The 144,179-nt window shown below is 46.1% G+C and overlaps 2 long non-coding RNA genes across 2 annotated transcripts; one reads left to right on the plus strand and one right to left on the minus strand.

Annotated features, from left to right (window-relative positions):
- Positions 1-27,829: 27,829 nt before the first annotated feature.
- Positions 27,830-77,324, minus strand: LOC119533132. Its single transcript, XR_005216592.1, has 3 exons — positions 77,000-77,324; positions 76,402-76,722; positions 27,830-30,195 (listed from the first exon to the last, which is right to left on the minus strand). It is a non-coding gene; the product is annotated as an uncharacterized LOC119533132 (long non-coding RNA).
- Positions 77,061-93,498, plus strand: LOC119533133. Its single transcript, XR_005216593.1, has 3 exons — positions 77,061-77,127; positions 82,976-83,113; positions 93,410-93,498. It is a non-coding gene; the product is annotated as an uncharacterized LOC119533133 (long non-coding RNA).
- The last annotated feature ends 50,681 nt before the right edge of the window (positions 93,499-144,179 follow it).

The following is a 144,179-nucleotide window of genomic DNA, read 5'->3' on the forward strand; positions in this document are numbered from 1 at the left end:
AGGCGGGACGCTTTTTTGAGGAGGGTAAAGCCAAGAGCCTTTATTAGGGGAGAGTACAAGTATAGGCTGGCATAGAGGGCGGGGGTTGTTTGAAAAAGGAGCGGGAGTTGCTCTGGCAATGGTGCATGCGCACTGGCGGTGGCGGGAGTTGCTCTGGCAACGGGGGTGGCGGGCAAGATAAGGGGGGCGGTTTTCTCTGGCAAGCTTCCTGGCGCCCAACATGGGGCAAGATATTTTGGGTGAGGAAATGGGGCCTGCATCCGGCTCCACTTTCTCAGGCCCGGGGGGCTGTGGAGGGCGCTACCGCCCGTGCCCACCACCCTCTCCAGGGGCGGATCCGGTCCCCCGGCCCAGGCCCGCCAAGTCGGAGCACATAATCAGTATCCCGCACCTTTCATATATTCGTTGATTAATCTTTGCAAAAACACTATGAGATAGAGTCTATTTTGAGTCTCTTGTGGATCAGAAAACTGAGGCCCAGAGAATTTGAGTAACTAGCTCAAGGTCACACAGCTAGAATTTGAAGCCAAGTATCCTGCCTTTGGAATCTGCGTTTCTTAACTGCCAAGCTATTCTGTCTCTCGCTGTTTAATATTACTCCCACTGTTGTGACACTGGTGTTATTATTCTTTTCTATTATTATTCTCACTGTGATGCTTCCCATCACAGTGATGGGTTTCCATGGATAATCTTCTTGTAATTGATACTTCCTACCATTTTCCTTTTGCAGTTTGGGTATACTGCTACCATATGATCAGTGGGTAATGGGGAAGAATCCTTGATGGAGTATCTTGTTGAGGACACATCTCTATACCACCCGGGTGTAGATGCTACCGCAAAGACTTTTCTTCTCGGCAGAGGACTGAGATCCCCAGCAGCCCCGAAACATCAGCACCAGGGAGAGCACCTTCCAGCCGCAGTGTGGAACAAGGGCCTGTGGTCATTGGAAGTGAAAGCAAAACTCTGGTTCCATAATGATAAAACTACAAATTAAGGAGTGCCTAATATGTGCCATGCACTTTGCATACCTAATTTTGTTTTTAATACTCACAACTGCCCAGTAAGATGGGTGTGATTGTTGCCATTTTGCACACAAGAAGACTTGATTCAGAGATGAAGCAACCTGTTCAAGTTCATACAGTCAGTAAATAGGGAAGCCAGGGTTAAATGAGGTCCTTTGACTCCAAATTCCCCTCTTCCTACATGAGACCGTGATGCTTCAAATTGTCTGGGAAGACAGTTGCAGGTTTCACCCTGTTCTCCATGACCCCCAGAGGAACCCACCCTTTTTTGTCAGAACCAAAGATGGGTGTGCACTGGTTCTGCTCCTGCTGCTCCTCTCTGGTCACGCACCCAGGCTTATCCTCAGCTAAGTTTAGAAGTGGCTCCCCATGAGGATGGAGAATATGTCTATACTCTTCAGGGATGCAACCCTGGCATCTGGACAGGCACCAGAAAATAGCAGGCCCTCAACAAGGAACTGTTGAATTAATAAATCAATGAACAAATGAGTGAAATGCCTTCCAAGGCTCTCCCTCAAAGGCCTAACCTTGAGTGTCTTCCCTCCCCTGCCTCCTGGGCTCCAGCGATCTGGCCTCTCTGCATCTCTCATCCTGATACAGAAGGCAGAGTGGGTTAGTGGGTGAGTGGGTGGGCAGGAAGGGGGCCCCACAAGGGCACAGAAGCTGTCTCCCCTAAAGTCAGCGCCAGGGTCCAGTAGGCCTGTAGGGAGGCAAGTACTCCTATGTGTGTGCAAATGTAGAGATGTGGCTGTCACTTGTGTCCCTTCATTAGTTGTTGAGCACCTTCTGCATACCAGGCACTGACCCAGGCATGAAGGGATGCTCCAGCCACACTCACCTTCTTTGAATCCCCTATATATACCCTACTCTTTCACCTCTTACCCTTCTTCCATCCTCCTATTTCCTGTCTTGAGAACACTGTTTCCTCCAACCCTGGACCCTTTGCCTAAATGATTCCTACACCTCCTTCAGATCAGAGATCAGACAGCTTCTTCCAGGAGAAGTCACCCTTAGACTCTCTGAGTTTGGGATCCCATGTCCCCTCCACTTCTCTCATCATTGTGCTCCTTAGTAGTCTGCAATGTGATTTTTGTGTCCTCTCTGGGGGATGAGTGTGTGTGCTGGGGGTGGGGACTCCCGTAGGGTATCTGCTGTTTTCCCAGCATCTGACATGGTGCATGGAGGCCATAAAGGAGGCACTTAATAGATCGTTCACTGAAAAATTGAATGGCTAAATAGAACATACGAATGAACTTTCTATGCAGTAAAAGCTACATAAATGTACATTTCCCCCCTTCTTCTCCAGTGAGGACCACAGAGGATCTCTTTTCCTTCCTGCCCAGATAAGCCCTGAAGCCAGGAGCCCATTGTCCTGACTCTTGGGTGTGCCAGTTTGAATGTATTATGTCCCCCAAACACCATTATCTTTGATGTAATCTTGTGTGGGCAGACCTGTCAGTGTTAATTAGATTGTAATTCTTTGAGTGTTTCCTTGGAGATGTGCCCCACCCAACTGTGGGTGATGACTCTGATTGGATAATTTCCATGGAGGTGTTGGCCCGCCCATTGGGTGGGTCTGAATCAAATTAGTGGAGCACTATATAAGCTCAGACAGAAGGAGCGAGCTTGCTACAGCCAAGAGGGACACTTTGAAGAATGCCCAGGAGCTGCAGATGAGAGACAGTTTGAAGATGGCTGTTGAAAGCAGACTCTTGCTCCAGAGAAGCTAAGAGAGGAAAAACTCACCAAGAGCAATTGAGAGTGACATTTTGAAGACGAGCTGCGGCCTAGAGAGCAATGTCCTGGGAGAAAGCTATTTTGAAACCAGAACTCTGGAGCAGAAGCCAGCCACGTGCTTTCCCAGCTAGCAGAGGTTTTCTGGAAGCCATTGGCCATCCTCCAGTGAAGGTACCCGATTGCTGATGTGTTACCTTGGGCACTTTATGGCCTTAAGACTGTAATTGTGTAACCAAATAAATCCCCTTTATAAAAGCCAGTCCATTTCTGGTGTTTTGCATTCCAGCAGCATTAGCAAACGAGAACATTCGGTCTCAGTGATGGTATCTTTTCCCACAACATCTGCTGAGCACGTATCACTTCCAGGTGTGTTTTACTACCCCGTGCACATTAACTTATTTGATCCTTAGACCAACTCTATGAGTAGGCACTCAACTCATCTTAATCTTATAGATGAGGATACTGTAGTGCACAGGGTTTAAGGAACTATCACAATGTCACACATCTGTATCAGTCAAGGTTATGGTAGGGAATAGATAAAACATTCACACTGGTTAATTGAGGAGGTTTTAATAAAAGGACAATTTATTAGGTTGAATCATGTAAAATTGACAACATTGTTCCTTTTTGACCTTCAAAAACGGCAATTTTAGATGTTTAAACCTAATACAAATGTAAGGGCAGGTTTTAGGGAACACAACAAAGGCTGGTGGAGTACCCTGGGTTTGGTAACACAAGGAGCTGTTTCCAACACCAGGTCTGAAGAAGTGAAGAGGAGGGAGTGGTTACCAGAACCCAGGGAGAGCTAAATGGAGAGGCCACCTCAGAGGGGGCTTGGCCTCTGGTTGAGCCCACAGCAGTCCTTCAGCGAGGGAGCTGGGGAGTAATTTCCTTAACCTTTTCCTCCATTCCTGTAGTCTCTGCTGGGATCCACACCAGCTGAACCCACCTGGAAGCCAGAAGGCAAGGGAGCCTACCACAGAATTCAGCCTTTTGGAGCGCAGAGCAGACTGGGAAAGGGTGGAGAGTGATCTACAGAGACAAACAGAAGATGTTCATCACAGCTTGTCAGTGATGGAGCTGGGTTCAAACCCAGGCACTCTGGCTCCCAAGCCCGTACTCTGAACCAGCACCTGTCTCTTTGAACTTGGTGGAAAAGGCTGGGTCTACAGAGTCACGGCACCAAAACTGCCTCGTGGGTATTTCCACTGGGCTTCTCAGGCACTTCAGCCTCATCAATGAATTATTCACCCTTTGTATGAATATTTGATCTTTAACAAAAGAGCTGGTTTTAAGAGCTCCTTGGTGGAAAATGGAGCCAGTATGAGCACAGAGCTGCAGCCCACTCTTTGCAGGTCTGGCTCACCTTTGGCAGCTAAATATTTTATAGGCTGGCTAAGGGCCCATGCCATGTTTCATCAATGTTTCAGAGGATAAGGCTGGCTGCCAAGATGATGGTACCTTTCTAAACACTGATCGTATCCAGCTGATTGTAAGCAGTTCACTCAGACTACAAAATACAGACTCTGGGAAGAATTGTGTGAGCCTGGATCTTAGGAGCCCATACTTTGAGGAAACTTTGAGACAAATATCCTGAAACAGAAAGAGGCAGACAGTGACAGAAAGAGATGAGAGCGTTTGCCTCAGCACACACGCCAGTGGGTCTGCCTGGGGCTGGAGGCAGCCCCACGCTCTCTTCTGCTTTGGTGCCTTTGCACTTGATGTTTCCTCTGCCTAGAACATCCTCCACTTTTAAATACATGACCAGCCCTACCCTTTCTTCAAGGGTCACCTCTTCTAGGAAGTCTCCTGTGATTTTTCCTCTCACCCCCAGACAGAGTAAAGCATTCTGGATAATAGGATTGTCACCTCTCGTCTCCCCCGCTGCAGTGAATTGGCCTCTTCTCATGGCCAGATACCATGTCATAATCATCCAGCCTGGTGCCTGGCACATAACAGGTGCTGCATGCGTGTTGGATGAATGAATACATGTGTTGCTAGATCCTACAGTTTCAGAGGATCTATTTGCAGAGGATCAATAGATCCTACTGTTTCAGAGGATCTGTGTTCAGCCTTGGGGGAGGGCTCACTGAAGGACTGTAAGAATTTCCACTGAAAACTGATGCCTGTTTTGTGGGAGCAGCTGGGATTCTGAGTACCTGAAAATGCAAAAAAATTATGCTAGAGATGAGTTCTTTCCTGGAATGCATGTGTGACCCTAGCTCTGTGAGGTCAGTCTATCCCCACCTCTCATCCCAGGGAGCAGCTGGTGGAATCCATCAGCAATAAAAGCCAAGGTCTGAAGCCTTTGGTGTCAGGCAGTGCTGGTTCATGTCTGTAAATGACGTCCCTCTCTTGCCCCAGGTTCCTTGTCCCTACCATGAGGGTAATCATACCGCACCCTCTAGGCTGCTTCAAGTTTTAAATGAGATGGTCTATGCAAACTGCTGGGCATTTTCAGTAATGAATCATGGTCCCTTTTAGGCTGTTTTGCATAAAATCAGCAATGTCCTATGCATGACTCTGCATGGAGAGGGCTCTCTAGAGCGTCATCAGACAACTGAACAGGCTGCTACCTGTTTCTCACACTCCACACAAGGCTTTCTGTTCTCATTGCTCTGCTACAGATGGACACCCCCAGGGCCTTGCCTCTCAAACCAGAGCCCTGAACTTGTTTCCCTCCCTGGACCTCATTTCTACCACTTCAACCCATCGCTCATGTTCCATCCTGAGTTATTTTCCTAGAGCACAGTGCAGGCCAAGCCACTGTCCTGCTTAAAATCCATCAGTGACTCCCCTTCCCAACAGAGTTGACCCCAGGCTCATCGAGACGGCATTCAGTGCCTCTTGCCATCTAGCTCTGATTTTTCTTGCTTTACCCTACTTTCTTCATTCACCCAATTCTAGAGAACTGAATTTCTCTGTTCTCTGCATAATTCTGCCTTTCCCACTTTTGCACCTTTGCTTGTGTTGTTCCTTTCATTTGGGATGCCCTTTCTCCCACCTCGCATCCTTGAATATCCCACATGTTCCAGAGCAATCTGGCCTTCAAGAATCAATTCCATAGAAGCTGGAGCTAGAAGTAATCTTTCCCTCCTCTGACCCTTCAAATTGTTCTGTGTAGCTCTCTATGACTCACACATCACACCACACCTACCACCATCACCAACACCCCCAACCCCCCATCCTTGTCATCGTTGTCATCATTGTGGTTGTCATCATCATCGTATTCCTCTCTACCTTTCACTATTTCTATTCAAGTATGTTTTCTCTGTCACTCTAGGCTGCAAGCACCTTGAAGAAAGGTTAACATCTTTTTGATCTTTTATCCGATTCCAGTGCCCAGCAGAGCACCTATCACAGTATATTCCCAATAAATATGTGCTGAGAGCTTGAACGAGCTAGCTTGTGTGTAACCAATTCAAGACCATCTATCTAGCACAAAATTAGATAGCGTGGAAGATAGTAAAGGGACAAAAGGTGTGGTCCCTGCTCGCCCATGGACCTCACACTTAGGTCTATGAAGTAGAACGTGAACCAGAACCCAACGGGGGTGGCCATGTCTGTCTGGGGAAGCCACTTGCAAATCCCTTTGAGACTGAACTTGCTATTCAGCTGCCAGGAGTGCAGTTAGCTGACAGTATCCAGCCGCAGCACCTTCAGGACCCACCTCAGCTTTCCTTCCCACACCGTGCTCATCCCAGGCAGCCCACGGTCAAGGCCTGGGCACAGGGAAGGCACTCAGGCATCGGCATTTCAGCCACGGGCAGCCTGCTCTGGAGCTCCCTGTTGACTCTGTCTGAGCTGCATAATGGTCTGAGGCTCTCCCTGCCTACACCAGATTCCTCCCCTTTTGTCTTGCACTACACTTCATCCTTATAAACCCTGACACTCTTTGTTGGCCTCAGCACCTGCTTCCCAGAGGACCCAACTGACTTACTATCTTACTCACCACTCTACTCCAGTGCCTCGGCAGGGCCTGGTGTGGAGAAGGGCTCCACAAATTATTATTACTGTTTTTTTTTTTTTTTTGTATATGAAACAACCACTCTTCCTTTTTGTACATTTTTAAAGTTACATCTGGTATGGTGAAAGGAGAAAAGCACCAGAATGAAATCAGTTTGTTAATGCAGTTCTACTTCCATCTTTCACAAGTCACTTAGTGACTTGGGGCCTCTTTCCTGATTTGTAAAATAAGAAAAAATGATAGAGGAAATCTCAGTTCTTCTAACTCTTGCCTTCCCTGGCTGCAGTTTTGGAGCAGGTTCTAACAGTGCTGCGTTGTGTGAACTTATGCACCAACCAGGCTTCAGATGAGAAAGCCAAAGCCACTCTTTCTATTCCAGATATGAAGTCGTTCTTAACGGCATAAAAGAAATTATATTTGGTGCCTCGTCATCCTGCCTGGCTTAGTCATGAGTTTCCCCTTAAGTGACCACCCCAGCTAGCCCTGCCCTGGGCATAACAGCAACTAGTAAGGATGGTAAGAGCTGCCCCTAGCTTATCCGAACTGCCCCTGCCAACGGCCCCTTGCCCTTTCAGGCTGCACAATTTGCTAGCAAGGGCTGTGTCAGCATATGGCTTGGATGATAACAAGCTGCCCTCAGCTTCTCCAAATGGCCTCACTGCTTCTGCTCTTCAAGCCATGTGGTTTGAAACTGCCAATCCCAGTATCCATGGGAAAGCCAAGCCCTTCCTCTCCCCTCTGCATCACAATATAAAGGCAAGACCTTGGGACCCACATGTGCTTCGCCCCTCCCCACCTCCTCGCAGGAGCCCGGGGGAGGTAAGCCCAGTGGGTCCCTCCACCACCCTCATTCTCCCCTGTCCCCCGCTAACAAAACTGCCTTTCATGCATTCTCAGCTGGCTGGCTATCTGTGTTTGTGCCTTATCACCCAAAGAATGTCCACATAACATTGGAAATAGGGTTCAGTATGGTAAATCAGAGCTTCACCAAAGTTGGAAGGGTTGGGATGCAAAGGTCAGGAAAGTGGCCACCAACTGTCCTGGCCTGAGGCACCGATGTGAGTGGTTCCCAGAGAACAGCCAAGCATTGCGGCCAACCTGGCAACCTCAGTCTGACCCAGACAATGATGGTTCTCAAGAGTTTGCTTGAAGCTATCAAGAGTCTCAAGAACTTCACCAACCAGCTCAGTCCGCAGGACCACTGTGATGATTCACAGTAAGCTTGTCTGAAAGAGGCTTGAAGCTCAGGTCTGCTTATACATCTGCCTGCACCTGCCCTGGAGCTTCTTCTCTTCTATCCCCACAAACTCTCACGGAGGACCATGTGGTGAGGGGGATTCTGGGAAATGGAGTTCATTTTCCCCTTGAATCATTTGCCAATTCCCTCCACCCTGTCCTCTTCGCCCCCAGAGACTGCCAGGCTCCATTCCCTCTGCAAGTATTTTTTTGAATAGAAGAGTGAACAGATGCAAAGAGAAGGCGATACTCTGAACAAAGGGCTTCCTACAAGCTCTGACAGGAGCATCCAGCCACACTCCAGTCCCTTTCAGCCAAACTTACTTATGATTCTCTTAGCATGGACAAGGGCTTGTTATATTTATCAGAATTCCCCCCAAATAGAACCAATATGTGTATGTATGTGTGTACGTGTATGTATATGTATATACATATGTATGAGTATGGCTAAGTACATGTGTATGGATATGTATGAGAGAGAGAGACTGATTTTAAAGAATTGGCTCACATGATTGGCTCATGAGTTTGAAATCTGTAGGACAGGCCAGCAGGCTGGAAACTCAGGAACAATTTTGTTTTGCAATCTTGAGGCAGAATTTCTTCTTCCTCTGAAACCTTGGGTTTTGCGTTTAAGGCCTTCAACTGATTGGATGAAGCCCACCCACATATAGAGGGTCATCTTCTTTACTTAAAGTCAATTGATTGTAGATGTTAACTACATCTACAAAAATACCTTTGCAGTGACACCTAGATTGGTGTTTAATTAAATAACTGGGCACTACTCCCAAGTCAAATTGACACATAAGAGCGACATCATACTTGCTAAAGATTTCACAGCCTGGTGGCAACAGGATGGCCCTCCTTTCTCTTGAAATGACAAAGGAGTCTGTGTGGATATTATTTGCAGTGGATGAATTTGATGCCCATTGCCATGTCCCCTCAGTTGTGGGGGGCAGTTCCCTTGCAGGCTGACCATGTCCTACCTGAAGAGCCTGCCTTGTCTTGCCTTCTCTGCCCTAAGTCTTTGCTTTTTGAAGCTGTGGATGCTCATCAGCTCACCAATTCAGTGGCTTGAAAGTGCAGGAAGGTAATATCCCTGGAGCAACCTCCAACGAATGGGGACAGGAGTTGGTGGACAAATACCGCAGACTTGCATCCTTTGGAAGCACAGTCGGGTGGGTTGAGCCTCTGTTTCTCACTTTGGTAACCAAGTCATGAGCACACACCCTCTGGCATTGCCCCCTTTCCTGTCTCATCTGCCTCAGGTCACTTCCCAAGAGACCACCTATAACCAAGTCCTTGTCTCAGTGTCTCCTCTCAGGGGAGCTCAAACTAAGATGGTGCTATGTCCGCATGATGTCTACACTCCTCAAAGGCCCTGCCTTTGTTTCTAAAGAAGAGTCACATGACTCTAATTGCTGCATTTTTCCCTGGCTGGGGAGTCCTAGGGCTGAAGGCACTGTCATGGCACCTTCACATTTTGTCCTTCTGTGCCTTGTCCTTGCTCCTTCACCAACCTAATAGTTCAGGTTCTATAACACTGATGGGGCCATGTCTTTAGTTGGAGAAACTGAGTGATAAATCAGTACATAAGTGTCTTCCCCTTCCTCTCCTTTCCATGGACTGAAGTGGCAAGGATCAGTCGCATTCCCACACAGGAGACGGGCTTGCTTCCGTGGGGCCCAGGAGGTCAGCTAGCCCATGGCCAGCAGCTTTGCCTTCTCTCTGGCATCTCTCTCTTCTGGGGCTGTTAAGCTGGGCCACTGTCGTGGGTGCCCAGGCCAGTTTGGCTGAATGCACTCTCTCTGGCTGCAGTCTCTCTCAGTACTTGCAGTACTGGCTTTTGACCTGAACTGCTGAGGTGAACAAGTTTAGATAACAGAGCTAGCCAACCTCCCAAATGTATTTATGTATTCACCTAAACCCTTTTTGTTTTTCTTCTGGCCATATCCTGCTTTGACTCTTCCCAGCCTTGCTCGCAGCTAAGAGTGACCTTGAGGCTTCATTTTAGGCAATGGAACATGGGCAGATGTGATGCAGTGATAATAGAGATGACTCACACTGGCTCCAAAAGCTGATTGTTAACATTTTCAGGAATTTTTGTGAGCTGGTTGTGAAATTATTGGTCGCTTGAAATCGACTATAGTGGGGCATTTATACCATGAAAGTCCAGAAATGTTACAAATTAGATTTTTTTCTCAGGAAAGCCAAATGTTAACCATTCACCACTGCTTCCTCCAGAACTGTTTATAAAGACCTCCTCTATGCAATCCTTGCTCTTTTCCTTTCTGCCCCTAAACGGAGAGATCCACCAGGATGAAGAGGAAGACAGAAGGAGCCTGGGTCCCTGAATGACCATGTAGAAGTCCTCTTGACCAGGAGAACTTGCTTTAGACTATGACTTGTGTAAGCCATAAAATTTATTGTGCTCAGCCAACAAGAATTTGGTTCTGATCAAAGAACCCACTTCACAGCAAATGAAGTGTGGGAATGGGCACATGCTTTTGGGATTCTCTGGTCTTATCATGTTCCCCCTCATCCTGAAGAAGTTGGATTGATTGAACTGTGTAATAGCCTTCTGAAGACTCACTTACAGTGCCAACCTGGTGGCAATACTTTGCAGGGCTGGGACAGTGTTCCCCAGGAGGCTGCATATGCTCTAAATCAGTGTCCAATCTACAGTGTTGTTTCTTCCGTAGCCAGGATTTATGGGACCAGGAAGCAAGGGATAGAAATGGGAATGGTACCACTCACCATTACCCCTAATGATCCACTAGAAAAAAAATTTGTTTCCTGTCCCTGCAACCTTAAGCTCTGCTGGTCTAGAGGTCTTAATTCCAAAAGGAGGAGTGCTTCCACCAGGAGACACAATAATGATTCCAGTAAACTGGAAGTTAAGACTGCCATCCAGCCACTTAGAGCTCCTCATGCCTCAAAATCATCAGGCAAAGAAGGGGATTACTACATTGCTTGGGGCAACTGATCCTGATTATCAAGGGGAAATAGGACTGCTACTACACAATGGAAGGAAAGAAAAGTTTGCCTGGAATACAGGAGATACCTTAGGGTGTCTTTTAGTACTATCATGCCCTGTGAATAAAGTCAATGGAAAACTGCAACAATCCAATCCAGGTAGGTCTGTAATTGGCCCAGAAACTTCAGAAATGAAGGTTTGGGTCACCTCACCAGGTAAAGAACCACAACCAGCTGAGGTGCTTGCTGAGGCAAAAGGGAAGATGGGATTGGTAGTGGAAGAAGCCAAATATGAGCCATGACCACACAACCAGTTGCAGATATAAGGACTGTAATGGTCATGAGTACTTCTTCCTTGTTTTCTTATGGATATGTTTGTATATATCTGTTTCCTTCCCTCTCTTATCTCCTTATCATATAACATAAGTTTTATTAATTTTATGTCATAGTATTTAAGTTACAGGATATTAAGTATAAGAGTGACTATTTCCCAAGGACTTGCATCCTCTTCCGGGGAAAGGGTTAGCACATTTCCAGTTGTATGCAAGACAACTGGATTATGTTAGGTGAAAGTATGACTACGTTATTGTCTTTATTTAGAGCTTAAGTGTGGTTTCAGAGATGTGTATGGGTGCCAAGTTGACAAGGGGTGGACTGTGATGGTTAATTTCATGTATCAACTTGGCTAGCTTATGGTGTCCAGGTGTCTGGTCAACCAAGCACTGGTGCTATCGTTACTGTGAGGGTAATTCATGGGTTTAAATCATCAGTGAGATAACTGCACCTATGGCTGATTATATCTATAATCAACACAGGAAACTGCCTTCATTGATGAGAGAAGTCTTCTCATCCAATCAGTTGAAGGCCTTAAAGACAGAACTGATGATTTCATCAGAACAGAAAGAATTTCTATATCTACTCCAGACAGCCAGGTTCTCCTGGGAAATTCATCATCACCTTCACTGGGTTTCCAAATTGTGGACTGCTCTATGGAATTTGGACTTGCCAACTGCAATGGTGTCATGAGGCAATTGCTACAATAAATCTCTTAATATTTACATATATCTATACTGTCAGTTCTGTTTCTCTGGATAACCCTGACTAATACGACCCCTCCCCACACCACTGTCATTCCTGATGACCAACAGTAAAAAACACTGTAATGTCTAACAATGGAGAAGATGGAAATAGCTTTCCTTCAGAGGAAGAGGAGCTCCCCAAGTTATTTCCTATTGAAGCTTTGCAAGCATCAATTTTAACATACTGCAATTTTGATTAGCATCTCTCAAGTGCACTGAGAAAGAGCCCGGGCTCCCAACATGAAATAAAGTTCGAGAGGGAGGGAAATGGCATCAAGCAGTCCTAATGCTGCAGTTTGCACGGGCCCTTAGCAGAGGAGCTTGGATGGCTTTGGACACATAGGCAGCTGGATGTTTCTTCTCCTGCCTCCCAGAAGGAGCACTCCTTCTGTGAAAGCCTAATTTATGAGTAGGGAAAAGAAATCAATGCATGTCTGGTGGTTGCACTGGCTTTCTCTTGGGCACTGATTCAAATGAATTGGGCTCAATAAGCATTTACAGAGCATCAACCATGTGGCAGGCGCCATGCTGGGCACTGAGGGCAGCAGAGTGGATTTGGGGTGAGCCCTGCCCAGAAGAATCTCATGGCCTAATGGATATCAGGGTGAGCCCTTAAATCCTGATAAGCCAAGGTGTGCTTTGGTCACCCAGGAGGTGTTTAGAGAGCACCGAGGGGCTCCAAGGAGCTCCAAGGAGGGGAGGTCAGGAAGGTGGGCTGGACCACGTCACAGAGAACCTTGAATGCCAGGCCAAAGACTTGAGGATCGCTGAAGTTTTTGCAACAGGAAAACAACATGATTAGAGTTGGATGCCAAGAGCAGTCTAGGGTGGAGGTGAAGATGGAATGGGTAGACAGAGTCAGGGAGTGGTGAGGCCAGTCCACACCCTGGGTAGCAGGGTGATAATGAGCATGGGCTCCGTGGTCATGGCCCAGATTCAAATCCCAGCACCACCAAGAATTAGCAGTGTGATCTTTGGGTGAGCTTCTTAACCTTCCCGTGCCTCAGTTTCTCTATCTGTAAAATGTGGATAATGGTAGCACCAGTCTCATAAGGTGGCTGCAAGAATCTAATGGGATAATACTCCTGAAAGCACCTGGCACATGTACTTCCTTGGGGATCGATAGTTTTCATGGTGATTACCTCCCAAACACCGATTATGGGAAAAGGCAAACACAGTCACTAACCACTTGAGGCTGCAATCTCTTGGGAGAGGCAGACCAGTAACGCACCTATGAGAAGGGCACTCTTATTTACCTGCATATTAGAGAATGAGGAAACTGAGACACTTGGCCAAGCTTTCAGAGCGAGTAAGGGATGATGGCAGACTTAATCCCAGATTTGGTCTGACCGCAGAGCTCGATTCTCATGGACTGCATAAGCACAGAGGCTGGGGCAACGTATGAGGGGCCCCCAATAAAGAATTGGTGGGGCACAGGGGAGGCTTCCCAAAGAACATGATGTCTAATCTGGGGCCAGAGGGCTATGTGGGTGTAACTGGATCATATTTTATTGATTCTAGTGACTCATTTCCTGATATTATAACAACTCTGAATTTGGGGTGCATCCTACAGTGATGACATACCATAGATAATGGGTAGCATTGTTCTTTTCCAGAATTGTTTTGGCCATTATAGGTCCTTTGAATTTCCGTATAAATTTTAGAAACAGCTTGTCAGTTGGAACAACAACAAAAGGCTGCTGAGATTTTATGGGGATTGCATTGAATGTATACATCAAATTTAGGGATAACTGAAATACTAAAAATATTATGTCTTTCAATCTAGGGACATGGATAGCCTTCCCATTTATTTAGATTGTCTTTAATTTCTCTTAGCACAGATCCAGTTTTCATGTACATGCCTTGCACATATTTCGTTGACTTTATTTTTATTTTATTTTTTGATGCTGTTGCAATTTAATTTCCATTGTTTGTTAGTAGTAAATAGAAATATAATTGATTTTTGTGTATTGACCTTGTGTCTTACAATGTTTCCATACTCACTTATTAGTTCTAGTAATTTTTTTTGTATATTTCTTAGTATAGTCTACATACATGATCATGTTATCTGTAAATAAATATTTAAAAGATATGCATTTTTCTTTCTAAACTGTATGCCTTTTATTTCTTTTCCTTGCCTCATTTCACTAAGTAAGACCTCTAGTGCAATACTGAATGGAAGTAGTTAGAATTGGCATCTTTGCATTGTTCCCAATGTTAGGGGGAAAGTTATTCTGTTTTTCACTATTAAGTATGATTTTAACTCTTTAGATAGCCTTTTAGATATCCTTTAGAATGTTGAGAAAGTTTCTTTCTATTCCTAGTTTGTCAAGTTGTTTTTTTTCTTTTAGTGTGAATGGGTGTTGAATTTTATCAAATGTTTTCCTGCAGCTATTCAGACGATCTTACACTTTGTCTCCTTTATTTTGTTAATATGCTGAACTACATTGATAGATTATCAATTGTTAAGCCAACCTTGCATTTCTGGGATATACCTCACTTCATATTATTCTCTTTATATATTGCTGAATGTGATTTGCTAATTTTAAAAGTTTTGTATCTATGTCTATTAGATACTTTTTTTTTTTTTTAATGTCCTTGTCTGACTTTGATATGGGTAATTTTGGCCTCATATAGTGAGTTGGGAAGTGTTCCTGCCTCCTCTGTTTTCTAAAAGTGTTTGCGTAGTTTTGGTTTTATTTCTTCCTTGAGTGTCTGACAGCATCATTCACCAAAGAAGCCATCAGGCCAGGAGATTTCTTTGTGGGGAGGATTTTAATTTAAAATTTAATTTCTCATGGTTATTTAGGTTTCCTATTTCTTCTTGAGTCAGTTTAGGTAACTTGTGTCTCTCAAGGAGTTTATCCATTTCATTTAAGTTGTCAAATGTATTGACATAATTTTTCATAATATGACCTTACCATTTTTAATGTCTCTAGGATATATAGTGATGGCCACTGTTCATGTCCTGATAGTGGAAATCTGTGTTTTCTCTCCTTTTTTACCTTGCTCAGTGTAGCTAGAGATTTATAATTTTTTTTATCTTTTCACAGAATCAGCTTTTAGCTTCACTGATTTTTCTCTGCTGTTTTTATGTTTCTTATATTATTGATTTCTGCTCTTATCTTTATTATTTCCTTCTTTCTACTTACTTTGGGTTTAATTTGCTCTAGTTTTTATAGCTTCTTAATGTGGAGACTTAGATTATATGAGAGTTTAGATTTTTTATGGAAGTTTATTCTATGTTTTATGACCTAAATGGTAAAGTTATTTTTAACATCGCTTTCCATTTGTTCACTTCTAGCATGTAGAAATTAAATTTATTTATCGTGTATTGAATTTATATCCTGCAATACAGTTAAATTCACTTAGGACTTCCAGTAGTTGTTCTGTAGATTCCATAGTATTTCTATGATCACAATAATATTGCAATATTGCCTGTGAATAAAGACAGTTTTACCTTTTCTGTTCCAATCTTTATAACTTTTATTTCTTTTCATTTCTTTATTGGCTAGGACCTCTGGTGCAATGCTAGAAAGAAGCAGTGAGTGCAGACATCCTCATATTGTTTCCAGTGTTAGGGAAAATCCATTCCATCTTTCACCATGACATATTATACCAGCTTTTGTTTCTTCATAAATCTTCTATTATGTTGAGGAAGTCCCTTCTGTTTGTATTTGATGAGAAGGAGTTTTATGCCTTCTTTTTGATTTAATGTTTTATAGTATTTTATTATACTTCATTGGCTTTTTAAAATCTAAATCTGGTTTTAAAAAGAAAACACTAAAAAAGTTAGTGGTTGCTCTAGGCAATACAATCTGCATCCTTAATATATCACAGTCTACCATGTATTAATACTATACCACTTCACTTGTAATGTATGAGTCTTTCAACAGTATACTTTCATTGAAACCCCCAAGTTATTTATATAATCATTTTCATACATTTATCTTTCTCAGTGTTATAATTCTCACAATGTATTGCTATTAGATTTACTTTAAACAGTTAATTATATTTTAAAGAAATTTTAAAAGGAAAATATATTTTCATGCTTGCCTCATATTTACCATTTCTGGAGCTCTTCATTACTTCTTGTTGATCAGACTCTCCATCTGGTATAATTTTCCTTTAGCCTGAAAACTTCCTTAAACATTTTCTTTTTTTCATCATGCAGTTCTGCTGGTGATGAATACCATCTGGCAGACCAGCATGATTTTTTCCTGGGCTTATTTTTAAGCATTGTTTGGAAGTTAGAATCACCCCACTCCTACGGCGTGGCTTTTCTGGGGCCTCCGCTGAAAGCCTGGTGTATTCATCAAAGTCTCTCCCGGGTGTTCCAGCCCCGTGTGACATCCAGAATCTCCATCCAGCTCACGGGTTCCCAGGGGCTGTTCTCTCTCAGGTCAAGGGAGGCTCATCCTTCTCATGCACAGTTTATTATTTGGCCAAATAGTAAATGTAAAGGGACCCCTGTGCAGATTTTCTCTGGACAGCTCCCTTTACTCCAAACCCTACGCTGCCGATTCCAGCAGCCTCAGCAGCCCCGGGCTCTGCTCTTATGCACTCGGTGAGACCTGGCTGGCCGGGTGTGCCAGTTTGAATGTATCATGTCCTCAAAAACGCCATTATCTTTGATGCAATCTTGTGTGGGCAGACGTATTAGTGTTGATTAGATTGTAATTCTTTGAGTGTTTCCATGGAGATGTGACCCATCTGATTAGATAAATTATCTGATTAGATAGTTTCCATGGAGGTGTGGCCCTGCCCATTCAGCATGGGCCTTGATTAGTTTACTGGAGCACTGTATAAGCTCAGACAGAAGGAGGGAGCTTGATACAGCCAAGAGGGACATTTTGAAGAACACACAGGAGCTGAGAGAGGAGCTGCAGTTTACAGAGACATTTTGGAGATGGCCTTTGAAAGCAGACTTTTGCTCCAGAGAAGCTAAGAGAGGACAAACGCTCCAAGAGTAACCAAGAGTGACATTTTTGAGGAGCTGCAGCCTAGAGACGAACGACCTGGCAGAAAGCCATTTTGAAACCAGAACTTGGAGTAGACGCCACCCATGTGCCTTCCCAGCTAACAGAGGCTTTCCAGACACCATTGGCCATCCTCCAGTGAAGGTACCCAATTGTTGATGTGTTACCTTGGACGCTTTATGGCCTTAAGACTGTAACTGTGTAACCAAATAAACCCCCTTTATAAAAGCTGATCCATTTCTGGTGTTTTGTGAAAAGGCAGCATTAGCAATCTAGAACACCAGGTATCAGTTATGGCATCGTGGCCAGAAGTAGAAGTCCCCACAGATCCTTAACCTTGGTAATTTGTTGTGACGTTTTTTCACTATAAATAAATATTTGCTTCAGTACCTAATCGATTTTTCACATAACATTTTTTTTTTTTTAAATTGAGGTAAAATATACATAAAAATCATTTTAACCATTTTTAAGAGAACAGTTTGGGGGCATTAAGTACATTGATAATGTTATATAACTTTCAACACTATCTATTCCAGAACATTTTCGTCATTCCAAACTGAAACTTAGACCCCTTAAGCAATAACTCCTCATTCTATCCTCCCCACAGCCCTTGGTAACCACTATTTTGCTTTCTGTCTCTATGAATTTGCTTATTTCATTCATAAAATACGCACAATATTTGTCCTCTGTGTCTGGCTTATTTCACTCAACGTGATGTCTTCAAGGGTCATCCACATTATTGCGTGTATCAAGACTTCATTCCTTTTTATGGCTGGATAGTATTTCATTGTATGGAAATGCCACATTTTGTTTATCCATTCACCTGTTGATGGATACTTGGGCTGCCTCCATCTTTCGGCAACTCTGGACAATGCTGGTATGAACATCAGCATGCAAATATCTGTTCATTAATTACATTTTTAATTTTGTAATTTTTTTCTTAAGGAGAGGCCCAAGTTGTAGAAACTTCAGACTGAATCTGCCTCTTATGATTCTCTTGAATGAAAATAAGAGTTCATCACACAGACACAAAAGAAAGCTTCACAGAAACCCAAGGGGAGGAAAGAGGAGCTGCTGGATTCATGAAAACTCAAAACTTGCAAGTGTTAGGAATAGAAACTTCTCCCTATCATGGTCGGTCTGCCACTCTCTGCCTATCACAGCTATTGCTGAGAAACAAGTACAGTCTCCGTGGTATACAACAATAAATACTTATTTCTCATTCACATGTCTTCAGGTTGACAATGGTGGCGCTACCAGGCTGCAGGTCTGTGGACTGGCTTGGAAAACTCTGCTCCTTGTGTTTCATTTTCAGACTTAGGCTGCAGGAGAAGTAGCTACCCAGAACATATTCTCTCATTGTGATGTGTGAAGCTCAAGATGAAAAGACCCAACCACAAAAGCACATTTCAAGCTTCTACCTGCATCATTTTCACTAATTTTTCTTTAGTCAAGGCACATTATATAGTCAAGTCCAAAGTAAAGGGCTGGGAAATGAAACTGCCCATTCTAAGGCTGTGGAATGTGGGGAGAAAGAGGGGGTACATGACACAACTATAGAGGAGTGAAGAACTGGAACCAACAATTCGATCTGCCACACTGTCCACATGTTTCATTTGCTTCTTCTGATCACCTTACTCAAGCCATCAGGCTGTGCATGGTTCCTTATGTTTTCCCAAGCCTTCATAACATCATGGAAGCTCTCTGTACTTCTGACTGAGATCCTCCTTACTGGAGACTCCTACTTACATCTCTTGGAAATTGGATTGGCCTGGCCCATCTTTTTGAAGCAGGCTACATGTACTAAGATTCCTTGACTGTCAATGGAAAGTCTACCCTAGAGTCAATCATCCATCCCTGGACCAGAAAGTGGCTATCTCTGAGCAAAGATGAGTTCAGTGCTGTTTTTCCTGCAGAGTACTATAGGTGAGGCAGCTTCAGATGGAAAGGCAAGTTGTCATGAATGGAGTCATGGCTGACATATCTTGTGCAAGGGAACAATTCTGGGAAATCACAAGAACTTTGGCAGCAGCATTTGTCTTTAAGATTATTCCCCCTTGCTGGATGCATGAGAGGTGGTGGGGGCTGGCAGAGGAGGAAGGACAGTGGTAGAGGCTATATCACAGGAAGGGGTGTATGATGGGTCCTTCTGGGAAGCCTGGGGATAAGGTAATAGATGGGGGCAAAGCGATATTTAAAATATCTACTCACTTGTATGGCATGGGCACTGGTTAATCAGAATGGGATACCAACTGTGGTGGTTTGGAGCTGTATACACCCAGAAAAACATGTTCATAAAGTTAAATCATTGCTGTGGGTATAAACCCATTATAAGTAGAACCTTTTGATGAGGCTAATTCAGTTAAGGTGTGATCCACCTCATTCAGGATGGGTCTTTTTCCTATTACTGGAGTCCTTTACTAACCATGAATAGAGAGTGAGAAAAAATAAAGTCACAAAAGAAACTGAAATCAATGAAACCTGGAAGAGAAGGGAGAAAACAGCAGATGCTACCTTGTGTCTTGCCATGTGGAAGAGAAGCCAAGGATCACAGCAACCGGTCTTCAGGAAGAAAGCATCAGCTTGATGATGTCTTGATTTGGACATTTTCCTGGACTCTAAATGTGAGCAAATAAATTCTCCTTGTTTAAGCCAAACCATTTCATGGTGTTTGCTTTAAGCAGCCTAGGAAACTAAAACAGATGGTGATACCAGGAGAGTGGGGTGCTGTTATTGCAAATACCAAAAATGTGGAAATGGCTCTGGAATTGGGTAAAGGGTAGAGGACAGAAGAACTGTGAGGTGCCTGATAGAAAAGGCCTAGATTGCTTTGAAGAGACTGTTGGTGGAAATGTGGATGCTAAAGGTACTTCCGATGAGGCCTCAGAAGAAAATGATGAATGTGTTATTGGAAATTGGAGGACAGGAGATCCTTGTATTAAAGCAGTAGAGAACTTGGCAAAATTGAGTTGTGATGTCGGAAGGACGACAGAATTTGAAAGTGATGAGCTTGAATTTTTAGCTGAGGAGATTTCCAAGCTAAGTGTGGAGAGCACAGCCTGGTTTCTCCTTGTAGCTTATAGTAAAGTATGAGAGGAAAGGGACAAGTTGAGAACTGAACTCCTGGGCACAAAGAAATCAGAAATTGATGGTTTGGAAAATTCTGAGCTTCCAGAAAGTGAATCCCCAGAGAATAGTGCTCTATATGAGAGTTTAACTGAACATGGATCCAGTCAGACATTTTGGGGCAAGTCAGGATTGCAAGTGCACTTACCCAGAAAGGATCTGTGGAAAGTTCTTTTATCTGATGGTTTGGACCCCTGCGTACTGCATGCAAAACCAACAAGTTTTATTTGCTTGTTTTGCAAGATCTGTTTGAACAGAACCTCTGCTAGCCTGGACTAAAAGGGACAGAAAAAGGACAGATTGAAGGAGAAGCCACTTTAAGGGCAGAACCATGGAAGCTGAGGTCTGGACTGAAGAGATCTCCTCGGGCCAGGAGAGCAGACCCACCCATGTGAGGAAAAGGTGAGTTTGCCCCGGCACGTGGAGAGGGTGGGCCCTCTGTCCCATTGTTCAGGAAGAGTGCTGCCACCCCAGTTTTCTCAGATGCCCTGGTAATTGTGGAGGGCCTGGCCGACATCCTGATGCTTGATGAGGGTGGAGCCTTCACCCCAGTGTTCAGAGAGAGTATGGCCACTGTGCAAGCACCTGGAAGAGCTGGAGCTGCTGATCCATCAGGCTCAGAGGACAAAACATCATTCCACAGATGACTCTTAGACCTTGACATCTAATGGGAGTCTGCACTGCAGGGTTTTGGAATTGTTTGGGACTGGTGATCCCTGTTTTCCTTCCATTTTCTCTCTATGGGAATGGGAATGTTTATCCTATGCCTCTCTCTCCATCGTATATTGGAAGCGGATAACTTGTTCCTTAGGTTTCACAGGTCCCAGACAGAGGGGAATTGTGTCCCAGAACAGACCACACCCAAAACTGATTTTTAAAGACAGTTTTATTCACATACCATACAATCCATCCAAAATGTAAGTTATTTTGATAAGACTTTGTACTAAGCATTGCTTCTGAAATGACTTAAAGCTTTTGGGATGTTGGGATGTAATGAATGTATTGTGCATGGAGAAAGAATATGTCCTTTGGGGGTCCAGAGGGTGGAGTGTGGTGGTTTGGAGCTGTATGTACCCTAGAAAAACATGTTCTTAAAGTTAATCCATTCCTGTGGGTATAAACCCATTGTAAGTAGGACTTTTTGATAAAGCTACTTCAGTTAAGGTGTGGCCCAACTCTTTTAGAATGGGTCTTAATCCTCTTAATGGAGTCCTTTAAAAATGGAATGAGTACAGAGAGAGAAGAAGGAAAGCCATGGAAGCAAGAAGCAGGAATCAACAAAACCCAGGGGAAAAGGGAGAGACCAGCAGACACCACCATGTGCCTTGCCATGCAGCAGAGGAGCCGAGGATCGCCAGCAGCTGGTCTTCAGGAAGAAAGCATCGCCTTGGTGATGCCTGGATTTGAACATTTTCCTGGACTCTAACTGTAAGTGAATAAATTCCCATTGTTTAAGCTGAACCATTTCACGGTATTTGCTTTAAGCAGCCTAGGAAACTAAAACACAACCAATAGAGCAAGTGTCAGCCATAACAGCTATACTTGTGCCGATCAGCTAAAGACCTGTCCTGGAAGGAGGGAAGGAAACTGAGGAGGACCTAAGATGAGTCGTCCACACCATCTTGAGAATTTGGAGGCATAGTTAGAATTATAAAGAAGATTTTCACTTTATGGAGGAACAGTAGATCTTGGTGTGTTCTTATCCATCCTTGGAGAGTCTATTTAGATATCTTGTCTATTTCTCCTCCAAGAGAAAAGTGTTTAGAAAGATGTTTGCATCAAGGTCATATCACCAGTAAGTGGCAGAACCTCCAACTCCTTATACTATCCATAAGAGATCACTGGTTTAGCAAGTGTAAAGTGTCTTGTTGGAAAAAGTGTTTCCTGGGGTTGGCCTCAAAGGAATTGAATAGAGCCCTTTACTCCGGGGTCTTTGGGAAATAGTTTTAAAAACTTCCATTCAGAAAATATCTTCTATGTGTCAGACACTCTGCTCAGCACTGGACATGCATGATTTGTAAATGCTTACCAAACCTTTGCAAGGTGTGCATCCCATTTTACAGATAAGAAAGCTGAGGTGCAGAGAAATGGTGTACCTCAGGAAGGAAAATGCCACCTTTTGTAGCAGAGCTCCAGAACACTATGGTGACCTCTCCCAGTGGCCGTGACTATTCGCTCCGTCTTCTGGAAAAGTAAAAAGGCAGCACAGGGAGCCAATGCACTGGCCTGGGGGTTTAAGGGGGTGGCAGATTCCTGACTGTTACTGATAAGTAGTGATTCTGAGCAGGTCTCCTTCTGCCCCATCGACTCCACAAGGATTCTCCTGAATGGGGGTTTATAGTACATGGCAAGTTTTATCTTCTATAGAGGTTTTTTAAACAGTTTTCCATCCTGCCATATTATTTACAGCACACAGCTTTGTGTTCCTAATAAATATTTTTCTGTTCACTTTCTTGGTGGGTAGAAGACAAAGCTAAAATTTTAAATCATTGACGACGAGCTCTTTGTGCTCACATTTCAGTATGTAGCTACTTCTAAGTCTCTGATGTTTATTTCTGCCGCCATTCTAGGTGAAGCTACACACTCAATTTTGGCAGTAAAAGGATTTTGAAACATCACTGCATCTGACTCCTGTATTCTTATCACCATTCCTTAGTAAAAAAATTAAGTATATATGCTTAATTGCTGTGGTTAACAGTTAATAGAAGAATACATCCCTTAGATCCCAAGATTAAATTACATAAACATGTAATCTATACCACAAAACTGAGAGACCAAGAATTATTAGATTTCATTTTATGAAAAGAAAACAAAAGTTCGAGGTTGATCAAACATCAGACAGTCATTCAGTGGCAGAATTGGAACTTGAACACGTCTGACTCTGAATTCTATCCCTGCTTCTCTACGATGACTTCCTGTTCCTCAAGAAAAGGGGAGATCATTGGTGAGGGGTGGGAGATGGGCTGGGGGCACATGCTAAATGCCCAAATGCCCACAGGCAATAGAATTTTCCATTGACTTTTTTGGAGGAAGGTGTGATACGTTTGTGGAAGAAGGTGTCCAGCTTGGGTGGCCAAGCCAACATCAAATCCAAACTCTCCCTTAAAGCTGCGTTCACAAGACTCTCTGATACTGAGGCAGAGTCTCAGAACTTCGGAACCCAAGTTCTACAGTAGAGTCTTTAGAACTGAAAACAAAGTTACCAGGAAAGAACATGCCAACCTCCGTCAGTTGATGACCTCAGAGGCTGGGACAGTGGGCGCTCAGGAAGCAGGAGGGACGGGTGGGTAGTGATGACTACAGAAGGACAATTAGGTCACAGCCTGTTGCCTGATTTCTCTCTCAAGGATTATAAATACGCGTCTCCTCGGGAGCTGACCAACGGGTCAGGTATGGAGACTAGTGGCAGCTACGGCATCTATTCTAGAATGTACAGCCTTGTGAGAAAGTGGCCTGAAGTTGACCTCTTCTGGGGCTGGAGATCCTCAGAAATTAAGTGATCTGTAGGCATCTCTGCAGCTTTGTGTCCGGTCCACACAGATGGACCAGATCAATTTGTGTCACTAGACTTTCATGGCAGAAGTGATTAAGAAAAGGATTGCAGCTTAAGGATAAGGGAGATTTGGATTTTGCCAGAAATAAGGTGGACTCATGTCCCTCTGCTTGTCCTAACTTGGATCCCTTTGGCTCCAATGAGGCAGATACTAGTAAATAAACTTTGCTGCCCTTTTACTTTAAATTAACAACTTTAAGAAGTACCCAAGTATTACCCTACTGCTTCTTGCCCTCAGCTGGGAGGTGGGTGCTTCAATCGTCAGAACAACTCTGGGCCCTGAGCTGTGCTGTTTTAGGGCAGTGATTAGACGCATCTGACAAGGTGAAAGGCCTGGTTTGGGGGTGAGTCTCTGAGCCTGCAGGCTGCTGTCCCAGGTAGGAGAGGTTTACTTCCCTTGGGGACATCCAATCCTAACTCTTTCATCTCATTCTGGATACATTTCCACATTATACTCCAGTAGAAACAGAAAAAAGTAAACATGTACACTTTCTTAAAAAAAAAAAAAGGCTCAGGAGAAAATTGACAGATACTATATGGTTTCACTTGTGGCTATATGTAGCCCATCTTCTGGGAAAGTCATACACAGATTTTGTGAGGCTTGTTTATAAACAATAGAGAGCACTGAATCTGTTCACTCCATCTGCTTCCCATGAGATGGAAGAATCATTTCATAGAGATGCTGGAGGGTCTTTTGTTCCAAAAGGAGATCTTTCTGGGGGTGACCCGTTATAGGGGCTCTGCCTCTAGGGAGATGGAGGCCACAGGTCTTCTAGAGGAGCTTCTTAGGAAAAGAATCAGGAACTTGGCCTCTGGCTTCTCAATGTGTGGGATTATCACAGCCTGTCTGGTTCCTAAAGCAGCTATTAGGAAAGCACTTTAAGAGCCAACAGGATTGTTTCCATGGAGAACAATGAAACAGAATTCATGCAGCCGTGAATTCAGGTGTGATCGCCACCTTTTTATGGATAAGGCAACCAGGGTGAAAGAGACCAAGTGCTCAGGTGCTCAAGAGCAGCACCACCAAGGCCCTGAGGTCTCGGAATCAGGCTCCTGGCTGGTCATCACAGGCTCCAACCGATCAATTATGCAAATTGGCCTGATCATAAGAAGTCACCTGGGAGGCTAGTTAAAAAGACAGATTCCAGCCAGGTTCCACCTTGGAGCTGCTAATCAGAGAACCCAGGGACAGGTCTGAGCATGTGTGTTTATATTAAACATCCAGATGATTCCTACAATCAATTTGGCTTGGGGAGCGGTGACCTCTCTGAAGCTGTCCTTGAAAGTTCGATGCAAACGATGCCACTGTGGACCACATTAAGGGATCCTGGGGGAGGAAAGGACGATGCTTGGAACTCTTCGAAGAGCAAGGCTGGATGGCTCATCACAGCAACTCCTGACCACGACTTAAATGCCCAGCAGAAGGAGGATGTGGAAATGTGCGATGGCACCTCTCAACAACAGAGCGCCACCCAACCATTGCAATACATCTGGCAACATATGTTTATCGAAATGGAAGAAGACGCCTGATCCTTCCTAATGAAAGAAATATCTGGAGCCATGTTTGTAGCATGACACCATTTTTGTAAATTACAATATTCTACCTACTGTTTTTACGGAGATGTCTGCACGGCTATTTGGAGGTGTCTTTCCACCTAACGAGGAACAAACGTGGGAAGGAATCCACATAGGATAACGGAATACGGGACAGGGAATGAAACAGTGTGCCCAGCCTGAAGACAAAGAAATGTGAATATTTTAAGAAAAATGATTTGACCAAACAGATGTGCAAGCCATCTGGCTGATAATTTAGACATTCAAATATTAACAGTGGTTGTTTCTGGGTGGTGAGATTTGAAGATTATTTTAATTGTGAAAGATTGTTTGTAGGGAATTTTTTTTAATTGGAATCCTTCCTCAACCATGACCACACATGTGTAATTTATTAAAAAAACAGGCAATAAAGGAGTAGGACTAAGTTGCTGTGTCAACCTGCCCACTGCTTTGGTTCTTGGTTTAAGAGCCACCCCCCCAAGTCCCCCCATAGGAGAGATGCTATGTGAGCTGGAGCATCTCTAATCTGAGGGAGCAAGGAGGGGAGGGGTCCCAAGTGCCGTGCCTCTTGGGGTTAGGGGACCACAGCCCTGTAGACAAGGCAGGAGTGGAGCTCGGGAGTCTCTGAAAAGCTATTTGCTCTATTTAGAAATCATGGAAACATGCAATGGGAAAAGGCCTTGTGGTCCAGCCCCCCAAAACCGGAAGCCTTTTATCCCCCTCTATGTAACAATACTTATTGTTAAATATTTGTTTCCACACTGTACCTTTTTTTTTTCACAAAATGAAATTAATTTCCATTTTATAAGCTTTTCCCCAGACCTCTGGACTCCTGAGCTGTGTGGCTTTGGAACTTAATCCCGCCTGAGCCTCAGTTACCTTAGAGATTAAAAAAAAGTTTTAAGGGAAGGGTCTCCATGCTCTGCGCCCATCCCATTCTGTGGGACCCCAAGTCCCCCTTTGCCTCCAAGGATCCAGGTCCCTCACATTGAACTTGAGCCTTTGAAGCATCCTCTCCCCTCCGCTGGACCTCAGGCCCCTTGGGACTCTTTCTTTGGGGGTGCAAATGCCATCCTTTGCCCAAAAGGTGAAGGCAGGGGCAGGGTGACGTTACCAGCAGCAGGCTGTGCCCGGGTCTGGGACCCACCACGTTGCTTCGCGGTCCTGGGGCCTTTGCCTCGTCAACTCACCTTTCCGGGTCTTGTGCTCTGCATCAGTTCAATGAGGTGCATGAATCTACCCAAGGGGATTCAGGGCCAATAAAGGAGACCACAGAGGTCAAAGTGCCAGGCCTCCTGCACAGCCCAACAGGTCCTGGCCACCGTTATGTGGTAATGGCAGCTACCGCCAAGTGGGCACCTCCTACGCGCCAGGCTTGTACTGACAGTTTCGGATGGACCCTTACTCTATCCTCACACCAATCCTCAAAGCAGGTATGCCTTTTACAGGCGAGGACAGTGGAAGCTCATAGCCGATATGCATTGCCCGCGGTCACCCAGCTACTAAGTGGCAGAGATGGGACTCAGAACCAGGTGGCGTCTGGCCACAGGAGGACAAACACTCTGCAGTTCCAAACCACCAGCTACACCACCAGTGGTGTGCTCGGCCCTCAGAGTTGCTTTCCCATGATCGAGGTAAAATGCATCCATTCAGCCACCCTCCCACAGCTATAGCGTGGTCAAGGAGAGGCAGGGTTGGAGGGAATCTCTGTGCCGTGAGATTGAAGCCAGCCAGACAGCTCCAACTCAGCTCCAGCCCACAGCCTGGGTCTTCTAAGCTGCTGAAAACACCAGGACTTAGGGCCAGAAGATCTGATTCTGCTGATTTCTAGCCGTGTGACCCTGGAAAAGTAAAAAATATTGTTAAGCCTGCTCAGTTATCTGTAAAATGAGGATCACCAAGCATATCTCATAGGGCTGTCAGGAGGCTCCCTTAAGAGGGTAGAAATATAAAGCCCTGATGCTACTGTGGTTATTATTGGTCAAAGCCGAGCTTAGGCTCATTTAGATGCCGAAGGTCTGGTGCACTTGCTGCTACTTCCTTCCATGTCCCCACTCGACGGCTCCAGAACCCGGGGGAAGCTAGAGTCTTCCTAGTTGAGTGTTCAGGGTCTCTGCTCAATGAGAACGGAAATAAGACAAGCATGCCACAGCTGTGGGAAAAAGCACCACCGTTTTTGCTTGGAAGTCATTGAATGGGCAGCTTAATTTCCAGGCTGTGGATTAGGACAACCTAGAAAAACCATCTGGGGAGCTTTTCCGAGGATTGGAGAGGCAGTTTTTTCCCCTCCATAAATTTCAAATTAGTATACTTGAAAAATCACTGGGGCTCCCACACTCCAAACAAAACAGTTTCAGTTTAACATTCACATCCAGTTTTTGTGGTTTTCTTTTTCAGATAAAACAAATAATAAGTATAGGCAAAGCAAAGGCACTAAAAAGTTTTCTAAATCCCACCATTTTGGGGAAAAAAATAAGACTGGTAGTTTTTTTTTTCCATTGCACCTTTATTTTTTACTTTTCATTGTTCAAAATTTTCACACAATCTTTCTACGATCAAACAGAACCTGTTCAATAGCTCCCTCCTCCTGACATTCAGTTTTCTTTCATACTAGCCTCCTCTTGTCCCTTGTACTTCCTGTATGATATTCTGCCAGCGTCCAAGGTGTTCCCAGGATTTTTTTTTTTTTTATTGTGGGCAGTTATACAGAGCTGACCCTCAGCAAATGGGCAGGCTTGTGTCCCAACCCGAGTGACCCTTTCCTGCAACCCCCCCCCCCTCCACTTAGTCTCTGCCCCAGCAGCCTCTGACCCTCTCTGGGTGAAGGAATCAGACAGATCAGGGTTTGAGTCCTGACTCCACCATCAGCAGCCACATGATCTTGGGAAGATCCCTGATCTCTCTCAGCCCTCGTTTCTTCTTCCCTGTGGTGGAGGAAGCACTCCTTAGCTCACAGGGTCACTCTGAGGATTCAAGAACTCAAGCTGTGTCAAGAGCCTGGCCCAGTCCTGGGCACACAACGTGCCCTCATTCCACATTAGTGTCTTTCCTTCTGGTGGGGAAGAGAAGATGCCTGATGAATCAGCGTCAGAGCTATGTGCTCAGGGGCATTTGTTTTATTAAAGAGCCTGGTCCCTTAGAAGAGTTCTGGAAGTGACTCTCTAATGGTGGAATTTCAGACATCATAGTGGGGGTGTGGCAGGAGAGATCTGGCAGCAGAGACCTCCTTGGCAGCAATTTGTATCCAATCAGGCAGGCCACTGCCTCTTTCCACCCATGGGTAGGTGGTGCTGGCGGAAGGAATACGGACCCTCTCTTTAAGGCCATGCCACTGTAGCCACACAAGGGTCTGTCTCAGTGGGCCAAGAGAACAAGGCAAATTTGTATTTATTTAACCATCCCTGCCAGAGAGGGAGTAGCTTCATGTGGGTGTAAACCTGGAACTTAAGAACACAACAATCCTCTAGGGCTATCCTAAGCCCTGTTCCAATGCCTTTGAAAAGTCACCTGTCATGAGAGGGGGGTATCCCCATAGCCTGACGGAGCTGAACCACCCAGGGTGAGCTCACAGTGGGGAATTTATAAGTCATTTACACCCCACCTACTTTCAAAAGGACCAGAAGCAGCTCGCTAAGAAAGTAACGGCACCTAATGCTGACTTTCTGCCCTTGTCCCTCCTACCTCTCACGGTGTACATGGCCACGAAACTCAAAATCTGATAAACGAATGGTCACAAGAATGAAACAATAATGCTGCCAGTAAGAAGCTGAATATTCCGTCCTTTAGTTGATCTGCAAATACAACCATGCTCTTCTTTCTCAACAGTCATCCTTTCTTTATTATTTTTTAAGCTGATCTATATCATTCAGCCCTTATACATGCATAATTCTCAGTAGATATGGTGCCTCGAGGTCTGCATGCCCACGACCATTTTAAGCCACTGATATACCAACAAAAAGCCGCCCAACGGACAATCTTAAGTAATGCACCAACCAAGGCAGTGGCCGGTATTATGTGACAACGTCCTTCAGACCAAAGAGAGAGAGAAGGTAAAAGATTCAACATGAGACAAGTGGGAGCAGAATGGCTACACAAGGGAACGGCTGCCGTTGAGGGAGCATAGCGGATAAAACCAAGGAAAGCGCTATGGGTCTTGGAGCGCCTCTCCAAATATTTGGTTCATGCCAAAAAATAGAGCACATTTGTTAAAAATATATATTTATAAACCTTGATATGAACAGATACACACGTCAAGCCAATGGGAAAAAAAAGGAAAAATAAGTTATCTCTCCAGCATCAAATCAACTTTTGATGAATGGGATGCCTGTCAGATGACTGCCCCTGTGGTTTTCATGTAAGCAACAGGTCCGTGAAGTGAAGATGAAATGCCTGACCTAGGAGACACACGGCTGAGCCGCGCCCCCCCTGCTCATCTTGTTGAAGAGGTGACTTCCGTCAGCCATCTGGGATCACGGACTTCGCAGCCATCCGCCCACCCACGGCGTCAAAAGCTGGTCCTCGAGAGTCCTTCCTGGCCCCCGGCCCACGATGTTGAGTTCCTTGTGGTGTGAGCGGGTGTCGCTGGATTCATTGTGCTTTGGGGTCCGTGCCCCACAGAGGGACCGGTTTAGTTTTGTGACCTGTCTTGAAAGTCCGGGGGTGCCGCTGATGGAGCGTGGAGGTCACGTCAGCTTGCCGGCCCAGTGTCCGATCACTGATGTACTGACACACGGGACTCTCATCCTTTGGCCCTCCGGAGTCTTGGAAGGGCATGCGGGGCCATTCACAGAGTGGTGTATATGTAGACAAATATGATCACAATTAGGTTCAGGATGGTCCCGATAATCCCCAGCATCGCCAAGATGCTCTCCTCTTTACTTTCTTTTTCTTGGCCTCCTCTGTCTTCATCATTTCCACTCGTGATTACCATCTTGGTTGCAAATGTCTTTATCTTCCTCCCCAGGCTAACCTGTAATTGGAAAGAGGCAGCACAAAAGATGATCATTTATAAGCATCCTCTCCATAGCCGGTCAAGTCTGCTAGGGCTGGGTGAGTTTAGGCTTGGGGGTGAAAACTACGCATTGATCCAATCTTAGGAGACCTTCCTCTTGGCCATGGAGAAATGGCAGAAACTGAAGCATAATGCACATATGCTCGATTATAAATACACAGATGAAAGTTCACACCTGCTGAATTAGCACTGAAGACGAGCAGAAGCTCCTAGCACACCAGGAACCTTCCCCGCACAGATGAAATGCCCCACACCAGTTGCTATCCTTTCATGGCTATACATCCCACCCCTGGAAAACCAGTATCCTGACTTCTAACACCATACATTAGCTTTGTCTGTTTTTGAATTTTAAGCAAATGGAATCATACCAGGTACATCATCTTTCAAGTTGTACTTCTTCCCCCGATAGTATGCTTGTGTGATTCAACCATGTTGCAGCGTGTACCTGTGGTTCATTCATCCTCATTTTTCAAGTATTCCATTACAGCCATATACCCACAATCCAGGTGTCAATTCTGTTGACAGGCATTTGTGTTGTTTCCAGTTTGAGGCCGTTATAAATCAGGCTGCTATGAACATTCTTGTACATGTCTTCTGGTGAACACATGTATGCGTATTCCAACATCTCATATAAAAATTTTCAACATAAAGCAAAGCTGAAACACTTTTGCAATGAGCACCCAATACCTACCATCTAAATTACACCATGATCATGTTATCCTACTTGCCTTAGCATGTATCCATCCATGCTTCTATCTAGCCATTGATCCATCTTCTTTTTGGTGCATTTCAAAGTAAATTGCAGATATCACTGCGCTTCCCCTTAAATATTGCAGCATGCATACAGTAAATGGAGTACGATATTTGCTTACAGTTTTTTCTTTTGATGAGAAGGTTTGTATGTGTGCCATTTCCTATTGGCTATATATACCCAGGAGAGGGACTGCCAGACATTTGGCCTTGGTAGGTAACGCCAAACAGCTTTCCAGTGTGGCTATACCTGTTTCCTTGTTTGTAAGTGCTGGACTGATCTTTCCCTCTTTTACTTTGGCAACTTGTGTAAAGTCATGAGAAGGCATAAGCATCTTAGAAATCCATGCCCTTCTCTGCCCTGGACAGACATCTATCCAAACACCAGGTTATCTCTTGTTTATCATCTGTCTCCTTAGCCAGACAATGAGCCTGAGAAGGGAAGCTTCTGAGTCCCTAGCTCCAAGTACCAGGCCTAGCATGGAGCAGGAGCTTAGGAAAACCATGCTGAGTGAATGAGCAGATAAAGTGGCAGGATCTGGCATCTCCCAGTCTCTGCAGGGTGGGGAAAATGACACCAAAGTCGGTCTAAAGAGATGTAATGAGTGCTGCTCTTAGAACCAAAGAGCCATCATCACAGTCACTCAAGCAAAGCATGGAGCCTGTCCCGGAGGCTGCTTGGTTTCAAGGCTTTATTTAGCCTCTTCACTGGAGCTAACCCAGAGAGCTCTGACTCAGGAGGAAGCAAAGGAGAATAATAAGGTCCACTTTGTTAACTTCCTGAGCATTCTCTGCAGCAAACCAGGGGCTCAGAGGAGGCCTCTAGCACTCACAATAGAACTGTTTCTATGGTGCCTGGATTTCTCCACACTGGGAGTGGCTGGATTCTCAAGGCAGTCACTGGGGGTTCATAGAAGGGAAGTGGTTGGAGCAGTTTTCTTTGGGAAAGTTTTTCTGACCAGGGTGTGGAGGAGACCAAAGGAGGCTGGGAGATTAGCTGGAAGCCAGAGAAAGAATAAAGACAGGGCGAGGAAAGAAAAACAGAACAAAAAACCCAAAAAAGGCCAGGGCCAGGCAATGTCTGGAAGCTTGCTGGGCAGGTATAAATTCATTCATTCACTCACTCATTCCTTCCAGTCATCAGACTGTGAGGAGTGACTGTCAAGGGCAAAGATATTTCTTTTGATGATGGTTGCACAGCTCTGTGAATATCCTTAAACCACTGAACTGAACACTTATAATGGATGAATTTTATGGTTTGTAAATTATATCTCAATAAAGATGTCAATAAGGAAGACAACATTTGCAATAGTATCTAAGATAGAAAGTACTGAGAAATAAATCTAAATACAATATGCAAAATTGTCACAAAGAAGATTATAAAACCTTACTGAAAGACATAAAAGCAGGCTTATATAAAGAGGAGATGTACCATCTTCATGGAATGGAAGAATCGATATCCTAAAGACGTCAATTCTTCCCAAAGTGGTCTATAGTTTCATTGTAGTTCCAGTCCTACAGGATTTTTGTTGATACTTGACAAACTGATTTTAAATTTTGTATCCAAGTATAAAGCAGTAAGTAAGCCAAGATTCCTATAAAGAAGAATAAGGCAGGGGGGCTTGGTTTACAAGTCATCAAGAATTATCATAAAGCTTTAGTAATTAAGTCTTAGAAAATTAGGCTGTGATAGTTTGAAGCTGTTATGTTCCCCAGAAAAGATCATCACCTAAAGTGGGTGGGACCTTTTGATTAGGTTATTTCAGTTGAGGTCTGCCCCAGTGGGGCTTAATCCTCTTACTGGAATCCTGTATTATTGGGATTGATATGGAGAGAGAGACAGAAAAAATCCACAGAAGCTGAGAGAGAAGGACACACGCAGAAGCTCAAAAAGAAAGCCACAGATGGAGAAGCCAGAAGCTGAAAGCAACGAAACGTGGGAGAGAAGGGGGAGAGCAGCAGACCCGCCATGTGCCTGGCCCTGTGGCAGAGGAGCCCCAGATCGCCAGCAGCCTGTCTTCAGAGTCCAGGTACCGTCCTGATGATGCCTTGATTTGGTAGTTTTTACAGTCTCAGGACTGTAAGTTGTAAGTTAATAAATCTCCATTGTGAAAGCCAACCCATTTCCAATATAATGCATTTCAGCAACTTTAACAAACGAAAGTACGGGCCAATGGAACAGACAGAGCTACACACAAATGGGCACTGAACATCAACAGGAAAACTGGGCTGGAAACATTGTGTATCTATATGGAAAAATATGTGAAAGCTAACCAGTGTCTCACAAATTCCAGGTGGATTATAGACTTAATCGTGAAAAGAAAACCTAAAAATGTTTGAAAGACAATATAAGTGAATATTTTTATGATCTTGGGGTAGAGAAGGATTTCGTAAGACACAAATGCTCAAATCATCAGGAAAAATATTAATAAATTCAATAACATTAAATTTTATACCTTTTTATCAAAATTATCCTAAAAGGTGAAGAGTTAAGCTATGTATTGAAAGATATGTATGTAGATATTGTAGTAGTATCAAATCAGTAAGAAAGTGATAAACATTCAGTAAAAAACTGGGCAAGAACTGTGTACAGGTACTTTTCAAAAGAGTAAATAGCCAAAAAGAAGCTAAACTTTGGTAGTCAGAGAAACATAAGATAACATCAAACAGCCATTAGATGGGCCACAAATAAAAAACAAAATCTGACAAAACCACTGACGAAGGTTGTCAAGCAGCAGGGACTCTCAGACATCAGCTGTAGGGGTATAAATTGGTGCAGTCACTTTGGGAACCAGGGTGTCATCATGTTGTAAAGCTGACAATCGTCACAGCCCGATGACCCAGCCATTCTTCCCTAAGTACCTTCTGTCAATACACCTGCACACACACACCTGGGTACACCACCTGGGTACAGGACAAGCACGCTTATAGACAGCAATGCTCGTATTAGAGAAACACTGGAAACAACACGGCCTGGACCAACTGCTGTATAGCCACAGGCTGGAATAATACACAGTGGTGAAAAGGACAGGAACACCGATACATGCCACAGCATGGACAAATCCCAAATACTATGCCGAGTGAAAGGCACACTGCAGAAGCCCACATATGGATGCCTGCATTCATAAGGCACTCTGAAATATGGAAGACCTAACTGTGTGCTATTTAGGGACACAAATAAGATAGAACTACAAAGAGAAGCAAGACATAAACCTAAAGGCCAGGAGAGTGGTCACCCCTGGGTGGAGAGGGGAAGAGCACGGGATCGAGAAGGGGCCCTCCGGCAACCTCTAGGGAGCTGGGCAGTGGGTCCATGGGTGCTTATTCTTTATACCTTATATTTCATAAATATGCTTTTGTTAGCTAATCCACAATTAATAAATTATTTAATTGATTAATAAAATAACAAAAAATTAGTAACTAGCTAAAAACAACCAGGAAAAAAGAACACCGGGCTTCTAAAGACTTGGCGTACTGAGAGTCACGCTAAATGCCAAAAGATGCCCCGTGTTTGGTAATCAGGAAGGGGGCTACCCTTCTGCAAAGACAGAGCATCCCTCGGCATCCCCCAGTGTGCTCTCCACAGACCATAAAGCTGACGAAGAACGTTCCAGCAAGCCGGTCCTCAGCTGAGCTGCTGCTGATAAACACTTGAGAGTAGTGCGTAGTTTCCCCATGAAGTAGGTCTTGGAAAGTGAATCATTCAGCATAGGAGCGCGGATGCGGTGTGGGTGTGGGGGCTGCAGGGCAGGCTGGGGAGACCTGGGTGGAGAGACAGGGTTCAGCGTGACTCCTGACGCACAGCCAGCTGGGGCTAGGAGGTGCGGATGCTGCTGTCGCTCTGCCAGCCCAGCAGTCATGGCCTCCTTTGATGTTAATATCCCGATTTTCCTTTGGAAAATTAACTTTCCCAACGGATGCTGTCAATCAAGGCGCCCAGGCGTGGCCCTGGAACCCAAGCTAAGCCCAGCAGGGCTCAATCTCTGGAAGCCAACCTTAGGCAGGTGACACTCAGTGGGGCAGCTGTAAACGCTGACTCATGCTGAACGCGGTGCCTAAACCAAAGTCCACTAGCTGCTTTGGCTGGGATGTTGGGAGCCAGCCTCACCCCCGTCCTTTCCAAGGCTCAGTTCAGTGTCTCCTTCTATTCGACAAACTACCCCCTATCCCTCCAAAAATAGTGTGGTTTTGATTAAGTTAGCCAGAACCCATTTATTTGTTTATATATTCTTTGTTTTTGGAAAATGATAAGAAGTGACATAATCAACCATGGTTCAGGCTCAACTGTAATTCCAAATGTTTGTCTTTCTTGAGAACATTTCCATATATATGGGGGTGCAGTGAGGATGTTTCATTCTGATCCTACTTACACACACATGCCTCGGCTGAAGAGCCAGGAACAAATCAAGTGGATGGCACCGGAGCATTAGGGAAGCATCGACTTCTCCTGTGAAAAGAGGCTCAGTGTTCCCAAAATATATAGCAGCACTTGGGGAACCTGAGGCCCTGATCAGCTTCTGACAAATACTTCTCGAGCTCCTATGAGGAGCCGAGCCCTAGGCTAATGGCTCGTGGCCCAGGGAAGGAAAAACATAGATGCCCGGGGAATGGGGTGTCCCAGCCGGCCTGGGAGGGCATGCAAGGAATCCTCCCTAGAAGGGGGATTCTAAGCTGAGGTGTAAAATGCTGGAAAGACGAGCGCAGCCAATGGTGAGCAAGGAAGAGCATCTGACTCTGATTAGGATATTGACAGAACAAAGGAAAAGAGTGTGTGCAGGATGCTGCAGCAAGTGAGATAAAACACGATGTGCAAGGTGGGCCTGGTAAGAGCTGAGGAAGAAGAGGGGAGCAGGGACCCTTGAACACCACGCAAAAGAATTGTGAAGCCTAGTCAGTAGATGCAATGGCTATACAAACGTTCATTTTATATTTATCTTAACTATACACATACATTCTTTATACTCTTTTGAATGTACAAGATAATTCATGATAATTTAAAAAAACCCATTTAACTCATAAAATCAGACCATGGTAAAGAAGAGGTGGTGTCTTGCACTGCGAGATGAGATGTTCTGACCGGGTGGCCTCTGGCTCTGCCCAACATTTCATGGTGAGGTCTTACCGGTGCCTTCAGGAAATCAGCTGGGAGCCTCCGCCCATGTGACAGACACCCTGCACCCCGGCCAGGTCCTCGGTAAGAGCTCTCCAAAGGACAAACTCCTTCCCATGTGCCCCTGCCCAGCCCAGGAGGCCACAGAACAGCCAAGCGCTGTTAGACTGTTAGATGGCTACTCAAGGGAGATGGCGGCCAGGCCACCCTGGGGATGGAACGTGTTCCTGGGAGGTCAAAGAGCCATTTAATAGAGCAAATGTTTGCAAATGCATTTAGTCTGCTCAGCAAAGATTCACGATTATTACTAATAACATTATTATATTTATTATTATAGTCACTGTTGCTATTATTAAACCCAAGATGTGGCTGGATCTAGCTTTGCATGTGAGCTCTCTCTTATTATTTCTCATCAAAACTACCTCTCCAATGACATGTGATAATTAATCATAGTTCCTAAATACTAAGCACCAGGTTATGGGCCAAGCAAGTTATAATCATCCCTTCCTCCCTCCCTCCATCCATCCATCCACCCACCCATCCATTCACTCAATGAATATCTAGTTAGCACCTCCTGTACGCCAAGCCTATATTCTCGAGTATTGGGATATATTGGCAGAAACACAGACAAAAATAAGTGTGTTATTCCCACTTTGCAGGGATTCCCATTTTATAAGCAATTGTGACTCAAAATATTTACCGAACACCTACAATAGTGTCAGGCAGTGTAGGTGCTAGGAATACAGCAGCAAATCAAAGAATTCACTGAAAACCGAGTCAGGATTTGAACTGATGCCAAAGCTCATGCAAGATTCCCTGACCTGAGATTGCACCATCTCCTGCCTGCCCCCCCCCCACACCCCACTCCAGCCCCGGGGCCCCCTGCTGTTCCCTCTACCCCAGCGCATTTGCTCACACCCTCTTCTTGGCTTGGATAATTGCCACTCATCTTTGATGCTCAGCTCAGCTGCCAGCATCTGTGGGACCCCTTCCTGACATCAGGCCTGTGCAGATGGCATCTGGGCATCTCTTGCCCTGCTGTACAGCCAGCTCTTTAGGGGGCCTTCCCCTACTCCACTTGAGCTTAGGAGAGGGGGACCTGTGTCAGAATCGTCTGTGTCCTCTGGTTCTCAGAGCACTGAGTGAATAAGTGAGTGAATGAGTGAGTGAATGAATGAATGGAGCTCAAGTGAACCTGGAGAGGCCCAGCTTTTGGGTTAGGGGAGGGAAAATGATGGGAGAGGCTGGAATGGATGATGGGGACAGTCTGGCTCTGCCCGAGTAGCAGGTCCTCACAGGAAGAAGCAGACAGTGAGGAAGGGCACCTGTGGCGCGGAGGTGCCCATCTTTCCTCGATCACCAAGCAGGGCTTGGCAGAGTGGGCGGGCCGGCCTAGTTAGTGTGTGCCGGGTGGGGGTGGGGGTGCACGGCGGGGAGAGCAGGGGGGTCATTACTTGCTGAGGCTAAGTTGAAGAGACAGTCCCCTCTGCTCCAGCAGCTCCTGGCTTCTTCTGTCTCTCTTCTGCTGTCTACAAATGGCGATATCTCCAAGCGACGTGCTCCGAGCACTGGACTAGGAGTCAGCAGACTGGACCTGCCTCTCTGCTCTGCTCCTAACTCAAGAAACAGCCCAGGCAAATCTCCCTGGCCTCGGTGTGTCCATCTGTATAAGGAGAAAGTGGAGCCAGATGACAATGTTTAGGAGCCCCGGAAGGCTGGCTTACTCTCTTTGGTGAAAAGAAGGGTTACTTCACTGTGTATTAAGTAAAAAAAAAAAAAAAAAAGTTTAAACACTGATATAAAGAGGAAAAACAGTTTCCCATACTAACACTGATAGGTGAATTAATCAGCATTTCCCTGACTTGGATGAGAGCACATTTTTTGGTTGTGGGAATAATTAATTACATGAGCCTAGACTTCCCAGAGGAGCCCTGTGGCAAGGCTGCCTAAACGAAGCAGGGATGACACCCTCACCCTGCAGCCCCCGTGGCGGAGTCGCCCCCACCTGTCTGTGACTCCTGCTGGGGCCACACGCACCCCATTTGCCATTTGGTCCACCCCCAATGGAGCAGCAGGAAGTAGGAGAGCGAGCCTCGGGCTCTAGAGAGCTAGGTTTGGATTCTGACTTGGCTCCCAATGAGAGCAATGTGAGCTTAAACACGTCATTTCCCATCCCTGGTCCTCATCTGTGAAACGAAGGACTCAAACTGGGTGACTGCCAAGGTCCCTTCCGGCTCCATTAGTGAAAAGGAGAAGAAAAAGCCCTGAATCTGAGAAATGTGAGTGCAACTCTGCTGCATACTGATTAGCCCTGTGCCCATGGGCTGGTCTCTTGACCTCTTGGAGCCTCAGCTTCCTGCCTATAAAATGGGGCAAATGGCAGTCCTAAAACCCGTTTCTTCCTCAGGCTGCTGAAGGGTCAAGTGAGGCGACGGAGCAGAGCCTTCGGTGAGCCGCGAGGGAGGCACAAGCACCTGCTCTGCCAGCACCCTAAGGAGACAGATGGGGAGGATGCTTTGCCTGGTAGGACCCGGAAAAAAGCCTCCATTGGAGTAGCAACCACTCCCCCACTCTGCCCCTCATGCCTACAGTTTACTTTCAACAGGAAGCAGATCTTTCCCAACATTTAAAAGCAAAATTTATTGGAGGGAAGTCTGGAAACACTTCACAGAACTGCACAGGCATTTACCTTCGGCCTGGCACCCACTCCTTGGGCTCTATCCTGAAGATAAACCTCCAGCATTGCAAACCACATTGGCACGAGGTTATTCATGCAACATCGTTTGTAAATGCAAAAATATGGGAAACAACCAAAGTGTCCAGACATGGGAGAGTTGAATAGACACACAAACTCTAGTATGTTTATACTAGAATCAAATACAGACATTTTGGATAAGGAGAGCATGATTTCTTACTGTTGGAGAAAGAAGTTATAAATACAAAGGGGAAAAGGCTAAAATGAACCTTGTGCTATTGGACTGGAATTAGAGTCTCAGTATAAACTCGTGGTTTGTTTGTGTGTGTGTGTGTGTGTGTGTGTGTGTGTGTACAGGTAGATGCAGAACTCTCAATGCACGTGTGTGTATTAGTACAGGTCCAGGTAGTTCTTAGCTCTGTCCACTGAGACGGCCTAGAGGCAGTGACACTCCAGATGTCCATATCTTGGTTTCTATGCACCATTCTCCAAGGAAGGGAACCAGAGCTTCCTGAAGAAGTGGTTGATTCCAGGGCAGGGGCAGGGAAAATACAGATGAGCCTTAAACATCTTGTGATGCCAGAAAGGAAGGAAGGGCTCAAGAAAGGACAGAGGCTGGTCGAGAGAACACAGAAGCTAACCTGAAGATGCTCAATGGCTAAACCAGAACCATCTGAGCAAGAAAATAAGTAACAGTAATAGACTATAACTTGGAATAAAATAAAGATCCATGATCCATAACGATATAAATAAATGAGTGCACAAACATGTAACGAAAGAGAAGGAAGAGGTGTTTCTTACTTCCGATTAATAAATGTAGAAGGAAAGAGGGAAATAAAAAACACCACTGTAATAACTATTGCAGATGAAATCCACGGATGGATGCTAAAATTAGTGGGCAAAAAATACGAGGAAAAACAGGACTTTCAAAGTCTCAAAATATTTCCTTCAAGATATTCCTTAGTGACAAAGGAAAGATAACACCTTTACGGTGGAGAAACCTGGCTGACACCACCTTAACCAAGCCATCAAGGTCGGCCTCGCCAGCAGTGAGACGCCCACACCAAGACGGGAGGCCCGGGGAAGGACACAGGCTCGCCTCTGGGGCATCCTTGTCAAAAAAATACACTCCGGTCCAATCAGGAGGAAATGTCATGCGGACCCAAACTGAGGAATATTCTACCAAGTAACCGAAAACTACTCTTCAACAGTGTCCAAGTCATGGAACACAAGACTGAGGAAAGTTACAGACTGCAGGAGACTAAAGAGACGTGACCACTAAATGCAGTGTGTGGTCCCGGATAGAATCCTGGAAAGGAAAAAAGGACATTAGTGGGAGAACTGGTGAACTATGAAAACAGGTCTGTAGTTTAAAGTACCGTACCAGTCTGCGATGTACCCCAGAAAAAGTCATGTTCCTTTAACCCATTCCTGTGGGTGTAGATCTAAAGTGGGTGGGAACTTTTGATTAGATTATTTTAATTGAGATGTGACCCACCTCATTCAAAGTGGGTCTTAATCCTCTTACTGGAGTCCTCTATAAGAGGATAAAACACAGAAAGAAAAAAAACCCCGAGAAGCTGAGAGAAGAAGCCACTAAAGCCAGAAGCTGGAAGCAATGGAACCTGGGAGAGAAGGACTGGCAGACATCGCCATGTGCATGACAGGAGTTGAGTGTTGCTAGTAGCTGGTCTTCAGGGAGAAGGTGACGTCCTGTTGATGCCTTAATTTGGACATTTTCACAGCCTTAGAGTTACAAACTTGTAAGTTAATAAATCCCCATTGTAAAAGCCAACCCATTCCTGATACATTGCACGCCGGCAACTTTAGCAAACCAGAACACAGTGTTAACCTCCTGGGTTTGATATTTGTATTCTGGTTATGTAAGATGTTAACTTTAGGGGAATCTGGGTGAGGGGTAAACAGGAGCCCTCTGTGCTATTTCTCCAACTTTTGTGCAATAAAAATTAAGGAAAAGAGAAGGTAAAGCTTAAGTTCACCCATCAATTATTTCACAAGCACTTATGCTAAACCACAAGGGCCTTTGCTAGGTCCTACTTAAATGTACGGCCCTCAAAAGGGTGGAAATAGAAGCTAGGGAAGCTTGGATTTGAACTGGAGCCCCCAGGTGCCTGGTGGGAGGGGGTGTCGACAGGGGAGGTGAGGGGTCTGGGTCAGTCCTGGGCTGCAGGGAGCCCCAGAGCTGAAGGGAGGTGACAGAACATTCTGTCCAACATCCCCAGCTGGGACTGGCGTCCTGCGGGGCAGAGCTCTAGAGCCTGCAGTCAGAAGCCCCTCCCCTTCCCCATCCATCCCACGGGCCCCGTCACTCTGGTTCCCAGAAGCAACCCCAAGTCCTGGAAGCAGCTGCACCATCTCTTGGGGGCTGAGACTCAAAGGCCCTGGGTTCTGGTCTGCCTCAGACTGTGTGCTTCAGGGCCAACACCCGGCTTTCCCAGCCCATCCCGTGGCCCACTTCTTAGGGCCTGGCCTCTGGCTGAACACAGCCTCTGAGTGCCTGTCTCAGGGGCCTGCCTGACAAGCCTGGGCTTGGGCCATTGGCATTTGTGCCTGTCCCCCTATTGTGGGTTGAACTGTCCCCCCAAAAACTGACATGCTGAATTCCTAAGCCCCAGTTCCTGAGGTGACCTTTATTGGAAACAGGGTCTTTGCGAATGTTATCAAGTTAAAATGAGTTTACACTAGATTAGGGTAAGCCCTAAATCCAACGGCTGGTGTCCTTATAAGAGACATATAAAGGCGAGAGACACAGACAAGAAGACACCAGGTGAAGACAGAGGCAGGGCCCCAGAGGTGTGCTGCCACAAGCCAAGGAGAGCTGGTAACCTCGAGGAGCCAGGGAAGGGCAAGGAACGATCTGCCCCTAGAGCTGTCAGATGCGGCACGGCCCTGATGACTTTAATTTTGGACTACTCATGCCCAGAACTATGAGAGAACACATTTCTGCTGTTTGAACCACCTGGTGTGCAGTGCTCTGTTAGGACAGCCCTAGGGCACTGACACTCTGCTCCCTCCCTGGAAAGAGTATCCTGCTCCCAAGGCCTGTCCTGCTGGCTGCCGCTCCAGGGTCAGGCCTGAGGCCTGCCCAGCCCTCCCTGCCTCGCCCCCTACCTACTCCTGGCCCTCCCACAGTGCATCATCTTCCAGCACTGCCCCCACCACCTGGAGCCTCAGGCACCCGCAAGTCGACTGCTCACCTGGCCTCTTCCTGTCTGCCAACCAGGGTGATCCCAGTTCACCAAAAAGCCAGGCCCCAGCCTATGCCAACCACCTAGGCCGTGTGGCCTTCTCCAGTATCTGGGTAAGGCTTCAGTTCTCTCCTGACAGACCTAGCAGAAGTCCCGTTTCATTTGGGAGAGAATGTTGGGAGAATGGTCAATGCATCAGACCCCGGGGCCTACAAAATCCATGGCCTGGCTGTGGGGGATTACAATGGCCACAGGTCCCCTGGCACTACCTCCCATCAAGCGGCAGGGTCGATGCTCCCTCCCTGTCGCTCTGGGAGGGCTCTGGGCACCTTGGGTGAGACCCTGTGCTGGTTTCTGGGCCCAGCCTTCTGAGAGGGCAGCCTCCACTTCCTTCCCTTGGAACATTCCACCCTGGGGGAAGCCAGCACCACGAAGTGCAGCTACCCCGAGACTATCTGCTGTGATGAGGTCCACATTGGCCATGTGGGGAGGATCGTGGAGGGAGATGTCACAGCCCCCACTGGGCCAGGCGGCCCCGGCCAGGCCCAGAGGGAGCCTTAAGGAGGAGGTTTTTATTCTTCAAGAGGCAGCAAGTGCTTCCAGCAAAGCCTGATAGATAACCAGGCAGGCAGAGGCTCCTGGGGGAGCGGTGGAGATGCCAAGCATCAGTGTTCTCATCTGCAAAGTGGGGGTCATAATTCTCTGGGGAACTGAATGAGGACTGTGTGACCTGGACGGTGGACTGGGCAGGTTCCAAGGTTTTCAACTGTGGAGTCTTTGAATCATAATTCCGAGCTCTTGTGAATCCAGAAGGTCTAGCAGGGCCCTGGGTAGCAAATTTGGTTTTCCCACCTGGCTCTGCTGATGCGCTCATCTCTCACCTCCTACCAGCTGATGATCAGCATGCCACCCGTTTCCACACGTGATCACATTTTGCACACGAGGAGAGTGGGGCTGCGGACAGTAGGGACGTCCACCCCCAGGCCCCACAGCTGCAGGGTGTGACAACCCAGACACCCCAGGTCACGCTCCTCGGTGCCCCACTACATCGTATCTCTTCCTTCTTTCATCTCCAAGCCTCAGTTTCTCTGTCTACAAAATGGAATAATAAACCCAACCTGGTAACTGTCATAGGGGTCTCAGATGGGAACATGCTTGGCAGGCATTTATGAACCACTTACTCCCTCTCTTTCCAACGTTACTTATTGCAGCTCAATGCTGCAAATAAAGGATATTTACTGAAAAAACATATGCTCCCTTTTTTTCCCCAAAGTCCCACAAAGAAAAGGATAATCCCTATTGAGGAAATCCAACTTGAAGTCCCCGATCAGATCAGAAACAGAAGAAACCAAAGCGAGGCCAGGGGCTGGGGGCCCGTCCCTCGCGGCAACGGGGAGGCATCCGCTCCTGCGTCCACCCCCAGGACCCCTGAGAAGGTCCGGGCAGAACATGAAAGCGATGTGGCCAGAAAGTCCCTTTATGAAGGGACTACCACGACTACCTGCAGTTGTGCGTTCCCATTCCTGAATGCCCCCGGGATGTCCCGGGGTTTGCTGAGGGCACAGCCGAGCTGCGGAACTGAGATTTCCTAGCACTCAGTTCTTGCTGAGCAAATGGCCTGGCCGCCTTAGCTGTGGATCAACAGCCTGTATTTCATGAATATTTTTCTACAGAAGGCTGTACCCATCAACATTTCACTTACTCAGGAGCATATGCATTTTAATGTGATTTTTTTCAACACAACCAGACAGCTGGGTGGGTTTTGCCATCAACTTGAGATTCAGAAATCTCATTTCCGCCTATGGATCCCTCTGGCTGGAAATAGCATCGTTGTCAGTGATAACTTTTTGAAGAAACTGCTACTGACGTGCAGAGAAAAGTCAGGCTTACAATTCTGATATGACACTTGTCCAAAAAATGGGGAGGGGGGTTTAAAAAAAGGGAATTTGCCATTAAGTTGCCACTGCAAAAATACACAGGATATGGCCTCTGTCTACCTCTCCAAATTCCTCCTGCTCTCCGCCTCACTCAGTTCTGCTCCATCTACACTGGCACCCTTGATCTCTTTTGAAAACACCATCCCAGGGCCCTTGAACTTGCTGCCCAAACTTTGGCACTGGCTTGCTGCCTCACAGCATCTAGGGTCTGCTCAGAAATCATCTGGGTAGAGGAATCATCTGGGAGAAGTCTTCCTGGCCAGCTGTCTCTAAAGATCCCCTCCTCCTGTTACTCTCCATCCATTCGCCCTCCTTTATTCTCTTCAAAATACTGATGACTACGTGAATGTATATCATTTTTTCACGTGCCCTGTCCACCCTGAATATAAGCCACGTGAAGGCAATCTTGTCCACTGCTGGAGTCCCAGCTCCTAGGGTAATGCCAAGCATATTGCAGAGACTCAATAGCTCTTGAACAAACAACTGTCCGTTTTCCAGAAGAGAAGTCTTGACTCCCTCGGGTTAAGTGATCTGTCCATCATGACACTGCCAGAAGTCAGAGGTGTCAACCCTAGACTTGTCATAAATCCAAGTCCACTGGATTGACTCCTATGCACTAGATTTGCATAATTTGCACTAATCCAAGCAGACTCCCTGCCCTGACATCATTACTGCCAGCGTCTACATGGGGCTGGTGCTGGGGAGACGCCAGGAAAAAGCAGGTGCAGAATCCCACGGCCCTTGACACTCGGTGGGGGGAGAGAACATTTGGGATCTTCCAGAAGAGCATCCATCTAACACTCAGTTCCTTCTCTAATAACTTCACCACATGGTCGTCCAGATGTCTGAGCCTCTGAAGGGCCTGTATGAATCACCACCTCCCAAAGCAGTCCATAAATTATCACTTCCGTCGGCGCTGCTGGTTAGAAAGTTCTTTTGCTGGGCCAGACAACAGGACTTGTTTATTTTTTGGCTCGGCACACACTTTCTGAGGCAATTTCTTGGATCATCTCCTACCCATCTTAAACATTATGTTAGAAAATAAAAGACAGACTCAAAGAATGATTACTGAAAATAAAAAGGAGGTGGGGAAAGCTCTTAAAAATGGGCAAAGAAGACAAAAGGAAAATAAACACACGTCCTCAGTCCCGTCTCACAAGGGCCATACTTTCCTTCCATGAACCCCAGTTTGCCTGTCCATAAAAGGGGGATTTGGATTAGGTGATTTCACCCCTTCTAAAGACATGTTGCTCCCCCCTTTTGCTTTTAATCACAGTCCATCCTCGTTATTCACAGTAATTCTGTTCTGTGAAACCCCCGCAAACTGAGTTAGCGAATCCTGAACTACTGCCCCCGGGGAAATACAGGGTCAGGTTCCTAAGAGCTCTGGTCATGACATTTTTGTCAACGGATCAATACGTAATCTTGTTTTATATGTGCTTCTGTTTAAAGACACTTCATCTAATATATATGTCGTTGATCTGTTAACATTGAACTCACGGTCAACAGCACTATAACTCAAGCCTGAAAAAGTTTATCTCAGACACGTTTCCTCTGTAAGGCACATCACAGCCTGCTTGCAATTGGGAACACGAGAGAGCACTTCAGCCCTGCACTTGGGAGCCATTTTAAACAGCAGACCACCCCTTCCAAAAAAAAGCAAACTCAAAAATGCAAAAAAACGTGGCATTAAATATACGAGTAAAAGGACACTTGTTTACCATATGAAAGCTGAAACAAGAATGAGCTTTGCGTAGTTCAACCTCAGCTGGACACGTGTGTGTTGAGGGACTCAAAGTCTTTTTTTTTTTTTAGGGTGGGGGCAATTATTCAAACTATTTTAATATCAATATAAAAACAAACACAGATACAGAATGGAATGAAACAAAAAGCAAGCATGAATTTTTAAGCTAAAAATTCTTCGACACAATTTTGTCTGCAAATGACTGTGAAAGTGCTACAACTATTGATTTTGGGGTGGCAAGTAAATTTTATCAAATGGGTGAATCGCAATCAAGCAGATAAAGAAACTGTGAATAATGAGACAGAACACATTTGTTCATGTCCATAGTGCTCTGAAATCCAGCACACTTGCCTTCCGAACGACTTGCTCCCAGGATGCCTGGAATCCTCAGTCATCTTGTCACAAAGGATAACCATTAGCCTGGATCAAGCCCTGACCCGTTACCCAACGCTGTGCCAACCACCTGATGTGGTCGGGCTCAGAGGCTGGGCTCAGTCACTGCCTGGCACAGCCCCAGACACGAGGTGGGTGCTGCACCCTCCACCAGGCAGCAAACCCAAACCTCCGAGGGCTGAAGGCTTCTGCTGCCCTCCCTTCCCGCCCACCGGAGCTCCTGCAGTCCGCGAAGCCCTGGGGCCCCTGGTCCCTGCTGAGTCCTCAGCCAAGCCTCACCCTCCTGACTTGTTAACACTCAACTCATCCGTCGAGCACAGCCCGATGCTCCTTCTGCTCCAGGCTGCCTTCATTCCTGGAGCAAAGCAGGTAAGTTCATTCCTCTGCAATCCCACAGCCTGCTAACTGCACCTCACATGCATGGCCTGCATTCTGCCTCAGAGCTTGTTTGTTTACCTGCTCATCTCCCTCTAAGTTGCAAGACCCTTGAGGGCAGGGACTATGTCTTAATTGTTTTTGCATCCTCCTTACCCCTCATCTTTAGCATGGAGTTGTGCTTACTCTAAGATTTCATATACATTTGATGAGGAAATGAAAAAGGAATAAATCGAAGTTCACAGTAAATGCCTTGGTCTCAAATCCTAGGTGATTTGAGGAGCTTCCTGAAGGTGGAGGACTAAGAACTTTCTTTAACTGGTTTTATTATTTCCTCTCTGCAAGTCAGAATATTCTTAAAAAAAAAAATTCTTAGCAGCAGAAGATAAGGATAAAAATGAGCGGGAGTGCCCATGGTTAAAATTATTCCACATATTCCTAATTTTGCACCCTGCCTGGAGTAAAAAACCCCCCTGAACTCTTCCCAATGCAGGTGGGGATTTACTCCTAAGCGAGATGAGGAAACTTTCTGGCACCCAGAAGTCCCTTTATGGGGCACTGCTGCACGGGCAGTTGGTAAGCAGACTAGGGTCCCCATGTAGCCTCTGAAAGTGGGGGTCTCCTACCCTGAGGGGTTGGAAGCTGGGTCCTTACTGGGGAACCTGGGGGTAGGTTTTGTAGGAGTGGATTGGCTGATGAAAAGAAAGCAGCCATCCAGAATGGGGCTGCAAGCCCCTGAGAGCCACAGAACTGGGTAATAGAAAGATGACCACCACACCTCCTGCTGGGGCAGCAAAGACCAGTGGATGGGAAATCTGACACAGTCAGAAGTGAAATGAGAGAAGAGTGGAAGGTGAAGAGCTGCACCTGCAGGGGACCCAGACCTGGCTCTCATGGCTGACCAGCTGCGGGGTCTTGGCAGTGCACCTTTCCCCACCTCCCCATGGGCCCAACTAGTCCCATCTTTCCATGATGGTGGGCTGGACAAGACACCAGACAATCTCTGCAGATTATATCCCATTATTATATTATCCTACATCCCATTACTCACTCATCTAGGTTGAAAAACATATGTGGGAGTAGAAGGGGATCAAAAAGCAAGATGTCTATTGAAACCATCAATTTTGCCAGTGGAAACAACTTTTCCTCCTGTGCAGAGCTGTTGGGCCAACTGCCATCACCTGGTACTGCACAGAGCATGCTGCATGTCGGTGAGGGTATCTGACTACCTTTGGCCCCTCCTGCTACACTCTTGAGAACTGAGAAAAGTATCTTACTCTTTCCTGCATCCATAGCACCCGGTGCAGTGCCTGGCAAACCTTCGGCACTCAATAAATGCTTGCCAGATGGGTGAGTGGGACTCCAGCAGTGCTCTTGAGGAAGGGCTACAGCATCATCTTGGGTGGAGACCGCTGGTGTTCCCCCAAATCTTTTCACCACTTCTTCCCGCACACAACCAGGCTGCATTTTGCATCTCCCTTGAAGTTAGCAGTGGCCACGTGACTGAGGTCTTGCCAAATGAATGCGAGCAAAGCGTCAGGTGCCATTTCCAGGGCAGGGCTTTTGGGAGCATGCAGAGCTGAGCCTCCTTGGGTAAGCCTCTTCTATGACCTCTTTGCCTTTCTTCTGGCCAGATACAGATACCTTGACAACAAGGCCCTAGAGAACGGTGGAGTTGCAAAATGGGGAAGCCTGGGTCCCTGTGTCACTGCGTGGAGGAGAACTGTCCACAACCAGGGACACCCAGGGGAACTATTTACAAGTAAGCAATAAGCATCCATTGCGTTTAAGCCCTTACATTTTGGGGTCATTTGTTATAATAGTTTTGCCTGCCCTAATTCCTATATCATCTTTGCCCTTTTTTAAAAAAGAAAACTGATGATTTGTGAATGGGGAGGGTGGTGGAAAAGCTGAATGTTCTGAAATCTTTCCTTTGGAATTGGTATTTCTAGGGCTCTGAGGATCAAACTGCGTATGGTCCTTCGATTTTCTTATCGACACACCGAGGCCACACTTCTCCCACAATCTATAATTAGCAAGAATAACAGACCTCACATAGTCAGCAAAGTGGGACAAGTTCACAGCCTAAAATCAATCAAGGCTTTCAGAAAACTGGTATTGAGAGCCCACTGTGTATAAAGCACTGGGTTGGACACTCTAAATCTGCTGTTTTTTTCCAAACCTCTATCAGGCCGCATGGTCTGAGAAGCACAAGTACAATTAGAGGCAACAGAATAGAATAACTGATACTGGGACAGTCCCTGGAAACTCCAGTGTGTGTAGACGCCAGTTTTAAGGACACTCAGAGACGTGAAAATACAGGTCAGTCCTTAGAGCTTACTGGGGAGAGGGGTGAGCCATGTGTGAGAAGGAAGTAATGCTGTGTGTTGGGAAGCAGAATTACGTTGGAAGAGAAGTAGATTAGAAATCAAAAGGTTGGGGTTAGAGCACCAGCTGTGTCATTTCTATCTGCATGACCCTGATCAAATGACTCAATCTTTCTCAGCCTGTTTGCTTATTTGCCAAAGAAGAAACTCATGACACCCACCTAGACTTTTCTCAGCCATGGATGACAGGGACATGAGGAAAATGAGCAAGATGAAAAGAAAGATCAAGACAAATGAACACAAAAACTGACCTTAGAGGAAACAGAAATAATTAATGATTAAAGCAAACTAAAAAAAAAAAACAAACAAAAAACAACAAAAAAAAACCCAGGAAAAACCTTTCTAATTAATATTCCAGTATTTAGTATATTCATAGCTATAAGACAAAAATAGATTGTAGGAAAATGGAAAACCAGAGAACAAGAAACTCTTACAAATTAAAAATATTAGTGCCAATTTTTTTTATTTAAAGAAGCAAAAGATGAGCTGGAAAAAGAAGTCAATAAAATCTAGAATATCTAGAACAAATAGTAAAACAGGGCAAAAGATAAGAAAATATAAGAAAAAGGTCGAAGTATAATTGGCCCATTCTGATGGTTTAAGAATAGATGAATAGCTGCCTGGAAATGATGAATTTAAAAATGAATTTTTTTCAATTTTATCAACTATATTAGAATCTCCCAGAGCTAAAAGACAAGGCTTTTCAGACTGAAGACACTGAGTGCCCAGAACATGAATGCATAAAAACCCACCCCAAAGAGTACTGCTATGCAATATCTGAACATTAAGCATGAAGAAAAATCCCTAAAACCTTCCAGGAAAAAAGCGTAGAATATCTACAAAGGAGCTATGATCAGACTTCTCAGTTTTCCATGTTGAAAACTCTCAAATCTTCAAAATTCTGAAGGTAAATTATTTTGAACCTGGAATTCTACTTCCAGTGTGAGGATAAATTAAAGACATTTCAGTTTACTTTCTGTCCTAGTTTGCTAATGCTGCAGAATGCAAAACACCAGAGATGGATAGGCTTTTATAAAATGGGGGTTTATTTCACTACACAGTTACAGTCTTAAGGCCACAAAACGTCCAAGGTAACACATCAGTAATCGGGTACCTTCACTGGAGATGGCCAATGGCGTCCGGAAAACCTCTGTTAGCTGGGAAGGCACATGGCTGGCGTCTGGTTTCAAAATGGCTTTCTCCCGGGATGTTCCTCTCTAGCAAGCTTGCTCCTCTTAAAAACGTCACTCACAGCTGCACTCCGTTCAGTCTCTTTGAGTCAGCATGTTTTATATGGCTCCACTGATCAAGGCCCACCCTGAATGGGTGGGGTCACACCTCCATGGGAGTATCCCACCAAAGTCACCACCCACAGCTGGGTGGGGCACATCTCCATGCAAACAACCTAATCCAAACATTCCAACTTAATCCCCACTATTCTGTCTGCCCCACAAGATTGCATCAAAGAATATGGCTTTTTCTGGGGGACATAATACATTCAAACCGGCACACTTTCCATGTACCTTTTCTTAGGAAGTTGGTTGAGCAATGAGAGGCTTCAACCTAAGAAAGCAGTGAGGGGGGTCCCAGGATGACGGGGGGTGGGGGAGTGGGCAGCAAGCGTGAGGAGCGAGTGTTGGAAGATAGGGTCCTGAGATGGGGTTCTCCAAGATGAAAAGGGGGGAGGGGCTCAACAGAGCAGGTAGTTTACTGGGACTATGAAGAAAGCGAGGATATGATAAAGGCAAATAAAGTATGGGGGGAAGAAAGCAACTAGAAACTCCAGAAAAACAAAATCCTGCAAAATAAAGTCATGATTCAATCATGAAGCAACTAAAATACAAGATTTTAAGCAACTCATGGAGTGTACATAACGAGAATGCACTGGATTTTGCAACGGAGACATTCTGCCTTAATGGTCCTGGGGCTGTGGTGCTGAGCTCTTGAGAAGGAGACATAATCTTGGCATATGATCTAACCCAGTGTTAGACACTTCTGATGTAGCAATAATTATGTAAATGTCAGTATGGTGGCTTGGAGTTACATACCCCAGAAAAACACGCTCTTAAACTTACTCCATTCCTGTAGGGTGAACCCTTTGTAAATAGCACATTTCGATGAATCAGGATGGGTCTTAATCCTATTACTGGAGGCCTTATGAGAAGGCCACAGAGAGAAGGCACGGGGAGCAGCCAGAAGCTGGAAGTCAAGAGACCACAGAAGAAAAGCCAAAGAGGCCACAGGTACAATGCCATGTGACAGAGAAACCAAAGAATTGCTGGCAGGCAACCCCCAAACACCACAGGTTTCTAGGAGAACGCATTGCTTTGAGGACGTCTTGATTTTGGACTTCTCCTCGCCTCAGACCCATGAGCCAATAAATTCCCATTGTATTGTTTTAGCAGCCAGGAAAGTAGAACAGTCACTTACCGGTTTTAGCACTTCGAGTTAAGCTATGGACAGCCCCACTGCATCAACAACTCTAATGTAGAAGGTAGATGATGCCAAAAGCAAGAAGAGAGGTGAGAAAAGAAGAGCACTAATAATCTCACATTACAAACTAAAGAAACAACACTGTGAAAAGATAATGGAGAAAGGCATTTATGGAAGGATTTAAAAGTAACCAACAGAACAACTTGAATAACACCAAGTAAGCCTGGGAAGAGGCGGCACAGGTAGTACCAAAGAACTGAATCTTTTTTCACTTTAGGAAGTCCATGGGGGTAGCCTAAAGGTCCTGCCCAGATTTAAACCCTGCCTCCCACCCCTCCCTGCTGAGTGATCTTGGGCAACCCTCTTAGGGTCTGTAAACCGCAGTTTCCCTGTATGCAGAATGAGGACAGGGTCACGGAGAAGAGTAAATGAGTTTGCAGGTGTAACAAACCCAGGTCAGTGCCTGGCCCAAAGCAAGCACTCAATAATATATCAAGAATTTTGGTATAAGCCTGCCTGTATAATTTGATTTGTTACCGAGTGTGGGTATAAATTTAAGATTTTTAATGTTAAATAAAAAGATATGCCAAGGGAAGGGAGAAGATGGTGGCATAGAGAGGAGTGGAAGCTAGTTAGTCCCCCGGAACAACTAATAAACAACCAGGAACAACTAGTAAATAATCTGGAACAACTTTGGGGGGACAAACATGACTGTCCACTCATCATACACTAACCTGAATTGGGAGGAATGCCTGAGACTGCAGCAAAAATCTGTAAAGTAAAAACTGCGGACTCGAGCTGAGAGCCCCCCTTCCCACGCTGGCATCTCAAACTGCAAAGCCTCACTGTGATAGAGAGCAGCACCCTCCGAGCAAGCGACTATAGCTCAGCCAGATCCAAATGAGGTTTTAATTAACAAGCGTGGACTGCTCAATACAAGCTATGAATCCCCAACAAGCAGACAGAGGCTTTTGGTGATGACTGACCTTGGAGAGCTGCAGGACTTCTCTGGGAGGGAGGGGGGACCCAGAGGACCAGGTGCTATCTCTGGCCGACAGGTGATACTGAGGGTGGCCATGGACTGGCCCTGAAGGGGGCTTTCTGTCCCTTTTTCGGCTTAGTGGAGAAAGCCTCAGCCATTTTCAGTTCCCAGTGCTCTGACCCAGACAAGGGTGGAGATAGCACAGGCAGAGAGACTATTCAAAAGCAAATGATAGCTCGGGCAGGGGGTGTATCTTCCCTAAGAGGAAAGAGGTGGGGCCCAGCTCTATTACCCGCCTTCCATTCAGAAACAGACCCTAGAGCCTGCGGGAAAACAGCCAGGGGCCACACCTCCTTACACCAGTCTGGAGCTACAGGCTGACAGGCACCACCTGCTGGGCAGAAAAGCACAGTGACTTGAGGCCTCACAGGGTGTATCAATCTTCTAAGACACACTCAGGGAAACCAGATGCTATTCCCTCCTTCCAAGACCTGAGCCTGTTCTGGTCTGGGAAGACCTGTTTGGGGTAACCAAGCAAACCAGGTGCCTACACAACAGAAAACTACAACCTACCCTAAGAAAAACAAAGTTATGGCCCAGTCAAAGGAACAAACTTACACTTCAACTGAGATACAGGAATTGAAACAACTAATGGTAAATCAATTCAAAAAGTTTAGGGAAGAAGTGGCAAAGGAGATGAAGCATATAATGAAAACACTGGGCGTACATAAGGTAGAAATCAAAACTTTAAAAAAACAACTCGCAGAATCTATGGAAATGAAAGGCACAACACAAGAGATTAAAGACACAATGGAGACATACAAAAACAGATCTCAAGAGGCAGAAGAAAACACTCAGGAACTGGAGAACAAGGCACCTGAAAGCCTACACACAAAAGAACAGACAGAGAAAAGAATGGAAAATATGAGCAACAGCTTCAGGAACTTACGGACAAAATGAAATGCAGGAATGTACATGTCATGGATGTCCCAGAAGGAGAAGAGAAGGGAAAAGGGGCAGAAGCAATAATAGAGGAAATAATCAATGAAAATTTCCCATCTCTTATGAAAGGCATAAAATTACAGATCCAATAAGTGCAATGTACCCCAAACAGAATAGATCTGAATAGGCCTACGCCAAGACACTTAATAATCACATTATCAAATGTCAAAGACAAAGAGAATCCTGAAAGCAGCAAAAGAAAAGCAATCCATCACACACAAAGGAAGCTTGATAAGACTATGTGTGGATTTCTCAACAGAAACCATGGAGGCAAGAAGGAAGTGGGGTAATATATTTAAGATACTGAAAGAGAAAAACCACCAATCAAGAATCCTATATCCGGCAAAACTGTCCTTCAAATATGAGGGAGAGCTTAAAATATTCTCAGACAAACAGACAATGACAGAGTTTGTGAACAAGATACCTGCTCTACAGGAAACACTAAAAGGAGCACTGCAGACAGAAAGGAAAAGACAGGAGTGAGAGGTTTGGAACACAATTTTGGGAGATAGTAATACAGCAATGTAAGTATACTGAACAAAGATGACTGTAAGTATGGGTGAAAGAAGAAGGTTAGGACCATGTGGGACACCAGAACAAAAGATGAAAGATAAAGACTGGGACTGTATAACTCAGTGAAACCTAGGGTGCTCAATGATTGTGATAGAAGATACAAATATGTTTTTACATGAGGTAGAACAAATGAATGTCAACATTGCAAGGTGTTAAAAATAGGGTGGGGTTGGGGGGAAAATAGAATCAATGCAAAAATACAGACTATAATTAACAGAAACAGTGTATTATGCTTCTTTTAATATAACAAAGCCAATATACCAAAGCTAAATGCATATATATGGGGGTGGGCAGAACATAGGGGAAGGGTGTAGGACTCTTGGCATTGGTGATGTTGTCTAACTGTTTATTCTACTTTAGTTTAATGCTGTCTTTCCTTTTGTTGCTTCCTAGCTTCATGTTTTGTTTTGTTTTGTTTTTCTCTCTCTCTTTCTTCTTTTTCTTTTGTCTCTCTACCTTCTTTGACTCTTCCTCCTTTGTGGAAGAAATGGACATGCCCTTATATAGATAGTGGTGATGGTGCTAAATACATAAATACGTGACTATACAAGGAACCATTGATTGTTTACTTAGGATGGAATGTATGGTGTGTGAACAAAACCGTCTTTAAAAAAAAATGGGTTGATGAATGCGGGACACTGATTACATGCTTCAACTTGGCGGGCCTGGGCTGGGGGACCTGATCAGCCCCTGGGGAGGGTGGTGGGCACGGGCGACAGCGCCCTCCGCAGCCCCCCGGGCCTGGGAAAGTGAGGCCGGAGGCAGGCCCCATTTCCTCACCCAAAATACCACTGTTAGGGAAGGCTTGCCGGAGAGAACCGCCTTTTCCCCACCCCCTTATCTTGCCCGGACACTCCCCGTTGCCAGTGCAACTCCCATCACCACCAGTGCGCATACATTGTTGCCAGACACCGTTACCGGAGCAACTCTCGCCCCTTTTCAATCAACCTCCGCGCCCTCTCAGAACCAATCCAAGCCTTTAACCTCTACAGCTACCCCGCCCTCTAAACACCTGATATAAGCTTGTACTCTCCCCTAATAAACTCTCTTGGTTTCTTCACCCTAAAAAAAAACGTGTCCCGCCTGTTCCTTTCTCGCCGCCCTCCATACTTTGCACGCCACCCCGCCGGGGACCTGGCCAAGTCCCCCGCCTCACCCTCGCCTCCGGGAAAGAGCCCCCGCCGCCGGTACCCTCCAAGCAATCCTGAGAACCTAGAATTTAGCAACCGGCCGCCACCCCCCCCCCCCAGACAAATCAACTGCGACCGCAGATGAAGAAATCCTGAGGGCACTATATTGAGTTAAATAAGACAGACATATAAGGACAAATATTGCAGGGTCTCACTGATATGAACTAATTATAATATGTAAACTCATAGACATGAAATACAAGTTACCAGGATACAGAATGAGGCTAAAGAATGGGGAGCAGTTGCTTATTATGAGCAGAATGTTCAACTAGGGTGAACTTAAATGTTTAGAAATGGACAGAGGTGATGGTAGCATGTTGTGAGAATAACTAAAAGTGCTGAATGGTGTGTGAATGTGGTGGAAAGGGTAAGCTCAGAGTCACATATGTCACCAGAAGGAAGGCTGGAGGTTAAAAGATGGGAATGTATAAAACAGTGAATCTTGTTGGGGACAATGTCCGTGATTAACTGTCCAAGTATTAGAAATCTCTCTCACGAACTAGAACAAATGTATGTCACTATAACTAGAATAATAGAGGGGCCTATAGGAAAAAAACATACCTATTGCAAACTATATACTACAGTTAGTATTTTAACATTCTTTCATCAGCAGTAACAAATGGACTATATCAAAACTATGAATCAATAATGGAGGGGGGGTGGTTAGGGGTATGGGAGGATTTGAGTTTCCTTTTTTTGTGTGTCTTTATTTCTTTTCTGGAGTAATGAAAATGTTCTAAAAATTGAAAAAAAAATTAATTGTGGTGATGGATGCACAGCTGTATGATGGTACCATGGGCAACTGATTGTGCACTTTGGATCTTTGGATAATTCTATGGTATGTGAACAATCTCAATTAAAAAAAAAAAAAGATACACCAAGCCAGGCTATTTGAAGGAACAGATGCCAAACTGAACTAGAAGCAGGGCATAAACTGTAAGGTGTTATTTTAGAGATCACTAAGCAGGGCAAGGCAGCCTGTGCTGGGAGTAATGAATGGCCCAGAAAACACAGGAGGGAGGGTGTCTGTGACGGTGATGGCTTCGCAGGCAGAGGGCTGGGAAGGAGAGTTGGCCCTGTGCATTCCCAGGCTGTTTGCAAACTGTGGAGTTCTCTGCTGCAGCATACTATGGACAACAAAGGTGTTGTCTTTGCAAACAGAAAGTAAGTCTACGCACCTTTGGGGGAGCCTGGGCACATCTCAAAAAAAATTCTTCTTGCAAGTGAGATTCAACCTGTACTCTACTGATGACATTTTTATTTGCAGTCAGGCAAATTCTGCAGAAGCTTTCTACTTCCGCTTCACCCAAAGAGAAATAAGTGAGGTTCAGAACTGCCTCCAGAGTACCAGAGAGCATGGCGCAGCCCCTGGCCTGCCCCGGCCCCTGCCTGGAAGTTCCAAGATTTATTCAAAGCCAAACAGGACAGAAGTGCCTAGTACCAGGAAGTGGGGCTGGAATGCATCTTGTCACTGCAGATCCAGTCCCAGGGGCCCCGAGGGGGGCTCACACACCTCCTCTCCTTAGCTGCATCAGCCTGGTCTGCGGGATACTGATTACGTGCTTCGACTTGGCGGGCCTGGGCTGGGGGACCTGATCAGCCCCTGGGGAGGGTGGTGGGCACGGGCGACAGCGCCCTCCACAGCCCCCCAGGCCTGGGAAAGTGAGGCCGGAGGCAGGCCCCATTTCCTCACCCAAAATACCACCGTTAGGGGAGGCTTGCCGGAGGGAACCGCCTTTTCCCCACCCCCTTATCTTGCCCGCACACCCCCCGTTGCCAGAGCAACTCCCGCCACCACCAGTGCGCATACACTGTTGCCAGACACCGTTGCCAGAGCAACTCCCGCCCCTTTTCAAACAACCTCCGCGCCCTCTTAGAACCAATTCTAACCTCCGCACCCTCTCAGAACCAATCCTAGCCTTTATCCCCTCAGCATTGGCTTGTAACAACCCCCGCCCTCTATGCCAGCCTATATAACCTGTGCTCACCCCTAATAAACGCTCTTGGCTTTACCCTCCTGAAAAAAGCGTCCTGCCTGTTCCTTTCTCGCCGCCCTCCATACCTTGCACGCCACCGCCGGGGACCTGGCCAAGTCCCCCGCCTCGCCCTCGCCTCCGGGAAAGAGCCCCCGCCGCCGGTACCCTCCAAGCAACGCCGAGAGCCGAGGGTTCAGCAACCGGCCGCCATCCCCCCAGACGATTTAACTGCGACCGCACTGGTCCATCTTCCTGGGCTTCTGCTTCCGTTTCCCTTTCAAGACTGAATGCGAAGGCTCTGACACTCTGCCCAGGTTACTTCAGTGCCCTCCTATGAAACTGGACTCCATGCCCCATTTCTCTTGCTGTTGGCCACGGAATTATTCAAACTGGCTTGGGAAACAGGCTGGGCAGTGCAGTGGGAACCACGTGGGGTTGGAGACAGGGGGAAGACAGGGTTTGGATGCGATTTCTGCTACTTGCTGGCAGCGCGACCATGGGAAAGTTTCTTTACCTCCTGAGCTTCAGTTTTTCTCATTGACTCATTATTTACTTCCATATTTTGCCAAGCACCTACATGGGCCTAGTATCGGGTGCTGGGATTCAGCGGGTACATAAGGCATGTTACATGCCTGCAAGGAACATACCAAGTCAAAGGCCACTTGGTGGTGGCTGCCACGACAGGCAGGTACCATGTGCTGGGGGAGCCCAAAGAGGCAGGTGCACCACTTGCAGAGGGAGGGGCTGAGGTCAGGGCGAAAGTCATACCTGAGAAGATGGAACCTGAGCTAAAATCAGAAGGACAAGCAGAAGCAGGAAGGTGTCCCAGCCATGGAGCAGTGTGTACAAGGGCTCAAAGGAAGGAAAAAGGAACCTAAAAGAAGTTCCAAGACCTGGGGCACGAAGTGGTGGTGGTGATGTAAGATGCTAGAAGAGTGTGCCAGGAAGATCACAGAGGCTCTGTGCGCCCCTGACAGCACTTGTCAGGGTTTTAAATCATTGGTAAAATGTGGATGATAATGCCCATCTTGTAGAAATGTTGTGAGGTTTTGTAAACCAAGACCTGGAGGGGGCTGAGTCCTGGGATCTGGCGTGATCAGGTATCAGGAACTCCCTTGCAAAGCACCAGTTGACTGGAAGTATTGGCTACCTTGAGCATCCACATCCCCTGAAAAAACACACACACACACACACACACACACACACACACACAGCGTGTACTTCGCTGGAACTAAGCCCTTTGGATCCTGAGCTCGGATGTGGCCTCAGCACCTCCCTTACTGAATCAAACCTGCAAACAAATCAGTCTCTCCAGCCCCCACGGCCCAGCTTCCTGCCCCTCCCCTGCCAAGTACCAGCCTGGCCTGCTTAGAGCTCCCGTGGGCTAAGACACAGATGCTGCTCCTCCTGCCTGCTCTGCCCTTTTTCACCTGGTGAACTCCTTCTCCTCCTTCCAGACACCACTCAGATGGCCCCTCCTCCAAGAAGCCTTCTTTGATCCACCCTCTAGTTTTGAGGCCCGTTCTGAGCTCCCTCCACCCCGTGCTTCCTCGCGGACACATCACCACCTTCTAGAGCGCCGCTCTCTGGCCTGACTCCCAGCCAGGCGCCAGGTTAGAGCCTGCCTCGCCCGTCGCTGGCCCTCGGCTCCCCACGGCATTGGCCGAGAGGGGACACCCACGCAGATCCCACGTCGGCACGGATGTGTTTGTGGATTTCAAGAGAAATCCGCCTCTGAACGAGGATATTTTATTTAAGTCCCTGGGTCCACACGTCATCCTACACTGCAATGGCATGTGTAACTCTGATGTACATCATCCTAGTCCCATCTGAGTTTGCCGAGGGGCTGGCAGGCTCTTCCTTCCAGATCTCTCAAAGCTCCGCAGTGGTGCAAAGAGAAGCAGGTCAACCTGTGGGAGGCCCGCTCTTCCAAACACAGCCATGGGGATTTTTCTCTTTAATGTGAAAACCTGTCACAATCTCTAGACCCACAGCTCAGGACTTGCAGAAGTTCTCCTTCCTCAGTCAACTGGAAAGAGTTTATGCCAAGAAAGAAAAAAAAAATTGTTTCCAAGAGCATGCCTGCTGGCAGAGGCTCCCCAAATCTTGGTTCTCTCCCAGGTCTCCCCCTGTGATTCTCAGGAAGCTGGAGTGAATCCCCCCCACCCCCACCCTCCTGCAGTGAGTGTAGCTGCCCTGGGTTAAGGTTGGGGAGGGAGAGGGTGTCCCCCAAAGTGCACCCCGAGACCATGGCCTTGCTAATTTGCCTCATTCATTTCAGGCGCCTCAACCCCTTACATAGATATGGGCAGAGCATGCAGTCAACCAAAGCAGTTTAACACGAATTGCACTGCCTTTTCCCCAAGGAAAGGAATTTCTGACAAAATGGAGTTTGTTTCACCAAATGGAGGCTGAGACCCAGGAGATGAGTTTTTTCTTCCCAAACAGTTCTCAACATCCCGCTGGGCCTTTGAATAGCACGTCTCGTGCTCGAGGCCACTGGCCCAGGTCAGGAGGGCCAGAGCGCCCGCTGCCCCCTTCCTCAGCCTGCAATCTGCCGGATTCACTGAGCAGAGTCACCTCAACCACAGAAAGCTGTCCACCAAAGTGTGCCAAAATCAGCTTGCTACTTTGAATCAATAGTCACTTCTCTTTCTCAACCTGTCAGGTGCTGTGCTGGGTCCCCACAGGCACCTTCTCTGCAAGCAGCCTCCTCTCTGCAAGGTGCACCCAACTCTGCAAGGAGCTTCCTCTCTGCAGGGTGCACCTTCTCTGCAAGGAGCCTCCTCTCTGCAAGGTGCACCCTCTCTGCAAGGAGCCTCCTCCCTGCAAGGTGCACCCTCTCTGCAAGATGCACCCTCTCTGTAAGGTGCACTCCTCTGCAAGGTGCACCCTCTCTGCAAGGAACCTCCCCTCTTGCAAGAAGCCTTCTCTCTGCAAGGTGAGCCTCGAGTTTTTGCAAAGGACCAAACTGAGACACAGCGGGGCAAGATGTGTGCCCAAGCGGTGGGGCCACGATTCATACCTGGATTCAGAATCTCCACCCTGGGTGCAGCCTCCACATTTTTCATGTCTTCCCAGAACAGCCTATCCTGACACGCAGCTGGGACTGAGAGCTCCAGCATAGAGCACGCTGCCTCAGGAGCAGCTTTTGTCTTCTCTTCCTACCTGAGCCCCTGCCATGCCCCCAGCACTCTGCTGGCCACAGGGGTGGGGTGGGGGGAATCCTTGGTCCCTCAAAAGCCGCCCTGCCCTCAGGAATCAGGGGGTGAGGACAGATCTGACCCTCAGAGCTGTAGGAAGTTGGCCGAAGATGGCCCCTTCCCAATCTCCTTCAGATGCCACTTTGTGGCAAACGTTTTCTTAACGGGCAGACAGCAAATAATTCCAGCTTTGTCAACCCCATTCCCCACTTGGGTTGCTCCAGGCCCGTCTTCTAAAACGTTGAAACCCCATCCTCCAAAGTCTGCCCGTCCCAGGTGGCCCCTTTGCTACTAAGAAGAATGAATCATCTTATCCAGGTGGCCTGGCTGCCTCCTGCCCCTTCCTCTGTGCCTCCTCTCCCTCCCTGGGGTCTCCTCTGGTGGAAGCTTTTTCCCACCCCATGGCTTCAACGCTCGCCTCTACGTGGAGGCCCTTCCCTGGGCAGCCTCTCTCCCGGCCTGCAGACTCGTGCTCCAGACCATATTTGCTGAGGACATGACAGGTCTAGAACACAACTCATCTCCACACCTCCGTTTGTGAAGGCAACATGCTTTTACAAGGGCCACCACCTTGGGCGACATCAGCAGTCCATCCGTCCCTGCAGCTGGGCAGCCCTGACTGAGCCGGCCACGTCCTCCTTCAGCGCCTCTCGGTTTCTAACAAGGCTGCCATTCATCAAATGTTCGCCTCCTTTATCTCATGGAATCCCCCAGCAGCCCTGCAGGGTGCTCAGTGAGTGAAGAGACGCCCCCAGGTGTGCGAGCTGTGGGCAGCAGCTCGAGGGAGGCCGGGCGATGGCACAATCTGCAAAATGGGGCGGCTCCCAGGCATCTGAGACTGTGCTGGAGGGACAGTAGCGACGGCCAAGGCGCCCCTGCCCTCCAGATGCTTGCGATCCGGGTGGGGGTGGAGACCAACGGGACCAGCTCGAATGCCCAAGGTCCACGCCCCCTCCCCAAACACAGCTGCCCCTTGGCCATCCTGAACGCAGACAGCTGCCCTGGTCCAGAACACACAGACATGCCCAAGTCGCTGCTACACACCGTGTCCAGCTACTTGGCAGGGCCCCAAACGAGATGCCGAAGTGGCCCAACCTGTCCCCATGGAGCTCCAGGCTGGAGCAGATGGCTTCATACCCAGCCTGGCAGAGGGCACGGGGCCCACTGGGGGCATGCGCTGAGTCTTCCTAACAGGGGATGGTGAGACCCCCACGGGTGGGACAGTGCTGACTGCTCACAGAACCTTCTGGCTGAGGCATGGTCCACCTGGGGTGCCTCTGCACAAAGAGGACCCACAGGTGCTGGTAGACCTCGAGTGCCTGAAAAAGTGCAGGTTCTCAGCCAGTATTTGTCAACAGGGAGTGAAGGATGGAAACAGCCCACCTGCAGGTGCAGTGCAGAAAAAAGGGATGGGAAAGCGGCATGAGGTCGTCAGTGGATCAGACTTGGGGGCAGAGGATCCCCGGTTCCCATCCTGGCTCACCTGGGAGAAGTGGGTGACTCTGGGCACATCCTCATCTGTTGTTTCCAGACGTTTAGCCCTGCCCACCTACCCCACAGAGTGGCTGCGTTAGACTGTGCCCAAGAAGGGGCTTGGAGAACAAAAGTCATCGTGTAACTTCCGGGAACCCTTGAGGCAGGAAGGCAGTAGCTATTCTAAAAGCAAGTGTTTTCTCCAAGAATCAACATTGAATGTAGGGGTCACCCTCACGTCCCCCTCAACCCACGTCTGCAGAGACGGGTAACAAGCGGGGTTCCCTAGAGCCCCTCAAGGTCCCCAGGGGAGCTTAGACCTTGGTGGCAGCTTCCAAATAGAGCCGCATTTTCGGAATCAGTCAATTTAAGTGGATGTGCATACACCGAACACTTCCTCTGTTTTCAAGTGTTTGCCAGCACAGATTTCTAATTTGAAAATGTTGGTTCAACCTCCATGTTGCCAACTGAGCTGTTTTCCTAAATCACAGACCGGGTCTTGGCGCTCCTCGGCATCCCAACCATGCTGGCTCCTGACCGCAGTCCCCGGGTGAAGTCAGCCAGGCTGCTCCCTGCACACCCTCCCCATCTTCCAGCCCCCCTCAGCAGCCCACGCTCAGGCTCCTGCAGCTGCTGGGCCACTGCCTGGAACTCGCATCCCCCCAGACCCCATCCAGGCCTCTGTGACCGTCCCCCCGCTGGAGCGCCCCCTTCTCTCCTCTGGCCAATGCCACCTCCCTCTTCCTCGAGGCCCTTGTGGAAACTTCCAGTCCCTTCTGCACAGTCTTGGAACAGCTTGTTGGTTCCGCCGTTAGCACAGGCTTACCTGCATTCTAGCCAACTGAGACCACCGGCCTCCCTCAACAGAAAGCACCCTTTTTGAGGAGGCAGACAACCTGGAACCAAATCCCACTCTTCCCCTTACTCCCTGTGCCCCCTCGCACATGTCACGTGACCTCCCTGAGCCCCACAGTCTCCGTCTTGTAAGATGGACATAACAGCGGTGGCCTCTAGGGTTAAATACCGTGCATGAAGCCCTGAGCATGTGTCAGCCCCTCCTGCTGCTGTTATTGTTCTGTTATTATTACTAAATGACCTTCGAGGGCTCCTTAGCACCCAGGGGTCTCAAACAGGCTTCCCTGATGTGGGTCCATAAACCAGCTCAGATCTGTGACAAAATGAGAAAAACAAGAACAATGCAATGGGCATTCTCATAAAAGTATTAATTTTTTAATTCAATTTTACTCAGATATAAAAGTATTACTTTTTTAATTCTAAAGTTACGGTCTTCCTACTTTTTATTATTGAACAGATGATGGTGCTAATAGAGGACAGATTAAAACTTGACAATCTTGCATCAATTCCTCGATTAAACAAATGTACTCATCTAGGTACATCAATAGCTTCGAAACCATTAAATGGTTTTGAGGCAAAGGTGAAGGTGCGATCACTTGCTCCCCACCCCAGCAAGCCCTCCTTGGGGAACCTGCTCTGATGACAGCCCCGGGAGAGGAGCTCCCCTTACCATGCAGCCCCAGCGCCCAGCAGAGCTGTTTCGACCAGGAGGAGGGGCCTAAGCTGGCCAGTCAGCTCCTCTCCTGGGAATTTAGGCCCCCAGAGAGACCAGATGAGTAGTGAGGTCACGCAGACGTAAGGTGGAGGCTGCCCTTTGGGGTGACCATTATTTGGCCAAGACAAGAAAGCCAAACATGAGAGAGTCGCAGAGAAGCCAACAGATGGTGGAGAGCCTGCTCCAGACAGCGAGGAGGGAAGGTGGCCCGATGCTGATGATTTTCCAGTCCCCTTTTCTCTTTCGTGAAGCCAGACCGCATGTCTGGCTTGTGTTTCCAGGGAATGCCAATTCCTTACCAAAATCCTCTCATTACTTAGAATAATTCCTTGGCTGATTGTGTTGCCTTTCTGCCCTCTAAGTCCTATGAGGACACACCAGGTGGGTCTTGGGGAACACCTAGTGCCAGGTGTAGCACAGAGCAGGTGCTCTGTAAAGAGGAGTTACCTGGATGGGTGAGTGGACGATCACAGCTGGCCTGAGGGGTGCCTGATTCTTGCACCACATACCACCCACCAAAACAGGCAGCCTCACCCAGAGAAGCCATCTCGCTGTGGGGCCACCACGCATGGAAGCATTCAGAGAAACTGAAACGTGAGGGTCTTCCTCCACCTGGCTGTCAGAGACAAGCCAGCTAGACAGAGGTGACGACTGTGTGGGCCAAATAGGGAAGATGTCCCTGAGTCCCTTCTTACAACACAGATGCTACCCTGGTGAGGAACCAGGAACGGGGAGCCCAGGGTCACCCAGAACATTTTGTTCCCAACTAGTCAGACCCCAGGCACGAGCCGGCCCTGGGGATAGAGAGGAGCCGAGGGGTCACAGGCTGGGAGAGGGGAGTGGCCTGCAAAGTGGGACCAGAATCAAACGGCGAAGGAGTGTAGGGGAGAGGAGGAAAAGGGGAAGGAAAAGGGGAAGGAGAGAAGAGGGAGGAGGGGAGGACACGGGAAGGAGGGACAGGAGGGGAGGGGAAGCAAGAGGAAGCGAGGGGGACAGAAGGGAGGGGAAGGGCTGGAGCAGAGAAGAAAGTGGGGAAAAGAGGGGCAGGGGGAGCAGCAGGGGAGAGGAGGCAAGGTGAGGGGAAGGAGGAGAGAAAGGGAGAGAGAGAGAGGAGCCGGGGCGGGGAAGCAGGCCGCCCTCTCCATTGGGCGTAGCAAGTAGGGTGCTCGGAGCCTGAGAAAAAGGTTCAATTTCTTTTCAAATCAGAAGAAAACAATGAACTTTTGGGTAGAAGAAAATGTCTCAACCTATGATATTAACAGTTTCATCTTTATACAAGTCGGCCATAAAATATCTTTCTTAATATCTTTTAATGGAGGAAGGGGCCCATGAAGGCCAAAGTGTGGGGACCACGAGGGTCCGGACATGGTCCTGGGGGAGGGGAGGGAGGGGAGGAAAGATGGATGGTCTTCATCAGGGGTTATCCTGCACCATTGTGACCCCTGGGCTCCGTGGCAGCTCTGCCCCCTTCTCCTGGGAGGGCTGCGAAAGGCTGCAGGTGTTTCTGGGCACTGAGCTTAGGGCTGTAAACATCAGAGGGGCCCCGAGCTGTGCTCTGGCTCTGACTGTCTGGGTCTCACTCCATTTTACTTACTGCCCTCGCTGGTCTACCCAGTCCATGTCGCCTGAGCTCTCCGGGGTGGGTTAAACACACCGCAGCTTCTCTGGCACTCCTCCCCTGAAGATACAGAGTCTAACTCCACTCCTGTATATCTACTCCAAAGTACTGAAAGCAGAGGCTCCAGCAGACACCTGCCGTCCACAGTCATCACAGCTTCATTCACAACAGCCAAAAGGTGGGCACGGCTCAAGTACCCTTCAGCCCACGATGGATCAACAAACTCTGGTGCATCTGCCCAATGGAATATTATTCAGCTATGAAAAGGGAAGGGAGTTCTGAGACATCCAACAACATGAGTGAACCCTGAAGATGCAATGTTAAGTGAAAGGAACCAGACACAAGAGGACAAAGTGGGGTCTAATTCCCCTTCCCTTGAACATATGCTGGCTTCGGAGATGGCTTCTAACAGACACTATTAGAAGCAATTCCCCTTGGTCTTAACAGGTGATCTAGACAGATACCCACCGGGTCTCTCCTCAGGGCAAGTGCCACCGTGCAGGTAGTCTAGCTATGCAGTGGCCACCAGGCTGGGTAGACCAGGTGGGGAGCTCATGCAGAGGCGGGGGGGGAGAGGCCCCAGCACCCCTGCACCCCACAGCATGCCGGAATTGTGAGTCAAGAACCTTCTGGATGATTCTGGCCACGGTTTGCTTACAGCTGCACAAGAGGCCTCAAGAAAGAACTGCCAGGCAACCCCTGGATTCAAGAGCAAAATAAATGATTACTAGTGTGTGAAGCTGTTTGGGGGTGGGTTTTTATGCAGCAATAAATATTCTCTAAGCCTCAGTTTTCTCGCCTGTGAAATGGGTATAATAAAAGTAACACCTTCGAGAGCTGCTGTACGGATTAAACAAGATCATCCACGAAAGTACTTATTTAGCAGTAGGATTCCACCCAGAGGACATACCCAATAGATAAAGCTATGATTACCATTAATTATTATTATCCTCATTTTACACAAGAAAGAACAGGGCTGGGAAAGGTTAAGGTAAATTGTCCAAGAATCACACAGCAAATTAGGGGATCACCTAAGGCTTACATCCAAATCTAACTCCCAACAGTTTGGTTCTGTTTGAGCACATCTCTCTGGAACAGGCCATAACAGGAGTCAAAATTTCAGCGGAAGCACTGCCACTCTAATGGTGGGGTTTGGGGCACAGCTGCAACCAGCTGAGTGCACAAGAAGCTGGAGAGATACTAGGTCCTTGCTCAGAAAAACAAGAGGGACTGAAGTCAGACACTCAAATGCCTCAACAACAATAACCCTGCCCATCGGCCTAGCACCCATGCACTTCCCAAAATGCTTGTCATCCATCATCTGCTTTGGGCCCCACCCTATATAAGGTTATATATAACTTTGCTTTCCTCTATCATTAAAATGAAAGTACATCAAATAAGGTTGTGAAACCTATGAAATTTGCCAGCAGGCAGAGTACTTCTGTCCCAACCTGCAATAATTTATGGGCCTTCTGAGGTTTTTTATATAATACATATATTTACCAAGTTTGGGGGTAATAACCTGGTCAAGTTTGCAAACAATCCCTTCACATTCAGCAGGAATGTCATAGGCATGTTTTATGAGCGGGAACTGTACTTACACATCTGCCTAATAAAGCCTTGACAGTTTTACCTTTTTGAAGTCAGCTCGCAGGACTGTCATCAGCTTCCCACCTGTTTGAAAAAACCTACTTGATAAGGGACAAATCAGCCATGAGGCTCAGGTCCCTGCAGAGGCTCAGCGGGTCCTGCTGTTTGGTGCCATATCCCTCATTCGCTCACAGACACGCGTGGAGCAAACTGTAGGTGCCATGCACGCTGTCCCAGGCACTGGGGACCCAGGGAGGTGACAGAGAAGACAGAGATGCCACTGGTGAGGTCACAGGGTGGTCTGGGCAAGGTGAGGGCATGTGCAGGGGCTCTGGGAGCCAGGACGGAGGCTTTCCCAAGACTACGGATGGGGACTTCAGCAACACCTGAGCTCCAAATGGAGACCTTGGTTCTCATTTCCTTCCATGCCCAGATCCTGAGAATCACTCTCATCTGCTCTGATGGCTTGCTACAAAATTCTTTTCTCCACTTGCATGGAACACCCACACAAGCTTCGGAAACCTAGGAGCACAGAGGGCCAGAGAATTAGGAGTCAGGCTCAGCCCCATCCAACTTGGTGCCTGGGCTCTGGGCCTGGTTTCCAAGAGGACAGGCAAAGAACAAGGAGAAAACCACGCCCCCCACGCCTGCCTGGCAGCAAGGCAGTGTGAGTACAGACTGTCCACTTCCAATTGGGCTTAGGCCAGCGCTGGGCGCTGGCCAGCCTCAAGATTGTGACCCCCTCCAGCATGATCTGATGCCCAGCTCGGCCACAAACCCACCCCTGTGACCTTGGGCCAGTCGCTTCACCTCTCTGTGCCTCTGTTTACCTGTAAATGGGACAAACGGGGAGGTGTGTGCCTTCCCAGGCCTACATCTTGGCACGGTGAACCCTCCGGAGTGGGCAGCTCCTCATGGGGAGGCAAACGGCCCGTGATCATTTGCCCTTGACACGATTTGGCAGTCAGCCTGCTTCAAAGAAGGCTCTTTGCCAGGGCCAAACTCACCAGAAAACAGCCAAGAATTTGCCCACTGGCCTGTGCGACATGCTTTTGTTTGTCTGTTTCCTCTCCTCAGCAATTAGAGAGTGGACATGGAGGACAGAAGGAGCATAACCACCCATGACCCCTGGGACATCTTCCTCATGTCCCATTCACCAGGCCAGCTCTGGAGAAGTCACCCATCCTGCCGAGGATGCTGATTTCAAAGCAAAGGGTCACAGAGAGCCCAGGCTCCTGCTCCCGAGGCTGATCCCCGTTCCCACCCATTACTCCTGCTCCTGGCCTGTGAACGCGTGGCCTGGATTCTCTCCGCTGTGGATGTAGGTCTGCAAGCATTGTTTTTAGGGCAGGAGCAGCCTGAATGTGTTTGCAGAGGCGCAGGGAGACCCACGGCTCGGTGAATCAGGCTGGGGCACTGCCCGCTCTATTTCCCATTGGCTGGAGTCCACCAGGGCCGGGAAGCAAGTGCCAGAGCCAACGGCTACCGTGCTTTCCCTCCAAGCCACAGCACGGACTGTGGCGCAGGGGTTTGGGCAGCAGGGCCCAAAATACAGAGGGACTGCCTTGGAGAACAGGAGATGGTGCAATCAGAGGAGCAGTGCCTGGAGGCTGCACCGTGGACAATGCAGTTCATTCCCACTCAGTACTACCTCTTGAACATTTTGCATATCTTCCCTATCCTATGATATAGAAGTTAAGAAGCAATGTGAAACAGGACCACCAGCTATCATTTTAAGACCCATGCTCTCACTCCATCACCTCCCATGGCTCCCTATCGCCTGTAAGATATGGAACATCCCTCAGCCCAGCATCCAGAACCAACCCTACCTGATCAGCCTGGCCTCCACCTGGGCTGCCTCTGCCCAATGCCACAGCCCTAGGAGATCACTTGCTCATCTACTCCCAACGGACAGGCCTCTGTGCCTTTGCTCACATTCTCCCTTTTAACCTGGAATGCCTTTCTGCTTCTCCTCTGCTTGGCCAATTCCTACTCATCTTTCAAGGCTCAGGGCAGATACTGCCATCCTCCCCAGTCCAAATCCACCTTTCACCTCTGCATTCAAGGGGCCTGTCAATCACTCTAGTGAGCCACAGGTAGTTGAGGAACACATTTTCCCCAGAGAACTCTGAATCAGTGGAAGACAGGGAAGCAGAGTGGTGTCACCCTGCCTCCTGGCTTCTCAGTAAAGGCTTGGTCAGGGCACCCTCCACAGACGGCAAGCAAAGCATCTGTGCCAGGAGGGCCTGGGTCGGTCTGAAGTTTTCATGGCCTTGTTTGTGTGGATATATACTGGGTGGGCTGGCTTCAGGGGAACCAAATACTTGCTCTGTAGGGACTGCACATCCTTCTAGAGGATTCCATGTAGCTTCCCAGTTACACACTCAGCTTGCCAAGGAGGTAAATTTACAGGGAGAGGCTCTCTCTCCTACTCACCAAGTGATCGATATTTCTGAGTGTGGTCTGCTGAACCTCAGCCCTGGAGGGCCCCTCTAAACTGGCCAGAGCTCCTCTTCCAGAGTGGGAGGAGATTTAAAAAAGGCCAGAGGAAGCCATTCCTGACCTACGGGTTCCACTTTGATGGTAGCAAGAGTGGGAGCCAGAGGTAGAGGCAAGCAGCCCCCGTGCTCCTGTGTGTCCCACAGATCCCCCCAGAACGGTGCCGCGAACAGCAAGATCTCTGCTGATGCCTGCTAAGGAAGAGGGGGAGGGACAGCAGGGCCACTGCGATCAAAGGTGACCGAAGAAACAGTCCAGCCCAATACAGTGTGGTCTCTTTCTGAAAAGTTCCTCTGAAAGAGACTTCTAGAACTACATCAAGAATCTCCCAATGAGAAGGCACCCAGAATTAAAACACTGCTTCTAAACCAAGTTTACTATGGTGAGAGCCTGGAAACTCAGGTTTACCCCAGTGGGCCACAACAACGTCAATCTGGTGGGTTTTTAAAGCAGTGGCGGGGCAGAAAACGGCAGTTCCGGGGGCCCTAACCTTGTCAGTCCCCAAGTGTCACCTGCTCTCAGGGATGCGCAAGATCAGTGAGGCCAAAGGGGCTAAATCCAGACTTGGGACGCGGTGGAACAGGGCACTGGAGGCCATCGATAGGTCCTCGGTTGTTGCTCAGTCACTGGCGACCCCTTGTGAGCTCTGAGCAGAGGGGAGACCTGAGCCTTCAAAGGGCTCACTCTGGATGCCCTGCGGAAAGCAAACCATAGGGGGTGAAAGGGGAAGCTGGAAGAGCAGTCAGGAGAGAGATGTGGGTGGCCTGGATGTCACAGTGGTGGGCAGAGGTGGAGAGGGGGGCCTGCATGGGAGGGGGGGCATATTCTGTATACTCCAGAGCGGGGGGGGCCCTTAGTGATCAACCACTTATGAGAACCAGTGATTCTCCAGTTTCACAGGCCTGAGATGAGATCACCTGGGAGCTTGTTAAAAATGTAGATTCTGGGCCCCCCCTCAGAGATCCTGATTCTGCAGGACTGCAACCAGGCCCAGGGATCTGCATTTTAATAAGCCTGCTCGTTGCTTCCCTGGCACTGATCCCTGGGTCATTCCTGGAAAAAACCTACAGGAGCCCAATTCTTGCATTTGATGGGAGAACCAGCGGGGCCGGAGTGGGGCAGCAGCTTGCACCCAGTCACAAAGGCCAACAAAGAGGTCCCCTGCCTCCCGGCCTGGGCTCTCCCCCCTGCCCCTGCATGCCTCAATGCTCCACTGCAGCAGCTAATATCCGCAGGATTTTCAAAGTGCCCCCTTTAAGGGCAAGGGTGTCTACCGAAAGAGACAGCTGTTTTTCGCCCACCCTGTAGCCCTGGTGCCTGGGACAGAGATGGTGCTCGATAGACTTGTGTTACATTGCTGACCATCAACTCCAGTGTGCTGGCAGGAAGACAGGGACAGATCCCAGTGATGGGGCAGGAGCAGAGAGGCATGCCCCCGACAGAGGAGATGGCACCGAGCCTGGACAGATGGACAAGCGGCGGCTCTTGGGCCCCGCAGGGATGTCCTTGAGCAGGCCCGAGGACAACCAGCCCTGGGGCGAGGCAGCTCCAACGGGGACTGGTCAGAGCCCAAGGTGCCGGTGATCTCGTCGGCAGAACCGGTCCAGGAACAGTGTCAACGGGCTCCTGGAAACCAAGTGCCTTTCTCCACCCCTCCTGCTCAGAGGGAGGGCACGGGAGGCGGCTTTCACGTCTACCTTTGGCTTTTAACATTGCAAAACTGCGCTTACTTTTTTAGAAGTATTCGTAAAGCCCTCTCAGCAGGTTGAGGGGCACTTCGTATACATTCATAAACCATTTTTAAGCTGGCGGCATTATGCGCAAGGCACATTTGCTGCATTTAAAAATGTAAAATGTTTCAATACTGATCATTAAAAGATGATTGTAATTATCTTCTACTTTCTGAATTAAAAGGAATCAAGATTCCAGGGGGAAAGGGGGATCACATCAAGAGCAGCATGAACCTGGCCAGATCCTCCATGGCAGAACAAAGTGGGGTGGTGGTCAGGGGCCCCGACTAGACTGGCACATGTTGGATGAGATACCTGGGATGACGAAGAAACCCAAGACCCCGAGTACCCACTATTTGCTCTCTTGCTTCGGGATGCTAAGCAAGGCACATATAGCAGCTCATCACAGAATGTTAGTTAAGAAACTGTCCCAATTGGGAACACATCGACCCTCAGAAACACCATCATATGACCCTGCAATTCAAGTTTCAATTATGCTTGTCCGCCGAAGCATTTATCATGACAAATACTAACACACGCCACTCTCAGTGCATCGGGAGGGTGTGCAAAGGTTTGGGGTTTTAAACCCACACCAAGTTGTTACCTACATCATAGGCCACATACAACACCAACCCCCAAACACCTAAAATGCTTTAAAGGGTTTATACTTGATTCTGGATGTTGGAAATGGACATTAAATCATTTCTACTTACTAAATCACGTCTCAAATAACAGTTCACAGCGATCACAAATCAGAGGCCAGGAGCTTCACTGCTTTCTCACCTTACCCTCTTCCAAAGCCTCTGTATTTTTGCATTTTCTGCCGTTTAATAGCCACACATACTTGAAATCTTGCCCACAGCAGAAGCTCTCTGGCACTGTTCTCCCAAGGTTCGGAGGCAAAGGTGCAGGCTCTTGGGTCCCAGTGAAGATATGTAATGCAATTTTTAATTTACTGAATCAAAAAATAGTGCTGACGGCTAGGACGTGGCTTGGTAGTTTACAGATCACAGAAGAATCACAATCAAGTTTTCTGATGCATCTGTCATTTCACTGCCAGCTTTTTCTCACTAATCACCTGTCATGAAATTTGAAGCTTGGAGCCTGTTTAACAACCCCAGGAGGGTGGAGGGAAGGTTCTGTTTGTTAAGACATCACCACTAGCATCCGCGGGCAAGGCAGGGATACGGCTGGCAGTATTTTAAACTGCTGGTGGAGAGAACCAGCCCGAAGATTAACACTGGAGGGTAAGGACAAGCGATGGGGCTAAAGCATATTTCAGTGATCTACCTTCACTCTCAAGAAACTGTGTGCTTCAGACAGGATTCTGGAATCGCCTGTCCCTTGTATGGTTTACACTCATCCAGAGCTGCTGATTTATCAGAAAAAAAGCATCCGCTCCCCCAGCAGCTATTCTCATGTGGGTGAGCTTCCACGGCAACGCTAAATATTGGATGTGATGGGTGTCCCTATTCTCCAAAACCTACATTTCCCCCCATGGCCAGGAGATTCTTAATAGTTGCAGATGCACCTTTACATTCTTGTATATCCTTCTCCCAATTCCTCCACTAGTTTGTTGCTTTGGGGACGATTTAACTTGCCTGGCGTCCTTTTGAAAGCTTCTGTTATGTAACTTAATCTGTGGCCCATTGCAGGAGGTGCCGGCAATACCTTCCAAAACGTCCCACTCATCAGCCTGTGATCATTTCCCACAGAATCTCAGGGTGACTCAGGACCTCGAGGAGTTATCTCAGGTTCCTCCAAAGAACTACCAATGCTAAACCTCTTAGGGCAACACTGGGCTTACTTCTGAGTCTCCTTGGAAACTAACATGTGACATCACATAGTGAAAAAATCCAATGCCCTAACCAAATTCACAGGAAACTCAGAAATTACCTATGTCAAATGTTCTACGTTGCTTTTTCAGGGCCGTCGTGTCATTTAGTAATTCAAAATGAGGACGTAATTTGGTTGCCGGACATGTTGCAGCCACGGTGTAAATGAGGTGTGTGCGTGGGGTGATTTAGACCCCAGCAGAGTGCATTTTACATCCTGCTTGGTTGTGCCACTCAGTGATAGTGCGAATCTGAGTAAGATACTTCACCTCCCCGAACCCCGGGTTTTTCATCTAGAACACAGGGTTAATAAGATCCACTTCACAAGAAGGGAGGACAAAGCGTTTAGGGACTGGTGGTTCCTTTCTCCCCCAGCTCCTGAATCGGAAAATGACTGCAGTTTCTCTAGAAGCCTGATGCAGATAAGACTAAGAAACCTGCAAATAGAATCTGACAAAAAACACCACTGCCAAAGCTAAAGTTCCTCACCATCCATAGCTCCAGCAGAGATCAAAGTTCTAATTACTTTCCATTTTCAGAACAACTGCAAGCAGTAATTACATACTTTCCTTCCTTACCTTCCAGGAACAGCCTGAGACTGAGGCAAAATCTCTGAGTCCCCTGGACCTCGAAGTTGTATAGATAGAACATCCTATTACTCTACCCCATTGACCCACATTACAAAATGACTCCTGCATCTCCTGCCCTGTGGATGTGGAGAGGGTCACGGCTCATTCTACTCCTTTCAGATGTGTGAATTCCACCGGGCACAAGAACGGATGGGAAGCCAGCATAATCACCTTTAAAATGCAACTTCTATCATCATGCATTCAGGGTAAAAGATCCCCCATTTAGAGTAATAAATAGCATCTTTTATAATGACACATTCTTTATTATTCCTACGGCTGTCTAACTGCAAATGTTACGTAATCTTAAAGTACAGAGCATTGTGGAGCTAGGAACAACCAACTGCATCCAAATTCTCCCAATTCTTAGAGTTGGGGGGGAATCACAGAGATGGTCTGATACTAATATATACACATCCGCATAGACATACACACACACACTCACACACACCTGTGTTGCATAGGTATAAATCAAGACCCAGAGAATAGGAATAACGTGTCCGAGGTCACAAAAGCAAATTAAGAACAGATTCAGGAAAAAATCCCAGGTTTCCTGGAGTTCTTTCCTTTACACCCCTGATATGTGTATGCACTGTGTCCTCAGTGATACTCAAATGCTGCAGCACAGATTCCTCCTACTCTTGCAAAAGAAATCCAGGGCAGCTAAAATGCATTTTAACATGAAGGCACCATATGTGGGATGTAGAAAAGTTCAGCTTTAGAGAGCCTCCAGAAAAGATGTAGATTTAACACATAGCAACATTGAAAAGGGAAAATTTATTCTTGATTGTGCATTTCCATGCTGGGGAAAAACAAGAGTAAAAAAAGTGAGAGAAAACTGATGAATTGAAAACTAAATAGCATAAATGGAGGTGATGTTTTATCCTGCCATCAGGCTGTGGATCTTAGTAGTTTGATATATGGCATAAAAATCGTTACTTCATAATTACATCACCATCTTCAAAAGTAACTTAATGACGATTGTTTCTCTGCATTCATTTTTATGCAAAACCTTATCAGTTCACTGTGAGGAACTGAAACACACAATGCTAGGAGATTAACATCCATACACGCAAGATGTATTACTTTCCGTTCTCCTACCCTATGAGCTTGTCAAAAAATGAAAGCTTTGCTCTGGTTTTGTGAATTTCAAACAGTCACAAAACCCACTGGGGGCTTGGTTTCTGGCAAAAAGGTGGCATATGCTCATTACATTTGAGATTCAATAACACTTTAAAAGGTCCATTAATCCACATCTTTAAAAAGAGCTATGACAATCCATTAACAGCCCACAGGTCAAGTTGATGAATTTGGCTGGAATCAACCAGAGAATATGAAGTCAGGGGCCTGAATATCCTTGTGGTTTTCTTTATCACAACAGCCCTTCCATATCCTGGTTGGACAGGCTCTGTACATCACTATTACAGTCGCCAAACAATGGAGTGGGAAGGGTTTAAAAATCACTTTATGTACTTGCACTGATTGTTTAGGCCAAAAATGTTTTGCCTATGCAACTATGATTGATTCCTTCTTGGAAGGGCCAGGCCAGGCCCACGAGCTTGCTGCTTTCTAGCCTGTGGGGCATCAAGTTGATGCATTGCATTGCATCAGTTCTTAGGGGCTAATGTCATTTCTCCAAATGAAATGCCTTGCCGATCCCATAACCCCAATCTGGCACCTTGGGACATTTTATAGCCACCATGCTTTAGTCAATAAATAAGCCACTAAAGCACTGCTCAGGCTTCACCTCCTTTGGGCTGAATCTGAATCTTACAACTCCCTCAGATCCAAGTCCTTTGCTTAGAAATCAATGACCTATTCACTGCAGAGTTATTAGTTCTGAATATGTGTTTCATGGGCTCACAGGCCAACTCAGGCCTGTAATCCACTGTTTCTCACACTCCTAGAATCTCTTAGTTGGAAGGCATCTCAGAGATTGCCCAGACCAACCCTCCTCCTTTTACTATCAGGGAAACTGAGGCCCCTGATTGCTAAGAGACTTTCCTTGCTTTGACATTAACACTGGATGTGCTACATAGAGAACCAAGACCAATACCTTGTGACCATTTAAACAAGCTGCTCAGGCCAGGACCCATCTAAATGTACTTTGGCAACCAGTTAAAAGCTGCAAACCACAGAATGGAGGGAAAGCAGAAGTCCTCACCTTTGTATTCAAACTGCCTCCTGGTTAATTTGGGGCTAAGTTGTTAGGTTCTGCTAATAAGGAGGATTGGCACATGGGAGACAAGGCAATATTTCCCACAGAGTCAGTCACTTCACAGTTCCCACACGGGGTGAACCAGCCCCAAGACTCAGACCACCAGGGGCAGGCAGCCTCGATCCGCTCTCACCCCAGGGGAAGGTTTAGGATGCGGTTCGGAAGCCATCCATGCGCTGGGTGCAGACAGCAGAGACACACAGGAGAGAAACCAAACAGGGCCCTTTCCATCCTTCAAGAGGCCTGGGAAAAACAGAATCCCAAGAAAGAAAGCATCCAGGGGGAAGAAAAGAGCTGGGGCAGGTGGAACCCATCCTCCCATCTTAACTAAGAGAAGTAGCCTCATATTCCACACTGGGAGTTAGCAGCAACCAGAGTGGGTAAAGGAGGAACAAAAAATAAATGCTACCAGCAATTTATTTCATCTGAACAGACACTGATTGGAGCAAGTATTTTCACACACACGCACACAGTTACTCTTGAGATGGAAGCAGGCATAGAAGAAATAGGACAGGTGCATCTGTATAAAGGGACTGCTTGGTGGAAAGGTAGAAAGGGCACTCTGGTTTCCAGTCCTGGACCCCCACTGCCTAGCCTTGTGACCTTAATCAAGTCACTCAATCTGTTTGGGCATCAGTTTCCTTATCTGAACTAGGAAGGAAGGGCCCACTTCCCTGGAGGTTTTTGAGGCGCACTTCCCAGCGCAGCCTGGACACCCATTACGTGGTCACTAAACATGCGTCGTCTCTCCCCAAGAGAAGAGGCTGCACCCAGGTTACATACACCGTTATCTAGACCAAACAGTTCTCCTCCTGCCTGCGTGTGCAGTCCCCAGCCGCCTCCCGGGTGGCGGAGAAAAGCACCAGATTGCGAAGGCGCTGGGGCAGTTCAGCCTCCAAGCGAGGTTCGGGGCCGGGAGGATAGAAGGGTTCAGTCGGAAGCCCCTCAGGTTTCCAGACTCCGGGTGGGGACTGGGTAGGGGGCTCGGGGGCGCCCTCCCTGGCAGTGTGGAAGGCTTTGTCCCCGAGGCGGAGGGCCTGGCTTACCGAGCAGCGCATCCGGAGGCGGGCGGGGGGCGCACGGGGCACGCAGCAGAGCCACAGCCCGGCCGGGGCCCGGGGCGCCGGAGCCGGAGGAAGGCGAGGTGGAGGAAGAGAAAGAAGAGGCTGCCGCCGGCTTCTGCCTCATTCTCTCCGGCAGCGCTGACCAGCTTGCAGCCGCCGGCTAGGGCTGGCCGCCGGGCACCCAACCCCTTGCGAGCTGCTCATGTCCCTGTCCGCCGCGGGCGAGGTGTGCGCGCAGTAGGGTCGTCTCCGGGCGGTGCCCGGGGGCTCCTCATGCCCCGCGCCGGGGCTTGGTGGGAGAACCTCGGGGAGGCAGCACGGAGGGAAAGAGAAAGAAAGAGAGAGCGTAAGAGCAAGGAGAGCTGCGCCCCGCGGGGGTCGGGGGCGGGCGGGCGCACGGCACGACCGCGCCGCCCCACCCACCGCGCCTCTGCACCCCGCGCTGCGCGCCCGGCGGGGCTCCGAGCCCCAAAAACTTTAGCACATGGCCGGTCCGGCGGCCGCGGTGGTGGGAGCTGCCCCGCGGAGCGCGCCTTCCTTTCCCTCCCTTCCCCAGCCCCGGTCCCAGAGCGCAGCTTACCGGGAGCGACGGCCACCGCGGCAGCGGGGCGCCCACCCGGCCGCGCGCCAAGCAGTGCGCACGGCTGGCGGCGGCGGGGTCCCTGCAGAGGAGGGGCACTTCGGCGGCGGCTATCAGCGCAGGTTAAGGTATCCCGGGAGGGGGACTGCTTGCGAACCCGGAGTCCTCAGGCCCCGATGGAGGAGGGTCCATACGACCCCCGCCCCGCCCCGCGGCGCCGCTGCTGACGACGCGCGCGGGCTTCCCCGGCCCCGGGTCTGCGGAGCCGGCCTTGTTACCTAGCGACTCGCTCCGGGGAGCGCACGCTGACACGGACCGAATAGCGGGGCTGCGGCAGCCGAGGGGAGAGGAGGGAAGGGGGAGCTCGGGAGGGGAGGGAAGGGGGAGCTCGGGAGGGGGAGGGGGAGGGGGGAAGGGGGAAAGAGGGCGGCAGCGCCCGGAGCTCCTCCCTCAGCCTCCCGCTCTGCCTTGCCGCCCCGGCTGCGCCCGGCAGGGGGTCCGGGGAATACGTGGCCTCAGCCTGGCGCTGGAGGGTGGGGGCGCCCGCGCTGGGCGGTGGGCGTTGATAGTGGGGGAGGCGCGGAGACGTTCCTCTCTCCGCCCTGGGGATGCAGCAGCAGGTGGCGGCGACCTGGCTCGCGGGGGCCCAGCGCCCACGGCCGTGCTGAGGTGGGCCGGGCCCCGGCGCGAGTGTGGCGAATGTGGCTGCGGGCGCGTGGGTGTGTGTGAACGCTCCCACCCACGTGGTGTAAGTGGGGACCTCGGGCCGCGGGGGAAGGAGCCGCTTCCTCTCTCCTCTGATCTCCCTCCCTCCTTCCTGGGCATTTTGCTCCTGCGTTGACTGTTTCTTCATCATGGAAGCGTTGTTTTTTGCTCAGCTCCCTGCTCTGAGCTCCTCCTCTTACCTTCTAGAAGACAGGAGGATGGCCTGGTAACTGGGGTCACCTGCGGGGTGGTCAACCCGCCGGGTGGCTCCTGTCCCACCCCTAACCCCCACCCCTGTGCCCTGTTGCCCGCCTTGGAGGCTCTGTAATCTGCCTGGGGGCCCTTCGGGTCTTCAGATTTGGCGCCTCTCAGACTTGGGTTCGAATTTGAGCCCTTCCACTTGCCAGCATTGTCTTTGATAAGTCATTTAATATCTTGGCCTTCAGTTACCTCATCAGTAAAATGGAGACTTTGTCCCCAAAGCTCACAGCTAAGTACCAGCACCTAATGTGCACCACAAATGCAAACATTGATTTTCTGAAAGACTTGCATCCTGTCTTGGAATGGTCCAGGCCCTCAGTGAAATAAAACCCCATGCCCAAGAAAGAGGGCACCAGCCCATGAAACACCACCGTCACCACAGGCAGGCACCACTGCTTTTAGGGACGTCGGATGTAACCTGCCCAGGTCCACTCAGTGCCTCAGAGGCCGGGCTGGACGCAGAACCCAGGCCCCCTGGTTCCCGGGAGCCAACACCCCACCAGCCCCAGTTCAACAGCTGTCTCCAGGGAGCCCCATTTCCCCACTTCTCTGAAGAACCACTGCCTGTTGCCCATCCTTGCTACAGAGTGGGAGTCACCAACCACCTCACCCACAGGGTGAACCCCACATCGTTCCCGCAACTCCCCTGTTCTTTCTTCTTCTCTGATTTGGATGTTGGAAGAAAGAGGCAGTAGACAGAAGCTGCAGAGAGGAATCATAGCTCCCCAAGATGCTCCAGAGTGCCTCAATCCCCAGCAGTGGGTCTGCCCCAAGGGGTTTTGGGAAATGGGGAGGTCTGTGTGTTAGTGGTTCCCCCAAGGACAGGTCCCTTGCAATAACACCCGGTTGAAAAACTCTGCAAACCCATCCAAACAGAAACCCTTAAGAAAGTGAGGCCCATAGATGGCGCTTTGCTGTGAAAGGCACTTCGCATCCCAACCCACATTCAACAGTGGAGCTCCAGCATTTCCTAGTGAAATTAGGGGCGATGCGTCTGAATTTCCCCGCAAGTTTAATGGATGGTGGCAGCCAGGCAGCTGGCCCCAGAAACTCCAGAAAGGCTTTCCTGGTGCCAAATTGGCAGGCAGTTCTTACTTCAGCTCAGGTGCCTCGATATGTAGGTATGAATTTGACATCTGATTTGGTCAGGAAGCCCGGGGCTTACCCAGGAGCTTGTGTTCCACACGTAGCCTGTATCTGTCCCACTGTTCCTGCAGACAAGGCAGCCCATTGGAAGGTGCAATTTGCCAGCACAAGCATCTCACTCACAGTGTGCAGAGATTTGAAAAATGTTGGCTTGCACCATAGAAAAAGCCAACACGTTTGTACTTTACAGCATGGGTTTGGGGTGGGGGGGGGGGTGGAGTAGATGATGGGACGGTGGGGTAGGGATTCCCTCTAGCTTGCATTGTCATTCTTCATGCTTTTCTCAAATACTGGAGGTAGAGAGTTCATCAGCAAAGCAAGCTGAGATTAAGGAAGCCCATAGATGCCCACAATCACATCTTTCCAGGACATCCAGCTGCAATCCTGTGAAGGAGCAGCTCCCCAAATTTGTAAGGAGCATCTATTGAAGGCAGGTACAGAGTTGGGCATTAGTGATGCAGAGATGAATTAGACAAGCCCTCTGTTCTCTAGGTCCTATTTAGGGGCATTCATAGAGGGCTGAGCCCATGCCAGGCACTAAGGGATTTCTCTACAAGAGCTCATTTTCACCTCCCCTGAAAGGTAGCCCCCCATCTCTACTTAGGAGAGGAAGCTCAAAAAAGTTCAGTACATTCCCCAATATCACACACCTGGCAAGAGGTGTACTTGGGAGTTGTGACCTGGTCTCCGTACCCCAAAGCACAAGTTCCTAACAGCTACCCTATACTGTCTTCAGGCTTCAAGAAAACAGGGGCAATTGTAGTATAGATAATACCTACCTGGGGCTTAGGATTGCAAATGAGATGTGCAGGTAAAGTCCCCAGGATGGTTCCCAGCACAGAGTAAGCCCTCGATAAAAGATAGCTATTATCATCATTAGACCTTTGATTTCATTTTGAATTGGTAAACTCTATCTGATGGGGATTATTAAGTACTATTCTTGGAAGCATGGAGGAAAAGTGACTGCATCTGCCTGCAGAGGCTGCAGCTGGCTTACCCAGAGGAGGTGGCATATGATGTGGGCCCGGAAGGTGATCCGGGTAGGTGGAGAGGGCAGGGGAGAGAACAGGCTGAACACGCAGGGGAAATGCACAGAGCTGTGAACAAGGTGACAACAGCAGCGCATGCAGGCAGGAGCTGAGAGAGACCTGGGACTTAAAACCAGGAGGATGGACAAATGGAGCAAGTTCTAGGCAGGCTAAAGAGCACAGCCAGAGGAAGGAGACCTGAAGCTATAAAGGGACGGCCCTTCCTTGGAGATCTGGAGGGAGGTAAGCAGGGGGAGAGCTGGGGGAGTCCACAGCCCCTGCTAGTGCTGGTTCCCTCCCTGATGAGGAGCACGGCCATCTATGAGCCTGGCTTATGGGACAGCGGATGGAGAGACCCAGTAGGACAGAGGGCTGGAGGCGGGCTATGAAGCCACCAGGTAGCCACTCAAGCAAAGGCTTCCTGGCTTGTGCTTGACTAGGAAACCCCCTCACTCACAGGGACAATGACTCATGATCTCTGCCTACCTCAGCCCTTTGCAGGGTCATGGTGAGGGACACAGTGCACCACCCAGGTCACTGTGAGCAAGAAAGGGCTGGGTAACCTGTAATGAGGGTGCCGTGCACTTAAGAGGCATGAACCGTTTGCCCCTTCTCAGGGTTCTGCAGATGTTAGCCTGTGCATTCATTCATTGCACAACTGTTTACTGAGCATTTACTCTATGCCTGCACTCTGCTGACTCTAGCATTAGGCAGTGAGCAGGACATGGTGCCTGCCCTCACGTTACTCACAGTCTGTTAGGGACCCAGACCAGACAGCAGGATGGTGTGGCAAGAACTGTGAATTAGGGGATTGAGGAAGGCTTCCTGGTGGAGGAGGTTTTTAGGATAAATCCTGAAAGGTGAGAAGAGTTAGCCAAATGCAAGGGAAATGGGCTGGCATTGTGGGGGAAGGTTTGGGGAGTAGAAAGTTCCAAGTGGAGGGAGCAGCACATGCAAAGACTCAAGGGTGAATTGTGGGGAAGCTCAAATATTAAAAAATGTAGCCTACTGAGAAAAGTCAAACCTAGTTCTAACCTTTCAGAAGAACTATGAGTAGTTCAGCCAGGTAAGTAGATGATGTATGGGGTGGGGTCTGGAAGAGAGGAAGGCATTCCTCAGAAACTGTTCAGGAAAGGTTAGGAGGGGGCTTCCTTTTTAAAAATCAGTATCTCAAGTTGTTAATAACATACTTGTCACCTTTCCAGTGTGATGCCTTTTACATCCCTTATTTCACTGGCCCTCGTCATACATATATATGCTTGGTTAGGATGACCCCTCACCATGCTGGGACTTGAACCTGGGCCTTCCTCCTAGGTTGTCTGCTCCTGATAATAATTTCTTATGGTGCTTGATGGTTCTCAGAGCGTGTCCACCCCCCTGATCTCACCTGCCTGTTAACATCTCCAGCTTCAAAGAAAGACAGTGCCATCCCAAGGAGGGGCAGCGTCTACCAGCTGAGGCTCCTGCCCATTCATTGGCATATTATCTTTGGTTGCTTTCATGCTACAAGGGCAGAAAAGAGTAGCTGTAACAGAGTCCATATAGCCCACAAAGCCTAAAGTTCTTACTGTCAGTCCCTTTACAGAAACAGTTTGCCAAACCCTGACTTTGAGCAATCTGAATACCAAATGGGCTGCCTTGTGAGGTAGTGAGTTCCCCATCACCTGTGGTATTCAAGTAACATTGAAGGCTTGTTAAGCAGTGATGTTGAAAAGAGCCCACGTGACCCTTAATGTCTCTGAGATCCTGAGTCCAGAAGTTCACAATAATTATTCAAATTTCTTTGCTGCTTGGCAATAACAATAGTCAAAATTATAGACAGATAATCCATCTATGTAGAGCAAATTTAGTAGGCTATCTAATCTAGAGTTTTCCATCACCAGCATCTGAAGCCCATAAAAAAGAGCAATGCCTTTCTCTGCCTGTTTAGTATGACAAGATAGATGATGTACAAATTCAGGCACTCTCAAGGGTGAACATCTGCTGGATATCTGGTTATACCCAAGCCGCTCCCACTGGGGATGACACACTCATATGCAAGCTCATTGGTGAATAATGCATGGATCATTTCTGAGCAAACATTATACCTAAGAGGCTCACATACTACCGTGTGTTTAAAAGGGATTAGATATGGTATCAGTGGAATTAGCTTTGTTGTGCTAATTCAGTGCCAGGCCTCAAGCTGCCCTTGAAGAACCAGTCGTCTAGACCCCAACTAGCTTGACCAGAAGGCAATGAGTTTCTGGTTGAGCCCCAAGGCAGGGAGGGACTTACTCAGCCAGGTGCATCTTCTAGCAAAGCAATTTTGCTGCATAGTGCTTTTATCAGAAATTTGTTATCCTTCCAAGTGGGATTGCAAAGAAAAGCAAAATGGTCTCTCTGGCGGGGGGTGGGGGGTGGGGGGACCTGTGGCCATTCACTGTCTTTTCCTCAGCCAGGTTGGATCCAAACAGGTTCAATTTCCCCATCTTGTACTGTCTGCCAAACACTGTGATGGAACAAAAGGAAATTTTCTCCTGAGGGAACCCACAGCCTGTGCGCAGGAGCAAAGAATTTCCAGCCAGAAAAGGACAATGTCCCCTGATGAATAGCGCTCAGCAAAGCCCAGATTGATTAAACCCTATTTCAAGTGTCTTTGCAAGAAAGACCAGTTCCCGGATCCTAAGGGGCCTGACCCAGGTCACACCCACACAGTTAATTCCAGGGACTGATTTTTTTTTTAAAGCCATTGTTGCTTTGACTTTTTATTCCTCTCCCTGATTAACGTGAAATGACAGCAGCAGCAAAGGAGAGCCCTAAATTCATTTTACATTTTTCTTGTTGTTTTCGTTTTCAGGTGACAGTTAAGTAATCAAGGTGTTAGGTTGCAGGTTGGCTTTGGCGAGTTTCCCAGCCCGGAGACGGATATCCCCAAGACTTTTTCTCCCGAGAAGCATTCCGATATTATTCAGGCCATAACACATCCATTCTTCAGGTACTTAATCATTCTCAAACCTATTTTAACCAAAATTATGCTTGCTCTCCAGCTGGGGAAAATCTTTGTGCTGCTCTGTGTTTACTTGGAATTTCAAAAGAGAACAGAAAGTGCTGGGGGCTTCCACCTGGGAAAAACAAAAGAAGCATCAAGAAAAATGCTCTAAACATTTTATGCATTCGCAGGGATACCCTAAGTCAGTTACTCATTTGTCTTTTCCCATTTGTTGTCTGTGACACAGATTGTGTAGCCTGTAGCCTCACCTTCCCTTCTGGCCCTTCCACCTGGCCACAGACACACCAAGCTAACTCTTACTCTGTTTTCACTGTCTTCCTTGTCTTGGACAGTTATGAACTCTTAAATGAAAGTTGTTTCTTGTGGCTTTTAAATGATAACTTACAATGCCTTGTCCTCAATTAATTACCAAAAAAGGTGATTCCTAGATATTTATTTATAAATACCTGATGTCAGCATGCTTGGTTTCAACTCTCCAGGTAAAAGTGGAAAGCATTGTTAAATTAATTGCTCTGTGTACACTCAAGCACACATGACCTTATTCCAAGAAGTAATATTAATGTAGCCATTCATTGCTGCTGGGGAGATGTCCCCATAAAATAGACATTTCCATAAAATTACTAAAAATGTGAAGGGTGTCAAAGTCAGTCATTCTTTCTCTTTGTCTCAACTATCCATAATGTTTATTACTCTAAAAGCTGACAATTATTCTCCAGTGGCAGAGAAGCCAAGGTAATAATTAAGAGAGAACATGCCACAGAGCTGAAATATGATTAGAGATTATTTCTCGAATCTGTCCTCCTCCACTACACGTACCCAGTTAAATATGTCATCTGCTGATGTCGAAGCAAACCACAGTATTATCATAGTGGTCATATTTAAAGAAGGAATCCCTTGACTACAAAGAAGGCAAAGGATTCCACCTTGTTTTTCTAATCGACAACCTTTATTTATCCTAACAAATCTGTTGGAGGCAGCCTTGGCCTGTTTGAGAATACATAAAGCCAGGTCTCATGCCTAGTTCAAGGAAGCTAGTTTTCTGTGCACTAGATTCCTCTAAATGAATGATGGATGGAAGGGCTTTGGATTGCTTTTGAAAAGGTAAATATAAAACATGTGAATGTTGAATTGCTAAGGTGATTTTACCAATAACCCATCTACTAAAATTTCCAAAGACATTTCATTAGGAATAATCAACGTATACAAATCCTTACTCTAGATTCATCATCACCATCATCATCATTGCCAGCATGTATTGAGCCACTCTTTTGTGCCAGGAACTGCCAAGCACTTTCACATATGTCATTTCAACCTAAAATTCACAAAAACACTACAAGTGCATATCATCATCTCCACTTTACTGAGGAGAAAGCGAAGGTCCCAAAAGCCCAAGGCCATTTTATCTTCAAAAACCTGAACTTAGCTGGTGAATATTTCAAGTTGATAGAAGCCATTATTGGAACTAATTTAATGGTAACAGTAAAAGTATTTATATCTGAACAGCCAAAAGCTATAGCTAATAAAATGCAGCACATCCTGTCACATCAATGAATGTAAAAGCAGAACCTTCAGGAAATATTTTTTTTTCCTTTTCAAAGTAACAAAACAACTGTGCCTGAAAGACTTACGTCTTTGCCTCCTACATGGCTAGTGTTTTAAACTAAGATTGTTTACTGAGGGTACCCATTCAAAACACTCAACACTGTTTCTACTTTTGAACAAGGGAAAAATGTTTTCCATCTCATCTTTCTTTCTAAACCATTAAGATTTAAGCATCGGGGAGGGCAGGGCAAGATGGAGTGGTGAGGTGTACATTTTAGTTTCTCCTCCAGGGCAGTAGGTAGAAAGACAGGAACTGCAGAGCAATTTGACTTTGGGCATACTTCATACAACACTCATGAACATGTGGAACAACTGAGATAAGCGAAATCTGTAAGTCTTCTCAGCCAGGGGACCCACGCCCCTCCCTGCCAGGCTCAGTGCTGGGAACAAGGAGGGAGAGCTGCAGTTGCGGCTCTTATCAGAAACTCATTCTACTGATCCAAACTCCAAGCATAGACAGACTGAGACCAGACACTGGAGAATCCTGGAGCAGCCAGCCCAGCAAGAAAAACCCAAAAATAAAAGCAGAGGCTTTTTGGAGTTCTGGTGAACACAGAACGGGGAAGGGCAGAGCTCAAGCAGAGTCAGGCTTATATGCAAATCCAGAAGACGAGTTTCTTTGTCTGAAAAACCGGTTTCTCTGCTCCCTGGATCTTTCCTTAATGGCCCTAATGGCCTTGTCTCTTAGCATTTCAATAACCCATTAGATCAGCAAGGAGAGCCCTTCCCCCCACCCTTTTTTCCCCTCTTTTTCTCTTTTTCTGAAAAAATTACTCTAAGAAGCCCAATACAGAAAGCCTCAAAGACTTGCAATTTGGGCAAGTCAAGACAAAAGCAGAACTAAGAGAGCTCTGAAACACAAGGCAATAAGTCCAGTGGCTGAGAAAATTCACTAAACACCACAACTTCCCAAGAAAAGGGGGGCGTCCCCTCACAGCCATCTTCCCAGTGGGCAGGGAACACTCCTGCCAGTTGCCGTCTCCACAGCCCAGAGCTGCCCCAGACAACCCAGTGTGATGGGAAGTGTTTCCAACAACACACCTACACACACGACAAAATTGGGTGTGGACATTAGCCTTCCCTGCACCCTCAGCTGGTTGTCCCAGAGTTGGGAAGGTGGAGCAGTGGGAATTAACATGCCCCATTCAGCCATCCTTTCAGCAGACTGGGAGCCTCCCTACAAAGCCCTGCAGCGCAGAACTGCCTTGGGGGGATGGCACTCACTTGTGACATAGCTCAGTCATCCCTCAACAGAGGACCAAGGGGTGCATTGCCTGGAAGAGGGACCCACTCGCAAGTCTCAGGGGCCATACGCCAATACCAAGGACTTGTGGGTCAGTGGCAGAGACAAACTGTGGTGGGACTGAACTGAAGGATTAGACTATTGCAGCAGCTTTAAATCTCCAGGAACATCAGGGAGATTTGATTGTTAGAGTCGCCTCCCCTTCCCTGACCACCCAGACACACACCCCATATACAAGGTGGACAACACCAACTACATATGCAAGCTTGGTGCACCAATTGGACTCCACAAGACTCACACCCCCACTCACCACAAAGACAAAGTGGAGGAGAACAGGCTTGAGGGGAATAGGTGGCTCGTGGATGCCACCTGCTGGTTAATTAGAGAAAGTGTACTCCATGAAGCTATAGATGTGACAAATTAGAGATAAGGGTTTTAATCGGTCTACAAATCCTAAAAGAACCCTATCAAGTTAAGCAAATGCCAAGAGGCCAAAAACAACAGAAAATTTTAAAGCATATGAAAAAACCAGACGATATGGATAACCCAAGCCCAAGCACCCAAATCAAAAGATCAGGGGAGACACAGTACTTGGAGCAATTAATCAAAGAACTAAAGATGAACGATGAGACCATGGCACAGGATATAAAGGACATGAAGAAGAGCATGGCACAGGATATTAAGGACATCAAGAAGACCCTAGAGAGCATAAAGAAGAAATTGCCAGAGTAAATAAAAAAATAGATGATCTCATGGAAATTAAAGAAACTGTTGACCAAATTAAAAAGATTCTGGATACTCATAGTAGAAGACTACAGGACGTTGAACAATGAATCAGTGACCTGGAAGATGACAGAATGGAAAATGAAAAAACAAAAGAAAGAATGGGGAAAAAATTGAAAAAATCAAAATGGGCCTCAGGGATATGATAGATAATATAAAACATCCAAATACAGGACTCATTGGTGTTCCAGAAGGGGAAGAGAAGGGTAAAGGTCTAGGAAGAGTATTCAAAGAAATTGTTGGGGAAAACTTCCCAAATCTTCTAAACACCATAAATACACAAATCATAAATACCCAGTGAACACCAAATAGAATAAATCCAAATAAACCCACTCTGAGACATATTCTGATCACACTGTCAAACACGGAAGAGAAGGAGCAAGTTCTGAAAGCAGCAAGAGAAAAGCAATTCACCACATACAAAGGAAACAGCATAAGACTAAGTAGTGACTACTCAGCAGCCACCATGGAGGTGAGAAGGAGTGGCATGACATAATTAAAATTCTGAGTAAGAAAAATTTCCAACCAAGAATACTTTATCCAGCAAAGCTCTCCTTCAAATTTGAGGGAGACAGGAGGAAACTACGGGAGATCTAAGATGGCAGCATAGAGAGGAGTGGAAGCTAAGTAGTCCCCCTGGAACAACTGAAAAAAAAAACCAGAAACAACTAGTAAATAATCCAGAATAACTGCAGGAGGACAGACATGAATGTCCAATCATCATGCACCAACCTGAATTGGGAGGAATGCCCGAGATCACAGCACAAAATCTCTAAGTAAGAACTGCAGATCCAAATTGGGAGACCCCTCCTGCATAGCCCAAGTTACAAAGTCTCATGGTTGCCAGAGAGAAAGCTTTCTCCAGTGAGCGAATATAGCTCAGATGAGCTCCAACTGGGGTTTTAATTAGTGAGTGTGAACTGCTCCTTATGAGGTGTGAATCCCCAACAAGTAGAGGCTTTGGGTGACGACTGACCTTGGAGAGCTGGAGGGTCTCCTCGGACTAGCTCTGTTCCTTTTTCAACTCAGTGGAGAAAGCCTTGGCCATTTTGAGTTCCCTGTTCTGTGACCCAGACAAAGGTGTGGCACAGGCAGAGAGAGAACCATTGAAATGCTAATGACCTCCCCCTAAGGCATCTATCTACTCCTAAAGAGGAATGTGGGTGAGGGCCCAGCTTTACTGCCTGCCTTTCATTCAGAACTTTCACCGGTCAAGAATTATAGGCGAATCTTTGCATCAGGCAGACAGTGTCCCTGCATGGCCCAGCAGCCCGGGGCTTAGCTTGAGGGGATGAAGCTGCACAGCCTCCCTCAGCAGAGGTCCTGGAAGATCACAGCTGAGAAGGGGGGCCCACTTGGAAAACCCAGGGATGCTACGTCAAGGCCAGTGGTATGTGGGTCAGTGACAGAAAATTTGGGAGCAAAACTGAAATGAAGGCTTAGGCTCTTGTGGCGGCCTTGAATCTCCGGGAACCTGGGGGATTTGAATATTAAAGCTGCCCTTTCTCTCTGGCCACCCATACACACACCCCACATTTAGGGTGGACGGCTCCAGCAACACACCCAAACTGAGTTCTCCAACTGAACCCCACAAGAATCATTTCCCCACACACCACAGAGACAGAGTTGGGGAGAACTGACTGGAGGATATAGGTGACTCGCAGACGCATATGTGGTTGTTAGAAAAGTGTACGCCAACAAAATGTGTTTCTGAAAAAGTTAGATCGGTATCTTCTTTTTACAACTTGAAAGAACCCTATCAAGCAAAGCAAATGCCAAGAGGCCAAAACAACAGAAAATCTTAATGCATATGATAAACCAGACGATGGAGAATCCAACTCCAAACTCCCAAATCAAAATATCAGAAGAAACATAGTACTAGCAAATTAATCAAGAACTACAATCGAGGAATGAAACATGACAAAGGATTTAAAGGACATTAGGAAGACCATGGCCCAGGTATAAGCGACTAAAGAAGACCCTAGAAGAGCATATAAAGAAGACATTGCAAGAGTAAAATAAAAAATAGAAGATCTCATGGAAATAAAAGAAACTGTTGTCCAATTTAAAAAGACTCTGATATTCACAATACAAGATTAGAGGAAGTTGAACAACGTCTCATTGTCTAGAAGTCCACAGAACAGAAAATGAAAGAAAGAAGAAAGAATGGAGAAAAAAATTGAAAAAATCGAAATGAATCTCAGGGATACGATAGATAAAATAAAAGTCCAACTTAGACTCATTGGTATCCGAAGGGAAGAAGAGGGTAAAGGTCTAGAAGAGTATTCAAAGAAATTGTTGGGGAAACTTCCCCAACCTTATACACATATAAATACCAAAGCATAAAGCCCAGCAAACTCCAAATAGAATAAATCCAAATAACCCACTCCGAGACATATTCTGATCAGACTCTCAAATACTGAAGAGAAGGAGCAAGTTCTGAAAGCAGCAGAGAAAAGCAATTCACCACATACAAAGGAAACAACATAAGACTAAGCTGTGATTACTCAGCGGCCACCATGGAGGCGAGAAGGCAGTGGTAGAATATTAAAATTCTGAGAGAGAAAAAATTTCCAACCAAGAATACTTTATCCAGCAAAACACTCCTTCAAATTGAGGGAGAGCTTAAATTTTCACAGAGAACAAATGCTGGGAGACTTTGCAAATAAAAGACTTGCCTACTTCAGATTGTAAAGGGAGCCCTACCAACAGAGAAACAAAGAAAGGAGAAAGAGATATAGAGATTTTAACAGACATATATAGTACCTTACATCCCAAAGTACCAGGACACTCATTTTTCTCTAGTAATCACGAATCTTTCTCCAGAAGGGACCATAAGCTGGGACATAAAACAAGCCTCAAGAAATTAAAAAAAAAAAAATTGAATATACTCAAAGCACATTCTCCAACCACAATGGAATACAAATAGAAGTCAATAATTTTTGAACTGTAACTCCACTATTTACTTCCTACATGATATAAATTACATGAACTCTAATGACAAATCAGTGGTTTTGAACTCACTGTAAAATATGTAATTTTAGACAATTATATAAATGTGGGGGAATGGAGGAATATAGGAACATAGTTTATGTGTCCGATTGAAGTGAAGGTGGTATCAAAAAAAAACAAGATTGATATGGATTTAAGAGGTTAATTTTAACCCCCACAGCAAACACAAAGAAATTATCAGAGAATGTAACCATAGAGATGAAATGTAGAGTTTGGGTTAAGAGAAATGGGGGAAGGGGCAATGGGGAGTTAAGAAATGAGGGTGGTGTTGCTGTTTGAGGTGAAGGGAAATTTCTAGAAATGGATGGTGGGAAAGAGCATTACAACATTCTAAATGTGATTAATCCCACTAATGGAAGGCTAGGGAGGGGGTGGAATGGGAAGATTTAGGCGGTATATATGTTTCCACAACTGAAAAAAAAAAAGTCTTAATAGATGACGATTGAATGCCAAGAATGAACTTGGATGGGATTGGAGGATAGAGGACAGGTGGCTCAAAGGGACACAGTTGAGACATAAGATAAAGGAAATATAGAATGTAAGCTTTGTATTGTTGAATCTCTTGTATTTCATAGCTGCGCTTAATGGGATTGCATAAAAGAATGTTCTTGTTCATGGGAAGTGTATACGTGAATTATAGTGTATGTTCAAGGATGTGTGCAGCTAACTCCCATACGTTCAGAAGACAGAGCAATAGATGATGGATGATAGGGAGGGAGGGAGGGAGGGAGGGAAAGAAATAGTGATGTGACAGCATGTTAAAGTTGGTGGATTGAGCTATCGGGGGAGGGGGGTCAGGGTATGATGGAATTCTTTGTATGGGGATACTATTGTTTTTGCAACTGTTCCTATAACTTTGCATTTATTTCAAAATAAAAAAAAGTATAAATAAGTACCTCCCTGTTCTAGTTTCCTAATGCTGCCAAAAGCAAAACACCAGAGATGGATTGGCTTTTATAAAAAGGGGGTTTATTTGGCTACACAGTTACAGTCTTAAGGCCATGAAGTGTCCAAGCAATCAGATACCTTCACTGGAGGATGGCCAATGGCATCTGGAAAACCTCTGTTAGCTGGGAAGGCCCATGGCTGGCGTCTGCTCCAAAGTTCTGGTTTCAAAATGGCTTTCTCCCAGGACGTTCCTCTCTAGCAAGCTTGCTCCTCTTCAAAACAACACTTCCAGCTGCACTGAGTTCTCTCTCTTTGAGTCAGCTCATTTATATGACTCCACTGATCAAGGCCCACCCTGAATGGGTGGGGCCATGCCTCCATGGGAACATCTCATCAGAATCATCACCCACAGCTAGGTGGGGCACATTCCAATCAAATCTAACCAGCACCAAAACATCTGCTCCACAAGACTACAAAGATAATGGCATTTGGGGGACACAATACATTCAAACCGGCACACCCCGCAAAAAAAAATTTGAGGGAGAGCTTAAATTTCTCACAAACAAATGCTGAGAGAATTTGCTAACAAGAGACCAGCCCTACTTGAGATACTAAAGGGAGCCCTACCAACAGAGAAACAAAGAAAAGAGAGAGAGATAGAGAGAAATGTTCAGTACTAAAGAGATTCAGTATGGGTATGTTAAAGTACATTAATAGAGAAAGGGAAAAAATATATATGACAAACACAAACCAAAGGATAAGATGGCTAATTCAAGAAATGCCTTCACAATAATAACATTGAATGTAAATGGATTAAAATCCCCAATTAAAAGATATAGATTCGCAGAATGGATCAAAAAAAAATGGACCATCAATATATTGCATACAAGAGACTCATCTTAGACACAGGGACACAAAGAAATGGAAAGTGAAAGGATGGAAAAAAATATTTCATGCCAGCTACAGCCAAAAGAAAGCAGGAGTAGCAATATTAATCTCAGATAAAATAGACTTTAAATGCAAGGATGTCATGAGAAACAAAGAAGGCTACTACATGTTAATAAAAGGGGCAATTCAACAAGAAGAAATAACAATCATAAATGTTTATGCACCCAGTCAGGGTGCCACAAAATATATGAGAGAAACACTGGCAAAACTAAAGGAAGCAATGGATGTTTCCACAATAATTGTGGAACACAATCACTCTGTCCTATAGATAGATCAACCAGACAGAAGACCAATAAGGAAACTGAAAACCTAAACAATATGATAAATGAATTGGATTTAACAGACATATATGGAACATTACATCCCAAATCACCAGGATGCACATTCTTCTCTAGTGCTCACAGAACTTTCTCCAAAATAGATCATATGCTGGGACATAGAACAAGCCTCAATAAATTTAAAAAAATTATTCAATTTTATTTCCATGAGATCTTCTATTTTTTTATTTACTCTTGCAATGTCTTCTTTATGCTCTTCTAGGGTCTTCTTTATGTCGCTTATACCCTGGGCCATGGTCTTCCTAATGTCCTTTAAATCCTTTGCATTATTTCAAAATAAAAAAAAGTATTATACAAGGATGTGAACACCAGAAGGTAGGCAACTCATCTAAAGGCGTGACTGGGGAGGTAGCTCCTCCAGGCTTTTTCATACATTGCTGTTGGCAGGATTTAGTTCCTCTTGAGTTATTGGACTGAGGGCCTCACTTCCCAACTGGCTGTTGGCCAGTGGCCTCCCTCAGTTGTTTGCCACGTGGGCTATGCCAACATTGCAGCTTGCTTCATCAAAGTGTGCAAGTCTAGAAGGTAATTAAGAGCTTATTGGAAAGATGGAAGCCAAAATCCTATGTAACCTAATCACACAATTGACATCCAATTAGCTTTGCTGTATTCTATTGGTTAGAATCAAGACACAGGTCCTGCTTACCTCAGGAAAAGGGTATTATACAAGGATGTGAACACCAGAAGGTAGGGGTCACTGGGGACCATTTTAGAGTCTGCCGACCACAGTTACCCATTTAGTTCTAGCCAGTGACTCTGCTTGAATCCAGTCTCCAGTGTTTTTCTCATGTTGCTTCCTTCTCCTCAGCAGATCTGTTTTACCCTTTGAGGCTCAGCTCCAGCCACCCCTTCTTCCAAGAAACCTTCCCTGCCAGCTCCAGCCCACCCTCTCCTCTCTCTCTCCAGTGAATTCTCCTAGCATTTATAGCTAGTTCAGTTGTAGACAATTTCATACGTAAGCTGGTTGGTGGAGTCTCCAAGACACACCTTCAAGGGGCATATATTCTCAAACCATGCACCATGCACCCCAAGGGTTATGCATCAGCTCCTCAGGACTGACATTTTGAGGAGAAAGGAAGGAGGAAGGACAGCTGTCTGAAATCAAAGCTCCCACACCCACCTGAACACCCACCCTCACCTGCTTTATATTAGATTTCATTTGAAGAAAGTTTCCAAGCCAAGTGGATATTTGAAAGCCACTTGCCAGAGAAGCAATGTTACAAGTAATAATTAGGTTCTCCAGAAAGCTCACCACTTGTAATATGGTTTCTTTGGTGAAAATACATTTAAAAATCCATCTTTGAACATAGCTTCAGAAGAGGATTACCAAGAGTTGCTAAGGTGGGGGAAGGAAGGCAAGGTGACTTCTTAAGTATTTTCATCTAAATAAGAGACACTTCTTTATGTGCCTTCTAGGATCCACCCAGAAATGGCCTCTCCATCCTCATTGCCCCAACTTTATTTCAGGCACTCTGTTTTCCTCTCCTGAATGACGACAGCAGCCTCCCATCTGGCCTCCTTGCCTCCAATCCATCCACCACCCTCCAGAACAAGTGATCTTCCTGAACTGTAAAAGTAACCATGTCATTCTATTATCAAAACCCCTTCAACAACATCCACCTGCACAAACACAAAGCTCCTCTGTTGGCTTGCAAGACCTATTATGGGCAGCTGTCATTTGGGATTGTATAATATCTGTTTGAACAATCCATTTACACTTTGACAGCTCTCACTTTCCCATGGTAGAATGAAAACAGTAACATTTCCCAGTGTCCCTTGCAGCAAGGATGTAGGCATGTGACCTGGGTTCTTCCATTCGGACCTACTTGTCTGAGACTTGGAGGTGGAAGTGAGTCACAGGAGGCAGCAGCCCCAAACATAACTTGGGAGACCATCTCCTGGCCAGCACACCACCAGAGGACTCTGATTCCTCTGGAGCAGCTTCTGATATCCAGTCTAGTGGGATCCATGCCAAGAGGTGGGTATCGTCAGCCATGGAGTGTAGGGTTTCACGCACAGCTACGTGCTTTGTGACTGCACGGTGTCTGAATCTCGAAAGCTAACAGAGTCAAGTATGTGATTTCTCACCAAGAATCCTCATCAATACTAGACCGTTTATGTGTCAGCCCTGACAAATTTCTTTAGCCTTGTTCAGGGCACTTTCTCTACAACCTGAATGCTATGATTTGAGTGCATTAAAAATATTTGAAGTCTACCAAATACGTCATTCTTTCTCTAGCTCCTAGGCTTCTCCACATGATGTTCCCTTTGTCTGGGACATTCTAAGCTATCCCTTCTCTACCTGGATTATGAGTATTCAGTTTTCAGGTTTTATCTTCTGTATCACTTTCCCTAGAGATTATTTCCTGATTCTCAAGTTAGAGCTAAAGACTTCTCTTTGATCTGTACTGCAGGACTTAAACTATTGCATTTTAATAAGCTATTAACTCTTGTAAATCCACCTCTAGACTATGTGCAAAGAACATGATTACAATGCTCACCATTTGCAGTGGACAGCTGCACACTGTCCTGTTTGTACCTGCCCACAATTGTACTTTCTGTTATTCTAGGAAATAGTCTATCTAGTTGAGTTAGTTAAAATGTGGGCTGCCCTCCCCTCTACGTGGGACCCGACTCCCAGGGGTGTAAATCTCCCTGGCAATGCAGAATATGACTCCCAGGGATGAATCTGGACCCAGCATCATGGGACTGAGAGTATCTTCTTGACCAAAAGGTGGATGCAAAATGAGATGAAATGATTTCAGTGGCTGAGAGATTTCAGATGGAGTCGAGAGGGTCACTCTGGTGGACATTCTTATGCACTATATAGATAACACGTCTTAGGTTTTAATGTATTGGAATAGCTAGAAGTAAATACTTGAAACTACCAAACTCCAACCCAGCAGCCTGGACTCCTGAAGACGATTATATAATAATGTAGATTACAAGGGGTGACAGTGTGATTGTGAAGACCTTGTGGATCACACCCCCTTTATCTGGTGTATGGATGAGTAGAAAAATGGGGATAAAAACTAAAGGACAAATGGGGTGGGATGGGGGGATGGTTTGGGTGTTCTTTTTTCACTTTTATTTTTTATTCTTGTTCTGGTTCTTTCTGATGTAAGGAAAATGTTCAGAGATAGATTGTGGTGATGAATACATAACTATGTGATCATACTGTGGACAATTGATTATATACCATGGATGATTGTATGGCATGTGAATGTATTTCAATAAAACTGAATTAAAAAAAAAAAAAATGCGGGCTGCTGTCTTCTTGCTGATTCCCATCTCCCCTGGCCACAGAGGTTGGCCGGGTGGGATCTAACATGAGTTGGGCTAATCAGAGCTTGGCCTTAGGATTTTTGAACACAGAAAGAGAAAAAGTGACTTTCAGGTGCACCCATGTTGCAAAGCTTAAGATGTGGGTGTAGGGATTTTAGTGGTCAAGGCCTCTCATGTTATTTAGCTGTTGTACAACAAATTACCATCAACTTACTGTCTTGAAACAACACCCATTTATTACCTTTGGGAATAGCTTCACTGGATTTTCTGCTTCAGGGTGTCATCTGAAATCTGCAATCAAGGTATCACCTGATGCCCCAATCTCATCTCCAGGCCCAGCTGGGGAAAGATCCCCATTCAAGTTCACATGATTGTTGGCAGAGTTCAGGACCTTGTGGCTTGTGGAGCTAAGGGTCTCAGTGTGTTGTCATCTGTTGGCTGGAGGCTATCTTCATTTCTTAGCTGGTTGTTGGCTGGAGGCTGTCTTCTATTCCTTGCCACTTGGGCCTTCCCAGCATGGCTACTAGTTTCATCCAGCAAGGGAGAGTGTCTGCTAGTAAAAGACATTACAGTCTTGTATAATGTAATCAAAATCACAGTAGTGACATCCATCACCTTTGCCATATTCTGTGGGTGAGAAGCAAGTCACAGGTCTCATCCATACTTAAGGGGAGGCTATGAGTACCAGGAGGGGATACTTGAGCACCATCTTAGAGTCTGTCTGCCAGACACCTTCTAGATAGAGTGAGTCATTTTGCAGAAATAAGGGATTAAGAAAAAAGAATAAAGAAAGAAGACCTGAGGGAGGTCCAGCTCCTCATTCCAATTGTACCTGTATGTGGAGTCCCAGCTGGGATCCCACCTGTTTGGTTACATGAACCAATAAATTACTCCATCATTATTACTCTTTTCCACATAAGCTGTGTGTGTTTTCTTGTCTGTTTCAATCAAAGAGGTTTTGACTAATATATAACTGTACTTTTAGTGCTTAGAAGAGTAACTGGTATGTGAGAGATGACCCTTAGTAATTTTCTGTGGAATCAAATTGTGAACTCTGTCATCTCTTCAAATATTTTGGAATTTTTAAGTTGCCAAGTCATAGGATGTTGGAGCTTATAGATCTCTTGTTCGGCTTGCTCATTTTACATTCTGAAGAAATGAGGTTGAGAGAGGACAAGTTACTAATTTGTTTCTGGTTACACAACAAGGCATATAGGGATAGAGCCTGAACAGGGTCCTAAATCCTGGCTGTTAGTCTGGCCGTCCCAGTTTGATGGGAAACAACAAGCCCTTAATGTGAAAGGATGCCTGATTCAGCACCATGGATAGCACAACAGGGGTGCTTGCATTTTAGGACTATGATTTCCTGAATTCTTAAATTAAGGATTGAAATAAAAATATCTGGTATAAGACGTAAGAACTTAGCTGAGTGAAATATTAGTATTGATATGATCTATAGTTTCAGTATATATACGAGTATCATATAACATATTCCTCTTGTGGCTATATGTAATTTTACTTAATGCTTGTCAGACAAGAAGTTAGATTAGTTGTATTTTTTAACAAAGATTCAGTAATTCTTAATAATCAATTGGTTTCAGGAAGGAATCCAGAATTCTTGCAGTTCAGTGATCTAAAAATATGCTCTAGGAAAAAATTATTTTATAGCCTTATGCACAATACATATCTTTTTTGCTGAATAATGTTCTTTGTTTCTGCATAGTCATGTACTTTCCCCACTGATTTGGTCCACATAGTCAAAATAGTTGAAATGTTTTGCTTGCTCTTTTTTAATACTTGAAGGGTGTCAGCATGCATTTTGGCATAGCTGGAAATGGCCCGCAAGGGGTTCTCTTTATAATAGTTGAAGAGGGCAGAAAATTATTACCTGGCTTAAACATCTCTGATTCTGTGGTTTTAGGGCACATTGGGTGGAAAAAATGCTTTGTAAATTCTAAAGCACTACACAAATGCTAGTTGTCCTTGTTAGAAGCGATAGTATTATGGTGGTGGAATTTTTTATTAAGAGATGTAGGGGACAGATACACATTTTCTATCTGACAAGAAAGGGAAGCTGCAAAGAGGGTATAAAAAAGGAGCTTTAGTACAAAAAACTGGGAGAGGACTATTGTAAAATTTGCTCAGGGGGGCTCACACTTGAGCTGGCCATGAGTGGGTCCATTGCCTGAATTCCTTGAAGTTAAGACCTGTGCTGTTCATCTTACTGTCACCCCCTTCCCTGTGCCAAGCTCCAGGCTCCCAACAAATGTTTCTGGCATTGCTATGAATGCCTTTCTGAGCCAAGTCACTCAAACTAAGCAGTTCTGTATGTTGTGTAAGGACTGAATTTGCTTTCTCCACCAAATTATATTTTGTGACTTTCTTTCCTTTTCTTTTGGCTTTCTGTGAAATCTCAAAGGCTGTAAAACTCCAACAGGATACTAATTAGAAATTAGTACTATTTACAGAGAAAATTCTTTACAAAGGCAGCAGTGAAAATGAAATATTGAAAAGAAATATGCAAAATAGGTAGTTATTTTATTATGATGTGGCATTTAATTAAATTTTTAAAGTAGGCATTTCAATGTAGAAAATCTGTTTTGAATGCTTCTAAATGGAACCATGTATTTCAAAAACTTAGAGCCACTGTTATTTTTTTTTTCACTGTAACTCAGTGAAGTGAAATTGTAGACCCACTTTGCTCTCATCTGAAAAGACAGATTCATCCTCACTATGGTGGTGGAGGCGCTGGGGATGGTCCACATGTGGCTCATCTTGGGTGTTTATTCTTCTCTTTCCCATCTTGTGGTCACTGCTGTAGGATGATATATTGCGATTTGTTGGCTCTGCTCTTTTCTAGCAGTGTGACCTTGGACAAGAGACTTTGTCTTAATTCTTTCATCTATAAAATGGATATCACAGGACCTGCCTCAGAGGCTTCTTACGAGAATTAAATAAATCTACGTAAAAGCACTTTGCTATCTGGTGAGAGGTGTCTTTTCTTCCCCACTTCCTTTCTGATTTACCCCATTCCCTTCTCTCCACTTTCTTCCTTCCTCCTTCCCTCCTTCCTTCCCTCCCTCTCTCCCTCCCTCCCTTTCTTCTTTCCTTCCTTCCTTCTTTCCTTCCCTCCTTCTCTCTTTCCCTCCTTCCTTCCTTCCCTCCCTTACACCCTTCCCTCCCTCTCTTCCTCCCTTCCTTTCTTTTTATCTTCTCTTCCTTAAGATCTTTTTCATTGTTTCAGCAAGATCTCTCCTCCTTCAAGTTGAGAGAAGGAATAAAAGGGGAGCAAGACTGAAAAAAATCCACGAACTGCATTCCATTCCAGGTTGCTCTTTGTTGGCAGCAATCCGAGTAGGTGGGGGAGGAGTCAGAGAAGCGGTCACAGGTGGTCTCCTCCCTGTGGTGTTGCAGGGAGACCTCCTGACTCTAGCCCTGACTTGGCCCCTGATCACCTGTGAGTCCTTGGGCGAGTCACTTCCCTCTCTGAGCCTTGGCTTCCTCACTTGCAAAATGAGGATAACTAACTATTCTTCATAAGAAATGAGAATGTGACTGTGAAAGTCATATACAAAACACAAAACTACAAAATACCTGTAGTTATTTTATAGGTAGGTAATGATGAATTCAAAAGCATTTGTAAATGTTAAATGGCTAAACTCAAAGGAACTATTACTAAGTTAATCCTTTCATTTTAAAGGTGGAGAACCAAGGAATGTAAGTGCAGTGGCTAAAAGAGATATATTTTGTATATAAAAAATCAGGAGGGACTTTATGGGATTTCATCATTGATGAAAGTGATGTTAGGAATGCATGTTCCACTTTTGTTTCTTCAAACTGTATTTGTTAGACATCTACCATGGGCTGGATTTGGGGCTGGTCCTAGAGATAGGGGAAGAAGCCAGGAGAAAAAGAAGGTGGAAGTGTGTTCCTAGCAAAGGAATAGACCGGCATCAGTAGAAGCAAAGGGCCTCTAATGGACCCTTAAGCATGGAGGGGTGAGTCATGGTTAGGATATTACTTGTAAAAGAATTAATTCTGTATGGAACCCAGAAAACCTTGAGAATTTTATCTTTCTAATCATTTTTATTACATTTGCTATTGATCATTAAACCTACTATTTACCACTTAACTGGAGAGTGGTGTCTTTGTTATTCATGTCTTTCCAAATGGGCTCTACAAATATAAACACATGGAACGTGAAAAGTGGAAAATATATTCTGTTTTCTCACTCTACAGAGATGTGAGCCAAGACCCAGAGAGGCCAGGTGACTTGTTCCAGGTCACACAGTACAGTAGTAATGGGGTGGAGACTAGAACTCAGGGCTCTCTGCTCCCTGCCCAGTGCTCTTCCCCCTGCCCCAATTGGCCCCCAGCTCCAAAATCCTTTCCTGCTCCCATGCCGTTGACAGCCTCCCGCCTCAGGCAGCGTGGCCTGGTTATGGGCCAGTCATTCAGGCCCCAAGGTAAACCCAGGAGTGCCCTGGACACATTTCTTCCCAAGAAAGAGACCACTGGTGAGCGCTTGAGTGTGGCATCCCAGGTGGACACATTCTGGGTTGGTTACTTTGGGTGTAATGCCTACCTGCTTGCTGTGCTTTGCAACCCCCAGGGTCCTGGAAAAAATGATAAAACTAGTGAAATCTCCAACTTCCTACTGCAGTGCTAAGTGTTGGAAAGAACAGGCAGCTGGAAGCTGCAACACTGGAATCCAGCCCAACTCCTCCCCTAATGTTTCATATAACCATAGATATGTCACTGAGCTTTTTCTTTCATTCATCTAATTAGACAGCTATTTAGTTCATTTGGTCATCATACATTTAAGGCCTCATGCCAGGCATATGGATACTTTTGTGTATAAAACGTGCCTCTGTCTTTGAGGGGCACAGTTGAGTGGAGCAGGCAACACAGAAAATATGCACCAAGCTACAGTGAACTGATGAGATTTGCACATGATCTACAATGGGATTATTAGGACATGGGTGGATTCTAGAGAGAAAACATTATTCATTCATTCATTCATTCATTCGTTCATTCGTTCCATTAACAGGTGTTAAGTGTCCTCTGTGGACCAGGGAATAAGGAAATGAAGACTTGACCCCTGTCCCCAGGGAGCTCCTGCCAGCTGCAGCAGAGGCTCTGGGCTGTGAATGGGCAGCTGGGTTCATGGAAGAGGGAAACACATGCTCTGGCTGGAATGAACAGTGAAGGGGGGCAGAGCCTGGGGCTTGAACACCAGGAAAGGCCTTGAGATCACGATAGGAAGTTTGAGATTCATCTGGAGGACCAGGAGACAGATTCATAGGAAGGAGGTGACATCAGCCAACTTGAGGTTTAGAGAGATCTTTCTGGTTGAAGAGTGAAGGATGAATGCAAGAGGAGAAAGAGGCGGCAGAGATGGGGGCACATTAGGAAGCTGTTGCCTCTATCAGGGGAGATTTCATGGCGGCCTGGACAAGGGCAGAGGCAGAGGAGATGGAGGGGATGTTACTGATCAGTAATTGCAACACCACAGCGGAAAATCATGGGTTGTGTGCCCGTGTTACAAAAAAGAAAAAAGTTAAGAGAGCACATGGTCTGGACCCTGCTCAGAATTACCCTACACAACTCTCGATGCTCAGTCCCAGGAAAGCTGGACCCTGCCCTGGCTCCACCAACATCCAGAGGAGCCCCGTCCCTGTACTGGGCCTCCGTTTCTTCCTCAGTCACATCTGGGACTCAAGCTGAAGCCCGAGGTTCCTCTAGCTTTGGCTCTGTGACTGTGCCAATGCCTACACTCGGTGCTGACAACTGACCCTTGCAGCATCTGTTAGTCCCAAAGACATGTAGGGTCTTTTAATGGCTCCAGGGAGACAGGAGGGAGACGTGAGGCAAAGTGGCATGGGCTGGAGCCATCAGGGAAGGAACCGAGGGGGTGGGGCTGGAGGGGACGCAGGAACAGGATAGGAGGGGGTCTTGGCCATGAGAAAGGAAAGCCATCTTGTGGGGCCAGAACAAGGCTGCCTGGTGGCCCCAGCAGGGTGGCCCTGGCTGTCCATGGCCCGTAGCTGTCCTGGTTGGACAGAGCATCTTTTCTGATGGCTCCGTGCCTCCCCAGGCTGGGTGAGGGAAGTGAACAGCGCCCCTGAGTACAAGCCACTAAAGTGACCTCCCTATTAGGATGCTGAGCAGGAGGGAAGGAGGAGGAGTGAGAAAGAAAAGGAGGAGCTGTGCTGCAGGAGTCAGGTGGAGCTTGATGACGGAAGCCTTCAAAGCCACGCAAAAGGCTGAGCAGACAGGCGGCCCTTCCCCTTCTCCTGGCTTCTGAAACCACAATGGTGACAGTCGGGCTTAGTGCTTGAGAGTGCTGGCTCCTTCTCCAGTCCCAGTTCTGGCCCAAACCTTGGGCATGTTACTCAACCTTGCTGTGCCTTGGTTTCCCCATATGGAATACTGGGCCAATAACAATATACCAGCACATCACGTTCTGTTGAGAGGGTGAAAGGGAGGAAGGCACTGAAGTCCCTGGCACGGCACGTGGCATTTGGTAAGTGCTCAATGCTGGGTGGTGGTTGTTACTATTTCAGAGGAAACCACTGGGTTTTCTGAACTTTCTGGGGTGTTTCCCGTTGAATTTCTTGAATCAGTTTCTTCTTCCTCACCCCACTGGGCCCCTCTGAATCCTGAGCTGTTCTGCAACCAGCAACACAATTCTTTTCTTCTAAAAGATGCCTAATGGTTTCATACATTTTACATGATCCCCTCCTCCAGAAAGTGGGTTTTCAAAAACAATAAATAAATGAAAATGCAACTTAGAATGACATCATCTCCCCTTGCTTGCTTCATTCCTGTGAGCTCTGCACAGTTGGGAGGAAAATCAGCCAGGGCTTCTCAGTGAGTATGCTCAGCTGTGGAAATCCTTGAGCTATAAATAGCGTGTGTGTGTGTTTAATATGATGGAATCATTTTCTCTGATCATAAAATCTGTGGCTTCTATTTATAGCCACAGTGTTGCTCACTAGGACCCAAGGGAATTTAAAAATAGGCTCCAGGAAATGATGTGCTTGGACAAGTCTCTCAGTGCAGAGGCAGCAGGAGGTGCCTGGAGAGCTGGGGGGTCTTCGCATTGACTCCCTGCTGTCTCTGAGCCGTCCTTGGCTCCAGGTCTGCTGGGGTCATGTGCCTTCAACTTATATTAAATTTGCTTGGATGAAGAGATGATTCATTTGTTCACTGAAAACCTGCTCTGGACCAGCCATGATGCCATGATTTTGGGAAATAAATGGAGTGTTCCTAGCATGGAGGCGCTCCCGGGTTCTCAGCCTAGTGGGGGTGGGCAGCCCTGTGAAGGCGTCCGGGATTCCGTGATGAGTGTGGTAAACAACATCATCACGCAGGTGTGAAAGGGGGTCTGGAGAGCACTGGAAGAAGGTGCAGTTCACTCCACCGAGGCAGCAGGAGAGCCACAGGTGGTCGGCTGAGTCCTGGGCCCCAAAGATGTCCATGTCCCAATCCCCGGGGCCTCTGAATGTGGCCTTCGGAACAATAGGGGCTTTGCAGATAGGGTTAAGTTGAAGGTCCTCAGATGGGAGGATTATCTGGGACTATCCAGGTGGGTCCTTATCACAAGGGTCCTATAAGAGACAAGCAGGGGCGTCAGAGGAGAGAGAGAGGGGAGTTAATGTGACTTTGGAAGATGCTACGTGGCTGGCTTTGAAGACAAGGAATGGACCTATGAGCTAAGGCATGCGGCAGCCGGTGGAGCTGGAGAAGGCCAGGGAAGGGATTCTCCCCCGGAGCCCCCAGAGGGCACTTGGGCCTGCTGACTTCTTGGCTTCAGCCCAGTGGAACTGATTGCAGACTTCCCGCCTCCAGAACTGTAAGAGGATACGCGTGTGGGTGGCTTGAAGCTACCAGGCGTTTGGTCGCTTGTTAGAGCAGCCACAGGGAACTCATACAGCACCGGGTTGTCGTCTACCTGGGCCGCTGTAACAGAGAGCAGGTGTTGGGGGCCGCCCCACATCTGTCCCGTTCTGTCGGGGTTCAGCTGCCCCCCTCATCGGTGCCTCTTGTGCTTCCTTGAGGGGGCTCACTTCCAGCTCCAGGCTGAGCCTGGGGCTTGGACCTCGGCTAATTAGCATAATCCCACCCCCCTGTTGCAACCCCTGAGCTGCCGGACTTTTCAGACACACCAGCCAACTCCACTTCACTGCTAAAAATGGTTCTAGTGGTGTTTTCTGTTACTGGCCCCAAAAGCATCAAAATGAAGAACAAGGAGGTTTTGTTGTGACCAGAAAGAAGGCAGAGCCAGAGAAGCCCAGAGGCAGGTTCTGGGGCTGGACTCTGAGCCCAGAGAGGGGAGGCCAAAGAGCACACGGCCCGAGGAGAGCTGACGGAGGACTTGACCACAGCGCTGCAGAGTGTGCGAGCTGGAAGGAGCTTGGGGAACATGGATTCTAAGAACTTGGTTTTATGAGTGAGGAGACTGAAGCACAGAGAGGGGCAGGAGCTTGCTCAAGGTCACACAGTGAGGTAGTGACTGACCCAGAACCAGCAGCCCCCTCTCCGGTCCCCCTACCTGGTCCACCCACTGTCAGCTCCCGCCCATGTGGTCGGCCACATGCACTCAGGTTCCCAGGACCCCCCCTGGGCTGGCTGTACCCCTAAAGGGGAAAATCTCCTTATGTGTTCTCTCTGTACCTGGCTCACCAAGGAAAGAAACGTGGCAATGCAGGACTGTGGGTGCTTTCCTCTAGCCACAGGTGGTGGGGGGTGGGGGACAGAACACGAGACCAGGGGTCCCCAGCTGGGTTCCTGCCCAGCTCAGCCTCTTGAGCTCTGTGCCCACAGACAGGATGCTGAAGGCACAAACCCGCTGCTGCCTCATGTGATCTTTCTACTTTGCTAGGGGAGCACAGAAGCAGTGATATTGGAGGCACGGTGCTCTCTAAAAGGTAAAGTGCTGCTACACCCACCAGGACAGCTGTCACTCAGACTTGTCCTTCTCCTCCGAGCAATGACCACAGACATGTGGCCCTCCAGGGAGCCAGGCCGTGGTCCAACACCTTTGATCTAGAAACAAGTCGCTAAGGAATCTACCTCGATCAGAGAATGGAGAAGCACGCCAGGGAATCAAGAGAGCCTCGGTGTGCTTTTCAGTGCAAAAAAGAATAAGAGCTGGGAAGGGGGAGTGTTTCTTTAAAAAGAAGAGAATTTTCCCCTCCACTAGTTTAATATAAGAGTGCACATTTCTTACACATCAGAAGTGGAAGGTCATAGCAATTGGCATAAAAAGCAAATAGGCCATAAAAATATAGAATGTCATAGAGATGGAAAGGACCTCATAAATCTCCAACCCACCACACTCATTTTACAGAGGAAGAAACTGAGTCCCCCAAAAGGGAAGCAACATTTCCAGGATGACTCAGCAAACCCCCAGCATTGCTGGCCTCAGAACCAGCTGCTCTGACTCGGAGTCGTGTGCTGTTCACGGGCTGCCGCGTGGATGCCCAGAATCAGGCTTTAGAACTAGAATGTGCTCAGCTTCCTTAGTGTGATATTTTCACTGGCCAGAAAACACATGGTATTAGTATGATTTGCTAAACTTCAGAGACACATGAAAACATCACGTAAGTTTTTTAGCATGCAAGAGAGTTCTTTCTAGAAAAGGGTATAAAGTTGTAGCAAAGGGCCGCATTTTGACAAATGTAGACCCTTTCTTTCCAAGCCACCATTACTCTCAGCCCTGGGTCCACCCTGAACATCTCCATTTCTTCTCCAACACTCTACAAGTCAACTTCTAGACCCAAGAGAACACAGGGGAGCCATCCCAGGTTCAGTCAGTCAGATCTGGCTTCAAATTCCAGAGCTGCCAGTAACTCACTCTGTGACATTGGCCAATGAACAAAATTACTCTGAGAATCAGCTCCTTCTCTTCTAGAAGGGGTCTAATTGTCACTACCTCTCAATTTTGGGGAGGCTTATATACAAAATATACAAAATACCTAGTTTAAAGCTCAGTCCATGGTGGTCATTATTTTACCGGCGTCATAGTAACCATCATGATCGGAAGAAATGACAGAAACTGGAAGACAGAAAAGGGAAGAGGCTTTCAATAGCCCTCAGAATTCTGAGGCAAAGATCTACTCCTCAAAATAAATCAGTTTTATTCAGCTATTATTACTACGGGTCCATAAGATGCCCCTGGAAGGAAAGCTGGGATGAGAGAACCAGGAACACTGCCCACTAGCAGCCCACAGACCAGTGGGGATGGAGAAGTGTGCAGAGCACCACCCAATGCAGACAGAGAGGAATCCTAAGAGACAAACAGACAAGAAGCCCAGAAGAGGAAACAATGAATCCCAATGGTGGGGATCGTGTACTTGTAAACTCAGCAGGAATGTGTGTGGTGAAATGGTACAACTTCTACTTTTGATGGAGGAGCTGGTTCAATCCCACAGATTGCCAACATGGATGGGTTGAAGGATAAACTCCCCGAGTGCCACAGCCAGGGGAGATACTTAATAATGCAACAGAGGAAGATTTTTCAGTCATCGATTTCTCTGCAGTGAGAAAAACTTTCTCAGCTAGAACACCTTTTCAAAGGTGTGCTCTTCCTGCCAAACCCAGTGGTGCAGGAAACTTCCCTCCCCGAGAACAGAGAGTGAGGTGTACAGAAGAGAAAGGTCTACACATTGGGGAAAACAAACTACCTTATGTTTTTTATTATTGAGTGGATCTGAGCAGTATCCGACTAGAACTGGAGCCAGCCAGAGCTATAGCTTACAGATAGGGAAGACTGTTATTAAATTGTGACCTTCTCTGAGCAGTAGTGACAGATGGAGTAAAAGGAATGGTTTCTGAAGTTACTAGGAAGGTCCCATGACACTGCTGGTTGCCCACAGATACCCAATTTCTCTGACTTTTTTACTTTAAAATCTTACTTTATTTTAAGCAAAGAACTCAGCTTAAAAATAACCCAGCCTCTTTTTTCAGATAGGTCCAGTCAATGAGATGTAAGTAGAAGGGGTAGGGCTTCCAGAAAATCTCCTGAAAGGGAGCAAATTCTTCTCCCATGTGCTTTTTTGCTCTTTTCCCTTCCTCCAGGCTATGCCTGCAACACAGATGTGATGGCTGGAGCTGTTGTGCCCTTCTTGCAACCATGAAGGAAAATTGAAGAATATCCTAGTGTCACTGGCCCTGACCCAAAACCAGCAACCCCCTATTTCTGGACTTACCTTTATCTGAGAACAATAGACCCATATTTGTTTATGTCACTGTTATTTGGATTTTCTGTTGTATCATCCAAATGCAAATCCCTAAGTGATAAATACTAATTCTAGAGTGTTGATTCCAATGTAAACTGGTAAGGACTGTACAGCGGTGTGGGACACTCAAGCAGATCACCATACAGTAAAGAACCAAAGCAATTATGGATAGGATCAGGGATTCTCAGCCATCAAGGCCAAAGATTGCACTGGCTCCCAGCTAGGAGGGATTGGTGGTACAAGCATAGTTGAACAAGAATTTCCCCTTAATTTTAAATTTTCAACAATTACAAAATACCCACATGTTCCTTAATAGCTTTGTTTTAGAAGGAAAAAAAAACAAAAAACAAAAAAAACAAGCAGCATTATGTTAAATGTGCATTAAAGAAAACCTAGATGACCACAAGACCCATTCAGACCATTTTCTTCTTTAGTTTCACAATTCAAGTTTAAGCCCAGGCTTCTTATGTGAATGAGTGTCTGAGTTTCACTCAGCTGAGGCCATCACCATTTATGCAGACCTTGGAGACATGCTGTCTTCTATAATCAGTGTTGATGATCCTCACTCTTTACTGCTTTAAGCATGACAGCACCCCAACAGGCACAGGGAAATATGTTCTCCATCATTGGTCATTAAGGAAATGCAAATCAAAGGCACAATGAGATACCACTTCGCACCCATTAGGCTGGTAATCCAAAAATGGAAAATAACAAGTGTCGATGAGGATGTGCAGAAACGGGAACCCTCAGGCATTGCTGGTGGGAATGCAAAATGGAGCAGCAGCTTAGGAAAACAGCTTGGCGGTTTCTCAAAAAGTTGAATGTAGAATTGTCATATGACCTGGCAAAAACTTGTACATGAATATTTATAGCTGCATTGTTCATAACAGCCAAAAGGTGAAAGTAACCCAAATTCCCATCAACAGATGAATAGGTAAACAAATTGTGGTTTACAAATACTATGGAATATTATTTAGCCATGAAAAGGAATAAAGTACTGACAGTTGCTTCAACTTTGGATTAACCTTGAAAACAATAAGCTAAGTGAAAGAAGTCAACCACAGAAGATCATGTGGCATGATTATTTTATATCCAGAATAAGCAAATCCACAGAGACAGAAGACAGATTAGTGGTCACCAGGAGACACAGGCAATGAAAATGGCAAGTGATTGCTTAGGGAGGATGGGGTGTTTTCTGGGGTGATGAGAAAGTTTTGAAACTAGAGACAGGTGGTGATTTCATGACACTGAATAAACTAGATGTCACTGAATGCTACATTTTAAAATGGTTAATTGTATGTTAGTTCACCTTGATAATTAAAAAAGAAATAAGAATAGCAGCATAATTCAAGGCAAATTGAAGAACACTGGTGCTCTGTCTGAACTTCCTATTTGGTTAAACTCATCATTTTGGCTTTTTCCTTAATTGAAGTTTCTCTTGGATCCAGTCGGTTAGGGTCTTCTGACAGAGTATCGTCCCATGACTTCCAAGTCACAGTCCTTCTTTTTTTTTTTTTTTTTTTTTTTTACATTTTATTTTGAAATAAATTCAAAGTTATAGGAACAGTTGCAAAAATAATACAAACCCCATACACAGAACTCCAGCATTCCCTGACCCCCCCCACCGAAACCCCGATCCACTAACTTGAACATGCTGTCACACCGCTATTTCTTTCCCTCCCTCCCTCCCTCCCTATCATCCATCATCTATTGCTCTGTCTTCTGAACATGTGAGAGTTAGCTGCACTTGAACAAACACTGTAATTCACATATACACTTCCCATGAACAAGAACATTCTTTTATGCAATCCCATTAAGCGCAGCTAAGAAGTACAAGAGATTCAACAATGATACAGAGCTTACATTCTATATTTCCTTTTCCTTATGTCTCAACTGTGTCCCTTTGAGCCTCCTGTCCTCCATCCTCAGATCCCATTCAGGGTCATCCTTGGCATTCAATTGTCATCTATTTAGATTGTCTTTTTTTTTCCCCCTCAATTGTGGAAACATATATACAGCCTAAATCTTTCCATTCCAACCCCTCCCTAGCATTCCATTAGTGGGATCAATCATATTTAGAATGTTGTAATGCTATTACCTTCCCACCATCCATTACTAGAAATTTCCCTTCACCTCAAACAGCAACCCTACACTCATTTCTTAACTCCCCATTGCCCCTTCCCTCATTTCTCTTAACCCAAACTCTACTTTTCATCTCTATCATCATATTCTCTGATAATTTCTTTGTGTTTACTGTGGGGCTTAAAATTAGAATCTTAAATCCATAACAATCTTGCTTTTCTTTGATACCAACTTAATTTCCATAGGACACATAAACTATGTACCTATACTCCTCCATTCCCCCACCTTTATATAGTTCTTGTCAAAAATTACGTATTTTACATTGAGTTCAAAACCACTGATTTGTCATTAGAGTTTGTGTCACTCACACTAAGCTCTCTGGCTGTAGCATTCTGGAATCTATCCCAAGATTGGTCAATTTCTAACGCCACCAGCTAACTGCACTGCCGGACTGATCCCAACCTGGTGTGTGCGTCTCATGTCATGATAAAAATTTACCTTCATAGGATGGGGATTGGCATCCTCCATGCCAGATCCTGTAAACATCCAACTGTTCCATTTCAAGAAAATAAGGAGATGCAGGGATCCCTCCAGACACAAATATTTGCCTCATTCTTGGTAAATTCACCTCCTGCAGCTCTCTGTCCAGGTCCTTCTGCCCAGAATAACTTTTTATTTTGACATTGCTCTGAATGTAATCTTTGTGAAGACATCACAAGGGACCTTTAGGAATGCCACGCAAGACCAAATCCAACTCTAGGGGTGCTGCCAAGTCAAATAACTCAAATTAGGTGACAACACCTGACAGGCAGAGGCAACTTTTTCAGAGGGCTAGGGGGTTTTTGTTTTGTTTTGTTTTTTTGTAAATCATTTGTGAGCTGCGGCCTGATTTCAGAACCATTAACATTTGGAAACATGCAATCTTCTAGTTGAAGAAATACTATGGAATAACTGTCATACAGAATTTGCTAAAGTTAATTATTTAGTAGACTCTATTTCAAATAAATTTCATAGCTATGAGTTCATTTCATATCAGTACTTTTCTTATTGATTCTTTATACTATTCAGAGGTGAAAGACCCTTTCACGTATCATTAGAGCCCATTTAGGCTTGCTAGATTTTACGTTCCATCAGGCATGGCTGGTGGGCTCTGGGGTCCCTGTCACTGCTAGCAGCACATGACGGGGGGTCCATAAGTATATGATTGATTATGGAATGATCTCACCTGACTATTGTTGTCACAATTCAAGTCTCAAAAGCAGGTGCAGCAGCTTTATCCTCTGTGTCTCAGTCTGCAGAGCTGCTATCACCAATACCACAACCTGGTTTTGACTTCACAATGGGGATGTATTGGCTTATGGTTTTGAGGCTAGACATAGTCGAAAATTGAGACACTGGTCAGGCTTGCTGTCTTCCAGGAGTCTGTAGCATTCTGGTGCTGGCTGCCAACCATCTTCGGGCTCCCTTGCTTGTCTCTCTGTCTCCCATCAGGTAGTGAAGTCCCCTCCACTCTGGCTTCTGTGATTTCCAGGCTCTCTTTATAGGGCCCCCGGTAATACAGACTAAGGCCCACACTGCTTCAGTTGAGCCGCACCTTAGCTAGTAACTTCTTCAGAATGCCCTATTAATAAATGAGCTCACACCCACAGAAGCATGGATTTAGATTAAAGCTTGCCTTCATCTACCACACCTTGAAACAGTAGCATTTGAACTTGGACTTCCTTGAAAGATGGGGCAGGTGGGGATGGAGGGCAGCCTGTGGGGGAAGGGGCAAGTTGGTTGGCAATGGAGTTCTAGTGAAGGAATAACAAGAGCAGAAGCAAGTTCCTAGTGCCCAGGAAGGCTGTCCAATGAGGGGGTCCTGGTGGGGCTATAAGCAGAGGCAGGAGGCTGGGTGAGGTTCCCGGCTAGCGCAACCCGTGCCTCCACCGCCATGTCTCGGACTTCCGGAATTTTCCAACTGTGTTTGGCAGTAGTTAGAGAGTTACAAGATATTTGACCTTTATCTCAGGCCATTTAAAAATGCCTTTAAGCAATCAGGTCAGCATTAGCCCTTGAGCCAAAATAATGGACCCTTTTTTAATTTCAAACCAGCCTGCTAAGATATCATATCTAACCTTAAGTACAAATATGACATTTCCTTTTAAATAAGTCAAAATATAATTACCCCAAGGCTGCCCTTTTCGGCATTGGGGCCTTACCGTGATGTGGTGCACTTATAGAGTCCCAAGTCTAGATTTTTGAAACCCTCCTGTCCTCCATATCTGACAGTTCCTAAGCATGCTTGGCTCTAATAGGAGCTATAATACAAAGATAGGATGGCTGGACCACTTGGCAGGGTAGAGCTCCTCTGCTGTAATAAAACTGATTCCAATCCCTTCAATTAAGGGTAGCGTTGCTCTGGGATGTTGCCTTAGTTTCCTGGGGCCGCCACAACAAATGACCACAAACGAGGAGGCTTAAAACAGCAGATATCTATTGTCGGATGGTTCTGGAAGCTTGACATCTCCAATCCTTCCTGGCCTCTTCCAGCTCCTGGTGGTTTTCCGGCCATCCTCAGTGCTCCTTGGCTGCAGCTCCTCCATCTCCGCCTCCATCGCCACCCGGCTTTCTCCTCCCCGTGTCTCTATCTCTGTGGCTCTTTCCCCTTCTTAGCAGGACACGAGTCATATTGGGTTTAGGGCCCAGCCTACTCCAGGATGACCTCGTCTTAACTAAGTCCACCTGCAATGACTCTATTTCCCAATAAGGAAAAATACACTATCTGGGGAACTGGAGAGTAGGACTTTACCATATCTTTTTGGGGTGTTATGAGTGAACCCACAGCAGGGGGTGACTTGCCTATTATCCTGGAGCTAGTCTGGTTTGTCCCATAGCCAGGCATAGACCGTGCTCACCCTGAAGTCTTGCCACACACGCAACTCAGGTGTAAGCAGGTGTGTTCACTGCTCACGCCGTGTTTTACCAAGATTTGTGCAAACAGAGGAGTGGGGCGAGTGAGTGAGCTTTTCCACTCCTCTGGAACAGGGCAACGTTGTTCCCTCTCAAATTGCTGCGTTCTTCGTACTTGCCTAATGGACCCTTGTCACACACCAAGACCAATCAAAACTGTAAATGTCACTGGGTCTCATGAACACAGGGACAGGCTATGCCTTCCGTTTGCCATTCACCTTCCCGGTTCCCATTTAGCTAAAGCCTCCAAAAGAGAAGCAGGAAGAAACTTAGTGTGCATTTTAGTTGTTTTTTTTAGGAAATGAGTTAATAAGAGGAAATCCTGTCATACCTACAACTCCTTATAAGACCCAACATCTTGCTTTTTTGTTCATAATTCAGAATCTTTCCTAATGAGTGAAATTACTTTTCATTACAGAATTATATTTACTATTTCACAGACTTCTATGAATAATAATAATTAGGATAAACTCTCCTGATCAGATTTCCCTGGGCATTTCCCCTGATCTGTATAATGCCACTCCAAAGAATAAAGCTCAAAACATGTTCCTAGAATTCTCAAGCCCAGAAATCCCACACCAGGTGTCAGATCCCTCTATGCCATCCTGTGGCCCTAGAAATGCACCGTAAAATTACAGAGGTGGTAGGAACCAGAGGCAAAGCACAGGCGTGGAAAGAAGATGAGCTTCAGAGTCAGACAACTGTATTCTTGAATCCTGGCTCTGCTATTTATCCAATTTGTGACCATAGTAATTGAATTAACCTCTCTGCATCTCATTCTTGTCCCTGCACACCTTGCAAAAGTGACTAGTGATTGCAAGAGTTCAGCACAATAATACACACATTTTGGGTGGTACTGAGCAAGAGAGAAACCTAGAGAGAGATCTATTAGGTTCAGTTAGAAGTATATGAGATGTACTTTGTTAAAAGATTGTACAATTAATGTGATATGTGTGGTTGGATTTGTGCATTATGGTAGTGGGAAGAAAAAATACTTAAAGGATGGATTAGATGATGTGGTCAGTGCGATGTAAGACAACACAGAAAGATAAAGAAGAGGAGGAGGGCGCAGAGTGCTCACGTCTTCGGGACCTCCCGAGGGATGTGAGCCAGGCACTTGGGTGGACGTTGACAGAGGACACTGGACAGTCTGCTTGAGATCAGGAGTGCAGGGGATCCTGGTGCAGATAAGCTCAACAGTGCTGGGGCAGAGCAATCTGGGGCCCTAGGGGTTCCTCCTTGGAGAAGGGGTTGGGGTGGAGCTTGGGCAGCATTTGGTGGAGGACTAAAGGGAAATTGTAGGGGGAAGGAGATTATATTAGGAAAGTTTTGTCCATTATAAAAAGAGGGATGGCTGCATTCTGAGGGCATCTTGGGTGCACATGCTGATTCTCCCACAGGATGGCTGCGAGGTGGAAAGAAGCCATGTGCCTCTGCACTTACATCACCGTCCATGCCCCACTCACAGCCACCAACACAGTGGAACCTGGGCTGGGGGTGTCGAGCTCATCTGCTCGGTGGCTTGTGTGAGTTTGTGTGTTTGTTGTGGTTACGAGTGATTGCAGTGGTTTCCTGCCTCGGTTACTCTCCTTACCCCCCGCTGCAACCGAGAAAGGATGAGCCGGCCCAGAAGAGGCAGAAAGAGGGGAAAGGTAGTGGAGCATATAAAATATCTTGCTTATAATAGGCACTTTTTAAATGTCAACTTTATCTACTTCAAGAGTTGTATCAACAATGTAAAAATTGCTTGTTTTAGATATGCACAGAAACTTTAGAGCCTCTGCACCAGCTATGTTGAAATTCAGAGCTACATGTTTTTTAAGCAATTGATAAAACAAACCAGTGGTGTACTCCTCTGGTTTTTTAAAAAATCTAAAACTTGAACTTACCTACTCCATTCCAATAGTGGGCAAAGATGCAGAAGGCCAGGGTGCAAGATTAGCTGTCCCCTGCCTAGGGTGCACCCCCCCCCCCCACTGGCCGTGAGGCTGGAATTCCTGCTCACTCCTGTTCTGAGTTCAGTAGATCACTGCACACCAGGGGACCTGACGGACAGAGGCACAAATCCTTCATATGCAAAATAGAAATGAAAATGCTATGCTTTCTTAAATTAGAAAACAAAACTGAACATTTTTTTTTTTTGACTTTTATAAAAAGGGGGTTTATTTTGCTACACAGTTACAGTCTTAAGGCCACAAAGCATTCAAAGTAACACACCAGCAATCGGGTAAGGCCATAAAGTGTCCAAGGTAACACACCAGCAATCGGGTACCTTCACCAGAGGATGGCCAATGGCGTCCGGAAAACCTCTGTTAACTGAGAAGGCATGTGGCTGGTGTCTGCTCCAAAGTTCTGGTTTCAAAATGGCTTTCTCCCAGGGTGTTCCTCTCTAGCAGGCTTGCTCCTCTTCAGACATCACTCACAGCTGCACTCCTTCCAGTCTCTTTGAGTCAGCATGTTTTATATGGCTCCACTGATCAAGGCCCACCCTGAATGGGTGGGGTCACGCCTCCATGGGAGTATCCCACCAAAGTCACCACCCACAGCTGGGTGGGGCACATTCCAAGCAAATCTAACCAGCACCAAAACGTCTGTCCCACAAGACCACAAAGATAATGGCATTTGGGGAACACAATATACTCAAACCGGCACATTCCACCCCCTGGACCCCAAAATGACATTATCCTTCCAAATACAAAATACATTCATTTCATCACAATATCACAAAAACTTAAACCATTTCAGTAACCAAAGTTAAGTACAAAATCCCATCAAAATCAATTATAGGCGTGGCCAGTCCTAAAGCACAATTTTCCTTTAGCTGTGGATCTATGAACTTAGAACAAGTCATGTGCTCCCAATATACAAAGGACAGACATTCATAGGATAAACATTTCCATTGCCATAAGGAGAAACAGTAAGGAAAACAGGGTTAACAGGAGCAAAACAGTTCCTAAAATCCGCAGGACAAACTCCATTAGATTTCAAAGTCTGAGAGTCATTTACAGAACGACGTTGCATCCTTGGGGCTTGAGAGAGCGGGAGTCTAACCCTTCCCAAGGGCCTTTGTGGCAGCCCTCTCCTCTTCAAACACTTGGGTGAGTGCTCCAACATTTCCACACATTGGGGAGACCACCTTCTTGGCCCCACCCTCCTCAAAGATCGGGGCAGCGCCTGGATTCCCCTCCATCTCCAGGGCACATGCTCAACCCCTTCAGAACAGTGTAGTGGCAGCCAGGCTCTCCCCAATTCCCTGGGAATGTGCTCCAACCTCTTTGGGACCTGAGGTGGCAAAACTCTTCCAGAGCATCAAGGCAGAAAGCCCACCCTCAACCTCCAGGGCAAACTCACCCTTTCCATGCATGTGGGCTGCTCCGCTCTCCCAGCCCGAGACCTCTTGACTCCAGACCTCAACCTCCATGGCTCTGTCTTTGAAGAAATTTTTCCTTTAATTTTTTCCTTGTCTGTCTCCTCCAGTCCAGACCAGCAATGGCTCTGTCTATAAAGATCTCGCAAAAATTCTGTTGGCTTTGCATGAAGCCTGAACATTTTTTATATGAATATTTTTCTTCACTTACACTTGGCAAATATTTAAAACAGATTTAGAAAGGCTATTAGACAGAAAAATAAACAGAAGAGTATAGAAAAACATGGGGAGTCCTGAAATAGATACATACACTTAAAATATGACAAAGAGAACATTTCATATTAGTGGAGGGACAAATGCCTACTCGGTGAATGATTGTCGGATAATTGGCAAAACATCTGAAAAAAATCCCTACATCCTACCATATACCAAAATAAACTGCAGATGGAAAAAGACAGAAATGTAAGAAATTAAAGCACAAAATAAATACAGTGACAGAGTTAATAATAATAATAATAATAGCTCATTCTTGCCTTAGGCATAGTGCTTGGCCCATATGAGGTGCTGAATAAATATTTGTAAAATAGATTTATGCAGTATTTATTATGTGCCAAGTTCTCCTTAAAGTGCTTTACATGTGTTACCTCATTTAATTCTTCTAACTGTGCTATGACATAGGAAATAATAATAGCCATATTTTGCAGATGAGAAATACAAGGGAGGTTAAATAACTGACCCAAGGTCCACCCAACTAGCAAGTAGTGGAGGTGTCATTCAATCCCCTAAATTCTGACTTCAGAGCCCTCACTCTTTTTTCTTCCTGTGTGTTTCTAATAGGTTATTTTAAAATGCTTTATTATGAAAAACTTTACATATACAAAGGTAGAGAGAACAGTACAGTGAACCCCTGTGGACCTGCCACACATGAGAGACAGTGTGCTGGTTTGGACACATTATGTCCCCCCAGATGCCATGTTCTTTAATGCAATCTTGTGGGGGCAGATGTATTAGTGTTGATTAGGTTGGAACCTTTTGATTGTTTCCATGGAGACGTAATTCACCCAACTGTGAGTGACACCTTTGATTAGGTATGACCTGTTGATTAGATTATTTCCATGGAGGTGTGGCCCCACATTCAGCTTGGGTCTTGATTAATTTACTGGAGTCCTTTAAAAATGCTGGCCAGACCAAGACAATTGCTGACTTAGCTCAGAGATGCTTGGAGTTGTGGACCACTGATGCTGGCTGACGCTTTGGAGATATTTGCCCAGAGTTTGCCCTGAGTAGCTAGGCCCGGAGACATTTTGGAGAATGCCATTTTGAAATGCAACCTAGGAGCTAAGGACCAGCAAATGCCAGCCACGTGCCTTCCCAGATGACAGAGGTGTTCCAGGATGCCAATGGCCTTTCTCAAGTAAAGGTATCCTCTTGTTGATGCCTTAGTTTGGACATTTTTATGGCCTTAGGACTGTAAATTTGTAACTTAATAAAACCCCTTCATAAAAGCCAATCTATTTCTGGTATTTTTCATAACAGCAGCATTAGTGAAACGAACAGACAGCATCACAGCCAATCCTGCTCCGTCTGTGCCCCCAACTCTCCCTACCTTGGGTTGCTTTGAAATCGATCCAACACTTCACATCACTTCATGTGAAAATACTTCTGTATGTGGCTATAAAAGACAAGGACACATTTCTTTAAACACACTCACAGTTTGTTCCATTGTCACTCTAAAAACAATAATTTCTAAGCATCAGCAAATATTGTCAGTTTTTAACCTTCCCTGTTTGTCTCACTTTTTATTTTTGTTCACTTATTCAAAGAAAGAACCCAAACAAGTTCCATTTATTGGGTTGTTTGACTTGGCTTTCTAGTCATAATTTCCCCTTTTAACTCTTTTTCCTCCATCCTGGCAATTTATCTGCTGAAGAAGCCAACTGCTTGCCCCTCAGAGTTCCCTGCTGTCTGGATTCTGTAAACAGCTGCCTGTTGTGTCATTTAACAAGTTCCTCTATCCTTGCATTTCCTGCAAACTGCTAGTTCAATTCAGCAGTTTAGTACAAGCTTATGAATGAATATTATTTAAATGATTGGTTCAAAAAGCCTTTCTAGGCACCAAAAACAAAACAAAACAAAAAAAAACAAAAACCCTCCAGACACCATTAAGAAAAAGATTAGATTTAAAATTTCCTTTCTTCATGGCACCCTTCCTCTCCCCTTCCCACAAGGACATAAGACATGCTATAAACTGGGGAAAATATTTGCAATGCTTTCAATAACGAGTTAATATACATAAACAACAAGAAATGCTAACAAATTATCAAGAAGAAACCAAACACCTTGTGGCTGCCATGCAAATGTGCACTCAGCTCTCCCACTGCGGGGCGTAATTGATGGACAGCCCAGCTGCTCCGCTCTGAATGCCCCACCGCATTCTCCCCAAGGCCATTGTCCCCAGGAGCTGCTGAGTGTTCAGGGCTGCTAGGCAGGCCCCTTCCTGGGCATGAGTGACTGGTTTGAATCTCCCCAATGGCCTGGTTGAAACTTTGTTAGAATGTCCCTGAAACTGCTCCTTTCTTCCCCTTCTTCTTCTTGCCTCAGACCTGCTCTCCCCATCTCCCCGAGCCCCCTCCCCAGTAAATCTATGGCATGTCTAATCCCCCTGGGTAAGTGTGTCTCAGAAGAGCAGAACTGATGTACACCCCATGTTTCAACTATCAGATGGGAAAGGTGATGTCATTAATCATTTTTACTGACGGTGTGTTGAAATTGTCATGCATATGTATCATGGTGGGGGTATAAATTGGTAAACCTTTCTAAAGGACAATTGAGCAGTATGTAGTGACTTTTGCAAACACTTAAACTCTTTAACAGAAATTCCACATCTAAGAAATTAGTTAAAGCAGTACATGGTAAAGGAGAAAACGCAACTTCTTCTTAACAGATGTGAAAAAGCATTTAAAAAATTCCATAGCCATTCATGATTTAAGCAAACAAACAAACAACCTCTTAAACTAGGAAGAGAAGAGAACCTCCATAACATGAAGAAGAAGTTTCTTCCCAAAAAGCTTAAGGGCAAGGACTGTATCTGTTACATGCATGGGTGTATCCCCAGCCTGTATTCACCAGCCACAGGGTCAATGCCTAAAATACATGCATTAAATAGATGAATAAATGGATGAATGAATGAATGAATGAATGAATTGTTTTCAGCCCCATCTGCTGAGTCCTCTTTGTATACCCTCTGCTTCAGCCAAATGGAATGACCCTATTTGCACTTTATTGAGCCTCAGTGTGCTGAGCAGGAGTTTGACCAGCATCATCTCTAATTGTTGTCCTGACCCTGAATGGTGAATAGGGAGCTCCATTTTACAGATCAGGAAAATGAGGCCATGGAGGCCAGAACTTGCCCATGGTTACCCCACTAGTGAGAGGCAGCTCTCGGATTTAAACCATGTCTGTCTTGGAAACCTGTGCACTTTTCTCCTTCTCTCACTGCCTCTCTCGGGCAGCACTGAGGATGTATGGAGCCCCTGTACTGAACCCTGAATTTCCTGATATCTTGCTACTTGGTCAGAAAAATGAATGTCCACCTGCTTCTCCCTGGATCTAAACATGCATCATCTTCTCTACATCTAGCGTCTACTGGGAATGCCCACTGGAGAGACTGTCCAGCCACCCGTTCAATTCCAGCAGTGTTAGTGCCAACATTCAGAGGTGGGAGACAAGAATGTGGGGGCACAATGTGAATATGTGCAGTTTCAACAGGCCTTGGGGCCTCTGCTCCCCAGAGCCACCTGGAAATGCTCAGGCCACATCTTCATGCTGGCTCTGGGAACGAGATGCCAGGGCTTCTGGGAGCAGCCCACCGGGAGCTGTTTGTCTTCAGCCAAGGTTGAGTTCAGCTGTTAAAACTCGGTCATTTTGATAACAATGATAATATTTGGGGGGAAAATCTAATTTGCAGAATTGTAAAGGTTAGAGAGCCCTTCCACCTTCCTTAATCATATCCTAATCCAACTCCTTTTTTAATATTGGTAGATTTAAAAAAAAAAAAGTCTACATAGAGGGTCAAGTCCTTTGCCCAGGTGACCCAACTGACCAGAGTCACCCTTTGGGTAAGAGCCAAGAGATCTGTCCTCCCATCTGATGCTCCTCCCACTCTGCCCAGACCCCTGGGGAAAAGACTGACCCTTCAGGTCCTTTCCCACCCTAAGCATCCCTGGTAGTGGTTAGGAGCAGGGGTGTCATCCCAGCTCTGCTACGTGTCAGCTATATGGTCCTGGGCAAGTCAATTATCTCCCCCTGCCTTGTTCTTCTCATCTGCAAAGTAAAGATGGTAAACATGATGCTCGTCTAGTGGGGTTGTGGTGAGGGTCAAATACATTAACCCTGTATAGGAGAAGTTCTTAGCATAGGGCCTGGTACCTGGTTATCACTATAAAAATATTTGCTATTACTATTACTATTATTGTTACATTCCTATCCATTAGTAGCCTTTGGAAAAGGAAATGAATGGTTGTGGCATCTTTTCAGGAGTGAACTTAAAAATGATTTGTATCCAGCTTAGAGTAACTCTTCAGTGAGTGAGCAGATGAATAAATGAATGAACAGATGAATAAATAAATGAATATTTTAACAGAGTCAAAATATTCTGAGTGATAACTAATTACTTTGATGTTTTTCTCCATGACATGTTGTCCATTTAACAGAGGAGAATTCCTTCATCTTAAGGAGCTAGTGGTATGACTTCAGGCTTGGTGGCTTCTCGATAGGATGGACATTTAGGGGCATGGGAACTTGCCATTGATTTGATCCCCAAATGAAATAATTTTCTTAGCCACAAAGGCATCGGGCCCTCCCATGTTCCAAAGAAGGCTAACTGAGGCTTTGAGTTTGCGGAGGGAACACAGCCACCACTGACATACAGTTAAACTGGCAAGGCAGCTTGTCAGCTGATGAGGAGCTGGAGTACAGAGGTAACAGTTAATGACACACAGAGACAAAAATAGATGGGAAAGGTACAATCATCTCTTGTTTTAGCATTTTCTGTCCTGTTGACAGCCCATTTAATTTTGTACCAACTTAGGATGTCAAAGATGAGGTTTACCTTGGGAACGCCTTCATTCTGTCACCGTTCAGGTGGCACCTACTTATGTGCTAGTTGCTCACGCTAGAAGGTGGGGAAGCAAAGTGACCCCAGTGCAGCCCCTCTCCTACACTGCATCACAGAGAAGCAGGGGAGAGAGGCACATGATCAACGTTTCATAGCACTGAGACAGACAGACCTGTAAAAAAAACCTGGATTCCCATGAATATGAGTTGGGTGGTTGGGGTCTCTTAGATCTGCCCCGTAGAGTCAGGGAAGGCTGTCAGGAGGAGGAGACATTTGTGCTGAGTCTCAAAGGTTGAAGAAGAACTGCCCAACCCAAAAGCTGGAAGGTTCTTTAACAGAGGCCACAGCACGTGCAAAGCTACGGCACCTTGGAGTGTTTGTCATGTCTACGGGGGCTGGCCCGTGTCTGGGACAGGTGGGAGAAGGGGGCGTGAGTGAGGCTCATTAGAGAGGGTCTGGAATGTCAGACAAAGGAACTCAAGCTCCTTTCTGCCAGCCATTGAAGGGCTGTGAATAGAGGGGGGTCCCAAGGAAATCACCACCTCTCATTTTCACAGAGGAAGAAAATTAGGCCTCTAGAAGGGAAATGACTTACCCAGGGTCATCAGCGAGTCAGAGCTGTCATCAGAACCCAACTCTCCAAACTTCCCTTTCAGTTCCTTTCCATCCCACCCTGCTGGCCCCTCTAATACTAGTAAATTAAAAAAATAAAATAAAACAGAACTCCTCTCAGAGAGAGGCCACGTAAGGGTACGGAATTCTTGTTAGGGCTATTCGAGATTGAATTTCATTTCCATTTAATAGCTCAAAAACTCAATCTACTTGTCTGTAAAATAAAGAAAATTATATTTTCCACTCAGGCTTAGATGAGATAATGATTGTGAAGGTACTCAGCGTGGTATGCGGAACGTAGCAGGGTATCAGCAGATGGCCACCCTTGTTCCTGCTGGGATGAGAGTGTATTGGCACCCATTGGTAAGTGGGGTCCCATCTCAGCTCACAAAATAAAGCTGCAGACCAGGGCTATTGCTTGCAGAATCTCTAGGGGATGGGCTAGGGTCTCCGTGTCAGTGGGTTCCTTTGACCCACCCACACCCTCTTAGCCAAAGCTGTACAGGGTGGGAAGTCTGGGATGGCTTTCCACATGCAAACCTCCCTGCACGGCCTTGGTATTCCAAGCAGCTTTGGCTCTCTGAAATGATTACCCACAAGTTATTTGGGGCACTAATTTGCATGTTACATTTATTGCTTTTTGAAATGGTTCTTTTGTTTCTAGCACAGCAGACATACTGGAGGAGGTGCACGGGTTGGAGTGTAACGCATCTTAATTTGGGGGTTAGTAAACAGTCTGAAGTCAAGCCCAGAGATGTGTCTGAGCTGAGAAAAGGTACTTGTCTTTGAAACTGGGAATATATTGGGACAAGAGAAGCAGAAAATAGCTCTGCAAAGTGTGTGTTGCAATAGCACACTGCATTGTTTCCACCAAGAGTCTTGAATGGTACCTGATTCTCAAACCAAACTGCTGAGGGAGAGAAAGGTACTTAATGAAGCTGGAGTGCTAGTGAGTCCATTCTACTCCATGGAAACAGCAAAACGCAAAAGATTTTCTGCATCTTCTTCCTCTTTGCCTCTTGGCAGCAGGCATCTGGTCGTCTGTTTCGCTTCCTTGACGTTCTCTCCTCTGCTAATTTCCAAAAGCCTCTCCTCCTGTGGATCCCCTCCTCTTCTCTGACCACTTTCCTCCTCTAGTATCCTAAAATTCTCTGCCCTCTTGCTCATCTGTAACCTCCCACTCTACCAGTAAGAAAATTGGCTCTTATTATCTGCCATCCTTTACTTAATTGCTCAATTCCAGTATACTTTGTTTCAGAATTGTTAACCTGTAACCCTGTGGGAAACCACTTTATCAACCAGAGTTTCATGCTAGAATCTTTGTTTTATTCATTCATTTTATATTTATATATATGTCAAGTACCTGCTCTGTTCCAAAGAGGTACCAGGAAATGAGAACTCTTTCATTCTAAGTCACCATGTCTCCAAGAGAAGGAACACAAAACTCTGTCTAGTTTTGATCTCTCCCTGAAGATCACCATTTTAATCTTCAGCTTTCATTTGGAATTCCATACCCACAGGTCCAGCCTCTACTTGAAATGTAAACCCTGCCTCACTGAACATACATCTTTCCTCCCCGAACTGCTCTTTCTCCACCTGTGCAAAGGCCCCTGAACATGAACTTGAAAGATCTGTGCTCAAATAATGGCTCTTGCACTAATAAGCCAAACCATTCTCAGACATTCATGTGACTTCTCAGAGCCTCAGTTTCCTAAAATGGGGCCAATAATGCCTACTTCAAAATATGACTGTGAACATTGAATGAGAATATGTGCAGGCCAAGTGCTTTGGGAATGCCAGAGGCCTGTTCAAATCTTGGCAGTTTTTAGTATTTCTCTTACTGTCCCAGGGCCCAGACTAGAGAGAATCACATAGGCCATTCGTCTCAGGTGCAAATAAAAGGGGGTGCCAGAAAACTCTGTAACTGAGATAAATACTGTTTTAATGCAATATGTTAAAGTGTAAAATGATGCAAAAAACTATGATGAAAAATAGCACAAGTTTAACTAAAGACAGGATCTAACCGTGCACTTGCACAATGTTGCCTCACTCGCTTCACCCTGATCCCAGCCCTGTGTCAACCTCAGTGTCACTTCTCCTCCTCCCTGCCCCGTGTCCCCCAGGCATGATCACTTACAGTGTCCATCTTTCCACTTCTGTAACACCTCTGCTCTGTGTCGTGTAATCCCTTCTCCTCTCCCTCTGCCAGGAAGGTGGCAGTAGTCCCAGCTGGGTATCCTCACTTTCAGTCTTGCTCCTACTCTCATGCTCTTTTAATTTCACTGCATCCTCCAGCATAACTAGCCTTCAGCAGCTCTCTGTCAGCCATTGCCATGTGCCTGGATTGGGATACATTTGGTGAATAAGGCCCTCGATTATAACATGAGTTCCTCTGGGCAGGGACTTTACTGACTTGGTCACTGTGCTGGGTTGGATATATTATGTTCCCCCAACAGCCATATTCTTAGTGCAATCTTGTGGGGGCATATTTATTAATCTTTCTGATTATGGTGTGACCTCTAGATTGAGTGTTCCCATGGAGATGTGACTCACCCAACTGTGGGTAATACCTCTGATTAGACCCTGCCCATTCAGCTTGGGGCTTGCTGTTTACTGGAGCCCTGTAAGAGCTCAGACAGAAGGAGCTCAGTGCTGCAGCTGAGAGAGACACTGTGGAGATGGCTGTTGAAAGGAGACTTTTGCTAGCCCAGAGTTTGCCTGGGAGAAAATAGGAGAACACCCCCAGGTACTTAGAGGGAAACATCCTGGGAGAAAGCCATTTTGAAACCAGAACCCCGGAGAAGACTTGAGCCATGTGCCTTCCCAGCTGACAGAGGTTTCCCAGATGCCATTGGCCATTATTCAGTGAAGGTGTCCTCTTGTTGATGCCTTAGTTTGGACACTTTTATGGCCTTAGGACTGTAACTTTGAAACCAAATAAACCCCCTTTATAAAAGCCAATCCATTTCTGGTTTTTTGCATAATGGCAGCTTTAGCAAACCAGAACAGTCACCAAAGAGTTCTCATTTCCTAATACATCTCTGGAGCAACTATATTGTAGAATGGATGAGGAAAAAAAACAAGGTATCCAGCAACATCCTCTAGCTGATAAAGTTGTTCCCACAGAGGGACAGGTTAACTGGGATATATATACTGGAATTGGACAATTAGGTAATAGATGGTGGAGATGAGTTTTTCACTGTAGGAGTGGGAGCTGACAGACAAGCAAATCAGTGGCTAGAATGATCCATGTGGTAATGGGTCAGATTTGGACACATCAGTATGAACTCATGCTTAGTCAACAGATATGGATGGATGCATATAGAAATACTTCTAGAAACGTGTGCATACAACTGTTAGTATTTTCCTTGCTCTGTCAGCTGAGGGCCCAGCAGCACTGACACACCAGTAACAATGAACACACCCAGCACCAGATCTTAGTTTCTCATATTATTCTTCGATTAAAAGGAACCAAAATTCCTTGACGAAATGGCAGAGTCTAAGGCTGGGGCAGAGAAATATACAAGATTATCTTGGAGCATCTTGTTGTGCCAGGAAGTAAAGAAGCATTCAAAAAACAAAAGGATGGGGCATATGAAAAGGATGAAGGAGTCAACTGAAAGAGCTCCGAATGACCAACACTGGAACAATTTAAGCAACAAAATAAAATAGTATTCAATTACAATCCAAAGTTTAAAATAAATATCCATGAGTGCATATTCATATAAATACATGACAAATACATGATATAAATACAATATTTATACATGAATAAATAAATAAATGAAAGAGGAAACAAATCTCTGTGTAGTAGAATTCCAAATCATTTATGTAGCTACCCCACCCTCAAAGAAGTAGAATATAACTTTCCATTCTTTAAGTGTAGGCTGTACATAGTGACTTCCTTCCAAATGGTACCATATGGAATAGAGAGAAAAAAAGAGCAACTTTTCAGTGGAAAAATCTGACAATGACCACCTCAGCCAGGTAATCAAGGTTAGCATCGACAATGATAAATCATGATGATAGGATCTACTTTAGCTATGGTAGGATGACAATGGCACTTAACCTCTGTCGTCTTCCTTCCAAAACCCCATAACCTCAGTCTAATGATGAGAAGAACATCAGACATGTAGCCAGTGAGAGACATTCTACAAAACATCTGACCAGTGGTTCCTCAAACTTGGCAGGGTCATCAAAACAAGGAAAGTCCGAGAAACTGGTCTTAGCCAGGAGGAACCCAAGGCCATGTAATGACTAAATGCAACATGGTATCTTGGATGAGCTCCTGGAACTTAAACAAGACAATATGTAAAAACTAAATAAATAAAGGATGGACTCTATTTAATGATAAGCTATCAACGCTGGTTTGACAAATGTACCATACTAATGTAAGATTAGAGAAACCTGGCTATGGGGTATTTGGGAACTCTCTGTACTACGTTCACAATTTTCTGTAAACCCAAAACTATTCTAAAATGAAAACATTATCTCAGAAAAAGAAACAGATAGGAACCTAATGAAAACACTAGCACTGTTTTACACATGTTAAATGATCAAGCACTACATAAATACTGTAATACATATGGCACTTTCCTTTGAAAGAATAAAACAAACTTTCTTCCCCCTGATTGTCTGCAGCCAATGCTGAGGGCAGGGGTGCAGGAGAGGGAGAGGAAGAAACAGAAATGGCTTATTTCTATCAGTTTGGTCAATGGCTCTGATAAACGGAAGTACACGGGGCTTTGGAAGGCAAGAGTTCACCCACACCAAACCAGCAGAGACCCCCTGGAGATCTGAGCGGTCTTGAAGGAGCTGAAGAAGTTTATCAAGTGGAGTCAAAGGAGAGGGGAGAGACATTTTCAGGATAAGGGAGAGCTTTGGCTTATGGGGTTCATTCTATCCCTCCCCCACCCCTCCAACCCTCAAAAATCTGAACGTGAATCCTACTTTCCAGGACAGATAGTGTTACTGGACCAAAGCAGTGGATTCTTTTGCCTCAAATGACCAATTCCTGGGAGACATCAGGGTTTCAAAGACAGAAAGAGTTTTATTGCTAGGCATGCAGCAGGAGAACAGATGGCCTATCAGTCCGAAATCTGTTTCCCCAAACTGCAATAATTCTGATAGTTTTATAGTATCAAAAGATGGGTAGGTTTTAGGATAATGAGTACAGTGGCCCCAGATGATGTAATTAGAAGTGATTTGATTATTGAGCATGCACAGATTGATTACATGCTTAGTCGCAGAATGTATGTAAGAAAACGGCAGCCTTAATACGATGATGGGCATGATTTTTAGTATTATGATGAGGTATAGGTGACTTGTAGGTTAAAGTCTAAGCTACTGCACATGTCAGGTGAGCCCATTTTTAGTTAGATCCAGCTTCAGTTATCAAGATAACTTTGTACTTGGGGTGGGTCATTTCTGGGCTGACCCCCCAAACCCTTCATTAATAAACATTAGGGGCTGTCTTTAGTGATCAAAAGACTCTAAAGTCAAAAAACTAGATAAATGGATACAAGTGAAGGTTAGTCACAAGATTTTTACAATATACAAGGGCAGAAGATAAAGACTATACAATCATTATCAGAGACCAAGGCAGCTGGATTACAGTTCAGGTTTCAGGTATTTCCTTCTGTCTAATACACAAGAAAGTAAAAAAGGAATATCTATATAATGATTCAGTAATCATAATAAGTCCACAAATCCTAACTTCTTGGTTACAATAACACTCTCCTGCTCTCATCTCTGTCCATCTCTCACCATGCTCATCTCAAACTTCCTAAGCTCTGGTGTTTGCTTCCATGCTAGATAGAGTGCTGCTCGAGGGCAGGGGGGCATCTAGATCTGATTCAGTAAACACACCTCCCCTGTCACCTGGCTCAGTTTGATGCGTGGTAAGCTGTCCCAGGCAGAGCTCATTTGGTTACAGCGAAAACCAATCAATCAGTCCCAGTAAACAGAAGGGTCATTGAATGTACTTAGCATGTTCCTTATTTGAAGGAAGTACAGCTGGGCCTCTGAGAACTGGGGTTTTGTCAGGAAGCAGCTTCCTCCAGCTCTTTCTCTCCGGAGATTCATGGCCACCCACCTTGACTTCTCTGTGCTCCCCCATACGTCTGGCTTGGCAAGACATCATCTCCAACTAGATTCCTCCAGGCCTTGTCAAACGGCCGCCTCATCTGATCTGACTCAGTCCCGCCTATTGAAAGTCTAAAGGGCTCAGCCTATAAATGAGCCATCCCTGAGTCATGTGGTCACTCCTGGTCCAATCAGCTGGCACGGGGCAGGGTCACATGACTGCTCTTTCCGGAGGAAGTGAGGGGAACTGAGATTGAAGTGGAAGGGGATGTGGGTGGTAAACTGATCGACTTGTCTGGTATAGACGCCTCCATGATTGTTCCCTTCAGGAAAGCTGCTCCGAATGCTGGGAAGAGGGAATGCAGTGTTCTTGGGGCTGACATTTTCTTCTCTGAGTCCGGAGTCCACGGCTGCATTTCCTCTTCTGTCTTTTGCTTTCTTACGTCTGAAATGCCAAGACGCTGGGGCTGGGGGTGATGGGGTTGAGCACTGTGACTTGACTCTTGGGCTATCGCACGAAATGCAACGTGCGCAGTGTGAACACCGGCTGCCAACCCTGCCCTGCCACCCACTAGCTGCGTGGACTCACCTCCCCTGAGCCTGCTCTTCTCCTCCATAAATGGCATAACAAGGGCTGTTCCAGGCGCAAGGATCCTGTCCTCAGTCCGTCAACAGTCAGCACACGCTTGTCTCAAGCAGGCTGTGACCACGAAAGCTCTTTCCCTCCAGCAGTCCACAGTCAGGCGCAGGCGGGTCACAGGCATTGGCTGCTTCCTTAGGCTCCCCCCAGACTAACGCTGACTGCGGTTCAGTCGTCAACACCCAAGGAACTGGATTCGTGTCACCGGGAAAGACAGAGCTATCTGAGAGCCAAATGAGAGAGCAAGAACCAGGGAAGGTACAAGACAAGGCTACTTTCAAGGCAGAAAATGGAAAAGTCAAGAATGTGATTGTCAACAGAGAGGCAGGGGCCAGTCTGTGGGACAGAGGCATAAATCTCTCCCTAGCGACTCTCCTGGAGGTCTCCCTAGGGGAGTGAGACCTTGTCCCTGGATGAAGGGGTGGGGAGGGAAGCCTGCTGCCTGCTGAGAAGAGAGCCCCCAGGAACACAGGTTAAGGGGGCCACGTGGATACAGCTTCTCCCACCTAGCTGGTAAACAAAGCCATGCTCTCCCAGCTCCCGGTGGCTCTAGGGGAGGCACTGGAATCTGTGTTTGTCGCTGACTTCAGCTTTGTTCCAGAAGGTACAAAGTTCTTGGCATAGCCCTGAGCAATCCCAGTGCAGTCCCTTCGCACTGAGATGTTACATGTTCTGTGTAAAATGTCAAAGATTGTCCTTTCTGTGGGCAGGGGGATCCCTGCAGAGATTGTGAAGATGTGAACAGTGGGGGGCTGGGAGATGCACTGCCCAAAACCCTGCTCAAGGAGCGACTTGTTGCCGCAGTTCTGGGCTTGCTGTCAGCAGACCCCTGCAGCCGCTGGCCCCTTTGTGGTTGCTTCTGCTGCGGAGAGCCGCGTTCTGGGTTTGCATCACAGCTTGCTTTATCCCTCTGCTTAATCCTGCTTCCTCCTCCTCCCTTCCACAGGAGTGGAACCCAAGGGCACTGCTAATAAACATCCTGCATATTAAACTTCCCTGTGCCATTTCCCAGAGAATGCAATCGTTGACATGAGCTAATGTGTCCTCTATTGGGAGGACTGGAGAATTTGGCATGGGTGCAAACTCTTATCCAGTAGCAAGATGCAGAATGCAAACACCCTGTGCAACTGGGAGCTACTAAAGGGGAAAGTTCATGAGGTGCCCCACTTTCTCCCTCCAAGTAGAGGCAAGGCCAAGAGCATCAGGGGCAGCAGGAGTAGATAATAATATTTACATGTTCTTCTAATTATTCCCACCTCGAACCTCAGAAAATCTCTTAAATTGGGAAGCCTTGAGGTAACTCTGCTTGGGGAGTAAAAGTCCCTGTTTGCTCAGAAATTGAACATGCAGCTTCTTGGAGAAATAGTTCAAAGCTGGGCAGAGGTGGGCAGGAGGAGGTCAGAGCTCGGGGTGAGGGGTGACAACTTGCTGTTGGGACACCAGCATCTGCCAGGCCCTTGGCTGGGGTGAGCTCCCCATGGTCTCACCACTCAGGGTCTCGGGCTAAGGAAGGGTGACCTGCAAGGGAGGGATGACTCCCCTGAAGGCTGGGTTTGGGGACACTCGAGGGCCCCCAGAAGTAGGGGACATTTGCTGACTAACCCACAGGGAAGATCGCTGAGGGGTGTGGGGAGAAAACAGCAGCTCTGTCTGGGAGGAGCGGTGCCCAGGAGAGGTGCTCTGTGGGCAAGGGTTCTGGACAGGAGAGGCCACCCCAGCATCTGCCCTGGCACAGGCCAGGGGCTGGGACCCATCCATATGGAGGGACAGAGGGGCCATGAGGGGGCTGAGAAGTGGGCCACCCCAAGGGAAAGGGCAGGGGTCAGCTTGAGCCCAAGCTAAAGGCTGCCAGGCCTCCTGGCTCCCCAGCTTTCCATGCCCCCAGGGTCTTGGGGACCGTCTCAGTTGCAATCAGGATAAAGGATCTTGCCGGAAGCAGAGGGTCTTCAATGCAGTAAAATCAGGGTTCATGTCCCAGGCCTGTCATTGAGCCTCACATCAGCCCAGCTGAGTGGAGGCAAGTGTCCCCTCTCCCGGGTGAGGATGCTGAGATTTAAGTGGGTGCCCAAGCTCATGTAAAGAGCAATGGCAGGGCCGTGGCTGTCTCCTCTGTCTGCCACAAGCCTTTGCTTGTCTTGTTTGCAGCCCAGTCTCTGATGAAGGCTGTAGGCAGAGCCCAAGCCCATTTGCCAAATGCGGGTGATGCCTCTGCCTCGTGAGTAATGGGGTTCCAGCCCTGCCTTCACACACATTTTCTCATTTGGTGACCGCTCCGTCTCCAGGGAGACAGCATTCAGTGCGGCTCTTACAGGATGAAGAACTAAGCCAAGGGCCTGCAGGGTGGGGTGAGGAGGGCGCAGGCCCACAGCAGCCAGAGCAGGGCTCAGAACTGGGGTATCCTTTGGAAAGTGGAGGAATGAAGGGGAGCAGGAAAGAAAGGGAGGAGGGCTTTGGGAGCACCCTCCTCTTCCAGCCTGGGGCAGGGTCAGTGGCTCTGACTTCTGGGGAAGTTAGCAGGAGGAGGGCTGAGCACCCATCTGTGCCAGCCAGGGACTGTGGGGCTCTCATACGGCGTCTCTTCTGTTTACATCTTCTCGACATCTACTGAGACTCCAAGATGTATCTTCCTTTTGGAGATGAAAAATGTGGGGCTCAGAGAGGTTAAGTAACTTGTCCAAGATCACACAGCCTGCCAGGCATAAGGGCACTTTGCTTTCCTGCCCAAGGGGCTGAAAGCCAGGCCTCTGCCCTGTCAGTCCCAGTGTCTCCACCAGCAATGGGCAGGTAGGCCAGGAAGGACTCTGCTTTCCAGGAAGAACTCTGCTGTCTTCGGCTCACGGAGAACATTTGCCTCTTAACCTGGGGACCAAGCCGTGTTCTCCCAAGAAGCCCTGACCCTCATAGTGATAATGAAGCCGATATTTTCCTCATTTGGTTCAGGGCCCCATATGCAGACTGCAGGGGCAGGAACCCTGGAGAGGAAGGGGCTGAACATGGGTTTCCAGCCAGCACCTCCACTGGGACCCCAGTAGCACGTGCTATTCTGTCCACACCAATGTGAAACTGAGAGCTGGAGAAGCACCATCCCTGAAGCTGATCGCTGCAGAGCTGAGAGGTGACTCCAGCCTGTGGGTCACCAGAGCCAGCCCCAAGCACGGCCTCACGGGACCTCTCAGCCCCCCACACAGAGGAGGTGCCCCTTGCCTGATGGACACCAGGCTGAATGGATGCTGCAGGGCCCCCTGTTCAGCCGGGAGCTCTAGGACCAGGGAACACAGTCCTGTGCACTTCTGTGTCTCCCAGCGAGCTTCACCCACTGGGTATTCAGTAATCTCGGGGTGACTCCTGGGGCTTCCCAGGTGAACGCTGACTTTCCTGGGATCTCTACCAAATCATGTGGCTTTGGCTTTCCTGCCACTTCCCTTCCCTGTGATAAGGTGGTCTGACCTGGCTGTTTGCTTCCATAAAGGCAGGGTTGCAACCGCCAAGACTGGATGGCCCCAAGTGTCCTTGATTTGAGAGCTGGGGTGTCTCCCAGGTGGAGCAGCCGGAGCTGGGGACACCAAGGCTTGGCTTTCAGAGCCTGACCCTGAGAGACCCCTCAGGCGGGGCAGAAGGGACCCCAGCACTGCTCCCCTGAGGCACACATGGCCACTGAGCTGGGGAGAGGGCGGCGCCTGTCCCGGGTTTGCTTTGAAGCATCGGCTGGTAACCTGGGCCAACCCCATCAGCCCTTCTGCCCCCAGGGGCAGAGCCAAGGCTGGCGCGTCCTTCCCCAGTCCTCCAGAAGGTGGGAGCCTTGGTGGCTGAGCCTTCCTCTGAGGACAGAGGGGACTGCGTTCCTTTCCTGTTACTGCTGCTAAGACACTTGGTGGCTTAAAACAACAGAAATCTATTCTTTTGCAATTCTGGATTTTGTAGTCCAAGGTTGTGGGGGACACCCCCTTCCTTGCCTCTTCTCACTCGGGGGCTGCCTGCACTCCTGGGCTGTCCCTGGCTGGAGTGTCCTCGCTCCAGGGTCTGCCCATCTCCAGGTAGCCTTGTCCTCGGCGTGCAGGATGGAGCCCCCTCTGCCTCCCTCTTAGAGGGACACTGATGGCATTTTAGGCCGCACCCAGATAATCCAGGATTATGCCTGCATCTGAGGATCCTTAACCATATCTGAAAGATGCTTTTTTTCCAAATAACCTAAGATTTACAGGTTCCAGGGATTAGGACCTGATCACTTTGGGGCCACCGATCAGCCCCTCTAAGAGGTTAGAGGGGAGCACAGGGGGGCTTGGCCCACACATACGTGAGAGGATCTGAGGGTTTGCATGCCGGCCTGGCACAGATCAGGCACTGAACCCATGTCGCTCCTCACTGTTCTTCCCCTCGTTCTCCCGATGCTGTGTGAGACATCGTCCCGGCTTCCGAGGAGCCCAGAGCCTAGGGTGGGGGTTCGCGGGCTGGCTGTGCTCGATACTCATCTTCTGATTTATTCAGTGATGCCAGTCACTGCAGTGCACACAGGGGCTAGGGGTTAATTCTGCTGGAGGGTCAGGACAGGCTGCCCCATGGAGGTGGCCTTTGAGCCTTGGAGGAGGAAGGACTTCCAGGAGGAGGGGACTGGCTGATGGGAGGCAGGAGGCCCGGGGTAAGTTTTGTGGAGGTCAGGAGACTCACACGGCTGGAGCGTGAGCAGCCCGGGATGGGGGGACACCTTGGGTGGGATAGGGGGCTGCAAAGGGTCCGCCCTCCCTCTTTCACCCCAAAGCGAGACTCCCTCTCCCTCAGAGTTGGCCCAAGTGTGTCATATGCTGCATTAGCCCTGATTCATTCTCCGAGTCTCAAACATCACTTTCCCTGACTGCCCTGTCACCCCAAGGCCCCTGTTCTCCGTGCCTGGGGCACCCCAGCTCGTCTCTGATAGCATTTATCCTCTTTGGGTGATGTGCATTAGTGGCCCCTGCTCCCTGCACTGGGCCCTTTGCCATGTGTGTTTGCGGTGCCCTCCCACGGCTTTCTGATTTGCCTTAACTGATAGGATGAGGTAGAAAGGACAGAGTCCCAGCCCTGAGCCCAGAAGGCTTGCTCTCTTGCACTTCTGCCATCACTGTAAGAAGGATGTGCCTGGGCTGGCCTGCTAATGCCAGGAGATGCCCCCCAGCCAGCTGTAGACACATGAGCAAGCCACAGAGAATGGAAGATCCTCGAGGAAACCACTCGTGAGAAACAATAAACGGCTGTCTCTTTATGCCACTCAAGTTTGGGGATGGTTTGTTATGTGGCCATAGCTAACTGATACTGGTGACCTTGGGAAAGCTAGTGAACCTTTTTATGCCTCTGTTTCCCATTTGTAAAATGGGAATTAATAATAACAGCTGCCTCATGAGATTTTTATGAAGATCGAATGAATGAATGTTTGTCAAGCACCTGGGTGCCTTTATCAGTATTTGTTCAATAAAATACTTTTTGAATAATGTCTGTCTCCATTAATAATGTCCGTAAGCTCTGTGAGATTGGGGTCCATACCTGTTTGTCCTAATGTCCCCAGCGGGTAGCCCAATGCTGAGTCCTTGGGGACGGTCAGTAAATAACCATTGAACTGATGAATAATGGCTTTCCCTATCCCTAATGCACAAATGAACTATTAGGTCAAATATGAAACTTCCTTTTTTTAATCTACCTTTTAATGAACATTTCCTGAGTGCCAGGCACCACATGAAACAGTTCCTGTAGGTAGAAGTAGGTAGAATTATTATCCTCATTCCAGAGATGAGGAAATTGAGGCTCAGCAAGGTTAGGTAACTTGCCCAAAGTCACACAGCTGGGAAGTGACAGAGCTAAGACACATCCCTGAGTCTGAGACTCCAGTTCACTGTTCTCCCCCACCCCCACCCCGCCACCCGTCAGTGTTTGTCGCCAATCCAGGCTAACTTTGTGGAGGACGATGGGAACGGGCTGCAGGAGCTAAGTGAAGTCCCTGAGACTGCAGGCTCTGCCTGAAATGTGAAGCTGCCCCCAGAAAGGAATCTCTAATTAGATGAATTCAACACCCTCTCACCGGAGTGTCTGGTTGCTGCTCGTGGCTGCGGAGAAAGCCGGCATCAGCACATTCTCCGGGAGAGCCGTGGAGAGCATGCACTTTCTGAAGGTGGTTTATTGGAGTTTGCTCCCCGAGGGCCACTTCCTGAGCGGGACATGAAGGCAGCAGGAAGATGCTCATGTGGAGCTTTTCGCCTTTGGGCCCATCTGAGTAAGCAGGTCTGAGGCTCAGAGCAGCTAAGCCAGGCCGTAGGTTCCTCGGCCCTGGTGGACTCATCGTAGGAAGGAAACAGGAGACGGCAGTCCTGTGGCTTGCCTGGCCCCTTCAGCAGGCCTCTCCCACCCTCTGGGGGCTTCACACTTGAAAGAAGCTGGGCTGGAGGACACGGCCCATGGCACCGAGGGTCTGGGGTGCAGGAGCCTGTGGGCTGCGTTCTACAAGCTGTGCAGCCTATGGACGGTTACTCAGTCTTCCTGAGCCTCAGTTTCCCCACGTGGAAGAATAAGAAGCCTAGGGTCATCTCTAACAACAACTCTGCTCCGGAGCCATTATTTAGTGCCCTAAATAAGAATAAAAATAGCTACCCACCTATTCACTACCTTCTATATCTTAGGTCTGGGCAAACTGCTTTATATATATGATCTCATAGAGTCATTACAAAAACTCATGGGGTAGTCTACTCTTGGTTTTACAAATGAGGAAACTTTAATCTCAGGGAGGTTAAATAAAGTTTGCTTAAAGTTGCAGTTGGTAAAACTTTGAGGTGCAACCCAGTATCCATTTCCTCCTTCCTCTTCCTAATACATCTGTAGCTTTAACCAGGTAGCCCTCTGTCCCCATGGATCTCAGGGGAAGGTGGCCTCGTCCCTGGATCCAGAGTTCAGTCCCATCATCTCTAAGCCAATAAACACGTGATGTTCTGGGAGAATGCTGCAGGTCCCCAAGTGGGCAGGTGCCTTGTGTTGGGTGAGTCTCTCCTGAGCTGGCTGCTACTGCCCAGCGTGTGACCCCACTAGCCGCTGGCTGTCACCTGATGACCACGAGGGAGCCACCCTTAGGATGAGCTGCTGTTGGGTGGAGATAAAGGCACTTGGGTTGCTCATGACATGGCCGAGCTGCTGAACCAACCATCCTGAAGCCCACCCTCCCTCCAAACTTCCTGTTATGTAAGATAATCAATTTCCTTATTTTTCAATTGTTTGAGGCCATTGAAATCATCTTACTAGAAACAGTGAATAAATGGCAGATGTGGGATAAGCCTAAGTCAGCCCAACTTCCAACCCGTACCTAACTGATAAAGATTTCTTACCTGTTTCATTAAATAGTTCAACAAACATTTATTGAATGACTACTAAGTATGTCAACATTTTCATACAGGATTTCATTTAATTCTTACTACCCGAGAAGGTTGATTAAATTAATACCATTTTTTTTTTCAGAAGAGCAAAGACCCAGAGAGGTTAGTGACAGAGGTTAAGGTTGCAAACCTAGCAAGTGGCAGAGGTGGCCTCAAAACTAGATCTTGCTGAGTCCGGAGGCTGCATTTTTTCCAGCATTGCTCTCTGCTTCCCAATAACCTGTGACTATCAAGATGTATTCCCTCTCGAGTCAGACCAGTTCCAGTCCTAACTGTTCCCCTCCCCACATACACCCTAGGAAATTGCCCTTAACACCCTGGGACCCGAGATGAAGCCCTGGCCCTCTGTCTTCAGATGAGGTGAGAAAGACCACCCAGGGGTTAGGGTGGGAGCAGGACCACTTCTACATCTCCTTAGAAAAGGACGATGTTCTAGTTTGCTAAAGCTGCCAGAATGCAAAACACCAGAGATGGATTGGCTTTTATAAAAGGGGGTTTATTTGTTTACACAGTTATAGTCTTAAGGCCATAAAATGTCCAAGGTAACACATCAGCAATCGGGTACCTTCACTGGAGGATGGCCAGTGGTGTCCGGAAAACCTCTGTTAGCTGGGAAGGCATGTGGCTGGCGTCTGCTCCAAAGTTCTGGTTTCAAAATGGCTTTCTCCCAGGATGTTCCTCACTAGGCTGCAGTTCCTCAAAAATGTCACTCTTAGTTGCTCTTGGGGTGTTTGTCCTCTCTCAGCTTCTCCGGAGCAAGAGTCTGCTTTCAACAGCCATCTTCAAACTGTCTCTCATCTGCAGCTCCTGTGCTTTCTTCAAAGTGTCCCTCTTGGCTGTAGCTCCTCTTCAAAATGTCACTCTCAGCTGCACTGAGTTCCCTCTGCCTGTCAGCTCATTTATATGGTTCCACTGATCAAGACCCACCCTGAATGGGTGGGGCCACGCCTCCATGGGAATATCTCATCAGAATTATCACCTACAGTTGGGGGGGGGGCACATTTCCATGCAAACAACTTAATCCAAATGTTCCAACTTAATCCCCACTAATATGTCTGCCCCACAAGATTGCATCAAAGTATATGGCTTTTTCTGGGGGACACAATACATTCAAACCAGCACGGAGGACATTCTAACGAAAGTTTCCTCCGATCAGGAACTATTTCCTATCCCTGACTCACTTCTTCCCCAGGGAATTCTGTTCATCAACACGAATTCATTGAGCACCTGCTGTGTAGCAGGATCGATCCATGAAGATCACAGAGTCTTTGCTGTTGGGAGCCTTACTTTCCAGCAGGGGTATAATTTGGAGCCTGGCATTCTTTGGGCACATTTTTCAATTTCACTGGGCTTATAAATAGGGGGTGAAACCCTATTCCCTCTTGTTTCCCAGTTTCTCTCATCAAGGCATTTTCCAACAGGGTAGCTCAGTGGACAGGGGAGACTGGGACGCTTCTACATATTTTTTGAGATGCATTAAAAAGTAAAAAAATCCTATCACATATTTGGGAAATTTATGCTATATCTTATATGTATACACTTTACAAATCAACACATTGAAAGCAAAAGATATAATGGTATATAATAATACTATTAATAAGCATGATTTTTTAAAAATGTGCTTGTTAGTCATTAAAAGAATGTGGTACTGGCACATGAATAGTAAAACAGATCAATGTTACAGAAATAGGACAAAATACATATAGAAATTCAGTATATGAGAAACATTTAATATCAGTAGAGTAAAATGGCTTTTTAACAAGTGGTATGAGTACACCAAACAGCCATCTGGAAAAAAAAAGTTGAATCCTTACCTTCATACACCAAAATAAAATTTTGCTAAATAAAAGATTTACATTTTAAAAATAAAACCATAAAAATACTAGAAGAAAAAAATGGGGATTTTTTTTTTATATTGTCAGCAATGAGAAAATGCACAAAATGCAGAACCAAAGAAAGATAATATTGATACATTTAGGTACGTAAAATTCTCCCTGTAAAAAGCACCGTAAGTGAAGATAAAAGACAAATAAACTGGGGAAAATATTGGAATTACATACCACAGGAAAAATTTAATGTCCGTACTATATTAAAATCTCGTACAAATCAATAAGAAAAAGAACAACCCAACTGAAAAAAATTGGCAAATGGACTAAACAGTTTACATAAAATAAAGTGCAAATATCTTTAAAATATAAGAAAAGACCTCATCTGTATCCATAATAAGAAAAATGTGAATTCAGACTACAGTGAGATACTTCCCACCTACCAGATTGACAAAGATGAAAACATTTAATGAAACACTGAGCCGGTGAGAAAGAAAGGTACTCTGTGGTTGGTGAGTCTTTAAACTGATGTAACCTTGATGGTAGGCAATTTGGCAAAACAATCACAATGTGAATGCGTCCACCCTCTACCCTCTAATCTAGCAGTTCTTTTCCTTGGTAGTTACATTCACACACGAGTAAAAAGAAGTTTATACAAGTAGAACCATTGCAGAATTATTTTTCCATAATGGCAAAAGACCCTAAATTTCTGTCAGTAGGGGACTGGGTAATATTATAGTATCTTTATACAATTGAAGACTATGCAGTTATTGAAAAACATGGGAGACCACACTACTGTGCAATGGTCTCTAAGATAGTGCTGTCCAATAGAAACATAATGTGACCCACACTGGTAATTTTAAGTTTCCTAGTAGCCACATTAAAAAAATAAAAATAAAATTAATTTTAATAAACTATTTTATTTAAGCAATAAAGCCAAAACACTATTATTTCCATATGCACTTGATAAAAACTGTTTAAAAAAATTTTTGTACTGTCTTCAAAATCCATGTGTATTTTACACTTACAGTACATCTCAATTTGGAACTAGCTACCTTTCCAATGCTTAATGGCCACATACGTCCATATGGGACAGTGATGCCTGAAGATATTTTTAATTAAAGTTTTTATTTTGAGTTCATTGTAGATTCACATATAGATGTGAGAAATCCCTTGTACCCTTTACCCAGCGTGCTCCAGTGGTAACATCTTAGGAAACTACGGTCCAGGATAGATATCGGCATTGCTACCCTCAAGATTTCCATCATTATGAGGATTCCCCAAGCTGCATTTTATAGCCTCACCACTGCTCTCCTGCCCCCCTTCTTTACCCACTGCTTTGTTCTACAGTTCTATATATTTTTTGCGTTTCAAGAATTTTCTATAAATGGAGTTATAAAGTATGTAATATTTTGGGATTGGCTTTTTTCATTCAGCATAAGTCTCTGGAAATTCATCCAAGATGTTGTATGCCTAGAGAGTTTCTTCCTTTTTATTGCTGAATGGTGTTCCATGGAATGGATGTACCGGTTTGTTTAACCATACATCCATTGAAGGACATCTGGTTCCTTTGCCTGTAAACATAAATTTTATAACAATTGTGTCTGTATCTATCCAAAAAATCTTGCTAGAGTTTTGATAGGAATTGCATTAAACCTGTATATCAATTTGGGAAGAATTGACATCTTTACTATGTTGAGTCTCCCAATCTGTGAAGTTGGTATGTCTCTTAGTTTATTTAGATCTTTGATTTCTTTCATCAGTGTTTTGTCATTTTTGGCATACAAGTTATGTACATGTTTTACAAGATTTACACCCAAGTATTTCTTCTTTTAAGTGATTGTAAGTGCTATTGCAGTATTAATTTTTGTGTCCATCTTCTCTTTGCTAGTATATAGAAATACAATTGAATTTTATATGTTCGTTTTACACCCTGTGACCTTGCGGAACTCACTTATTTGTTCTAGGCATTTTTCTTGTAGAGTTTGTGGAAACTTCTAAATAGTAAATAGCGATTATTTTATTTTTTTCCTTTTTTGCTATGCATTCCTTTTATTTCCTTTCTTATCTTATTGCAACAACTAGAACTTCCTGCAGTATTTCATTTTGTTCCTGATCTTAGGGGGAAATCATTCAGTTCTTGACCATTAAATTTAATGTTAGCTGCAGTTTTTTTTGTAGATACTTTTTATCAATTTGAGGACATTCCCCTTTATTCTTATTTTTTTCTGAGGGAATTTATCATGAATGGGTGATGAATTTTGTCAAATTCTTTTTCTGAATTGATATGATCATGTGATTTTTCTTCTTTAGCTTATTAATATGATGGGGTACACTGATTTTTGGATAGTAAGCCAGCCTTGCCTCCCTGGAATAAATCTCACTTGGTTATGGTGTATAATTCTTTTTATAAAATGCTGCTTAATTCTGTTTGCTTTAATTTTGTTAAAAATTTGTGCATCCATATTTGTGAGAGGTAGTGGTCTGTTTCCTTTTTTGTACTGTCTTTGTTTGGTTTTGGTACAGGGTAACTCTAGATTCATAAAACAAATTGTGAAGAGTACCTCCTCTTCTATTTTTGGAAGGAGTATTTAGAATTGATGTTAATTCTTCCTTAAATGGTGGAATTCTCCAGTGAAACCAAAAGGGCCTGGAGATTTTTTTTGGAAGTTTTAAAATTATAAATTCAATTTCCTTAATAACTATAGAGCTATCCAAATGATCTATTTCATATTGGAGAAATCACAGTAGTTTGTGTTTTTGGAGGAATTAGTCCATTTTGTCTGAATTGTCAAGTTTATGTGTGTAGAATTATTCAGAGTATTTTTTAATTTTCCTTTTGATATCTGCAGAGTAGGTAGTGATAGCTCCTGTTTCATTACTGATATTGTTAATTTGTGTCTTCTCTGTTTTTTTGTTTTTTGTTAGTCTTGCTAGAAGTTTGTCAGTTTTACTGATCTTTTCCAAGGACCAGCTCTTTGATTCACTGATTTTCTCTACTGTATTTCTGTTTTAAATTGCATTGATTTCGCTTTTGTCATTATTATTTCCTTCCTTCTGTTTCTTTTGGATTTCTTTTGCTCTTTTTTTTAGGTTTCTGAGGTGGGAGCTCAGATTATTAATTTGAGACTTTTCCTCCTTTCTATTGTATGATTTTAAGGCTGTAAATTTCCCTCTACACTGTTTTCATTGTATCTCACAATTTTTATAGTTGTATTTTCATTTTTATTCAGTTTAATGTATTTTTATTTCACTGGAGACTTCCTCTTTGAACCAAGGATTTTTTGGAAGTGTGTTGTTTAGTTTCCAAATGTTTGTAGATTTTCCTGATATCTCCTGTTTGTCTATTTCTAGTTTCATTTCATTGTGTTCAGAGAGCACACAGTCTGTATAGTTTCATTTCTTACACATTTGTTGAGGTTTGTTTTACAGTCCAGGATATGGTCTAACTTAATATATGTTCTTGAAGAGAATGTGTATTCTGCTATTGTTTGGTGGTGTGTTCTATAAATGTCAATTAGATACTGTTGGTTGGTAGTATTACTGAGTTCTTCTGTATGATTTTCTGTTTAGTTGTTAATATCAATTGCTGAGAGATGGAAGTTGAATTCTCCAATTGTGTTTGTCTATGTCTCATTTCAGTTCTATCAGTTTTTAACCTCACAAATTTTGCAGCTCCGTTGTTTGTGGCGTACACATTTAGGTTTGCTATGTCTTCTCAGTTTATTGACCCTTTAATCATTACATAAGGTCCCTCTCTGTCTCGGGGAATTTTCTTTGCTCTGAAGTCTACTTTATCTTATATTAATATAGACACTCCTGCTTTCCTTTGAATAATGTTTGCACAATATATCTTTTTTTCACCCTTTTATTTTCAAGCTGACTATATCATTATATTTGGAATGAGATTCATATAGACAGCATATGATTGGGTCATGTTTTGAAATCTCTGTCCTTCAGTTGATGTGTTTAGACCATTGCTATATAATGTAGTTATTGACATGTTAGGGTTTCAGTCTGTCATTTTATTTTTTGTTTTTAGATTATTCTCTGTTTTTTTGTTTCTCTGTTTTCTTTTTCCTGCCTTCCTGTGGGTTACTTGAACATGTTTAGAATTCAGTTGATTTATCTGTAGTATTTTTTGAGTGTATCTCTTTGTATAGCTTCTTTTGAGTAGCTGCTCTAGGCATTACTATATATATTGTTCTCTTAACACAGTGAAACAAAACTAGAAATAAACAGGAGATATCAGGAAAATCTACAAACATTTGGAAGCTAAATTATATAGGTATAAACTTATCCCAGTCAATTGGTTTCATCATGTTAACAGTATGAGTGAAGTACAGAAACCTTAGTCACTTCATGTTCCATTACACTCCCTTGTTTATAATTCCCTTAAATATTTCCTCTACACATATTTAGAGCCACATCAGATAATGCTCTATTTTTTGCTTCAACCATCAGACATAATTTAGAAAACTTGAAAGGGGAAGGAAAGCCTATTGTATTTACCCGTATTTTTTACTTACCATGTTCTTTCTTTCTTCCTGATATTCCAAGATTCCTTTTTAAATTGTTTCCTTTCTGTTTAGAGAAATTTCTATGGCCATTCTGTAGGGTAGATCTGCTGACAACAAATTTTCTTAGAGTTCCTTCATTTGAAAATGTCTTGCATTCCCCTTCACTCCTGGTTAGAGGATTATTTTTGCTGGATATAGGATTCTGGATTGACAGCTCTTTTCTTTTGGCACCTGGAAAATACTCTGCCATTTCTGTCTGGTCTCTGTGGTTTCTAATGAGAAATAAAATATCATTCTAGTTGTTTTCCCCCAAAGGTCAGGTATCATTTTTCTCTGGTTGTTTTCAAGACTCTTTTTTTGTCTTCAGTTTTCAGAAATTTAATTATGATGCATCTCAGTGTGGAGTTCTTTGGGTTTATCCTATATAAGGTTTTCTCATTTTCTTCAATCTGTAGTTTTACATGTCTTGCCAAATTTAGGAAGTTTCAGCCATTGTTATTTTGAGTACCTCTTCCTGCCTGCCTGCTTTCTCCTCCCCTTCTGGGTCTCCAATTATATGGATGTTAGATCCTTTGTTACAGTTCTACTGGTCCCTGAGGTTCTGTTCATTTTCAATTTGGGTAATTTATCTATCTTCCAGTTCATTGATTGTTTCCTCCATCCCCTCTTTTCTGCCATTCAGCCCCTCCATTGAGCTGTTTATTTTGGCTATGTTTATGTTCTAAACTTTCTATTTAGCTTTACTTCATATCTTTTATTTGCTGAGACTTTCTATTTCTTTGTAAAGGCTTTCTATTTTTCACTTGTTTCATGCATGTTCATCATTGCTTGTTGAAGCATTTTTATTATGCTGCTTTAATATCTTTCTCTGATAATTCAAACATCTCTGTCATCTTGGTGTTGGAATCTATTTCTTGTCTTTTTCTTTCATTTTGAGATCTTCCTGGTTTGTGGTATGACAAGTGATTTTCAATTGAAACCTGGGCATTTTTACATTATAAAATGAGACTCTAGGTCTTATTTAACCTTCTGTATTAGCTAAGTTTGTGTGTGTGTGTGTGTGTGTGTATGTGAGTGACACTGCTCCAGCCAGGGAAGTGGATGCATTGCCTTGTTACTGTCACATGGAGGTCAAAGTCTAGACTCCCCCATTGGCCTCCATTTATACTTGGGAAGGGAGCTCCTCATTACCACTGAATGGGAGTGGAAGTCCAGGTTCCCAACAGTGTCTCCACTGACACTAATGGGAAGGGACCCTCATTACCAGCTGGCTGGGGTGAAATTCCTGGCTCCTTATGTGACCTTTTCTGACACCAGTCCAGTGGGGATGTTGGGGTGCCTAATTGCAGCCCCATGATGGTTGAAGTCTAGGCTCCCCACTCAGTGTTTGCTGCTGTGGGTCAGTGTGGGACTTTGGTGTTTTTTTTTTTTGTTTTTTTTTTTTTAATGGTATTTGGCTGGAGTGAAATGATTATTGTCGAAAAGATTTTTGTGTTACTAGGCTGCCCATTTCTTGGTCCTTTGGCTAGAGAAAGCAGGCTTTTGTTTGGGCTTTGTGCCAGTTTGAATGTATTGTGTCCCCCAAAAGCCATTATCTTTGATGTAGTCTTGTGGGGCAGACGTTTTGGTGCTGATTAGATTTGTTTGGAATGTGCCCCACCCAGCTGTAGGTGATGACTCTGATGAGATATTCCCATGGAGGCGTGGCCCCACCCATTCAGGGTGGGCCTTGATCAGTGGAGTCATGTAAATGAGCTGACTCAAAGAGAAGGAACTCAGTGCAGCTGTGAGTGACGTTTTGAAGAGGAGCTACAGACAAGAGGGACACTTTGAAGAAAGCACAGGGACTGCAGATGAGAGAAAGTTTGAAGATGGCCGTTGAAAGCAGACTCTTGCTCTGGAGAAGCTGAGAGAGGACAAATACCCCAAGTGCAACTAAGAATGACATTTTTGAGGAACTGCAGCCTAGAGAGGAACATCCTGAGAGAAAGCCATTTTGAAACCAGAACTTGGAGCAGACGCCAGCCACGTGCCTTCCCAGCTAACAGAGGTTTTCCAGACACCATTGGCCATCCTTCAGTGCAGGTACCCAATTGCTGATGTGTTACCTTGGACACTTCATGGCCTTAAGACTGTAACTGTGTAACCAAATAAACCCCCTTTTATAAAAGCCAATCCATCTCTGGTGTTTTGCATCCCAGTAGCATCAGCAAACTAGAACAGGCTTTTAACATCTTTAATTGTTAGCATTTCTGTGTTCTGGCTTCTTCAGCTTTGAGTCTGAGATATGTGAGGCAAAAAGAAAATCCAGAGACCTGACCACCAGGTCATTGCTCAGGTTCCAAGGTCACTGGCCACTCTACCTTCTTCTCTCCACCTTTCAGAGTCTTCTGGTTGTTTTATGTCTAATGCCCAGAGTTTTGAGTAGTACTTAGTGGAAGGAATAGGGAAAAGTATGTTTACTCCATGTTCCCAAAAGTGGAGGTCCCTTGAAAGATATATTTTAAATTGGAAAAAGCAAGGTGCAGAACAGAGTTAAAATGTGTGTGTGTGTGTGTGTGTGTGTACACAGACTAACTCTGGGTGATCAGCCACAAGACACTGATGATGTGGTTACCACGTGGGTCAGGGAGGGAAGGAGAGTTCTGCATCTCTCCATGTTCTTTTGTAGTATTTTAAATTTCTGCCATGCACATGCATCACCTATTTAAAAGCACAATTGATTTAATTTAAAAGAAATGCATCTTTCCATCCTCCTGGGGTGTGATTGTTTACCTATCTTCATTTGGAAATAACACTGAGGGTCTGAATTTGAGATCCCTGGTGAGTATGAGGCCTGGGTCAGATGACCCTCTGACCACTGTGGTCTGAGTCCTGAACAGGGTACCTGCTGGGGGGCTCTGGGTACCAGGCTGCCTCTCTGGGATAACCCCAGGCCAGTGCTCCTTGAGTAGGGAGAGCCTTGTCTTGATCTAGGCTTTCTGCTATGGTGGATGCAATTTGGGGGACCTTGCCAGTATGGTTTCAACAATAACAACACTGATACAGTCTTTGGAGTCTCATCTGACTCCTTGTGTCTGTTCTCAATCAGTTGTACACCGAGACGGGAGAGGAGGTAGTTC

The sequence above is a fragment of the Choloepus didactylus genome, chromosome 4, assembly GCF_015220235.1.
Source record: "Choloepus didactylus isolate mChoDid1 chromosome 4, mChoDid1.pri, whole genome shotgun sequence".
NCBI lineage: Eukaryota > Metazoa > Chordata > Mammalia > Pilosa > Megalonychidae > Choloepus > Choloepus didactylus.